General features: G+C 43.7%; 3 protein-coding genes across 6 annotated transcripts in view; all 3 read right to left on the bottom strand.

Annotated features, from left to right (window-relative positions):
- LOC115308540 (alpha-amylase-like) overlaps positions 1-1,232 on the bottom strand; it is a 2,731-nt gene extending 1,499 nt beyond the window's left edge. Inside the window, exon 1 of the mRNA XM_029966485.3 lies at positions 868-1,232. Within this exon, the coding sequence (XP_029822345.2) occupies positions 868-1,172 (305 nt within the window). The 5' untranslated portion in view covers positions 1,173-1,232. The remainder of the gene's footprint in view (positions 1-867) is intronic.
- Positions 1,233-24,745: 23,513 nt separating this feature from the next.
- LOC8050818 (alpha-amylase) lies at positions 24,746-128,825 on the bottom strand. 4 transcript variants are annotated; one of them, XM_040207096.3, is made up of 9 exons: positions 70,721-70,798; positions 58,967-59,026; positions 53,268-53,523; positions 49,648-49,805; positions 39,611-39,797; positions 32,727-33,048; positions 31,175-31,550; positions 26,954-27,272; positions 24,746-24,885 (listed from the first exon to the last, which is right to left on the bottom strand). In XM_040207096.3, exons 3-9 carry the CDS (start codon positions 53,466-53,468, stop codon positions 24,784-24,786), a joined length of 1,665 nt encoding a protein of 554 aa, XP_040063030.1. In that variant the 5' UTR covers positions 53,469-53,523; positions 58,967-59,026; positions 70,721-70,798; the 3' UTR covers positions 24,746-24,783. The 4 variants fall into 4 exon arrangements, with proteins under 4 accessions (XP_040063030.1, XP_042147948.1, XP_029822357.2 ...); XM_042292014.1 differs by lacking the exons at positions 58,967-59,026; positions 70,721-70,798 and adding an exon at positions 128,810-128,825; XM_029966497.4 differs by lacking the exon at positions 58,967-59,026 and having other exon boundaries at positions 70,721-70,820.
- On the bottom strand, positions 91,521-140,124 carry LOC8029261 (peptidase M20 domain-containing protein 2). Its single transcript, XM_042292016.1, has 3 exons — positions 139,741-140,124; positions 94,478-94,723; positions 91,521-92,336 (listed from the first exon to the last, which is right to left on the bottom strand). The coding sequence occupies exons 2-3, from the start codon at positions 94,668-94,670 to the stop codon at positions 92,032-92,034; spliced, it is 498 nt and encodes a 165-aa protein (XP_042147950.1). The 5' UTR covers positions 94,671-94,723; positions 139,741-140,124; the 3' UTR covers positions 91,521-92,031.
- Positions 140,125-144,179: the final 4,055 nt, after the last annotated feature.

Genomic DNA, 144,179 nt, shown 5'->3' with positions numbered 1-144,179 from the left:
TTGGCGCAGCCTCTCTCGCTTCCTTCTCGCTCCGAGAATTGCAAACGTCGAGCGGAGAAAGCAAAGTTGCCAGACAAGCAGCAACGTCCAAGGTGGCGGAATTTACCATTTTTCGCGTTAAAAAAATACTTAACCTATCGCAACAAAAATGGTGGCTATAGAAACGTAATCATTTGTACCTTGCGTAAATTATTCAAGCACCTTAATGGGCTTTTATGACCCGAGTTAGGAAAGAAAACGACCCTTTGCCCCATAGACTCCCAGCAAAATTTAGTAATTAAATGGCGTCCATGTCCCGTGATCGCCGATCTAGCAGTTGCACCCACCCTCACTTGAGCCTCCCTAGGCAAAACCGTTCTTCACCAGCTGAAAAAATTCTTGGGGCGTCGAAGAACTTTTCAAGTGTATTTATTCTCGGCTAAAGGTCTCCTAAGGAGGGGAGCCGTTTGTATTCGAACAAGAAGCTTCGACGGTGTAAACTACGGGCGACTGAAGAGTTTGTGTACACAGTTCGTACACTGCCCATAAAAAAAAAAAAAAAAAAAAAAAAAAAAAAAAAAAACACGCACACAAAAATAAAACAGAGAAGCACACAGCACACTCCAAGAATGATGCACTAAAAGTTGAATATTGTGCCCATTAAAAGAACTCGTTGTCTGCTGTTCCTTTTATTACGTCCCTAAATAAATAAACCCCTCGTTGTGTTTTTTATTTATTTAGTGCTGAGAAGCATCTTTTCAGCATTTAAATGTTTATTGAAGACAAATGTCTTCCTGCGTAAAATTTTATTTTTAGCGCGCATATTTTAATCACTTGTACGTTATATGCTGCTCGTGCCAGCTCTAGGATCTGGCCCTCTGCATTTGCCTGTGCTCGCAGACCCATCCGTTTCCGCAGGTACCGTCCGGGTTGCGCACCACTGGCCTAATGTTCCAATCCGAGTCCGCCGGAGGACCCATCCAGTCGTTGATGTCCTTTCCGTCCACGACGTTCCTCTGCCAGCAGTAGGTGCTCGTGATCCTCGGCAGACCGTAAGGCAAGGCCAGGAGGAAAGCCGTGGCCATCTTGTAGAGGCGGGCATCGAAGAAGGTCGGCACTTTCTCTCCGCCGTAGCCATGGCCTCGCTGGTTGTCGTGGTTGCTCAGGAAGGACAGTGCGTCACCCGAAGGCATCAGGTCTCAGCTCTTGGTGAAATTACGGAGGTCCTTTAGCGTCTTGCTTTTGAAACACGGTGCCTGTTCATTCGATAGAGCGGTTAAACACAGCAAAATAGTTTGCACTAGGTTATTAAAAAAACTATTCCAAGTAACTATGATTAAAATAAATATTGAATGACCATTGAATTTGTTGCGAAGGTTTTGCAGAAGAAAAAAAAGGATTTTAGCGAGAAGTGATCACTCTCTTCAACTTTACCAATATGGAACGTTATTATGAAATGGGTTGTTTTTGGACTGTACTTTTATATTTCCCTTATGTTAACTTTTAAGGGCTCTGTCACTTCACGCAAGTGTAAAAATGTAGAATAGATTAATTAAACTTTGTATCTTATGCTAGTTTGGTACTTTGGTTCGTACAAAGCACATGCATACACATTTGTCTATTTGTTTTTATTAGCACATTTCAGTGTGTCACAAACCAAGGCATCGCTAAACCTAGACTAATCGCATCCTTATTAAAACCAAGTCCGCTTAAGGGCTGCGACTTCTGAAGGAAGTGCAAAGGAACGCTGAAAAAACCCGCCCCAAAATGCGCAACACAAATTTCAGGTGAAAAAATGTATCATATAACGCGGAACAAATAGTGCCAGGATAAATAAAGGAATAACTTTTAAACGCCCCACAGGGAAGTTCTACGCAGAACTCTAAGTTTCTGAGCCTAAGGTTTTAGCACTTTGCCAAGGGTGATATATATATATATATATATATATATATATATATATATATATATATATATATATATATATATATATATATATATATATATATATATATATATATATATATATATATATATATTATATATATATATATATGGGTGGTTTCATCCCAAATCGTGCAGGCAAAAAGGGTAGAATTTTTAATTTCGCCGAAAAAAGTATATATTATGGCGTTGTTTCTAAAAACGCAGTAGCCACAAACCGCAAGTTCGTCAGATTTTTCGTTCTCGACTTGCGAATTTTAAAAGAGGCCGCGGCGGAAAGCAGTGTTTTTCACATCCATCGTGGGTTGGATGTTTCGCTCGATCTCCTGCCGTGGAGTTTGAGTCCACATTATATTAACTTCTTTGAAGCACTCTGTGAACATATTATAAGGCTCTAATACCATGAAATGATTTTAGGCGTTTTGCTTTTTTTCTGTAAAAATGTCAAAAACTCCCCCTCGGTTAATTGTTGACGAACTTTGACAATTAAATACTGGCGATCTACTTGGGTTACATCAATATTTTTTATGTCTACGGAGAGCCCAAAACACGTTCTTTATATATATTATAATATTTTACGGCTGTTTTAAATAACCTTTGAGGGACGTTTACGTTAATGTTATGCGAGAACCAAAAAAGTACCAATTTTGAAATCGATTTTCTCAAAAAGCCCATTTTTTATTTTTTTTTTATTTTATTGTTAAAATGTAGATATGATAGTTGTCTACTCAAAAATTAAGTCGAGAAAGTGTGTATTTTGTTTGTATGTTTTATATTTAAGCATCAATATCGTACCAAAACGTGTTTTTACGGCTCGAAACGGACTTGCGAATTGCGCGTCTTCACAAACTTGGAAATATTTTTGCCTTTTTCAACGTTCCCACATAAAAATGAAATACGGTACTTCCACCCTGTTATATTTATTGACTATCTAACTTTTGTTATAGGCGGCAAGTTACAATGGAGGAGTTCAAACAAGAAACCAGCACTACTTAAAGGCGGGCGCTCAAAATTTTCTTCAGCGTGGCAGAAATTCCCCCTCTTTTCTTTTTTTCCTCCTCCCCTTTCCTTCTCAATTTTCCTCCTCGCTTTTTTACGGCCTTCTCGCACGAGTGCTAATGGGCTTACCGGCCCCCCGACAAAATCTCTGTAGCCCTTCAAGGTTCTCTGCTTCAATCCCATACATCAGGGATTAGTTAGGCAGCCTGGACATGAGCTCGGAAGGGTTCGGGCTGGCTCGCTTTTCTCCTTTTTTTTTTTTTTTTCTTTTTTTTTTACTCTCTTTTTTTTGCAGCTCTAAAACACACTCAGATAGTCAACACCAACTAGCCCAACAACAAGTTCTTTTACATTCAGATACTTCCGCGTGCGGCCACATGCCCTACAACACCGTAAATGGTGGTATATTTATCTCGAGTGAACGGAACTTGAACATCACAGCAGAAGGAAAAAAAGATGGGTATTTTTATCTGAACTTTGAGCTCTACCTAGAGAGTTGAAAATTTCTCGTTCTAACAACGGCACACTGAAGAGTGATTGTATCACTATTGTGTTTTTGTTTTTCTGTTTTTTGTACAAAGTAATAATCATGAGTAATTACAAGTCAAAGATATTGCAGTCGGAGGGACACAGTCTGACCATTTCTGGGGCATAATATATAGGTTCGCACTACAGGTGTTTTCTACAGTGACGGCCGCCTCGTTGAAGCTACTAAGAAGAGTAAAAACAAACTTCCATAAAAAGCGAAACGGTTTATGGTATATTTCATCTATTTTCAGCCTTTGAAAAAAAATTCTTCGTGGCCAAACGTGCATTTAGTTTTTGCCAACAAATGTAACTCGCGTGGCTTCCTTCTGACCTGTAACAAAGCTTATGAAACATGACAAAATACCTTGTGATAAAGCGCCCGTCCCATCATAAACTCAATTTCGAATGTCCCGGGATTTGTTTTTATAGGCCGGGAAAAAAGAAAAAAAAGAGATGCATGCAAAGCCGCGTGTTTCACGCTTTATTTATATCAGTAAAGAACTGCCCTTTGTTTTATATACAGCGTTGGTTTTGTCTCTTTTTTTTTTTCACCTACTAGATATTAGAAAAAAACGTGCAAATTAACGTTTTGTGGATGTGAGCTCTACGGCCAGGTGAAGATTGGGTTCAAGAAAGAACGCAACAAAACCGACTGGTTACCTAAAATTTGTTAATGAACTTTTTGAATATAAAAGAAAACGGGATAATTTTTGTCAGTATATTGTCATTGTTAACTTTATTATCACTTTTTACGTGCATTTAGTGCTCTTGTTTTCTATTTTGCGCTCTCGGTGCGTTTTGTATTTAATCTTGTAACCACTTTATTCTTCGTAGCTCTGTTGGAGGTATGAATCATATTCTTTTCTGTGTGTGTGTGTGTGTGTTTGTTCCTCCCTGCCACGGCCCCACGGGCCAGCAGTATGTACAAATTAATAAATAAATAAAGTTGTTGGGCGTAATCGAAAGCCACCAAATTGTCCAGTGAAAATTAGCGCCATTGCGATTTGTGTAGGTGAGCTATACGGCCAGGCGAGGATTAGGCTCATGAAAGAACGCAACTAAAACCGACCGATTGCCTAAAATTCGCTAATTAACCTTTTAGTTAGAAAAGAAAAACGACATCGTGTATTTAGAAAGTTGTTGGTCGTAATCGCGAGCCACCAAACCGTCCATTCATAAAAAGATGTAACGCGCGTACACTATTATACGGCGTCTTGATACGGCGTCCTCCTAATTTGGGCGCGAAAATATAGTTCTGATTTTATGTGGGCTCCATCTCCGCGTGGCACAGCCTAACGCCATGAAGCCAAAGCGACAAATCATGGGCATCGCTGTGACAACGCCACTGTAGAAGGGGCGAGGAGTGCGGCGGCCGAAAAGATTGCGGTAACACGATTCGCGTCCAAATTCGGCATTTTAGGACGCCGTGAACCACTTCACGTCCACTACATCTCTTTAAAAATGAATGATTTGGTGTTTTTGATGACTACAGATAAGGCACAAACCGAAATCGCGTAACTCGAACGTCTTTTGTAAAAAAATGTCTACTCGTAAAAAAAAAAAAAAAAAAAAAAAATCGCTCTGTATAAGCGCGATTGTAAGGCAGTTCTTTACGTCCGGCGACATCATCACGGCATGGAAGGAGACGTTGACCACAGATCATAAGCTGTGTATGATCTGTGGTCACTGTTTTTTTTTTTCGTACGAGAATGAGCAAACATTTGATACAAAATAAAATAGATTTAGCATTCACCAAATTCGACTTGTTTTACTTGATTCAAATCGATATTTGATTTTATTACACTTATCTTGTACCCGCACACGCCTCCTTTATTCCCTAATGAGTTACAAGTGATAATTACATTGTTTTTTTTGTCGTGCGAGGTCATCACAATTTATTATTAACAATCGGAGCTGTGCGATTACGCGGAGGCGGCGCATTTGAAGATATTCAAAATTGTTCTGAATACACAAACAGGCTCAAACGTCTTGCTGTCTGGGTCCTTTCCTACACATATGTCCAATTATAAAGCCAAAACCTTGTAGAGGAGACTATCTCTATCTACTCAACGCGCAAACACGATGTGAAGCGTGTCTGCGTACGTTGGAAAAGAGATACCGGCGAGCAAACCATAGCGTCGAATGTCCATGCATCAAAATGTCCGTGCACCGAAATATCCGCGCACCGAAAAGTCCCACACCAAAATGTCTTCGCAGCAAAAAGTCCGTACACTGAAACGTCTGTGCACCAAAACGTCCGCACCGAAATGCCCTACAGCAAAACGCTCCACGCCGAAAAGTGCTAGACCCACTACGGATGGGGTCCTCCGTCACCTCTGGCGGTTTACGAACCATAATGATACAGAACCACTGGTCTATGGAGCGCCATCCCTGATATACAGAAAACGCCGCTCGTACTTCCCGTTGTCGCCATGAATCCCACAACGAAAGATGCCAAATCAGATATTTATATTAAAATTGATACTTTAATGACTACTTCTTTGAGCAGGACGAGGTATTTGTGCTCTCACAACCAGCAAGAATCATCCTCCAAACCAATGCTAAAAAAGAGCCAGTGCAACTCGTTGGGAAGAGCAAGTGCCAAGCTCGCTCAAAACAGCTCCTCGGTTGGTTCAGCTCCTTGTCGCAGGTGTGCCGGCTGGCTTCTGGATAATCTTTTCAAATCCTTGAAGCCTTTTATTTCCTCCGCCCCAACCTTGTCCAAAAAAAAAAAAAAAAAAAAAAAAAAACAGCAAAAAAAAAAAAAAAAGTCGGAAAACGGCGAGGAGGAAACGAGAGGCGATTTCCTCCTTTCACAGTGGCGAGAAGGAAAGTGAGGGTCGGGTTCCTTCTCTCTGCTTGCGGGCCGGCCTTTAACAGACCAGCAGGCGTTGTAAATTTTTCATGTGTAGAAATCGGCAGACGTCGTATTGATTCGGGGCCTTCATTGGCCTATAGACATTTTCCACAGGAGCGCCGCCATCTTGAATTGACGTCACTTCCAGTATGGGCGACGACAAAATAGTAAAACGTTTTAACCTGTAACAAGTAAAAAAATAGAGGGGAGCCAAAACGAGAATGTGTGACGGTTAGGCTTATATCCTAAATGTCTTCTATTGGTGTGGTGACAGCAAAGTAATGTTTTCGCCCATACTGGAAGTGACGACAGTTCAAGATGGCGGCGCCCTTGTGGAAAAGGTCTATATGAACGTTCCGCCCTTTCGGAACCAGCAGATGACCACGACCTTTCGCGCTTGTTGTGTTAGAGAGGACGGCCCGTGACAGTAATGCGAGCAGCGCACCCTGTGTCACGAGGAGTGAAATGGTATACGAATCTGTCGTTGACGCGGCGAACAGTGACGGCCACCCAGGAGTCAGTCAGTCAGAGTATTGCAGAAGGGAAAGCAAAAGAACTGTTGCCTGGGAGGATGAGGACACCACGGCCTTACAATATCGACGGTCAACAACCGTTCTGCCGGCCAAAACAACGCCGCGTGCGCGCTAAAACCGGCGGCACGGGATAACAACCCCGCAGGGATAACAACCCCGCAGACGAAGATGGGCCGGTTCCGTTATGAATGTGAACACAGTTTGAAACCAGCCATCAGTGCACGCGTGAAACGATACCGCGTATTTACCTAAGCTTCGAGCGCCCTATCCCTTGAAACGGCCGTGCTCCATCTCTCTCCGCGGAGATCCGATAGCACCGAAAGGTTATCTCTTTTGGAAACAGCAAAGCCCAGAGGCTAACATTAAAAACGAGCGTGTTGGTAAATATACTTGGGTTTATTCTGCCCGGAGACTAGTCGCGTCAAAGTCAGCCTCCTTGTCAACTATAACCGTTTGAGAAGAGTGGCCTTCTCCCGAGATGAAAAGTTAGCATCGGCTGACGTGTTCTTTTGAAAAAAAGGAAGGATAAAGAGTAAGTTTGAGTAACTACAGTAACTTCCTCGAAAGCTCCTCTCCCAATATAAAGCTCGAGGCATGTTACGTCTCGGTTACCTTCTCGCGCATCGCTGCTCGAATCTATTCTTCACTTTGTTCCGCACAACCACTGTTCCGCACAGCCGTCGTGGCTGTGCGGAACAGAGTGAAGAATAGATTTGAGCATCATCTGGACACTGTCATCCTGCCAGTCTTCAGTGTCGTGGGACTGGACTCGGCGTCGGTCAGTTAAGACTTTTTTTTTTTTTTTTTTTTTTTTTTTATGTGTATTTCTTCACCCCGCTGAACTTTGTTTCTCGGATGCGCGGTTCTGTTGAACGTTTTTTTTTCTTTTTTTCTTTTTTTCTTTTTTTCGCTGAATGTTTTCTTACTAACTGTTTGTTAGCATTGTTTAGTTGTTGGGTTTATTTCGTCATGGCGTAGCGGCCTGACGGTGCTGTAGAGAGCGTAATTGCGCGCATTTGGTTGTGTCCCGTTTAGGAAATGCCCGAAGGAGTTTTTTTTTTTTTTTTTTTTTTTTTTGCCGTGTGCGGCTGAGTTTTTTCGCTTTGAATACATTTTTGTTTTGTTTTACCGTTACGTGTCGTCGACTTCTTTGTCTGACTCTCCACCAGGCGTGGACCTATCGCCTTGCTACCGCTCGAACCTAGATCTTTTATTTTTTTTAACGCAATTTTTGTTAAGATCGGAGTTGGGTAATATAATTCTTATTTATATATTTTCCATTCCCTACCCCTCTCCGTGTGTTTCGGACCGTTTCATTGTCATCACCTTTGTGTATTATGGAAGTGAAAGCCATTCCCTGGTGATCTGTGCGATGTGCGGTGAACAAACCCTAGCGTTGTTTCGGAAAGAATTGTATATAATATATCAATGATGTGGTGACTTTCTACGTCTTAGTAATATGACAGCTAATAGCTAGTCATGCTAGTTTACAGTGGAAGTTTTATAAATCGAAACAGTATAACGTCTGTGCCTCTTCGATATTGAATGTCTACTAGGCCTGCTGATTTGGTTAGATATCTTTCTCGTGGTTTCCTGCTCTTATCAAGATATAAATAACTACTCAATACCACAAAATACGTTTATAATTGATTACAGAACGCAGACAAAATTCAAGAAAACTTTTTCACAATCCATAGAAGCGCACGGGTCGCTATGTCTAATTTAGGTCTTTCAAAACGAAGACGTCTTTTTTTCCGATATTGATGCTTAAATATAGAACATACAAACAAAATACACACTTGCTCGTCTTACTTTTCGAGTAGACAACTATCATATCTACATTTTAGCAAAAAATAAAAAAATAAATAAAAAATGTTTTTTTTTTTTAAAAATTGAATTCAAATTTGATACTTTTTGGTTTTCGCATAACATTAACGTAAACGTCCCTCAAAGGATATTTAATACAGCTGAGTGATTTTCTAATAGAAATAAAGACCGTGTTTTGGGCTCTCCGTAGACGTAAAAAACATTGATGTAACCCAAGTAGATCCCCTATTTAATTGTCGAAGTTCTTCAACAATTAACCAAGGGGGCGTTTTTGACATTTTTACAAAAAAAAAAAAAGCAAAACGCCTAAAATTATTTCTTGCTATTAGGGCCTTTTAACTGTGCTCACAGAGTGCTTAAAAAAAGTTAATATAATATGGAGTTAAAATCCACGGCGGGAGATCGAGCGAAACATCCGACCCACGACGCATGTGAAAAAACACTGCCTTCCGCCGCGGCCTCTAAAAATTCGTAAGTCGAGAACAAAAAATACTGCGAGCTTGCGGTTTGCGGCTACTGCGTTTCTAGAGACGACTCCATAACATATATTTCTTTCAGCACAATTAAAAATTCGACCCTTTTTGCCTGCACGATTTGAGATGAAACCACCCATATATATACATGTATATATTGTTGTTGTTACACTTTATTAAGATAAGGATGGCGCGACGGCCTATATATATATATATATATATATATTATACTTCGAGATTTTGAATATATATATATATTGGAAGACTGTTGATGAATAGATGGGGTTTATACAATGAGCGAGGAGCGATTACAGTGGTGTCACCAATATAATGGTTCGAGCACTGGCCGAGCACAGCACGAGCTTCTAGCGCTGCACGAGGTCTGCGGGCACCGGTCGAGATGCAGCTTCTTCTTTCGTCCTAACAGGTGCCTCCCCTTGCAAAGAGGGCCGGTCCACCGGCCCTTGTGGTTAGGGAGCTTGGCGGTGGTAGGGTTTGAGGCGGGCGATGTGGACGATATCAGTAGATTTTGTGCGGTTGTCTCGTGGCGGAAGTACCGCAGTTACTTCGTAGTCCGTAGGTGACAGCTGGCGAGAAATACGGAAAGGGCCTCGGAATTGTTTTTGGAGCTTTTCACATTTTCCGGGCTGGCGAGACGGCGTCCAAGCAAGAACCTCTGCACCGATATTGTATGAAATTGGAGGGTGGTGCTCGGCGTGACGAATGATTTGTTGTTGTTGTGATGCAAGCGTGCGAATACGTGAGAGCTGCCTGACTTCTTCATCACGGTAGAGAACGTCTTGGGCGTAATTGTCGAGAGAAGAATCTTCTATATATGGCAACAATGTGTCAATGGTAGATAACGGCTCGCGAGCATATAGGAGATAATAAGGGGAGTAACCAGTAGTGGCTTGACGGCTGGTGTTATACGCGTATGTAACGTAGGGCAAAATAAAATCCCAGTTGTCCTGATCGTCAGTAATGTACATGGACATCATATCGGCTAGAGTATGATTAAATCGCTCTGCCAAGCCATTCGTTTGGGGATGGTAGGCGGTCGTAATGTGATGAATAGTGTTTGCAAGGCGGCAAACCTCATGGAGGAGGTTTGCAACAAAAGGCGTTCCCCGGTCTGTGATGATGGACTGAGGGGCGCCGTGTCGAAGAAGGATGGAATGAAGAAAGAAATCGGCTGCATGAAGGGCCGTGGCGGTCGGGAGCGCTTTGGTTTAGGCGTAGCGTGTTAAGTAGTCGACAGCTACGATGATCCATCGGTTTTGGGCTTGTGACTGGGGGAAGGGCCCCAGAAAGTCAATTCCAATGCGCTCGAATGGGTGGTTCGGTGGAGAAAGGGGTCGGAGGGGCCCAGGAGGTGCTGTTGTGGGTCTTTTCTTGGTCTGGCATGAATGGCATGCGCGAACGTACTTATTTATGGTACGGTGCATGCCAGTCCAGAAGAATCTAGAGCGTATTCTGAAATACGTTTTAGCAAAGCCGAGGTGACCGGCTGTAGGGTCGTCGTGATTCGCTTGAATAATCTGTTTCTGTAATTGTCGCGGAACCACAAGAAGCCATTGTCGTCCTTGGGGCTCGCAGTTGCGTCTATAAAGGACATTATTCTGAATAATAAAGAGACGGGCGCGTCGTTTAGTGCGCTGAGTGCAGGATGTTGCGACGCCTTGTAAGTAATGAATCAGCGGTTTCAAGGAATCGTCAGACAGTTGCGCTGAAGCCATGTCGATGGTATCGAGAGTTGCTGTAGCATGTGAGGTTTGTGTCTGGAGAGAAATGGTTGTATCGTCAGCAAGAGGACATCGAGATAATCCGTCAGCGTCGAGGTATCGTTTCCCTGATTTGTAGACGACTGTGAAAAGGTAGTCTTGAAGCTTTAAGGACCAACGACCTAGACGTCCCGAGGGGTCCTTGAGGCTAGCCAACCAGCAAAGCGCGTGGTGATCAGTCACGATACGAAATGGGGATCCATACAAATAGGGACGAAACTTGGAGACAACCCAGATGACGGCTAAGCATTCTTTTTCAGTAGTCGAAAAGTTGCGTTCGCTTTTGTTAAGTGTTCGGCTAGCATAGGCAATGACACGTTGCTGGCCATTGTGGCTTTGAGCGAGAACGGCGCCTATACCGTGCCCACTGGCATCGGTGCGTATCTCGGTGTCGGCACCTTCGACGAAGTGGCCCAAGACTGGAGCCGACGTTAATGCTGTCTTGAAAGTTTCAAATGATGTTTCCTGGTGTGGGCCCCATTCAAAAGATGCGTCTCTGCGTAGCAGCTGATTGAGCGGCTCAGCGATATGAGAAAATCCGGAAATAAATTTTCTGAAGTACGTGCATAAGCCCAGAAATGTTCTCAAGTCCTTGACATTTTGTGGGACCGGGAAGTGGGACACAGCTCGTGTTTTGTCTGGGTCTGACCGTATTCCATCTGCGCTGACCAGGTGACCGAGCACTTTGATTTTCTTGGCGGCAAAAATAATTTTTTTTTAGTTCAATTGTAACCCAGCAGCACGAATGCAGTCAAGGACCGTGCGGAGACGAGATAGGTGGTCGTCGAAGTTTGAAGAAAAGACAACAATATCGTCCAGGTAACAAAGGCAGATGTTCCAAGAGAGGCCACGAAGGAGAACGTCCATCATGCGCTCGAATGTCGCAGGCGCATTACAGAGTCCGAAAGGCATAACGTTGAAATGGTAAAGGCCTTCAGGTGTTATAAATGCTGTTTTAGGTCTATCAGCCGAAGTAATTGGAACTTGCCAATAGCCACTTCGGACACTTCGGAGGTCCATGGATGAAAAGTATGACGAGCCTTGTAGCGTATCAAGCGTATCATCTATCCGGGGAAGTGGGTATACGTCTTTTCGAGTCACTTTGTTAAGGCGGCGATAGTCGACACAAAAGCGCCAGGTACCATCCTTCTTTTTTACTAGAACGACGGGCGACGACCAGGGACTGGAGGAAGGTTCGATCACACCTTTGTCCAGCATGTCAGTGATGTGATTTTGTATCAATCTTCGTTCTGCAGCGGATGTTCGGTATGGTCTGCTTCTGAGGGGCGGGGAGTCACCGGTGTCGATATGATGCTCCACAAGTGTGGTACGGGTTAATACCTGGTCAGTGAAATCAAAGACACTGCTATAAGATGCAAGAAGAGTGCGCAATTTGAGACGTTCGGCTTGGACGACGGTTGAGGCGATCATCCTCTCCAGTTTTTCGGTGACGTTATTTTCCGCAATCGGTCTGGTATGAGCGGCAGTCGTGGAAAGTGCAGCCAAGCTTTGTTCAATATGCACTTGGAGGGTGGCAATGCGCGTTCTTCGGGGGAGGATTTGAGGATGGGTTGAAGTGTTGGTTATCCATATGTAACACTTATCGTCGGCAATGGTGGCGAGAGAATAAGGAATCACAATTCCTTTTTTCTCTAGACAGGTGTGGAGAGGTTCGATGAGAGCGACAGTACTTGCGACTGGGTTGGCGACGACGAGAGTTGCAACGACTGCCGACTGGGGCGGTAGGAGTAAATCATGTTCAATGTGAAGAGTGGCTAGTGGTGCTTCAAAATGTTCATTACCGTCTTCTGAAGGGCTGAGATGAATTTCACGATTCGCACAATCAATGAAAGCGGCTGTTGAAGATAAGAAATCCCATCCAAGGATGACGTCCGCGATGCAACTTGTGAGTACAGTGAACAGGATAACATATCGACTGCGGCCTACCTTCACTGACGCGGAACAGTATCCGAGCGACTGGACCAATTCACCATTACCCATACGTAACAAGTGTCCACTGGAGGGGGGCGTGAGTACTTTGCGCAAGTGTCGTCGGAGGCGTTCAGGAATACACGATTTGGCTGCGCCAGTGTCTATAAGAGCATGAAATGTTTGCCGTCCAATTTCCACAGTTATGTTAGTCGGTCCTACAAACGGAGGATTTGCCACAAATTGTGCAGGTGCAGCCTGACCTCCATTGTCGATGCAGGCTGCGGTGTTCAGTTTGACTGGTGGGAGGTGGAAGCCACTGCGTTGTCATTGAAGGGCGAAATGGAACGGCGACGAGCAGGATAAGGCGAGGGTGAACGACGACGACGGGCTTCAGCTGGCGTGACAGGGCTTGGAGAGCGGCGGTCGTAAGGGGCTCGTCCGGCGTTAATGTTGGAGGAAGGGAGACCGTAGGGTGTTGCGAAAGGCCGGGAAGCGAGGTTATCACTGCGGTAAGTATTGTAGGAGTAACTGTTGTCTCCGTTGTTACCCTGGTATTGATTCCGAGGAGGGGAGCGATTAGTGTCTCCCATGCGGCGTCGGCAATACCGGAGGATATGGCCAGGAGTGTGGCAGTAAAAGCATACTGGCCGGTTATCGTCGGTTCTCCAGATATCCGCTCGGCGACGCGTCTGTTGGGCCTGCCAGGGTGTTGCAGTGGGTGGGGCTGTAAATGCTTGGTAGGCGCATAACGGTGTGGGGGGAGGTGCTGCTGGTACATAGACAGATGGAGTTTTGCCCAGGGGCTCAAGAACAGCACGGAGTTCGTCGCGGACAGTGGACGCGATGTCATGAGTTTGACCGGGTGGTTGCAAAACGGGCGGCGTTGGGCGCTGCTGGCCCAGAAAGAAACGCAGCTCTTCACGGATGATGGTCCGTATCAAGCTCGACAGACTGGTGTCGGTGTGTACTCCTGAAGACACCTCAGGGAGGCGCTCAAAAGGTCTTTTAAGGATTCGCGCGTTGTCTAATTCCTCGTACTTTCGACATTCTGACACGAGATCGGCCACTGTATTCGGAGATCTCGGGGCGACGATGGAAAAAAGTTCTTGTGATAGGCCCTTGAAAAGGTGACGGATCTTGTCATTTTCACTCATCTGGGGATCCACTCGGTGGCACAGTCGAAGAACATCCTCAATGTAGGCTGTGGATGACTCGGTTGTCGATTGGTACCGGTGCAGCAATTGGTCTTGTGCCCTTTGTTTGCGATGTTCCGGCTGGCCAAAAGCGTCAGCGAAAGATGTCTTGAATCCGTCCCAGGAATTTATTCCCTCTTCGTGGTTATCGTACCATCGAAGGGCGGTATCCTTTAGAAAAAATACGACATTGGCCAACTTAAAGGAATCGTCCCATCCGTTGTGCTGGCTCACCCGTTCGTAGCTTTTAAGCCAGTCTTCGACGTCTGATTCGGCGTTTCCAGTGAATAACTCAGGGTCCCGCTGGCGGTGTTTGATGGTTACGGTGGGTGCACGGGGCCGGCTTCCGTTGCCCTCGTCGTCAGGCATGTTGGGTTGTCGGGCGGTACGACCTCTGCGGTGCGCCAGGTCTTGGCGGGAAGTGCGAGAGGTAGGGTGTCGCTGACCTCTACCAACCTGGAAGACTGTTGATGAATAGATGGGGTTTATACAATGAGCGAGGAGCGATTACAGTGGTGTCACCAATATAACGGTTCGAGCAATGGCCGAGCACAGCGCGAGCTTCTAGCGCTGCACGAGGTCTGCGGGCACCGGTCGAGATGCAGCTTGTTCTTTCGTCCTAACAATATATATATATATATATATATATATATATATATATATATATATATATATATATATATATATATATATATATATATATATATATACTATCGTGGACACCGTTAGCTATAACACGGCTGCGGCGGCCGTCCCGTACCCCGAGCGCCCCATAGCAGGCGCCTTGCGAAACTCCGCGCACACGCCGTGTGGCGGACTCGCTCTTCCCGTTTGCGAGCACACCCTCGCTTTACCGCCTGCTAGGCGCAGAGCATGCGATGCCACAGTGCTGCTCGTTTGGTACCCTCGTCGTAGCGAACTGGTCTCAAACTCATTTTCAGCCGGCGATTTTTATTGGGGCGGATTGCAGTGTCATTAAAGCAATACCCCTGCTTAAGTTTTTTTTTTTTTTTTTTTTGCTCTTCCAGAAACAGGCGTGCGCAATGCCTTTTTGCCAATATGCATTCGCAAACCAGCGTGAGCGCAGCAGGTGTGATACAGAAATAGACTGTTATACTCCGTTTCACCTTAAGTCCGACCGCAGCATACGCTACAAAACGTCAGAGCCAATCAACTAGCGGCGAAGGTGCAACGTCACGGAGTGCATCACTGGGGGACCCAATAACGTGCAAAAAGTGCTTTTGTCGCTGCTTGGTTGGTCCTATCATCTCGTAGCGTCCGCTGCGCTTAAACTTAAAGTGAAAGGGAGTATAACTGCAAGTTTGTCCCATAAAAATATTTAATCTACCGTGATGTTACATTTAGTGGCGATGATTTTCCATAGCCAGCGGAGTCTGGGAATCAACCGTGGGCACCTCTTACGCGGTGGTTCGCTGAACCGTGTTCAGCGAAAATTGGCAAGCGCTGTGGTGTCGTCTGCTCTGTGCCTAGCAGACGGCAAAGCGAGGGTGTGCTTGCAGGCAGGAAGAGCGAGTCCGCCACACGGCGCATGCGCGGAGTTTCGGACGGCGCCTGCTATGGGGCGCCGGGGGTACGGGACGGCCGCCGCTGCCGTGTTATAGCTAACACTGTCCAAGATTGTATATATATATATATATATATATATATATATATATATACATATATATACATACTATTTATACTTCGAGATTTTGAAATTATAGCGATCATACCTGCATGTCTGAAGCAGCAATCAACATATCTTTACATTTTGGAAGACTAAGCAAAAATGACACAGTTAAAGTATCAGAAACATAAGGCACCTTTCTATTAACGGCAGCCAGTCAAGTTTAACACGTATGTTCTTTAACGTTGCTACCTTTGGGAACCTCCTCAGTGATCAGATTTAGTATTCGGGGGTATTCAGCATTTGGGTAAATCATCCTAGACCGCCACAGAGCAACTCGTGAAGCGACAGTTCCTCTGCTACGCCAAGGATGGGAAATGTGTGTATAACTGCATGACTTACACAGAGACTGTGTTGTGTGATTTGACATCATTAAAATAATAAAGAAGAACCGCGGGAAAGTGAGGAAGCGAGTAAAACACATTATATGTCTACTAAGTTCATACTTAGTGACACAGCAAATGATACGTAGAACTATAAGTTTACCAAGTTTCTGGCTACGATAAATTTATAAATAAAATTTATATGGCTTAACTAGCTGGAATTTTTATTTTAACGTTTCACAGCATCTAAGATTGATTCGAGCCAAGCGGTCTTACATAATAGGGAGTGATTGTGTATGTGTCGAATTTACCCATTTTTCTTGAAATAAGACAGCAATTTCAATTGCATTATAAGTTTTTATTTAATTATTATTAAATAGATGTGGCTCTCGGTTTGCCACCGCCGTGGAAGCATGACTCGATCGTTCCTATCTGGCACAAACCCCGGCGACCTTTTGCCCTTGTCGTCTTCCTCTTCTCTTGGCTTCTAGCGTTGCCCCTCTCGTAGTGATGTACGTACCAGAACCGTAGCCCTCCTCACGTGACATAGATGAATCATGGGAGCGGTAGTGGGAAATTTAGTTTAAACCTTTGATTATAGAGTGATAGAGTGACTGAGTCGTAATGGTTGTGGCCGGAGGACTAGGTTTGAGGCGGTTGACATACACCGTGTAGTTTCGGCCACCGAAGACTAGGATGTCTTCGGTGGTCGAAGACAGGACACCGAAGACTAGGACAGGAAGGTACGCCGGCAATTCACCGTTGTGTTCCAGTAATTCCTTTACAATGTAGACATCCACAGCTCTAAAAACCTGGTATGTCAGAAAAAAAATGCACGATTTGTATTAGCGTAATTTTTTACAAACAAAACACTACCTTCCCGAAAAAAAAAGAAGAAATGTTTCGATTTAAGAAACCTTCCTTTGCCGATGTACACACCACAAACAAAATAACACCTTCCCGGAAAAAAAAAAGAATATCCTTAGATGTGAGCAAATTTTCGTTTTCCCCTAAACGATGTAAAAAATTTCTAGGGTTGGCAGCAGTACCGTCTGTCGACACAACAATGGAAAGGAAAGCGCGCCGCGTAGAGAGAAGGAGAGTAGTGAAGGACAAAGGCGAGAGGGACGCGACGTCACGGAGCGGAAGCCAATGAACGCGCGGATGCTGGGGCGAGTCTGAACTTGCAGGTGTGCGGAGCGCGTAGGCCTTAGCTTTTTGCCACAAAATGGTGTGAACCAACACTAGCGCTGGTCCAAGTCGGCGGCAAAAAAATTAATGAAAGATCCATTAGAAGATCCTTATAAAATGTCCTTGGGAAACGCCACACACGTCCTTCTTCGGGAAACGCTAACATTAACTTCGTAATGAAGCCAAAAAGAGGCAGAAAAATGTAGGAAGCAAAAAAGAAAGCCAAAATGAGAAAGCCAAAATAAAAAAAAAAAGCGGTCAGCGTTAACGTTTCTCAAAGGGTGGCGTACGTTGTGTTTCCCAAGGGTCATGGCTAATGCATTCCCTAAGGACCCACTAATGGTTCTTTTGTTCTCAAAACTATCCCGAGATTGCCTTTCCGCTTCGGCTTCACACGATAACAGAGATGGCTGTCAGCGTTGCGGCGTGCTCAGCGAGCATAGCTCGTTGAGCTCGTTTATTTTTATGAGTGCGAGTCACTCTGGTGTTCCCCGAGGTGTTTAGGGGAAGGTCTCATTAACCAACCTAGTTTGCAGCAAACAACTGCCACAAGTACGCGCCTTTTGAGGCGCTGTGTGGGTGCATGTGTTCATAGCGGGACTGGCCTAAGCCGTCACACTTCTACTACAGTATGTTGCTTGATGTGGCTTGATTAGTTCCTCTGCGTGTGTTCATGATGAATAAGGAGGTTGGTCCACGTAAAAGCGACCCCGCTGCTCTGTGAATTGTGCCACCATGGTGGCTGCAACCATGGTTTCAACAACGAGAAGATACATGCACAGGTAAGAATTTGCGAGTGATTGGCCTGGAGGCAATCGGGCGTTCAGCTCTCATGAAGTTTGTCCAGGGTTGTTCCCGTCATTTCGCTTCGAAAGGAAAGTTTTGCAGTGCTACCGGCCTGCCAAAGTGAATATTTTTATTTCGGAATTAAAAACAGCGTGAAAAGACGAGGACCAGACAAAGAAGTAACACGGACGCAGCACTGCGTTACTTCTTTGTCTGGTCCTCGTCTTTTAACGCTGTTTTTAACTCCGAAGTATGTACCAACTCTCCCAAGCATTAACTTTAGAATATTTTAGTTTGCGTTTTAATTCTGCGCCTTGACGCTCACCCACCTTGCTCGCAGATGCCATGCAAAAAAATAACAATAACAAAAATTCAGAAAGAACTGCATATTTTTTTTAAATTTTTTTAGTTCTCTCGGTTGTTTTTTTACCGCAGATCGACAGACGCTTGTATCGGACCGTGGCTTATGCAGGATGGAACGCTAGAGCGCCGCTTTCACGGTCACATCTGGGCATTGCAGACGACGATAGGCGGTGGTGGAATAGTAGACCATGCCGGAGGCTGCCGCGCGCCAGCTCGCACTACAAGCAGGTCGTGTCAGACTTCAAGACTAGACGCTCCGGATGTCGCGAAAGGGAGACAATGCGCCGGGAAACTAAAGGATAGGAGTCGACGAGAGCGCCCGGGGACGTCAGAACGCCGAGCTCTGAATCGAATGATTTGTGTGTAGACCTAAAGCTAGCTGCCTTTGTCTCCACTGCAGTCATCGTACGCGTTCGAATGCGAGAGCCAAAGACCGGACGCCAACGTTTTGCGTTCTAACACGTTCTACGTATGCAGGGAAGACAAAGGCAGCTAGCTTTAGGTCTACCCAATAATCATACCAACCGGGGGCTCGGCGTTCTGACGTCCCTGCGCGCTTTCGTCTCCTTTTCTCCCTCACTTTCTCGGCGTATAGGCTTCTGAGCAAGATCGGCGCAGAGCAGCCAAGCTAACCCAGTTGTAATGGGCGGGACCACTGATCTGTGGGCAGGGTTTAGAACGGGCCGGGACCTCCGCCTAAAGTGCGTCGGACGGCGTAGATATTGCACTTTTTCTTTTTTCCATGGGAAAATTATTAAAAAGAATATGTATTACATCCATTCCCCTTAAAAACGATATAGCGTTTGTTTAAGTTTTCATATCGAGGACCATGACACCAAGAGGTCCTCAACCGGGCTCGATGGGGAGTGTTAGTTCTCGAGCTCCAGAGCCAACTCTCAGCTCTTGTTGTGTTTCCACTTAAAACAACACTTAAACTCCGTGATCGGCCGGCGAATCTACGACGGGTCGCCAGACTAACGTTTCCCACTGGCTTAGTTGCGACGGCCAATCTGCTTATTTTCTCGCTATGGGACGAACTGATGGAATTCTGGCGTGGGACGCCACAATTTGTATATACCTCACGGTCACAGCTAGATAAGACAGATTCGTCTTTAAGCAAACTAGCTCCGGAACTCGCCGAGCAAATCAAACATCTGGCACTGTCGTGGATAGCACCCGCTATTTAGCTATTTATATATTTATTTATTTACCCTCAAGGTTATAACACATTACTTAGGGGAGTGGTAGAGAAAAAAACTCAGAAAACATAATCGAACTAGAAAACACAAGGGCACTAAAGCTGTCATTAGATATGATAGTTTAAAGGGGCCCTGCATTCATATTTAAGCGTCTACCTTTTTTTTCGATTTCCACGTCTCTTGGGGTTCAGGCAATCCAGCGGGCGCGGAGAGAGTAACTAAATATCACTGCGTCATATTTTAACCGGACCACGCGGAAGCCTCCTCCACCTACGGGGGCGACCCGCGGTGCCGAAAGCGCTCGATATGTGACGTCTTTGGTCCTGGCCTTACTACTGGTCAAAACCACTAAAAGCTTTTTTTTTTTTCTTTTTTTTTTTTTTTTAGTCGAAAAACATAATATAAGTGGCGCGAACCGTTTCAGTTATTTTTGAAATTAGTTTTGTTCAGTATTTTACATCAGAACTTTATAAACTGCATTTGTTTTTTTGAAAGAAACAAATGCAGTTTATAAAGTACAGAAACCAGAAATGACCGGTCGACATGCCCGCCACCAAGAGGTGGAAAAGACGGCGCATACTAGAAAGGGGTAGTGGGATCAGGCACCGCCGAGCGGCGAGCGTAGAAAGGCCCCGGATGTACGCGGCAGCGCTGCGGTCGTATACGGGCTCGAGGACGACCGGTTCCGAGCGTTCCGAAGGCCTTCGGCGAGCAGGTTTGGCTTGCGGTTTGGCAGTTTGGCGGTATGGCAGCGCGAACTGGCTCCCCTTCTGAACTGATCTTTACCCCGTGTTTGCTGCGTTTGAGGCCAATGAAGTGTCATGGCGAACTAGTCTTTAATTACGCAGCAAATGCAATGCGAGCCGCCCTGGCCGCCCGCTTCATCCAGCCTATCCGGCTGGATGAGCGCTCAAGGCAGTCGACACGGAGTGCGACAGCCGTGAGCGCTCGCTGAGCTCACCACCCCTCCTCTAGTTCATGGCTACGCAATCCAGGACCAAGAACGTCATGAAGGAGGTTATTTTTTTCTTGTTTTCGTAATCTTAATTCGCCTAAGACTTGTAAAATAAAGCAAAATTCGAGAACAGAAAAGTTTTATTAAGTTACTAAGTTCAGTGCACTCAGGTTTGGTGCAAATTGAAAAAAAGTCAAAAATTCCTTGCAGGGCACCTTTAAGTGGATGTAGAAATAAACATTTGTCTTTTGACAGTCCATAGGTTGAATGTGATCTTAATGTATAAACATTTAGTAAAACCATATTAGGTTTATAAATACGTTTGTTAACATTACTCCTCCTGTCGTATGTCAACAGACCATTCTCAAAGGCTAGTGTGGCAACCATGAAACAGCTCGGACAGCGCCACTACTACGTCGCTGCCGCAGAGGCCATGGCAGCTATTGTGTACTACTACCATGGCTGTAGTTGCTTGTAGTGCCGAAATCGTGACCGAAAAAATAATTCTTGAAAATGTTCCGTACTCCACATCAATAGCTCTCCGCAGCGCCGCCTCATGCACGAGAGCGAGCACTTCACACACGCCTACATTTCTTGCACCAATGTACGATAGGAAATACTTTCGCAGAGCACTGTTTTCGCACCCACATATTTGAGCACACTTTACACAAATTTTGTTACCGCGGACAGTGTGTGGCAAGACCAGAAGTCACAGACATGCGTTGACACAGCTCCGACCACTCGGCGATGGCACTAACACCGTAGCCACACTGACGGTTGAACCGCGTTCGTAAAGCGGTTGCGAACGCGGTTGCTTCAAGGTCCAATACAATTTCACGCGCGTTTGATGATGAAAATGAGCGGATCCGCTTCGCAGTTGCGATTCGAACGCCGGTGTCAATGCAACTTAAGAAAAAGCCGGAGACAAGAAAGAAAACACGAAAACACACCATAAGTACGCTTACAGTTGAAGATTTGGAAGTAGCTTGCCATCCACGCGTGTTATTGTTACAAGATAATCTATTTATCTTTCAACTCTGAAGCTGTCAGCACAAGCCCGACGCTACCGAATCCTTCGTTGCACAACGCGTTGTCGGCATAAATGCAAACCCAGGGGCCCTAGACTCCTCATAAACGATGCTGGGGTCGAAATTTACAAAGCGCTCCGATTTTACTGACGATGACGCCGCGCTTTTGGCACCGAGGTCCAATCGTAGCACTCCGCGAACGTTCGACTGCAGCTTTCTGTTGGACGGGTCCAGAGGCCCAAGTCTTTGAATCCCATTCGCGAGAATTCCGAAGTGCCCCACAGGGGTCATGTAGATTGCACATGACGAACAGAAAATTTTTTAATAATCCGTGGTATACATCGTCGAAGTCAACTAGCTGGTCCCTTCGAGTGAACAAGAGTGCCCCCGCATTCTTCAAACAAATGTAAACTAAACACACACGAAAAAAAAAAAAAACAGATTCGAAGAGATTGTTTTTTTTTGTTTTTTTTAGTCTTCGGGAGGGAAGGGGGGAAGGGGTGTGCCTCCCCCCCCCCCCCCCCCCCCCTTACGATTTCCGCTGCTCGGCACTTACTGGATGGGGACCGCCTGTTCCGCATGAATCTGCGTTATTAGATTTTTCTTGGCCTGGCGTTTCTGACCTGTACCTTCAAAATCGCGACTCACGTTGTTTTGTTATGTAGCGTTTTGTGACCCAGGGTAGACTTGCGCACACAGTATAGTGTATCGGCATGTCACCGGGTACACAGACTGCCGAACGCTTCTAGAACTCGCTGAACCAGTAATGGCGGATTTTTTTCATGTTATTTCTGCCGTCGCCATGCGCACTTTGTTACAGCAACAAGTGCTCAATGAGTAACCATAAAGATCTCACTACAAACGAATCTCAAGATTTCCGCTCTTGCATTTTAAAATAAAAGTTAGACTAAAAGGTTGTCCGCGTTCTTATCCACCGACCCGTAAAATTCAGAGAACAAGTCTATTTTCAGATGCCTGGAACTGGATCCTGCTATGGCTGTTCGTCTCTGAAGCGCCATCGCTTGATAACGATGACGACTCACGCCAATTATGATCCACGGTGTCAAGCTGCAGGCTCATGTCTACTGCCTACGTTGGGCTCTGCTTCTTAGTGCAATAATTATGAAACTCACTTAATTCTGATGACATAAAATGTAATGTAATCTCGCCCTCTCTTCACCTGCTGGGAAAATGTTCCGGTGAAGATTCATGGTTTTGCGCTAGGCATTTTAACAATAAGATAGGAATATGTAAAATTTCATCTCCCAATTGTATTAAATTTGCAAACCGCAACGTAATGCAACTAGTACTCCTTTTAAGTTTTAACTTTTAATGTTCGTTTTCTAAGGAGCTAGATGAGCTCAATAACCTTTATGAAATTATTTTAACCAGTTAAATTGTTTCAAATATTTCTCATAACTTAATTGATCTGTGCCATACTCGTGCCTTGTAAGTTATTGTTGTTTGTAGATATGTTTTTTAAACACGTAAGCCTTGGCTAATAAAAAGCAGGCACTGCGTATGAAATATATTAGTACCAAATATGTAGTTAAAAGGAGTCATTGAAAGACCATGCTTAACCTCAACCGCTTTTAACTCAGATAGGAATTAGAGCGTTCTGGACACTTTTGTTGACCACATGAACAGACGGCTTTAGAACTTGAAGGCCTATTGTATTTAGACACGCGCGAGGGTGTAATACGCGTGCATGTGTGTATAATCCAGTGTGTCGAACCGAAAAAAATACGTTATCGGTTACGGTTCAGGTTCAGGTAAATTTATTTTGTTCCGGTTCAGTTCCGGTTCGATTAATTCGATCCGCGAACCGGTTCGCGAACCGGTTCGGGGCGCTGAACCGGTTCGCGAACCGGTTCTAAAATTATAAATGACAAATTGCAACATCAAAATACATTACAAATAAAACATCTGAAATCAGCACATACGAAACGGGATACATCGTAGTGTAAGGCTCAGGGATTTCTACCAGGAATGGTTTCTTTATGTGCACTCAAAGGTTACCTCACCGACGTTTACGCATTCGGACTTCATCTAATTGGGTCCGACGCAGTAGCTGTAAAATCCGCGACCTTACAAACCCACTTACAAGTAGAACTCGCTAACTATCCCGCCACCTCGGCGTGTAAGCAATTGAAGGAAGAGTGGGGAGAAAATACAGCTTTCTTTATTTGAACTAGCCTTCGGTAACTCAAATTAGACCCTTAAAGAAGTTTTCATTGAACAAGATACGGAATATGAAAAACACTTCACCGAACACAACACCAGAAGGACGTAATAGGATAAATATTAAAATAGAAGAGTTCGCTGTCTCACATATATGTTAGCTTCTAAGTGCCTATACGAAACCGGATGCATTATTATCAAGCTCCACAGCCTTTTCTTTTCTCATTCCGATAGAAGCAAGCTTCAAGGACTCGCGCGTTTAGAAACGTGTTATGAAATGAACACACAGCAGCATTTAGGATTTACGAGATTGTAAAAAAATAAAATCCCGGGACGCGATTTTCTTTTTTTTTTGCACAGCCTTCTAATTCTTATTCTTCCGTGCAAGCCGCGACCAGCGCAATACTAGTTCCTATGTCAAGATTCATGGATGCAGCGTTTATATTCCTAAGACTGAGTGGAGAAGAAAAATATGTAAGCGAGGTGTGTGTCAGTTGACGGCACTTAAAAAACAAATGGCATTGATAGCACATTCATTGTCAACAGCGCGTGGCCGAACCGTTTTGACATGAGCCGGTAACCGTTATTTTTTTTCCGGTTCAGTTCCGGTTCGGGTTCATCGCGATAACAATATAACGGTTCGGGTTCGGGTTCAGTTCCGGAAAAAATACCGGTTCGGTTTCGGTTCGGTTCGGTTCCGGTTCGACACCTTGGTATAATCGCAACGTTTTTCTTGTTTACTATTCTATTTTTTGTTATCTAAAATGACCACATTCACTGTCCAGTGACCTGATTACCTGGCCTGCTATATTTGGGCACACAGCATTTCAGTGAATTTCGCTCGTTAGTTGTTTTCAGTTATAATTTTTCAGAACACTGGACAATAAAAATTATGTTTTCGGTGTCCAGGATTTTAGTGTTGTTGATGTCCACCAGTAAAATGGCATTACTGTTTTGGTTACAAAATAAACATACCCTGCATGCGTGAGTGTTGTACGGTTGTATTTATTTCTGCAAACATTTATTTTTACAAGCTGACTAATTTTCCCTTGACGATCGTAGTAAGCACGGCAAAACATAAAAGGACCATGGAGCTTGCTTCTCGTGACGAGGAGCCTGAGAGTCGTGCCTGGAATAGAAAAAAAAAATAATTAGACAAAATTTATTATAAATGAATTATTAGTGAATAATGAATAAATCCTAATTTAAACAACCTATAATCGCAAACGTAGCTCTACATAAAGAAGTTCCCTCCACCAAATCAGCGGATCTGCTTCCTTGGAGGCTTTGTACCATGCAAATGCAAAAACAACAACGGACGTGTTAGGCACTGTGTAACCATTGGGGAGATTGAATTCTCCTGTTAAAACTATTGCCTGCTATTCACATTTTTTTACTTCAGAGGGTGTAAACGTCTAGATGACCATGCCAAGAGGCTAAGGAGCTAAAGTTTGTGGTACTAATTGCGCAAAACCCCTTAAAAAAAAAAAGGAAGCAAACATTGTAACTAAAGTTTAATAAAAAAAAAAATGAAGGACAGTGGCGTGTATTTGTTCTGTTGTGGCAAACACTAAGGGCTCCACCGAGAAGGCTGGGAACAAGGTAAAGCCACGAGGATCGCGACCAGGACGCAGGGCGCCTGGACACCAACTACCCTGAGCGGGACGCTGCTTAGGAGAAACATTAGTTTTTGCCAGTTCTGTGATTATGTTGGCGGCATGCCGCTTTTTTTTTTTTTACCTTTCTTTTTTTGTAGGAATTATATTTCGACTGCACTTCCCTGTCTTTCTCGCGTTTAACTGAGTCATTCGAAACGGGCAGTCTGCGAGAACGGCGCACATCGGCTGATTGATCTCGTATGTCAACACTGTGCGTTGATACTGTTTCCGAACGTCTCTCTAAGGATGTAATTTTCATAGGGTGGTGTTCAACAAAGCGAGTCAAGATGAGTAAATAAAATTAAGCATATATTTGTCTGGTGTCGCCGGCTCTGCGGAACGGCTTGTGATGACCAGATATAATTTCTTCTGTTCTTCCCTTTCTTTCTTTTTCTTTTTTTGGGGGTGGGGGGATGATTTAAGGGCAAGTTTACTGCCTTTATTCTTTCTTGGCAACTGATGTTTTCTTTTTAAACTTTTTTGTTTGTTTTAGCGCTGGAAATGCACTAGCGGCCACGATCCAAGCTAGGATGATGAACAAGTTGCAGCTAAACCCCCTGAATAAGATAGTGTGATCTCCATTCCTCTCCGACGCATACTTTTTTATTTCTTTTATTTTTGTTTCTCACAGCCACCATCAATATAATCGTTCCAGGATTGTAGGTGTCATTTCTACAAAATATTTAAATGTAAGACAGAGCGCAGGCGAGAGCTAAAAGAGATGCGAACGCATACATGCAGAATAAAAGCGGATTTTCTCAGTGAACTCTGGAGTTGATTTGATTAGTTGCAAGAACACACCCATAGAAACGTGCTGAAAGTCGTGACGTCCTTCTGTCGTTTATTGATTGAAGGCATCGGCCCGTACTCTCCGCTGTGCTCTGAAGGCGCAGGTGTTCCCCCTCTCTCCTCTTCCTCCTCCCTCTCCTGCGCTGCACACACTCGTGTATCTATATTACGGTCTCCTGCACTCACCCGCCATCATGATCGTCCCAGACTAGCAAGCTGCGCAGTTCAAAGGATGTTTTTTTTCTTTGTTTTTTTCGTACCGGAGAGAGTCACTTTGAATAGATTTTTTTTTTCTTTATGGAACCGCTTGTTGAACCGTCATTTTTTACGCATGACTGAACCGGAAATTAACCGGAACAAACAACAAAGCCACTGTACCAGAAGCAGAACGAACCGCCACATATACGGTTCGAAACCATGATGCGCCTCATGGGAACCTTGCCCCAGTTCACAAGAGCTTTGCTTTATTTTTTTTGTTTACGCCGGGTTATCACAATAAAAAAAAAAAAAAAAAAAAACATTTTGGAGATTGGGTGTCGCAGTACAAAAAATAAGTGACTCGTAATTTTATTAACAACGAATGCCGGAATTTATTTCGTAAGCCAAGTGTTTTGTTTTCTTTCGACAAGAATCTCTCTTTTTCTTTCAATGGAAGAGAGTTGAAACATGCTTGGCTAACTGGCTTCTAAAAAAAAAAAACATTAGTTCGCATCGTAGGCTATGAAACTAATTGGATTCTTAGAGACGTGCCTCGACGTGAATGGCAACCATTGGGACGTCCCAGGCACTGTTGACGAGGATCCTGCTTGTCTGTTCGGCCGAGACTCGAAACAATCTCCCCTTGCAGCCCTTTTGGGCCTTGCCACCAGTCACGACGTCGCAGTAAAGCCCCGGTGGCAGGTCCGTTTGGAATACGCTCTCCACAGGGCGGTCTTCGTTGTTGATGACGACGAAGGCGCGGCCTCGGCGGCCGAAGGCAATCGCGTGCCCACCGTTGTCCCACCAGTGCGTCACGGGGGCTTCGCCGGCTACCTTGCGAAGCTCAACGAGGTTGGAGACCTCGGGCCATCTGAAAAAGAGAGCGGCCTTTGTTTACCGTGGAAACTATACTCCCTTCAACTATAACATGGCAGACTGCCGAAGCTACGCCCCAGTGAGTGAATCGGAGTGCCAAATAGAGGCATCTCAGAGCGCACCGTCGAGGTGGGCTCCGGTCATAGAGGGATGTCACGTGCTTCACTGTGTCTCTTCGATTGGCTCGAAGGGGCTGGAGTATTCGCACTTTGTCAAGCTATGAGGAAAGGATGCGTTTGCTGCTTCAGGAAGGGCGACACCACCCTGCGTAAAAGACTTGATTTTGAGAGCTTTGGAACTACCACTTACACAAGTGCGAGGCGAAAACTGGCACGGTCAGGTGGTCGCAAAGTAAACACAGAAGCGGGGAGTAAGTGCGGGACGTTCAAGTGGCGAATGAGTTTGCATGAAAAATATCTTCGTTTATGATACGGTTCAAGTATGAGCGGAACTGGGTATACTTTGCAGTAGAATCTGTTTCTCACAAAATACAATGAGTTTTCAACTGCCTTGTTTTCTTGCATCATGCGTCGCTACATAAGTATCTGCTCTGCAATAAACATGTGCTTGGCGTTTTTTTTGTTTTTTTTTAAGAATGGCGACGTTTACAAAATGCATTGCTTATACCAGCAGCGCATTAACATTCACGGAAATACGATACATAACTGAGCTTGGTATATTTGTTTAGTATTGCGGCTACAAATAGCTCACGAGGAAGCGGACAGTTGACTATAGTCTGTTGCACGTTCAGAGTATTGGGGCAACCTCCTCCCACAAATTATTTCCACTTTAATTGAGCGAAAGCAGGAGACGAAGCGAGTGGAGAAAAGAAAAAGTGAAAGCCGCTTACAACTCCCTGTAACGCCGAATTGGAGCGCAGCTCTTGAGGAGGAGGGAAGGGCGCTGGGGGGGGGGGGGTTAGACTAACCAGGGGGGGGTCACGTGATCTTGGGGGGTCACGTGACCCCTAATGCCGATGATGTCATCACTGACCTCACTGATGACGTCATTAGTGACGTCACTGATGACTTCACCAGTGATGATGACGATGACGATGCGAATGTCGGTGACGTCATCAGTGACGTCGCTGACGACGTCATCAGTGATGATGACGATGACGATGCGGATGCCGGTGACGACATCAGTGACGTCACTGATGACGTCATCAGTGATGATGACGATGACGATGCGGATGTCGGTAACGTCACCGGCATCCACATCGTCATCGTCATCATCACTGATGACGTCACCGGCATCCACATCGTCATCGTCATCATCACTGATGACGTCACCGGCATCCGCATCGTCATCATCACTGATGACGTCACCGGCATCCACATCGTCATCGTCATCATCACTGATGACGTCACCGGCATCCACATCGTCATCGTCACTGATGACGTCATAATCATTGATGTCATCATCACTGATGACGTCACCGGCATCCACATCGTCATCGTCATCATCACTGATGACGTCACCGGCATCCGCATCGTCATCGTCATCACTGATGATGACATCAGTGATGATGACGATGACGATGTGGATGCCGGTGACGTCATCAGTGTCGATGGCGTCATCGGGGGGTCACGCGACATCGGCGGGGGTCACGTGACCTCGGGGGGTCACGTGACCTCGAGGAGGGGGTCACGTGACCTCAGGGGAGTCACGTGACTTCGGGGGGTCACGTGACCTCGGGGGGGTCACGTGCCTCCCCACGAAGTCACGTGACCCCGGTGGGGGGCTCGCGCGGTGCATTATGGGATATTTCCCATGATGCACCGCGCAGTTACGCCGACGGCGACGGCGACGGCGACGGCGACGGCGACGCCGCTCAAGCCGGAAACGGGCCCCTAAGAGCTGCGCTCTAAAACACCAATCATGGGGAGCAGAGAATATTGTAGGAGAGCAGCTCTTCACCCTTTTACGCTGCAACACATCATAAAGGTGGCATGCTACGCCATCAAGCGGTCATAGATCTCGCTCTACACATTCGAGCTTTGCACTAGTACACACTCTGATAGCCCATCCGCCTGGTAGCGGGCCGTCAGTTGATTATTCTTTTATTGCTTCCACTTAAGCATCAACCTAACCAGCGCAGCTCAAAAGCCCTGCGAGCCGTGGCCGTCATCTTCTCTGTGAGTTATAACGCTTGTCTCAAATATGAAATTATTAAGTAGTTTGCTTAACTTTTGGACACAACCAACTCGCTCCTCGACTTGATTTCTCATTTCTAGAGGCTCAAAAAACCAATAAAAAAGAGAGTCCTGAAGAATTGTGAAGCGAAAAAGCTCTAGTAAACCACAAATTCTAGTTTGTAAGCAGTTTCATGTAACCCGAGTGCTGTATCTGGATAATAACGCTAAGGCTTAAGTTACATGATATTACTTGCATAAATATGAAGGAAAATATTTATACAGGATAAACTACCAAAATTAATTCGACAAGTCGAATGAGGGAGTAGGATAAAGTTAACACGTGGCATGTGCACATCCAATCATAACAAGGTAACTTAAATAGAACACATTATCTAGGAACGTTTCGTAGAGTTTATGGTAAGCTGTTGGCCAGTTGAGCCAGAAAATAAACGCAAAACGTTCATAGTAAAAAATAGTAAACATGTTTCACATGAAACATTTCTGAAACAAAAACAGAAGTGCTTTTTTATTTATATTGCATTAACAAGAAGGCGATGGCCATTGTCCAACAAATAACCCTCCAGATGGGTAGAAATAGATGATTCAAATGACCAGGTAATCACCATGTAGAAAAGGGGACAGCAACAGAGTTCATAGACGCTATTCTTACGCTGCCCGAATCGGGCGGTTATCATTTGAGCCCTTCACGATTCGACTTTCGCATCTGAACTTTTTCGAAAAAATATTTCTCAATATTCCTTCCCAGTTGGTCGCGCCGCATTTGGCCGGTTGGCCGGCTCTCGTTTCATCGTTTGCAATTATTCACCATTGAGGTGTCGGTGTTGTGGCTTGTTCACCGCATATCTCCCTAAAAGGTTTGTCAGGTCCGCCCCCCCCCCTCCCCCCCTTTCCCCTAATCAGACCCGTGCTTTAGTCCCGCGGTTAGGAGAATGATTCCTAGAACACGTCCGTTCTTCACTTGAAACATCCAGCGAAGATCAGCACCCGCTTCTTGGATTGTCCGGAATTGGGTGCTAGCGATTGGCTTGGTGTCAAAGCGCTGCTTCGTATGTTCCTCTCGTCCCGGGCCGTGGCTGGGATGCATACGAGGCGGATTCTCTCTTCACTCTATACTCTTTCTGTTTTCTTCCTAAAATATACTGCAGCGGGATCTACGAGCCGTCGGAGCCAATCCAGTGCTGAGAGCGTAACACGTGCCATTCGGCCGTTGTGCAAACGGGACCAAATCTGAATTGGCTCAAATGCGAAAAATCTGGTTTTGAAATTTTCAGAAGGCTGGCACGAGAAGGTTCAAATGAGAATAGGTCGAAATTAGAAAGAACGACTATGCGAATGGGACGTTCTGAGATACACACGCCAGAATCTCCTCGCCCCAATATTTTTATAACAGTATATAAAACACCAAAAATAAAGGGAGAGAGAGAGAGAAGGAAGGAGTGAAGGGAGGATACGAAAATGGACTCATGAATGGCTGAATTTAGGTTATGCTGCAAAATATCATCAAGCCTTGAATAAAGAAAAAATAATTACACGAACAAGAAATTTTATTTTCTGTAGTTGTAATTGAGAAATCTATTTTCATAAAGTTCTTGAATGTATCTTCCATATACTTTCTCTGCAGATACTTATTTCAAAGCAAAATGCAAATATTGAATTTCTTTTTTCAAAGACATATAATTCAATTTTTTTATCTTAAATATTGCTCATGGCACCTCTAGAGTGCACCCGGTGCACTTGCCTGTGCTCGCAGACCCATCCGTTTCCGCAGGTACCGTTGAGCTCGCGGACAACCGGCTTGATGTTCCAATCCGAATCCGCCGGAGGACCCACCCAGTCGTTGGTGTCCTTTCCGTCCACGACGTTCCTCTGCCAGCGGTAGCTGCTCGTGATCCTCGGTAGACCGTAAGGCAAGGCCAGGAGCAAAGCCGTGGCCATCTTGTAGAGGCGGGCGTCGAAGAAGGTCAGCACCACGTCTCCTCCATAGCCGTGACCACGCTGGTTGTCGTGGTTGCTCAGGAAGGACAGTGCGTCACCCGAAGGCATCAGGTCCCAGCTCTTCGTGAAATTACGGAGGTCTTTCAGCTGTCTCCCGTCTTGCTTTCGGAACACGGCGCCTAGTTATTAGAGAGAATAGATAATCAAGGATATGGTAAAGTAGTGTACGCTCGCCCTTATTGCGTTTTTATGTCACTTTGCTCGAAAACTGGAAGCTAGTGTATGACCACTGAATTTGCCATAAAAGCTGGCAAGAAACTATAGTATCGAAGAAGATTATTAAGGAGAACCAATCCCTTTCCTCACATTTATGAAATGCCATCGTATAATTGGATGATCCTAGCATTGGGATAAATTTCAACATTTTCCTCCCTTTTTTACGGACTCTGACATTTCAGGGAAACTCTAAGTACAGACAGGCAAAAAGATAAAAGCGCCTTCACGTCAACAAGGTGTCTGAACTTAGATCATCAGGATTATTCAGTATGAACATGAAGCGGACGCCTCATGGTGCAACCAGTATAGAACAAAGAGTGACGATTTAATGAATCACGCTTAGTTGTGCTATTTATCTGAAAGAAAGGTAGCAGTGCTCCAAAGGAGGCGCGTTATGGCGTTATGATCGTACAATAAAAAGCCACCCGGTGAGCACACTGGCATTTCTCGGGCACGCGCGGCGCTTCGGAACGAAGATGAAACTGACATGTCTTTTTACTTCTCTTAACTTTTTCTATTATTAAACAGTTTTCTTTAAGCCGGCCTCATAACAGAATACTACAGCAGCATTACACTCACAAATCACGTCGGGCATTTAAGAAGCGAATGCACGCATTTGTATTTCTTTTTTTTTTTTGTGCTTCAAATGCTCTCTTGCAAATACATACAGGTTAAAACACAAGTGTACATTTTCGCAAGAGTTTAAAGGCGATAGAGAAGCAGCATTGATAACAATGACATTGTACGAAGCTACAGTACCCCAAAATCTATGCTGGTCTGGAGAACATTTTACAAGGCCCATCTGGCTGGGCATCTGCTTGTGCTGCCCGTTCACGTTTGGTTCACTACGAAATTGAAGAAGTAATTATTAATAGCAACCATTGAAATTGGTTTTATTTTCTGATATTTAGAAGATCGTATTCCATGATACTAGACATCGCGAATCAAAGACAGTAAGGCCAGGAAACGGAACTATAAAGTATTGGTGTCATGTCCTGCCATCAGTTGTGGTTTCGTGACTGATAAACAAATTTCTTCGGCGTTGATAAAGTTTTTTTTTTCTTTTTTGGAGAACTCACCCATGTTTACTCCGTAAAGAAACTCGGTAACTCGTCCGAAGCCGGTGTATTGGTCCCGGGTGACTGGCTCGCCATTGCGGACATCGATCACTTCCTGGTAGATGAGGGGCCTTGCTCCGGCGGGAAAGAACTCTGCGCTCAAGTTGTTCATCCTGCCGTAGATGACTTTCAGATCCTCGGGCCACATGTGCTTGGCGGCGTCGACGCGGAATCCGGCCACGCCCATGCCGATGAGCTTGTTCAGGAAGCGGACCTGCTCGTCTCGAACGTTCTCCCTGCTCTGGTCCAGGTCAATCAGACCGACCAGGCGGCAGTTGCGGACCTAGAACAGGATGTTGTCTTCCTCGTTCATCACCTTAAGTCCGACTGAGAAGTATAAAACTATTCACATTTAGGTAAACTTATCGACTGCTGGGGACTCTGAGGCGCCAGTGCGGCATTATACTCATCGATATTATAACCCCACATTCACGAGTAACAAACATTTGTCTTAGCAACCAAGTTTGTTTAACCTGACCTGGAAATAGATCGTAGTAAGCGTTTTTTTTTTTGTATGAACCGTATTTTTGCTTGCCACTATCCATTTATATATTTCGGTAGCTTCAGTGCCCGTAGGTATTAACGGTGCGATGCCAAGGACAAACCCAAATACAAAGACAAAAATAGTAACTTTATAATGCAAGCGGTCAAGCTTGAACGAATATGGTTCATTATTGCAATTTCAAATGGAACGTGTGTATTTACAGTAAATATTCGGAAAAGTGACATTATTCGGAAGATGTTCTGGGTACGAAAGAGTCGATGTAAGTAGTGGTACTACGGTGAGGAATTCTGATTCTGAATTGATGGTCAATGCGAGTGGACATGCACGTTGCACGAAGGATCTTATTTTTTATAGTAGGGTTAGTAATACATTTTATGAGAAAATGCATAGACAACGTATTTTTTGACGCAACTTAAAAGTAGGTAGAGGTACGTTAGCTTTCATAAAAGAAACTGTGACTAAATGATAATAGCTTTAAAAAATACACGCACCGCGATTTTGGACAGCCTAAGCAGCTTGACACGAGTGTTGTGTGAGTGAAATTCCAAATTGATTTAGCGTATTTCCGTTTTGAACGCAATGTAGTCGATGACCTATTAAAACATGCAGTACGTGGCCTACATTTTTCACGCCTTTCGGTTCGTATTTCGTTCTCCAGCGTTCTTATTGGCAAATGCCGCAAGTAGATTTGCTGCTGAGCTATTTTAAGGTCGGGGCTCGCTACGCCCGGCGTTTATTAAACTGTCGGTGATATGGGCTCCAAAATAAAAAGTATTTTAATAACGCAGGGCCTAACGAAAAAATTTCTCTTAACTATGAAAGCATAGCGTTGGCGTTAGCAATGATGCGACCAGTGCGACTTTAGGTCGACATTCCCGCATTGTTTACATTTGTTAGTCGTAATGTGTTACGCCATTCCATAACTGTGTTTAAAGTTCTCCAAAGAACAAGAAAATCAAATTTGTTAGTAACTTTGCGATAAGTAATACAATCGTCCGTGATCAAACTAAGAGAGGGCAAGAGGTTCCGAGGTAAAATATTTACATAAATAAGGAATGACAATGGTCCTACGATGGACCCTTGGGGGGCAGCTGAGGTGACAGTGCTGAGAGAAAATTTAGCTTTGTTATTAGTGGCAACCTGAGTCCAGTTCATTAGAAAACATTCCCTCCGGGGCAAAATATTGGGGTCGAGTTCAAGCTTTTCAAGCTGGAGAAATTAAACCTTGAGTAAAATCTTGTGAAGTTTTTTTTTCTCTTAAATATATATAAAAATAATAAATTTGGGATTCTCGGTCAAGATCGGAAAGTAAATCGTTAGTAAAAACACCAGTCCTTCGCTAACGACTTCATGATATATTTGAACTCGGTGTCCAATTCAAATACACCATAAAATGATTTGTTGATAGGGGTTAGTGTTGCTCAAAATAATCCCTTCATATACATAATTACATAAACGTGTGTTTGTGCTGGCTTAGTTTTGCGAAACGTACATTTGTGAGACTAGCATTTTATTTTTAACAATTAGCTGACCATCTCCCGCGACCAGGCAGTCCTGTGTGTCGGACCTGTCCTATAACAAAAAAAAAAAAAAAATACTTCTTTGAGATGGGAAATCCGCTTACTCTAGTTTTCCGGCGCGGACATTGGACACAAAAGGACCACAGGCTTCAGAAGTAGCAAAACAGAACAAACGAAAACCCTGCATCATCATTCTGGAATAAAAATTTAGTTATGCATCAGTAGTGTGATGTATTTCCAATAACTACTGATCTCCCAAAGAAGTTATATTCAAACTAGGGATACTAGTGTACAAAAATAATCCATCTCAATTACGCCTTACTTTCGGAAAGCGATGTGTAACTTGGAAATTACATTCCTTAAGAGCTAGCTGGTCCATTTAAATTTGCCAAGAATAAGGGTATTCAAACAGGAAGTCCATAGCCAGAGCAAAATACCTATCAGCCATTATGTTTCACTTGACAAAAACCGAACCACTAGAAAAAAACATAACGCAGTGTGCGAACTTGTTTGCCCCAAGAATGTTTTGAAGTGCCGCTACTTTCCACGTACGCGGTGTTGCGGATTCAAACAAACTTACCAAAGTGCTTCTTAACAAAAAATACCTTTAAACGTTTATTTCCTACGCAGACTCACTTTACACCGAGGACGTGAGTTAGAAAGAATTGCGTCTCGATCATTCAATTTCTACCAACTTTCACGAATAACCCCACACATTGTTTTATCGTTGTCTTACTACACAGCGCCTAGTTGTCTTTTTTTTTTTCTTTTTCCACATTGCGTACCTAATGTGCGGTGCCAGCTTGCTTTACCATTATTTTTTGTGTTAAGATGTTTTCATTTGTTATTGCTTATTAGTTATAATTTACGTTACGCAACACTGCATGATTTTAGTTGCCTTGGCTTCTCATAAGTGGCTAGGAAGTCAAGTAAGTAGTAAAACAAATTAATTGTTTTCGCACTGTAATTTGTTTGTTCATTATTTGTTCGTCCAAGGTGAAGTAAACGGTGTTCTACATTTCTCACGTTCTCGTCTTTTTTACTTACTTTAATAATAGCACTATGAGACCTGAGTTCCGAGTATGATACGAGTAAATTGTATTATTTTGCAACACCACCAACATTTTAGTGTTTTTTTATCACATTACTTCAAAACAAAAGAGATCTATTCGTGTCAGTAGGAGGCGTAAAAGCCTCTGAGGCTCAGGCTTTTAGTGATATACACTTGTGTTAGTAAGCACTGAAGCAATATAGCGGATGTGACTTTTAATAAATGTGGGCGACTTTATTCTTGTATGCGCCATATTTCCCGTATTCTGCAAGATGTGGATTTCAAAAAATATTACACGGCCACAGCCTTCCGCAGTTTGGGGGGAATATGCAACGTGTGCTTTACATTACGATGTTATATTCCCGCGATAAACCTTTTTGTGATTTTTCAGGGGGCGGAATTCGAAAAACTTAGGTTCTCGCCGAACTTACGTTGTTTACAGCATCCTGAATACGGCCGCTATAAGTCTCGAGAAGAAATCAGACGCCCTAATCAGAATGGAAATATTTTGATCTGTTCTTTTCATCCTGGCAATGAAAGAAACTCGATGTTTCTGGGGCATGTGCTGTGTCCATTTGTGGGCGCTGTTGGTTTCACAGTAGATCAGTGGTGCGTCTAATGTCGTCGCCCTGTCATAGTATGGGAGCTTTTAAAGTTCCCACGGTTTCGTAGAAGGGTAATGAGGCAGACGTCCAGTGTATTTTCGCCTGCCAGAGGATATCGCTCTAACGTGACAATTTCATCAAAAAATATATAATTTTAATGAATTGTTCTTATTTTGTTTCTTTATTAATACTGTTAACCTCTTTCGAGGTTGTTACAGGAGTGGATGAAACATAATATCACACAGTTTGCACTTGCTGCAATAACTTGGAACAAAAATCTAAGAAGTTAGTAGTATTTACGACATCAGGTGGCAAACTATTCCAATCAATAATTGTTCGAGGAAAGAAGGAGTATTTAAATGCGTCATTTTTATAACTATATGGCTTTATTGTTCTGCTGTGAAAACGCCTAGTAGACCTGGGGCAAAAAAATGTAATGTAATCATCTTTGTCTTTTCCAAGCTCGTCGTTAACGATAAGGTAGAGGAATTTTAGACGATTCATTGTCCTTCTTTCCTGTAGGGTTTCCAGGCCCGCCTCAGCACAAAGTTTTGTGGGCGACACATAAGAGGAATACATATTGTACACAAAACGCACCGCATTCACAGTTAGCTTGCTCTTATAAAATTATTAACCCAAGTAGGGTACGTTGCGTTCTGGTGAAAGATCGAAATACCCTTCCGTAATGCGTCAATGATACTGAACCGCTGAACCGTGTATATGTCTGTTGGGAAGTGAGGGGAACGCGACAGAACAGCACACGACAAAACAGCACGCGACAAAACAGCATGGTCAAAACAGCACGCGTCCAAACAGCACAGCGTCAAAACAGCACGGCGACAAAACAGCACGCGTCAAAATAGCACGCGACAAAACAGCACAGCGTCAAAACAGCACGGCGACAAAAGAGCACGCCCCAAAACAGCACGGCGTCAAAACAGCACAGCGACAAAACAGCACGTATGTAGCAACTTCGAGCGCGCTCTTCACCTCTCTCTCTGCGCGAATAATTTTGAACCTCCTTGACCCTTTCATTTTTTGGTGCTAGGTTATAAAGGAGGGAGGCATACTTGAAGAGATTGGGTAGTTAGAGGTTATATATCTTCGCGTCGATGTTGGCCGCGTTGCCTGGTCTTTTTTTGTAGGACCAGCGAAAGCGGAAAAGTTATTGGGAACAAGAAATCCATAAGTTCAAGTTATGAAGCGTCTGGTTTGCGGCGGTCCGGTGAGGTTCCGTAGTACTCGCCGTTTCGTAATTACCACCTAAGCGTAAAACGCCCCCCCCCCCCCGCCCCCCACCCCCACCACCCCCCCCCCCAAAAAAAAAAAAAGAAAAGCGGGAGATGCGTTGATTACAGATGCATTGTTAGAACCGGTAAGATAAGGTGACTTTAATGTCGAGCGTATTCAAGGTGTACCATTGGCACCGATTCTGTGTGGTTCATTCGCTGTGAATAAACTGTCCGGGAAACACGCGGCTGCAGCTTGCAGTCGAGAAGTCGTTTTAAATTAAATTTACAGATTATTTCCGACGAAGGCCTCGATCGAGTGAAAACCGGTATAGCAGAAACATGCCACAGCCTCAATACTGCTGCCGTACAGCATGGGCTGAACACACTGTTGCCGCACACGCTTTCTGTTGTTGTTGTTTTTTAACAACTAACGACAACACTAACCCGTCCAATTAATTCGTTATTATTATTTTTTTTTTTTTTGTAGACGACATTGCCAGCAAACTTGCGCGTCAAAATTAGCAGAACTGCTCGAAAAATAGCCAGAATACGCACAAGTAAAGGCTTCGGTACTGTCCAGGGAGCCTTCATGTGCCCACCGAGTATACTCCCCACCCCGAACTTGGTCCCAAGAAAACGGATTTGACGAATTGGCCGTCGACGAGTTGGCTTTCGACGAATTGGCCTTGACCCTCCATTATTTTACAGTGCCTACTTTGAGATATGCATTATTTTTGACCTACATACGCTATATTTAGGGTTCAGCATTTTCGGCTTAAACCGAATAAAACCGGTAAAAGTACGCCGAATTATTTTTTATCAAATTCGGTTTTAATAGAAAAAGGTCAGTATTTTCGAGGAAGTTCGGAGAGGCAGAGAGGCATTACTGACCGTATGTCACTTCCTTTCGCAGTTTTCAGCTTGTCTCCGAGATCGGTTCAATGTTTAACAAAAGCTCCGGGGGCCCAGGGGTCTTCAGAACGAAATCTGGGTCCTTCACCTGATAGGGAGTTGTGTTGCGAATTCTTTGTTGAAAGAAGAAATTTTCATCGTGAACTGAACAATGAAAATCAAGAACGTCCATAAATGCCCCACATTTTTAACAGCTCTATAGCTTCCGTCTACTAGAGGAGGGCAGGCATACGATTGCTTTATTGTCGTTTCTGTGGTCGGCGCGAATTTACCACCCTTTCTAGTCGCGAAAATGGGGAAAAAACGCACTAAGTACAATGCTTGCAAATTTCTGGATCTTGAAATTTGGCTCTCCGACCGAAATGGTAGTGAAGCTCATGTTCGTCCAGTGTACGTACAAACGAAAGCACACGACGATAATATCAGATCACGATAGGGTCCCAGTGCGCCTTGCAAAACAGGTCACGTCGGCTGCCACAGACAGAAATAATTAAGAAAATCAATACCTGGTTTATTCACTATACATTTCAAACAAACGCTTTTAAAGACTGCATTTTCGGCAGTATACTGGTTTCCGTCAATAAACCGAAAAGAACCGAGGAGTTTATGAGTCTACAAATATACACAGCAATAAACCGAAAATTTGTTTCGAATAAAAACCGAAAAAAATAAGCCGAATTTAGAAATAATAAAAACTGAAAATGCCAAACCCTAGCTATATTGTCAATGTCCTGTTTTAAGACCGTGCTGTTTTGAGACCGTGCTGTTTTGACGCTGTGCTGTTTTGACGTTGTGCTGTTTTGGCAAGTGCTCTTCTGTCGCTGTGCCGTTTTGACGTTGTGCTGTTTTGTCGCATGCTATTTTGACGCGTGCTGTTTTGTCGCTGTGCTGTTTTGACGCTGTGCTGTTTTGACGCGTGCTGTTTTGACCGTGCTGTTTTGTCGCGTGCTGTTTTGTCGTGTGCTGTTCTGTCATGGTGCCATGTCTGTTCATTGGATATCGTATGCGACTGCCCATTACCTGATTTATGTCGAACATATTTTCAAGGTTTCCCGATGGGCTGCCGCACTGCTGCTTGGTGTGGAAGTCCTCGGGGCTGTAAGGAACGGCCTCGTAGTGACCTTCAGCGTCGTAGCTGCTGCCCGCTGTTCCGTTCGCGCTCCCCGAGGCTGCCGTCATGTGGTTGATCACGGTGTCCACATAGATCCTGCACAAAGCATAGAACGCATTAAAGAAACAATTAAATAATAACATTTTTTTTTTAATGAGACTGGTTAAATTACGTGTACCAGAAAAGCGAACATTTGGAAATAATAAAAAAAAATATTTTACTCAATACTCTTGTCGCGAGAGTTATTTTTAGTGCGATGAGATGTCGAAAGGCGATTCTTTTTCGAGAGAGAGAGAGAGATTTTGGGGGTTTATGGCGCAATAGCTACAAGGCCATCTGCGCCAAACTAATAGAAGGTTTGTACTATAAAACAGGTTATACAAAACGGGTAACCAAAAAGCTATAATCGGTGTAAAAGGCCAATACAACCAAGAAATTCTATTACTCGTTCAAAAGAGACCAGAGGCTTCTCTCCCAGAAGGAGAGCAGAATGAAATGGGATATGATGTTGAAAAAATTCAGGGAAATGAATCCGGCGTTTGGGCTCAAGACCAGGGCACAACCACAAGATATGCAAAACAGTGAGCCTATCACCACACTGATCGCAGACTGGTGGATCTTCTCCCGAAAGCAGATGCCTATGGGTTACAAAAGAGTGTCCGATTCTCAGACGGCACAACAACGTTTCATGAAGTCGGCTCTTGCATGAAGAGCTTTCCCAAACTCCCAAAGCCGGTTTGGTAACATGAAGCTTGTTACTGCACTCCATGACCCATTCCAATTGCCAAGAATGAAGAATCGAGGACTTCACCAAGGGCCTAATATCTTGATAGGGTAAACAGGACGGAGATTGTGGAAGGTTACCGGCAGACCCTGCAAGCTTGTCGGCTTCTTCATTGCCTTGTATGCCAATGTGACTGGGTAGCCAACAAAATTTTATATTTTGACCTCCATGCAAAGCAGTGTTAAGTTTATATCGAATCTGTTGTACAAGCATATTTTTAGTATTTTTAGGAGAGCAAACTGCAAGAATCACACTTTGAGAGTCAACAAACAGGACCGCCCTCAGTATTTTCCTATTGATAATGCATTCGATCGCCATTGATACCGCATAGAGTTCCGCCGTAAAAATGCTGGCGACACAATCGAGTCGTTGAACCTTGGAGAAGCGTTCTGAATACACAGCGCAACCGACAAAAGAAGAAGTCTTTTCACCATCTGTATAAACATGAAGATAACCATCATCCTTAGTTTGCAGTTCACCAAACTCTTGCATAATTACAGCATGGGAAGTGCCGTGCTTGTTGAACTTCGCAAGAGACCAGTCAGGTTCAACTCGCTGTGCTTTCCAAGGTGGAATACCGTTGACTTTCCTAACGAGGCCGACCTGGCCCAGAGGAAGGTGCAGAGAAGTGCGAAGACGTTCAATACGGAAGCTTAACGGAGTCACAATGCTCGGTTTATTTTCAAAAAGGCGAAAGAACCTTGACCTTGTAAGTGAAGAGTATGTCGGATGCTGGGGGTCGGCCAGAATCTTATAAGCATATGTTAGACTAAGATATGTACGTCGTTTGTTCAGGAACAGCTCATTGGATTCTGCATACAAACTAAGGACGGGCGACGTCCGGAAGGCTCCTGTTGCCAGTCGCAAGCCGAGATGGTGAACTGGGTTCAACATTTTAAGGGCAGAAGGCCGAGCCGATCCATACACTACTGCACCGTAGTCAAGACGGGATCGTACAAGGGCGTTGTATAACTGCAGGATACATTTTCTATCAGACCCCCAAGACTTGTGAGATAAAACTTTCAAAAGGTCTGTGGACTGAAGGCATTTTTGCTTCAGAGCTTTAAGGTGGGAAATAAAGTTAAGCTTTTTATCAAAGATTACACCAAGAAATCGGTGCTCCTTTCTAACTGGAATAGGTGTCCCATTTAATTTCAGGGAGGGATCCAAAGACAGCCCACGTCGCAAAGAAAAAGGAACACAGACCGTTTTTGAAGCAGAGAACTTGAACCCATTTTCGTCGGCCCACTTGGACAATTTGTTTATGGCTAACTGCAACTGGCGCCCACAACTAGAAAGGTCACAGGACGATGATGAAATCTGTATATCATCAGCATAAAGAGAATACGAAATAGATGGTGGCAGCAGTCGTGCGAGTGAATTCATTGTTAGCAAAAACAAAGTCACACTTAAAACACCCCCTTGAGGGACTCCATTTTCTTGAACAAAGGAATCAGATAGGGCTGAGCCGAGACGAACTTGGAAAGTCCTGTCTGTCAGATGTTCCTTTATGCTTCGCAGCATACGGCCCCGGATATTACAGGTATACAGGTTTCGGAGAATCTCATACCTCCACTATGTGTCATATGCCCTTTCTAAGTCGAAAAAACCGTAACACAGTGCTGCCTGTTTACAAATGCCTCACGTATCACAGTCTCCAGGCGAACTAAGTGGTCAAGGGTAGATCGACCTTGGCGAAATCCACATTGATTGTTATCAAAGACCCTCTGGCTTTCTAACATGTAGACCAGTCGCCTGTTTATAAGCCTTTCATATGTTTTCCCAAGGCAGCTTGTGAGTGCAATTGTGCGATAGCTTGATGGTTGTGAGGGGTCTTTGTTAGGCTTTAGGAGGGGGATGATATGTGCGTGTTTCCAAGCCTGAGGGAAACATGCCTTTTTCCACAAAAGATTAAAAAACAGGAGAAGGTTTTCAAGGGATTCTGGAGAAAGGCGGCGCAGCATTTCATAATGAATTCCATCAGGACCAGGGGCAGAGAGCTTTGTAAAATTAAGAGCCATCTCAAGCTCGCATCGCGTAAATGGTTGGTTATACGATGCCGAGTTTCCTCCCGACATGACAAGCTTTTGTCGTTCCGCACGAGCTTTTAACTGTCCGAAGGTAACACTGTAGTTGGCCGAACTAGATGAATTATAAAAATGTTCCCCGAGTATGTTACCAATATCTTTTAGAGACGAAGAAGGAGCATTAAATGTTGGAATGGCAAAGTACCTGTAATCCCCATTTACTTTCCTGTATCTGTCCCAGGCCTCCTTGGCTGGGACAAAGCTGGTTAAAGAAGAGAGATACTTCATCCACGACTTCCGCTTTGCCTGCTTCCTAGTCCAACGAGCCTTGGCTTTTCGTCGCTTGAACTCAACAAGGTTGCTTGAAGTGGGGTATCTGCGAAATCTGCCCCATGCCCTATTTTGGTCCGCCCGGGTTGTGGCACACTCCTTATTCCACCAAGGTTTACATTTTTTGGGTACATTACCAGATGTTTGGGGAATGGACTGCTGAACAGCCTTTAGTATCTGCTCAGTAACATAAAGTGTAGCGTTCTCGGGGGACATAGAAGAAAGAAGCGAAGGATCTGAAGTGGAGTGAAGATTAAAAAGTGCCCAGTCTGCCTTGTCTAACTTCCACCTAGGAACCCGCTTTAAAAGATTAGGCAATGGAACGGTACTTTCTAAAACAACTGGATAATGATCACTTCCAAAAGGGTCATGAAGAACCTTCCATGAGAAGCAAGAAAGTAATGAAGGTGAAGCGATAGAGAGATCAATACAATACAATACAATACAATACATGTGAATGTGAATGAGTTGTGTGCCGCACTAAAAAAAGTTGGTTCTTTCCCGTTAAGAAGACACAGCCCAGAAGACAATAAAAGACGTTCAATCACACCGCCACGGGAGTCCTGACGGGTACTACCCCACATGGGATGATGAACGTTAAAATCACCCAAAATTAAAAGCGGTTGAGGAAGTTGTCCTACAAGTCCCTGCACCTCTTGAATATTCAAAGGAACATTTGGTGGTAAGTATAAAGAAACAAGCGTTACAAGGCGGTCCACGATGAGACGCACTGCAACAGCCTCCAGAGGTGTGCGGAGCGGAACTTGAGAGCAAGCGACTCCACTCTGCACAACTACTGCAACGCCACCAGAAGGAGTGGAAGCGGGACGGTCTTTCCTAAAAACCTGATGGCGCCTTAAAATGTTAAAAGAATTAGAGTGAAGATGGGTTTCTTGCAAGGCAAGAGCGATGGGTCGAAGATCATCCATGAAATGATTGACATCATCAATATTCCTTAAAATACCGCGACAGTTCCATTGCATAAAATGTAACTTCGTCATCTATTAAAAAAGTGTGTAAATATGTAAATATAAGAGATAAAACCTAGCAAAATATATAAAGCTATGGAGAGCCAACTCGAGCTAGGCGGAAGATGTGACCACAATACAGCAGCTATTGGGGTTATCACTTGGGCGCTACTACAGGTTGCTTCTTTTTAGATTTACGAGAAGGTGTTTCCCATTCCATACCATCCTGGTCGGACCCAGGAGTAGACTGACTGTCAGCACCAGTTGGTATGTCCATGTCCTGGGAAGTGTCCGATGGATGGAGTACGACGGAGCTGGTTCGGCCTGGCACGCGCGGGGGAAAACCCCGGCCACGACCGGATGGGGGAGTGGCGGATGAGCTGGGCGAGGGGTCACCCAAGCTCGTCTTGACACCTCCTTTCACAGGAGCTGCATGGGTACCATGCTGGTCCTTCGGTAGGGGGACCCTCTCCACCGAGTAGGAGCGAGAAGCTCGCTCCTCCCTAGGAGGGGACCTAGGAGAGGGGGAAGGCGCGGCTGCTGCCGGCCTGTCCTTGGATGGAAGGGCAGCACGTGTGCTACCACCAGGGACTGGGGGAAGCTGCTGCTGCCTCTGTTGGGAAGCTGGGGCCCCGCGGTCGGCCGCCAAGATCTCGGGAGAGACCTGGGTGGCCCTCGACTCCGAGCGTGGTGCTGGGCCCCTGCGCACCACGTCGGCAAAACTCCCCTTTGACACAAAGGAGAATCGCTTCTTTGCTTCTGAATACGATAGGTTCTCCTTCACTTTAATGGTAAGGGCGTCTTTTTCTTCTTTAAACGAGAGACAGGTACGATAGTAAGCGGGGTGTGGTCCACCGCAATTAACACAGTGGGCCACAGCCTCCTCACAAATGTCATAAACATGGCCCTGACTGCCACACTTTGCACATGTCTCCTTTCCTCGGCATCTGCGTGCTCCGTGACCAAAACGTTGGCAACGGAAGCACCGCTGGGGGTTGGGGACGTAAGGGCGAATGCGGCAGTTCAGATATCCTGCCTTGACGGTCTCAGGGAGTGTGTGCTTTTCAAAGGTCAGAATAACATGTTTGGAAGGAACCTGTTCACCATTTTTCCAAAACATGGTGCGTTTAACAGCAACAACGCCGGAACTTTTGAGTCCCTCCAGGAGTTCTTCTTCACTTGTGTCCAAAAAGTCGTCCTCAGAGAGGACTCCACGAATGGTGTTAAGTGTGCGATGAGGACCCACCGATAGCTTTACGTCAACAATGGTGGTCAGGTTGAGGAGTGCTTCGCTTTGTTTTTTTGTGTTTACTTCCACAAGGAGGTCTCCAGAGTACAGTTTTTTTGCCTTGTAGGAAAACCCTACAAGGTGCTCTAGAACTTTGGCTACAATGAAAGGTGACATCTTTGCAACTGACTTCTGTTCATCAAGAGAGTGAACAACAAAAAACTTTGTGAAGGATTCTATCTCAGCATCTTTGTCAATGGTTTTGTGTTCAAGACAACGCCTTTTAAGGGCGTGCCCTGAACGGGGTTTAGAGGGGTGGGGTGCCATAGGAGGGCAAAGAGTGTTCAGAATCCGCGGTGCACCGCCCACCACCGAGCCCAACAAGGGGTTAGGTAACGCACCATAACAAGAAGGGCTTGGCTGGAGACGTTACGCTAACAGTGCTGCCGGGAAACTATACCCAAGTGTGGGTCAAGACAGACGTCCATCACCACCCATGGTTAGCCCTTGCCGCCAAAGAGGGGTGAAAAGGAGTAAGGTAAGTGAGAGAGAAGTAAAAGAACCAGGAAAGGTAAAAGTGAAAGATCGGAGGGGATAGTAGAAGAAAGGGCGACTAGACTGAATTATCCTGGCCGGGCCTTACCAGGACTCCCGTCTATAAGAAGCGGGGGCCAAAGTGGTGTATTGCCTCACCCGGGGGGCCCCGAAAGGTCCAAACCTGCCCCGGGCTCGGCTCAACCACCAGGATGCCCTTTTCCCCAGACACGGGAAAGCCACGTATAGCCAGACGTGGGCGGGCGAACCCGCATGGCTCGGGGTCCGTGGAGACGCCACTCTCCAAACACCTGCTTTCACAGGTGCCCCCTGTGGGGTCTTTTTCGAGACGTCGCCCCCTGGTCAACGTCTTTTACCTTTGGTACGCCTTTGTTTTATGCTGTTCTCTCGTTTCATTTCATAATAGAAGCATGTTTTTTAATCTCTCTAACGTTTCTTGTGGCATAAATCTTGCGCTAATTATTCTCCGCAACAAAAACAAAAAAAAAAGGATTTTGTTTGTTTGTTACCTTTGTGTCCTATTTATTTACTTCATTAATACTGGAGAGTATTGTCTTTTTGAAGGAAGCGAACGCGGCGACTATCCTGAACATCCATAGTTTCGTTAACGGGGCCGAAGACCAGTAAGCCTGCGTCTTTAAAACACTTAAATATTCCTGAATTGGTGGGTTTTTTGTGTCTGTTTTACAAATACAAATAAGTATGTGTACAATCTGGTCTCACATTGGTTTCGTTAACACTTTCTGTCCTTCTTACTAAGATTGATTTTTCGAATAACAAAAAGTTTATTGAAATGCCGCCCTTGCTTTCAAACTTGCATCTGTCTTTAGTTTTGCTGGAGTTAGATCTTTGTCTGTTCTGTGGAATGAATTGAATGCCACTCATTAATTAATTTGAAGTTGCCAAACACGTTTTCCCGCAAAGCCTTTGACTTTTACTTTGGACAGCAACTTCGTTATCATTTTAAAAACTTGCTTTATTTTCGTTTATTTTTAAGCTCATCAGAACGTAAGTCAATGAGACCATATTGTCTCATTGACTTAATCTGCTTTTTTGTATCTGTTGTCATTCTGATATTAAAAAAGGTTTTTTTCCTACATTTGTAAACATTAGATTCCGGGGCGTCTTTCCAAATTCATTATCTTTAAATATTTCCCCCCGCAATATACGCTCATTTATTGAACTTTTAATATTATTTATGCCTTCTTTGTATGGTATACTTCTTTCTACTTTTCCATTCATATTTTTTCTCCGTTTTTGTGTGTGCACTTATTACACTAAATACAGCGAACTTTTAAATAAGATTCGTATGTTATTGATTTTGTTGGTGCACCAAAAAGAAGGTCTGTTGTATGCTGGCTTCAACAAATTTAAAATAAATAAATTACCTATTTGCACACCTGGCAAAAAAAAAGTTCCCGATGTCATGAAGATGGATAAAGCAACATAAAAAAATATAAACAAATATTGCTCGCGTGCAGATTTTATTATGCTATGAATATGAAAGTTTATATTTTTTTATTGTGACGTGATGGCACATACTTTCACGTGTAGTTCTATTAATATTTCGATTTTAAATTTTTTTTTTTGTAAAACACATTTTAGGTTGATGAAACTATCAAAATATGTAAATCCTACAGGGGCATCCCACAAGTTCTTGGCCAGAACCCAGAAGGGTGATAGAGGTGAATGAACTTGTGTTACGTTTTGGCGTATCATTTTTTGAGGTCCACACACAAACACACACACTTCACTTCACCGAAAAAGGAACACTTCACCGAAAAAAGGAACACTAGAAAGTTTCTGTTTCAGCTAGGGGAAGAGATGGAAATCTGATGGGGCGATATCTGGCGAGTACGGTGGATGATACAGCACATATAATCTTCAGGAGTGCATGGAAGCCGTCTCCACAGCAGCGCGGTTGTAGGGGCGCAGTGTCTTGATGGAAGAGCAGGTAATGAATCAGGGTTACGCAGTTGTTCCCCGTGACGATTTGACACTTTTGAAGCTAATCGCTAAGCAGCACGCCTTCCGAAGTCCAGAAAACCATTGCCATCCTCTTGGCTTTTGACGGAACAGACCGAGCCTTTTTCGGCGGTGGAGAGGAGTGGTGTTTCCACTATTTAGATTGGACTTTGCTACCGGGTTAAAGGTGGCGGACTCAAGTTTTGTCCACAATCAAAAATTAGGCATGAAATCCCGCGGGATCTGACCTGAGCAGCTCGAGACTGTCCCTGGATGTGGTGTAGCGGGTGCCGGAGTTATGCTTTTCCGAGACAAATACTCAATCACTAAACGTGTCTTCACTTTCTCCCTTTTAGCTCGACCGCGTGGAATTCTAGCTGTTGGCGGCAGCCCGAGAAAAACTGTATTGTGGAATGAGCCATCTATGATGTCGCGAATTCTAGGAAGTGCCCATGTGCTATAATAACCTTTCCTGTCTGTGCTCGCACTCGATTTGTGTCAGGCCCGATAACGTTTGGGACGCTCCTGTGGAAAGGATCCACGATATGCATACTTTGCCCTTGGCTGCCTAAAGCTAAGAGTAATTTCCGTTGTCTTTGCCAGCTGTGCATTTGTACTACCACGTGACCAATTTGTAGTGCAGAAGTAACAGCTCCTACTGCTCTGCATAACAATCAAAAGTTTTGGCCGGCACAGATGCGAACTGCAGAAACCTGTTTTGTATCAAGGACTGCAGGTTGTATTTTTGTTTAGTTGCGCATCAACTCCAATGCATTTGTGCTCCGAAACGCTGATTTCATAGCACTAATACATGGTGTTACTGGACGACACAATCATGGCTTAGGACAAGCAGAGACACATCTTTCTCATATTTTGTACCGTGTACGGTTAAGCATAATGTGTTTCAACTTTGTTTTATTATAGTATAATTTTACCAAAACTTTCACCTCACTTTTCAAATCCGGCGTCAATTTGAAAGTTTTCCATTAAGCATATTTTCTGAAAGAGTCCAAGAAACTGAGCCTGTGAGTAGCAAGTATATTTCCCCACCACGTTTTACATAATTTTTAATCGTAGAAAGCCATAATACCACAACCGAAACTAACCTGCAAATTTACTGGCCCGCCATCTTGTTGGGACGTCAAATGTTGTATAAACGTCACCACTTGGGCAGCTTGAGCCTGTTTCGCCCAGCGTCAGAAGCAGCCAAAAGGGCGTCGCGATCGTCCGTGGGAAATAATGGACTACGACTCATCAGGCCTGTCTGGGTGAAGCAATGACCAGCAAACGTTATATCTGCCGACAGGGGGCAAACGTTCTCTGATGAAAAATGGGTCAAAATTGGGTGCCGTGAGGGGGTCAGACGCAAAACCATGTAGCGTCGGTGGAGCGCTGAGAGATCACGTACTTTAAGTACGACCGGAGAGACGCGGTTTGTTTTTGTTGCTTTTATTCGTTTTGCGGAGAGAGCGTGCTGTTTTGTTAGCATTCGGAGGTAAGGCGGCAGTCGACCAAGAGATCTCGAAAGCTCAACCCGTTTGTTCCGTGGGCTCCGGATGGTTAAGGCATCGCGGCGGAGAGGACGACCCGTCTGGGCACCGACCGTTTCCAAATTCCGTGTTCCAGCCCGCGCGGCTCTGTTCTGCCACACTGTGTCAGTGCGACCGCCGCCCGCGAAGATTGGCAACCACACCGAACCGAAGCGCGGTTTTATTTCAGGAAGCGAAACAGCATTTTTAGCCACTTAGCATTTGATTGACCCCGGCCACCAGTAAGTTTGGCTGCGCTCAAAGCTTAGCGGAAACAAAGTATATGCGTAACCTTTATTGGAGGTAGCATTCGGTTTGGGGGCTGTAAATTAGAAACCTCTGAACTACAAAAATATTTCAAAGTGTGTTTTGCGTTTTAGATAAAAAATAGTAATGTATTCACTTATTTTTGCTGGCTTTTATGCGGACACAGGATCAAAGGTTGCAATGCATAATGAAGATTTGCTCTGCCTGACGAGGCTGTTACCCGTTTACACTGCTCAGCGTGCAGCAGTAATCAATCTCATAGGGTATACAGTTTCTAAGCCGGGAAAACGTACCTGACCCCAGCCCTGTTGCAACGCCGTACCATGTCTTGGAACTCTCTTTCATCGCCTATACGGTTCTGCAATTTATAGCTGACTGGCTGGTAGCCCTCGTACCAGGGTCTTTTCACCTCGTCCCCGAAGAGGATGACGTGCTCGTGGACTGGAGACGTCTGCACGAAGTAAAGATAATGGGGTCACCAGGAATGTTTATATCAACATCCAACTCAACTTGGAATAAGAAGAAATTAGTAAAAAAATTATAATGCAAACTGGAAAGCGTGCGCCCTTTCAAGATATAATAAATGTTTATCTTGCAAAAACGGCCATGCACCCGCAACGCTGGCACTAAGGCGAAGCCTTCATCGCGTGGTCAATTGTGCGGTCACATCGCCTGGCGGTTCTTCCTCTTAGCCGATTACAGTTTCTGATTTTTCTTATTGATAATTCTATACCAAATCACCGAATGTCCATACGTGCCCCATGCTTGTAGATAACACACCGTAGTCATTACATCATTTCATTTTGTTCTCTCTTGTATTACAGTCTTGGTCCCATTGGCCTTTATGTTTCTTAAACATTCACCACGATATATATCTTAAAAATCAACATTTCTCTTTATTCTAACAAAAGTTTCGCACTCCTGATCATCATAGTTGAAAATCTTAGAGATATTTTCTAGTGAAATCAGAAATTGTATGTGTCGTATGCGAGTTCTAATACCATCCTTTATGTATTTTCGTGTTTATTGGCCTCATTTATACCATTTGTTTTGTGTTAGTAAAAGTATATTAAAAACATTACGATGTACATTTCTAAACCATACGAGAATTAAGTGTTCAAAGCGTGTTTCCGGAAGTATTAGTGCTGGAATTTAAGCATGGGCCCCCAAAAACGAACTTCGTTATTTTACTGAAAAAAAAAAATGCAGACATGTACAAATTACTCAAAAAAGGTAGTTAAGTTAATGAGTATCGACGCGAAAAGTAATTGGAGTAGAGTAGAAATTACGCGTTTGTAATAGTAATTGAGTAAACTACTAACTACTCTAAAAAGTAGCGAGTTACTTTGAAGTTACTTTCGAAGTTACCTTTTTATATTTTTGTGGAAGCAAAAATGAACAGCAGTTTTGATCAATGAAAAACCCTGCGAGCCTCAAATTAATGCAGTCTATTTATAGCTTGCGTTTTCGCCAAGATAGTTTATTCGCTGGCGGAAGCAATTGACTTTCAAAGTTCTTGATAGGAAAATTTTCCCCTTTTCCTTCTAAAGACGTCCCCAGCCAAGCTAAATAGATGTTCCACCGTGGCACTGAATAGAACGGCAGTGTTGAATTTGAGAAGCAGGCTGTGCAGGGTCGGGTAAGCGAGTGTCGACATCTTATGTGTCCATGACGAAACATGTGAGGTTTGTCTCGGCTAGAGGGTCTTTTATAAGAAAATCTCCGACTTGTTTCTTCGTCAAGTTGAGATTGTTATGACTGGTCCCTCTTTATTACGACGTCGTTCTGAGAGTACGCTGAGAGAGTGCACCAGACCGTCAAGGGTTCAAGTCTCGCGCCACGACGATGAGATCATCCGGACGACTGCGCGTTCCGTTGTAGTGCTAGTGCTACGCTACTGAAAAAAAAATGTTTTGGTTTAACAGAAGATGGAACCGAAGTATACTTCGCCGCTGACGCCGGTCCAACAAAAGGATCTCCCAAGGGTAACTCGCAATCCTCGCCGGCGACATACAATGTTCTGACGCGCCTGACACGCCTGACAAGTGAATCGTTTTTAACGAAGAGGAAGTCTCCCAGGCATGGGTGGTCGGAAGGACGCGAAGGATTACGTCAACAAGCATCGTCGCTCATATACAGTTGCAGCTGGAAGCGGGAACGTGGTCCCATGAACGGATTATCCGTGCCAGGGTTTGTGCGCGGGGGAGTCCGGCTTTGCAAAAGCGTATGTGCTGACGACAAGGCGACCATGGGAACAGGCGCCCAGCTGCGAGGTCATTCCAGTGGCGCCTCCCGTGGAACCTACCGCTTGAGTCAGAACTCACTAAAGACAAAAAACAATTCTCGGAGTGTCCCCGTATTTCATGGTTGCAGCTGGAAACGCGGTGCCTGCGTGCATTACCGGATTAGGTCAATACCCGACCAAGGCTTGTTAAGCATCTCTTCCTGCGTTCGTGCGTGCCGGTGTTATGTTTTGGCTGCTCGTCGCCACCTTGACCCAAGGACGCCTTCCCGAACAAGGGGGCCCTTGTTAGGGAATGCCACTTCATCTGCCGGCGTCTTATTCATTTCTGCGCTTAAACTTTCGTGATGGGCAAAATTAGCACTATATAATTTCGAAAGTAGTTAGTAATTTGAGTAGAAGTTACCTGAAAAAGTAGTTAAATTAAACTACTAATTACCCAAATCAAGTTGTAATTGAAAGTTACCAAGTTACTCGAAAAAGTAGTTAAACTACAGTATTTTGAGTAGAGTAATTGAACTACGTCCAAGTCTGCTTGAATGAAAGACGTTTACAACACCCTGTAACGCCGCATTGGAGCGCAGCTCTTGAAGAGGTGGGGAGAAGGAGGGTATATCCCTCCTCCCTCCTCCTCACCTCCTCATCCTCCCTGCTAATCCTCCTCCCCCTCTTCCTCCTCCTCCTTCACCTCCTCCTCCCCTCCTCTCCTCCTCCTTCCTCCTCCTCCTTTCTCCTCCTTCTCCCCCTCCTCCCCTCCTCCTGCTTCCTCCCCCCTCCTGCCCCTCTTCCTCCTCCCCTCCCCCTCGTCCTCCTCCTCCTCTCCATCCTCCTCCCCTCCCCTTCGTCCTCCTCTCCCTTCTCCTCCTCCCCGCGCGGTGCATTATGGGACATTTCCTATGATGCACCGCGCGGTTACGCCGACGGCGACGCCGTTCATGCCGGAAACGGGCGCCTAAGAGCTGCGCTCTAAAATAAAGTACGCCCGCCAGTGCTCAGTCTCCACCCAAATGTAGCGCTGGCAATCTGTGCCAGATGCAAAAGTTTCCGAATAAACTGTTATCTCAGTAAAAGGTATAAGTGATTTTCAGGAACTTTCAATGGGAAAATATGGTCCGCTCTTGGTAGTTTGCGACATTCAACCTCACGTATTCGTGGGCTTTTCTGCCATTGAAAATATATGTAAATATCTTAAAACGCTTGTATAAAATAAGAGTTCGCTCTAAAACTTTACAAATTGAATCGGACCGCTAGCACTACAATTGTACAGAAGCTGAGCTTTCAAAGATGCGTAGTTTATATTTTGCATTTGAAAACGTCCTGTACAGTAATACACAGTAATATACACAAACGCATATACGAAATAGAGAAGTCCACAGTTATTTACCATCGTTTCCTCGTGTCGCGAAATTCCTATATATTTTATATTTGCATGGAAATAAATAGATCACATTCGGATATCACTCAAATATCAGCGGTGCTTCTTCAACTGAAATTCAAGCTGCAATGGAAGTAAATAACAAGCGCATTTTGGTTTAATCGCCTCGATACAGCACTTAGTTCTGTTGAAGCATAATCTGATTCTGGTTTCAGATACATAACACCAATGAAACAGTCTTCATACAATGAGGCAAGGGCTTTTCTAACCTAAAATAGAGACAAAACCAGGGTTACCTGAACGCCACCGTAGCCGTGTGGACCCAGGAACTCTTCGCACTCTTCAGCGATGTCCTTATATCGCCATTGAAACAGTTGTACTATCACGTCTCGGCCTTCAAAGGTGTGAGGATCCTTGTTGGAGGAACGACTCGCAGATCCTATGACCAGCACGAAGATCATCGCATAGGCAGCTTTAAGCAGTCCCCGGCGGGCCATTGTAAACGGAAGGCAGAATGTAGTTTTGTCACGGCGTCAGCCAGTTTCCAATTGCCTGCACGCAAGACAAATAAGACATATAAGACTTCCCCCCTCCTCCCTCCTTTTCCCATGAGGGCACCGTCGACACTCGGGCCTGCGTGTAACGGCGACGTGTCGATTGACACACAGCAGACCCCATTTTAAGTAGTGTACGCGTAGCTGGGAGCAGGGCCACAAGGCCACGCTCCCCTCACCCACCACCCTCTCTGTCAACCTCCCGGACGCCCCCGTCGAGCTTCAGGAAGCGAAGTCGAGCCAGTAAACGTTTTATTAAAAGTCGAAAGCCTGTCTTGTCTGTTTGCCTTCAATGCCCCTCTTTCCTTATCGTAAATTAATAACCAACACGCTCAACCATCTACACGTACAATGATGTTCAAATACGAGGAGTGGGAAATTTCAATGTGTTCGTTGCAGTCATTTAGACGCTCATTTCTTTAATAAATGTTTTCAATTAGTCACACGACCGTTGTTACGGTGCACATATAAGGTGCTTCCATAAAACTGATTTTTTTCTTTCTTGTAAGCCGGGTTTCGCCACGTTATGAACAGTGACAGCCACTTTCGCTAAGTGTTTACAAGAGGACAGTTATTTTTTTGCGCTGTTCTTAGTTCTGGTGAAGCGCTAAAGCATGTCGAGTTACTCAATCAACGACAGAACTCGCAAGTATGATTAGGAACGTATTTTAGTTCTATAAATTCAAGTTTATTCTAATTGCTTCCCTTTCGGAGTCGCCCGGGTGACATCTATTGGGGCCTTTAGCGCCGCCGACGGGTCAACTTCTCGATAGCAAGTTTGCAAGTCAGAATGAACACTTGTAGGTACAAAAAATGAGTACCAGGTTATGCTCACTTGTGGCGCTGACTACTCCGGCAGACGTAGCGCTCTGGCTTTTACATTAAATTTCTTATCTTCTGAACATAAGCGTCGCAACCGTAGCATTTGGCGCTATGGTATACCAAATTTTTCGTTTTATATTGGATGACAGCTTTTATAATGCAGAAATTGACGTCTATCTGTAGGTTTTCGATATAAAGTTGTTTTGAAGCCATTTTTTTTGTAAGTCTTATCTTAATATCTAGAAACTCTATTTCTCTGTCGGAGTCTTTGTATGTAAATTTAATATGTGAATTAAAATTGTTTGTAAAATGAATAAATTCACAAAGTTTAGCTTAGCTTCCCCTTTATTCCGAACTATAAATATGTCATCGAGAAAACATTAATAAAAAAAGGGGATTATGCAGAAAGGAGTTAAGGAGCCGATCCTCTAAAGACATCGTATAGATATTTCCATAGGACGGAGAAAAACGTGATCCCATTGCTGCGCCATGTATCTGTAAATAGTGCTCATTCATAAATGTGAAGTTATTAAGTTCCAAAGCTAAGTGCATAAAATTATTTAAGACGCTTTTACTAACAATTAGGTCGTTTTCGTTAACAATATTCAGAACTGCTTGGATACCTTCATCATGCGATATATTAGACTAAAAAGCCACTACGTCCATTGTCACAGGCAACGTTCTATTAGTCCTAAAGTCTGTTTGGATGTCATTAATTAAATTGATGAAATGAGAGGAGTCTGACGCAGGACGGGGCACAGGCTGCAGTACTTTTAATTTTTCGTCAATAATGTCTGAAATGTTCTCTGTAATTGTACCTATTCCAGTGTGATTTTGCTTGTGTGCTTTCATTAACATAAAGAACTGTCCTGGTCTCCGAGTTTCCTGATAGAGATACCTAGATATATTTTTCCCTATGCTATTATTATCTACTAGGGAGGTTCGTTGCTTTTTTATTGTCTCTCGAAACGTTTGAATTGGACCACAATCTAGTTTTCTTTTTTATAGAACTTAGTATCGTTCAGTTGTTTAATTGCTTCCGATGTATAGTCGGCTGTGTTAACTATACATATACCCCCCCTTTTGTCAGCCGGGGCTATTATAATATATCTATTATGTGTGAGGTTTTTAACTATTGTCTGTCTTTATAAGTAAATAATTTTTAAATGGTCTGTTTTTTATAAGCCGAAAGAGTATGTTTTTGGACCGCCTCTATATATTTTCTGAAATTAGCATTTCGTCTATTCAACGCAGGAATCTAAAAGGACTTGTGTTTATATAAAGGCTCTTGATAAGGAGCTCCATTGAAAAAAACCTTAGAGTGCAATTGCTATGAAATTCATTTAATCCTTTGTGCGATTCGAAATCCTCAATATTGTTGCGAGGAGTCGCGCAAAACTTTAATCTATTCTTGAGAACTAACTATTTGGGTTTAAAAAGTACATAGAAAGAATATTTAAATATGTGTAACTTTTCTTTACCCATATCTGTAGAATCTATTGAGTGGCTTGTGTAAGTATGCTGTGTTCTATTAATTAGGCATGAAAAAAAGTTTTTAAATTTTTCTATAAGGGGCGAGAATATATATATATATATATATATATATATATATATATATTCTCGCCCCTTATAGAAAAATTTATATATATATTATAAATTATATAAATTTATAATATATATATATATATATATATATATATATATATATATATATATAATGAAATAACAGTGCAGCCAATGAGGATCCGTGTAGAATACCATACTTGATTTTTACAGCGCTACCTTGATTCTGCTTTACTTTTACTGATTCCGTTTTAGCTGAAAAGAGTCCCTAAAGAATTGAACATCGGACATTACAGGATGTCGCTATAAATTTTGTCTCGAGTAATGACAGTTAAGCTTCAAAACGTTGGCATCTGGTCAGGAACGCTAGAGCTACATTTGAAAGGAGACGAAAAGTTCAGTAATGCCTATTTTTCTGAATAAACACACATTTCGGCAATCTGTTTTTAGTGACACGATGTATATTCTTATGAACCTCCAAATACGTCGATGTTCATTTCTTAGTTACAAACCTTTGCGATGCATGCCCCTTATATATATATATATATATATATATATATATATATATATATATATATATATATATATATATACAACACGGGCACTTCACACCATCGTACGTGGTCTCCGAGGAGGATATAAACGAATATGTGCAGATGAATAAACCGTACTTAATCCAATTAATCAAAGAATCAAAGTTTTCAGGCCGAAAGGTTTTCGAAAGCCGAAAAAACGGCGGAGCCAGGATTTGAACTCTGGGCCTCCCAATGTCCGGTCGGGTGTGCTAACCTCTACACCACTCCACCTTGGCTTTCTGGCGTTTCCTACCTGTCTTATTAATGCACAAGAAACGAAATGTATCCAATCGGAGGTGTTCTGGAAACACACGCTGCCGCGTAGAACGCGGTACGACGCTTAGTGTCACGTGGTACGTGCTCGTTTGTGCTCCAGAAATCCTCCCACTGTTTGTCTCGTCTCGTGTACATGTAGTATTCTTTGTTTATGAGCTTTAGAGACACAATATAATCATCACCTGCGAGAATCAAGAGCCACGTTATTGAGTATACAACACGGGCACTTCACACCATCGTACGTGGTCTCCGAGGAGGATATAAACGAATATGTGCAGATGAATGAACCGTACTTAATCCAATTAATCAAAGAATCAAAGTTTTCAGGAACCCGCCGAAAGCCAAAAAACGGCGGAGCCAGGATTTGTACTCTGGGCCTCCCAATGTCCGGTCGTGTGTGCTAACCTTTGCACCACTCCACCTTGGCTTTCTGGCGTTTCCTACCTGAAAACTTTGATTCTTTGATTAATTGGATTAAGTACGGTTCATTCATCTGCACATATTCGTTTATATCCTCCTCGGAGACGAAGTACGATGGTGTGAAGTGCCCGAGTTGTATACTCAATAACGTGGCTCTTGATTCTCGCAGGTGATGATGATACCGTGTCTCTAAAGCTCATAAACAAAGAATACTTACTACATGTACACGAGGCAAGACAAACAGTGGGAGGATTTCTCGAGCACAAACGAGCACATACCACGTGACACTAAGCGTCGTACCGCGTTCCACGCGGCGGCGTGTGTTTCCAGAACACCTCCGATTGGATACATTTCGTTTCTTGTGCATTAATAAGAAAGGTAGGAAACGCCAGAAAGCCAAGGTGGAGTGGTGTAGAGGTTAGCACGCCCGACTGGACATTGGGAGGCCCAGAGTTCAAATCCTGGCTCCGCCGTTTTTTGGCTTTCGGCGGGTTCCTGAAAACTTTGATTCTTTGATTAATTGGATTAAGTACGGTTCATTCATCTGAACATATTTGTTATATATATATATATACAGATTTAGGTACCGATACGTTTTCTTTCATTCGTGACTCGTTTGTAGGAATTCTCCTTAGACCGGAATATCCAGAAGTTTAGGTTTTCATATCAACCTATTTTCTGCCTATAAATCAATCAAGGCTTTTGAAATGCCTGTTCTTTTAATCGCATGGAGGATGAATAAATATGTTCACAGGATAATTTCATCCTAACGTTCGGTTACATCTAGAGACTACTTACAATATGTTCCTATTTTTCTTTTACCTGTGATCCCTATTCTGGATACTGATTCAGATATTCTTCAGGAATAAAAATATTAAATCAAAAGTCGTGCTGAATCGTGATATCTCCCGTTTCTACTGCGTCAATAATCCTATATTTAACAAATATGACAGTCTTAAGCTACATTGTGACTAATGCAAGAGTGGTTATGAGGTTTCAAACAATATATTTAAATATAACCTATTCCAGAGCTGTAGAATGGCGCAGGTTTGCTTATTCTGTATTGTACTATATATTTTTCATGGTTTGAAAGTGTCACTCTAATATTGTTTGTTTACAATAGTTTTACACCTTTTAATAACATAGGAATAAAATAGCATAATCGCAAGTTGGATAACATGAACTTACCTTTATTAATGTAGGCCCTACGTAAAAAAATTTAACTTCTCGTAGTAGATAGAAAATATAAGTTAAATTATATTGAAAGTAACGCAGTGGGTAGCTGCTTTGAAGTGCGAAACAGAGCCGTTTCGATGCCAGCTGCGCCTAAATAGACTGTTTTTCTTTTTTTGCAAACACCATTTGCAGCTTGGATGACGCCGTCATGTCATCAAAACGTAGTCGGTCTGCGCATCAGAGCGTTCTCTTTCCTTAGTTTCCGCCAGCTGTGCGGAGGTATTGAAGCTAAGTACGTAAAACAGTCCAAAACGAAATTCTCTGTAGTCGTCAGTCGGCACTGTGTTTAAGCAAACCAATCACGAGATCAAACTTGAAATCTAATATATCTCTTTGTGGTCCATAAATAACCTCCTTTCATTTTAATGTATTGGTATGTGGAGTTCATGTAAGCACAGAAATTAAATTGAAAGTCTTTAAAAGGTCTTCCTTTAAATAAGAATGCTCTTAAATATACTGATATTCGCGTAACTTTCCACGTACTTATCAGGAATGGCGTTTTGATGGGTCACATTCTGGGTGGAAAGCGCCTACTTATATTATACTTACCAAGTAAGTATGCTGGAAGCTTGAAAAATTATGTCCACGCAGAGAGGCTAGTTCCAACACCTTACAAGTACAAAACGGTAGAAACACTGTTATAGCCTCAATGCCTGCGTCATTCTTTCGAGTAGGCATTCTGAAATTTACCATTATACCAGCCTACGTTTGTTTTTTATTGGTTATTTCGTTCTGCGAAAAAAAAAATGTATTTCAGTTTTAATATCTTGAATTAGTTTTGATACAAAACTAATTTGCGTTCTTGTAAAATCACTGGAACATATTTTTAATTTAATTTCAATTTGTGCACCACTCAACTACGCTAATATCAGTTTCGGTGGGTTTTCTTTTCTTTTTTTTTTAGTTTTTCAGAATTATGTTATTTTACTGTAAAAGCGTGTCATTCTTGTTTATTTTTCCGTCAGTTGTTTCTGTTAATATTTCATAAGGAAGTACCTCATTTCTTGTCTTACTTTTTATAAGACAAGAAATTAGGTACTTCCTTATGAAATATTAACAGAAACAAGTGACGGAAAAATAAACAAGAATGACACGTTTTTACAGTAAAATAACATAATTCTGAAAAACTAAAAAAAGAAAGAAAAGAAAACCCACCGAAACCGATATTAGCGTATTTGAGTGGTGCACAAATTGAAATTAAATTAAAAATATGTTCCAGTGATTTTACAAGAACGCAAATTAGTTTTGTATCAAAACTAATTCAAGATATAAAAACTGAAATACATTTTTTTCTCGCGGAACGAAATAACCAATAAAAAACAAACGTAGGCTGGTATAATGGTAAATTTTAGCATGCCTACTCGAAAGAATGACGCAGGCATTGAGGCTATAACAGCGGCTGTGATTTTGAACCGAGTATAGTTGTGCGATAAAAGACTATTTTCACGCTATTTCGGGCGCTCCCTACGCTCGCTAAAGATTATGTGCGCTATCCATGCATGTAAGGAGCCGAAGTTTACGTTGTTTATTGTGATATTATGGCTCTACCATCGCGCGAAACGCGCGAAAGCATTAACACGCCAGTGAAGAGGCAAATTTGTCTAATTTTTCATTTTCCAAGATAAATATCCGCCCACTTCAAAAGCACCCGAAGCGCTGCATGCCCATCGTATACAGTGACAATTATTATAATTTTTTTTATGATTCGTGTATGCAAATGTTTTATTTAAAATAGAAGACAAAATTATAGACACCTACCATATTAGTAACACTGAGAACGCTATACGGTCGACATAAAATGTGTTTTTTTAAAATCAATTGGTCGCTTATGTCTTAATAGCATATCATATACATATGAGCTGTCTGGATTCTCTAGACAGATTGCAGGAGGGAAGACTCAGTAAGCTCAAATATTCACTATAATATTCCATGAAACGTTAGAAACTCAGCAAATGTTGTGCAATCCTCTAAGCTACATGTAAGTGTATAAATACGAAATTTAGTCTGATGTCGTTATCTCCTCAAACTAAACATGGTGTTGGCTTTGGTAGATATTTTGCGTGCGTAATCTTCTCATCGTTGTCGCTACGTGGTACTGACCATCTGAAATGGAGACCAAAAAGTTTTTGTTTATAAGATCAGGTAATTAGCAGTCAAGGGCAACACTAAAGACGTTAACTAGCCGTTAAACGATAATAATCTCTGGAGAAGGGGAACAAGGGGGACAAAACACAAGTACAAATCTCCTAGTACAGCCAGGTGACTGGTGCGCGCTGAAAAAATCCGCCCGGTCATGATATCAAACTAGAGAACTCTTCATTTCCAGTAGAGCGCTCTACGAATTAAGCTAACCAGGAGTTAGACGTCAGTAGACCAAACCAGCCTTTCGTAACGTTTATAACAATATGTTTGTATTATTTATTTAGCACAACTAAACAGCGTGTATGCCTGCAGATTTGCGTGTGCGTTAAGGGTAATGAATTGAAACACCAATTTTTGACGAAAAAAGAACATTAAATTAGCAAATTTTGTAAATTAACGATTGACGGATGGAACTTCTAAACTTGACAGCAAAAGACAAAAAAAGGTGAGAACATGTAGTAAAATTTTTCTGTCAAAATGCTCTGCAGAGTGGCATCGTTTTAAAGTTTGTCAAAGGGTCATCATATAATTGCACCCATAAATGCTTATTGTCTTGAATATATTTCCAGCCAATTTTATCAAAAAGGTCGCCTGCTAATTTGTAGCTAACTAGAGTAAAATACATATCGTTCCACTATTAACGCTTAATCGTCAAACATCTACAGTGTTTTGTGGGTTGAAATCATATTTCTTTTGTTCTCTATTTAATAATTATGGCCTAGATATCATCACAATAATTCGTGGACATAAATGTCGACGTATTATTACCGAGATAACAAGTGTGTCATGTAAGCGCAGAGCATCATGAAAAGCCATATCATGCTAGAACTGAAAGAACTAGAACTGAAAGAACGACTTAAACTAACAAAAATAAAATATATATCTATTACAAGTAAACATGCATGAACAAAGGTTGCTTGCCATAGCAACTTTAGAATTCGCATTTTTTTAGTATATTATTCTACATCCGTGAAAAATATTTCACAACCTTAAATGAAGATTACTTAAAATTAAATTGGGCATTAGTGAGAATTAACTAAATTTGAGACTGCAGGGATGGTCGCATTTATACGCGCCGCGAGACTGCGTTTTGCTTATAACTTTGTTTATACGTTCCGACAGGTGTTGAACCTATTGTTCTTCATCCAACGGCGAGGTTGGGTCTTTCACACGGCGGGTATTCGCCCGCAAGTCTTTCCTCTAACCACAAGGCCGCACAGCCAGCATAACTCCTAAGTGCACTTGTCAACGGGCAGGCCGTTTCATAAACCAGACGAAGTGCAGTGGACGCAAATTTCGGGCGCGTGCCGCACCGGCGGAGACCTCGGATCGGGTTCCAGTGGTTGTGGGGTCTGCCTGCGGGGGTCCCGAGCGCGACAGAGGTTTACGCACAGAGGTAGACGCAGCATCGGGTGAACCCCGGGAATGGTACCCGTATTTTTGGAATTTGGTGTGATCTTCTGCTCCGCTTGAATCCGCGAGACCCAGGTGTGTTGTGTTTGGCAACTTCTCCGTTTATTTATTGGTTTTAACGTACCTCATGCTCCCATTCTGAGAGACGGTTTTCCCCGTGAGGCGCGTCCTGGCAGTTCTCGCTGGAATCATCGGAGTCGGTTTACTTTCTCCGACCATAAGCAAGCCAAGACTCATGTCTCAATGTTTGGGTTGCCTGAGAGCTGACCTTTTGGCCTCCTGGCGAGGGGGCTTTACAACCCAATGGGATTCTAACTAGACCCTGATAGGATGGAACAGGTTTCGGCGCACAACCGTAGCCCCCTACCGGATGGAAAATGTCGAGTTTGAACGGGCCGGAGTGGCCACAGTGGTTCTTTCCCGCGGTTCGCCGCATTACTTCTGCCGTGCGCGACAATCCCCCGATCTGCGGCTTAGCCGCCTTCCTCACAGTTCGCAGGAGGACACTTGGCGCCGAGGCGTCCGTTTTTGTAACTGCTTAACTATGTAAGCCGTGCGCGGCAGTTACTTGCAGTGTGTCATTTTCTTTTGTGTGTTTTTTGTTGTTGTTGAAGAAAGTATTTTTTGTTTGTTGTGTTCATGAGAACTTCGCCTCTGTTAACACTTCGCCGCCGGCCACAAAAACAAGAAGTCCTCAACTCCAACCAGCATTTGGACCACATCTTCCACGATCTCCACCCAGTTCCAGACGGTAGATCAAGGTGCTCCATAGAAGTCCGGAACAAAAACCAACCTGATCTCTACTGTGACCTACAAATCTGGTACTAATTTTGACTGGCGGAGTACGCTAGAATTCATGTGAGCGAAAATTATCTGCGCTGACTGACTCCTTTTTAATGTTGTTTTTTTTGTTTGTTTTCGGATGGAAGATTGCAGTCATTTAGGTTTTGGATCTGAATGACGGAGGTAAAATTCGTCTGACTTCACAATTATGCCGTAAAATACAAAGCCTAGGAAAGAAATAAAAAACCTACTTAGACTAATTACTTCTAAAACTTGACCATGATGATTTTAACCCAAGTCTGTGGCAGGAGGAGGAAACGTTTTACAGTGGAAGAGAAAGTAACAAGGAAAGACGCTGTCTGTCACTGTTACTTTCTATTCCACTCAAAAAAAAAAGAATATTTTTCTGCCCCAGTTTTGGGTTAAAATAATAATAATAATAATAATAATAATAATAATAATAATTTTTATTTTTGCATCCGTATGGGTTACAGACGCCGGAGCCACGGACAAAAAGTCAACAAATGTTGACTTGACGGGGTCCGGGCCCCGTGCACTTGGCAGACAGCTATGGCGATACAAAAATAACTGCAGAGATTACAGCAATACGTAAAATACATATATAAAAGAGACCTAGGTTTCACAGGTTAACGAAAACAGCTCTATACAAAAAGTAAGTACAATGACTTAGGGTTTATATTGTAGATGTCCACGTCATCTACGCAATATTTGTTTAGCAATGAGGGTAGATTATGTTTTAAAGACTGGTAACTGTAGTTCGTGCGAAACGGAAACACTTTCCATTCCTCGGAGTAGCGGGTGCAAATGGTGGGTATGTTTTTGATTAATCCCGATGTCTGTTTCAGAAAATTAATAGATTCAGGGGAAGAAAAAAGAAATGATCGAGTCAAAAGGTACTCATAAAAACGATGTATATTTATAATTTTGTATCGTGAAAATAGAGCCTCTGTGTGGGCTAAGAAATGAACGTTTCCAACAAAGCGCAAAACTTTTTTTTGTAGTAATAATATTCTGTTCAGATTTGTCCCTGTGGTCGTGCCCCAAACGAGATGGCAATAGGATATTTGGGATTTAAATAATGCATGATATATTTGTAGTTTTATTTTTTTCGGGGAGAATGGCTCGACAACGTGCAAGCACACCTACAATTTTGCATAATTTGCTGACGACCTGGTTTATGTGTTTATCCCACTGTAAGTTATCTGAAAATATAATACCTAATGTTTTATGTTCTTTCACTAATTCAATCGGCGTGGATTGAAAATGGAGAGTTTCATTTATATTTACCTGTTTATTGGACGGTTTAAATAAAATTGCCTTTGTTTTTGTATCATTAATATATAGGCCATTTATTCGCGACCACAAAAAAAATCTAGACAAAATTAAATTTCCTTTGGTTATTAGGTTATCCGCATCCGTGTCACTGAGGAACAGACTGGTGTCGTCGGCATACAAGACAAATTTGACATTTTCGGAAATATTCACAAGATCATTGATATAAATATTAAAGAGCAACGGACCCAAAATGCTACCTTGTGGCACGCCATACTTAATCTGCAATAGTGATGAGAAGTGACCATCGATGATTACAGATTGCCTACGTTCATATAAGTAAGAATACAGAAGTGAAAGTGATGGACCGCGTATACCATACCTACTTAGTTTGTCAATGAGTATGCCATGATTGAGACAGTCGAAGGCTTTACTAAAATCAATGAAGATGCCAAGTGTCAAGAGTTTGCTTTCTATATTTTGTAATATGATTTCTTTTTGCAAAAGAAGCGCAGATTCGGTAGATCTTCCTTTTCTAAAGCCAAACTGAGATTCTGTGATTACAGAGTGTTTGCACAAAAAACTATTCAGACGACAAAAAATGATTTTTTCGAGTCCCTTTGAAAAAACAGGCAGAACAGATATGGGTCTATAATTTGACAGAACATTCTTATCTCCACCCTTATATATCACGGACACTTTTGCAAGCTTCATTTTTTGCGGGAATTTTCCGCACGATAAACACAGATTAAAAATATGTACAAGGCATGGTGTAATTATATCAAGAACAAATTTAATTGGTTTTATTTGAAGGTCGTCAATATCACACGTTTTGCTGTTTTTTAGGCCCATAAATACCCGAAACACTTCATGTTCGCTTGTTGGATCAAGAAACAGGGTTTCACTAACCCTTTGATAAATGCCTTCTACTGCATCCTCGCAGTATGAACTCGAGGCCAGGTTGACAAAATGAGAGTTAAAACATTCAGCAAGCGAGGTTCCAGACAGCAATTTTCCATTTACCTGGAGCTCTCCTAAAAAATTATGTTGTCTGCCGGGTTGGAGAATTTCATTTATTGATTTCCAGACGACATCTGGACGTTTTTTTGCACATTCACTGAATAAAGCTTTGTAGTAATCATGTTTGGCCTTCTTGAGTTCCGACGTCAGAGCATTGCGATACTTTTTGAATACTATCAATTTACTCGGGTCCCTTGTAGTAACGAAATTTTTGTACAAACGGTTCTTATGCGTGATTTTTTTAAGATGAAGAGGCGTTACCCAAGGCTTTCGAATTTTCTTTGATGCAGAAATTGTTTTGTAAGGAAACCATCTGTTATAAACCTTTTTTAAGATGCTAAGGAACTTATCGTAGGAGTCATCTATGTTTGCTTGTAACGTAACTGGCGTCCAATCTATGCTTGCAATCTCGTTTCTAAACGACAGTAAGCTTTGATCAGATATGTACTGGAAAGAAAAAACATTTCTTTTTACTTTAGCCTTTGTGTTCGAATCACGGAAAGATATAAAAATTGGAGTATGATCACTAATGTCGCTACAAATAGTGCCAGCACTATTTACTTGTGTAGTTTCGTTTGTAACAAAAAGGTCGATCACACTTTTTGACGAATCAGTGGTTCTAGTGGGCGACGTGATTACGTTTAAAAAACCGTAAGAAGTAATAATGTTATTTAGTTGCTGTGACAGACTCGAGTTTTCTTGCATGTTCGCATTAAAATCACCTCCTATGATAACCGATAAGTTATTTGCAGACGCAAATTCCAAATAAGTGTCTAAAAAAGAAAAAAATTTGCCGAAATCTGTTGAAGGCGGACGATAAACAACAGAAAAGAGTTTATTTTCACACTTCAAACTCAAAATTTCATAGTTCTCCGTGATTTCCGTAAACGAAAGCAGCTTTTCACACTGAAACTCCCGGTTTACCATGATTGAAACACCACCCCCTCTGCGTTCACTTCTATTAAGAGAAAAATTATTATAGCCTGGTAAGATTAGCATATCCTGGTCAGACTGACACCAAGTTTCAGAAAACATTATAACGTCAAAAGTAACTTTACACATCTCAAAAAGAGTGACAATGTCATCAACTTTGTTTTTTACGGAGCGGGTATTTAGATGAAAAACAGCGATATCCTTTGTACCACAACAACTTGCAATATCAGTTGGTAGAACTAATTCGTGATAGTTCATAAGGAAAAAAAAAAGTACTAGTTTTAGAAATCAACTAACATATTTTAGCAAGGTCATCCTCATGAGTGATAGTAACAACGGGAGCGTCATCAGATTTTCGTGCCATGATTTTGCAGTTCCGAACCCAGACATATCGCCATTGGCACTCTCGCTTTTTAGCCTGGGTCATTCCCAGTAGCCGTTTAAGAGGGGGGCATAAGTGTTCATTCACAAACACAGGCGCGGCTGTATCAAAGCCAAGATCTGTAGTAGTGATTCGTTTTTTCTTTGCCTTTTCAAGTATCAGGTCACGCGTGTGCCTGTGTTGAAACTGCACGATCAAGTTACTCTTTCCAGGGTCTCTGGTTGGCACTCGGTGACATATGTCTATGTCTGAAACTGCAATGTTCTCGCCCACCAGTTCGCCGATAGTACTGATTAGATTCATAACGTCCTCGTTTTCAACTCGTGGAATCCCCTTTATTTCCAGGTTTCGATTACGGGAGTACTGCTCGCATTGAATGAGTCTCAGTTCAGTTTCACGAGCGGTCTTGAGCATGACGTCATACTTTTCTTGAAGGCCGACAGTTTTTTTTTCCAAAGCGGAGTTCGCTTCCTCGGCTGCTTTCAACTTTGCTTTCATGTCTTCATAATCCTTGTTTATGAAGTCCATGCTAGCCTTTATGCCCTGAAGTTCCGACTGAACGGTACGAAATTCCGTCCTGAAATCGCGTTCAAACGTTTCTCGAAACAGTTTGTGTTCTTTTTTTAGATCATCTTTAAGTTCAGCAAGCAATTTAGTTATGTCCTTGGTCATGGCGAAAAGAATGCTCAAAAATAAAAATTCGCACAACAAAAGCAGGGTGACAGTGAAGGTAGAGGGCTCAACAATAAAAATTCGGACAACAAAAAGGGCTTGGCAGCAGCGACGACAGTAATACACAGTGGATAAAAAGTGTAAGCAACGATAACCAACCTGCAATGGTAGCGCAGATTTTTAGAAGCGATGTTCAGTCAGCCGCCGCCACTGCCAAAGTGCCGAAAGAACGTGTAGCGCCTCCTCCTTTGTAGCTAGGTGTCGCTAGGGTGACAGTCCAACTGGCCAGTAGCAGTTTCCCACGCTCCGTCGAAGATGACTTGCACGTAGTTGTTTACGCGCTGGCTTTGCTTGTGGTTGATCGCACTCGATGAAGATGCTTGAGGACCGGGTGTTCCAGCTGCGTGTGGTATCAGGGGCAGCCTGCAATGGTAGCGCAGATTTTTAGAAGTGATGTTCAGTCAGCCGCCGCCCCTGCCAAAGTGCCGAAAGAACGTGTAGCGCCTCCTCCTTTGTAGCTAGGTGTCGCTAGGGTGACAGTCCAACTGGCCAGTAGCAGTTTCCCACGCTCCGTCGAAGATGACTTGCACGTAGTTGTTTACGCGCTGGCTTTGCTTGTGGTTGATCGCACTTGATGAAGATGCTTGAGGACCGCGTGTTCCAGCTGCGTGTGGTATCAGGGGCAGCCTGCAATGGTAGCGCAGATTTTTAGAAGCGATGTTCAGTCAGCCGCCGCCACTGCCAAAGTGCCGAAAGAACGTGTAGCGCCTCCTCCTTTGTAGCTAGGTGTCGCTAGGGTGACAGTCCAACTGGCCAGTAGCAGTTTCCCACGCTCCGTCGAAGATGACTTGCACGTAGTTGTTTACGCGCTGGCTTTGCTTGTGATAAACTTCAACCAGCTTGACTACGCACTAGCCGTAACCTCTTAAAGTAATTTAACCAGAGGTACAATTCTTTATCTTAAAGAGTAGCCAATTATAATTTTTATCACTATTAGTCAGAAGTAACTAGAATTTTATGTAGCTTTAAAAGTTACTGTAATTACTTTTCGGCGATTCTAACCTAACTAAATTGGGCTAACGGGACTGCATTTTTTTGCACTAAGACGAATTTTTTTTAGCCCAGGCCAGTCAATGAAGGTGTCAATATTGTTCTACGTTTTACATTCTTCACGTTTATCACCTAGTTTAATATTTATATTATACAGGAGTGTTAGTTCTCAGTACAATACGGGTTAGTTCTTTCGTTTGTTTGCAAGACAAGAGTTAGTGCGTTCTTTTTATCACTGCAGTCCTGGGTGAAGGAAATCATGACTTAGTTTACAAATCAAATAAATCAGATCTGTTCGATATAAATTAGATCTATTTATATTTAAATCAAATGTTTTTACCTAAATCAAATTAATTAGATTTAAATAACTGTGGCTAGGAAGAGGTGACTCTTAACCAACATGGTTGTCAACATGGCAAATTGATTGAGCAATTCGTCCTACCACGAATAAAAATACAGAGGAAAGAATTGTAGATGTAACGCACACGTTAATTAACAACTTTTATTGAGTCCCCACCAAAATAGAGCAAAAGAGCCTGACGTTTTTAGAGAGTCAAAAAAACTTTTTTTTTTATTTCTTGCTTTATTGCAGAGGACATTACTTTTCTTGTTTCTCCTTCTTTCTTTTTCGTTATTACTTCGTTGCAATAGGGCGTTACGTATATCGAAAGAAGTAGAAGGTAGAAATCAAGCTCACGCTCCAATTTGCTAAGAGCATTTCTTTTAGCTCGTGTCCAGTCCTATATAAGCCTGTCTTGATTGACGATTCTTTGATTTAAATACAAAAACCAAGGCACATTGAAAGCTTCATAAAAAGAAAACGGTAAATAAGAAGTATTTTCGGTCAGATATTTCTCGGGAAAGGTCTACTAAATCATTTTATTAAAAGTAGTCTAAATCACGATTTAAATCATGATTTATGTCATGATTATAATAAAATGATTTTTATTCTCGACCCTGCTGCAGTCTAAAGGAAATGTGACCTATTGTTGTTAGGAGCGAAAATATGCAGGCAAGCTGGCTAGGAAACATCATAATTCAAACCCCGAGACAAGGAGATGTAGAATAACCGACAAGTCTTGTCCGGTATTTTATTTGTATTCCTCTCGAGGTTTAGATTGTGACATTGTTGTTCGTCGGCTGATTGCGATGCAAACTTTTAATTATTTTGGAATTGGCCGACATGGGAGGTCTAATTAGATATTTTGAGTACAAATCACAACCTTTCTGTCTTGATTTCTCCTATTAATTCGGACAATAAATGTCGCTTGCTTTACCAAAGGCATTTCTATGACTGGTGTCGTGGTTTTGGCGGTAACCCAGCTGTATGGTCGCGGTCGGCGCTGCATTTTTGACTGTCAGTGACCCAACAGGACAAATGCGTGACACATTCGTAGCAGAGTGGTTGCAATTTAATTAGAACGGTAAATACTGACATTAAAACTAAATAGATTCCAACTATAATTGATTTTATTCAAAAGTAATAAATTACAAGCAAGAATGACTAACTATTTATTGGATGACTGTATGGGAAATTCGGATCGAAGAACAGCCATATGATTTTAAATTTTTGATTTGGTGTTTTATGATATATTATTACCTTTGAATCTTCATAGATAATCATAAAAATTAGAAGGACCGGTAATGATCGCAACATTAGTCAACAAGGCATTTGAAAAGCTTCCAGCGACTCACAACGGCGTAAAGTTGAGTAATTTTTTGTGTTCGCGGCTCTCCAACTTACGACGTCCCCGCCATTATTATGAGTTGAGAAGTAGCCCCCACCGTATATCTGCAATGCAGTTTTCTGGATTTTCAATTTCTCGCAGAAATTTAGTAACATTTTTTTTTCTCACCGCGAAAGAGTGAGGTATGGTAACATTCGAACGAGCTTTTCTCTTTATGTAATTTTTTGCCGTCTTTACAGTTTACGCACAAGAAGTTGTTCATAATATTTTCGTATCACAACTACATCTGGCATACGTATGACTTTGAATTTGTAAAATGTCACTCTCAAGGTGTGGTTAGCATGCATATTTGTTTTTATATTTACGAACAATGTATGAAACGTTTGGTAACTCTTTGAAAAGAGTTTTTTTTTCAATTTTATTTATTTTTTTATTAAAAAGATCGTGCACACAAACTTTTATGATCGCTCTCGATGGTCTGAAATGGGCGTCAAGCTTACTTTGCTAGGCTCTTTTAACTCAATTGTCCATTTCTAAATGTGCAAAAGCACATATGTTTCTTTTTCTGCACGTGCATAGTTTCCAAAACATAAAAAAACAAGCTACATCGAAACTAACACCTGATTTCTTGAAAGATCAGGCATTATAAACTTTAAAAATTTCATTCAGTTATCGGAAATAATAATTAAAAAAAAAACTTTCTGTCGCATGTGCCCCTAAGTCGCTACGCACGTATGATATAGATACATTTTTCATGGTCTTTCCGCAAAGCTTTTTATTCGTAAAATCCAAAAGCGACAATTTTTTTTAAAAGTATTTAATAAGACCGAGCTGCAACATCCTAATTCTGAACAGTAATAGCTTAATGAGATTCACGATTTCTCTGTTTAAGCCTCTATCTGTATAAACAATGACATCGGTACTCACTTTGTACGACAAGTTCTTCGGGGTGCGCCAAGTCACCTTGAGAGTCAGCAGCGTGTGATACGCGAGATCAGGGCGAAACCCGCCTTGTCGATCTACTCGAAAACCGAAACCCCATTTTATGCTGCTGTACGTACGCAATTTCCTCAGGTCTAATCTTCTCAGTGTTGATATCGGATAGCGTGTGTCAATAAGGTATTTCGCGTTGTGGATTCTCTTATCACTTCTACTATCTTTCGTATGAAACGTTTTGTGCTGTCGCTTTCCCTCGCCGTGGGGCCTGTTACCACGTATTTCTATAGTTTATGCTGCGCCCTTGTGAAGTGCAGAAATACATTTATCATATTTAAAAGCTCAAGTTTAAGTTTACATTCATTACCCTCATATACGTGCACTCCAACGTGTTACGTAATGCGAAAAAAAAAAAAAAACACTCAATACGTTTGCAAAAAAAAGAAGAAATACTAAATTAAAAAAAAAGTAAAAAAAAACCTTGAAAGAGGTTACACAGCATTTGAGCACTATATGTTTGAACTTAGCTTTAGCAATATCCGGAAGTGCCAGAAAGCACGAAGACACATGGGGTATAAAACAACATACATCACAACATCGAAGCCAAGCATTTTTCGCGGAATGTGACATTGTTAGTTTAGGTAGCTATATCGTTAGGGAGGCGGATTTGATTTTTAATAGAGAGAGCAAGAAAAATAATTTGAATTTATTAGGCAACTGAATAGAGGTCTAATTTTCAAGAAGCGATTGTGACGAAAATAAATGTATGAGGCAAGCTTACAGCAGTTGAGCATGCGTGAAATAGCTTCGAAGAATGAAGAGGGTGATATTTGTTTTAACTTCAATATAATATATTTATGACGTATTGCTAATGATTGTGCTATATTGTGCCGGCATATTATATTTACCTCTGAAGGTTTCCAGCTGAACGTAGAGGGAAAAAACGAAGGAGCGGAGAAAAAGAGACACACACTGCTGGACTATCAACCATTTACTGAAATTCTTCTTTTTCATCTATTCTCATGAATTATACTATTGAGTTCTCAGGGATAACTTCTTCTTTGGTATGATATTTTGTGGCTAGCGTTCACATGTTCCTGACTTGGTTTCTCACATGGGGCGCTCTCAGAAAACACAGTTTTTCTTTCGGAAATAGCGTAATGGAGGCGACACTCACACAGTCGTCCCAGTTCCCTTCAGTAGCCAGAGACTCCAGGATTTCCCTTGCGAGCTGGTTTTTGTGTCTTCGGACGATGGTAACGTTTTCGAAATCAGGAGAGCATTGGCCTACTCGACAAGAAGATGGCCAGCTGACATTAGTGCGTCAACGGAAGCTGCATGCTCCCTGGTGCGGTCATTAATACATCCCCCAGTTTGTCCAATGTAGCATTTGTCACATGATAACGGAATACTGTACACAACTCCTTTCTCGCATGGGGCGTACGGTGTTCGGTGCGCGATGCCGTATGTGGACTACTGATTTTGGTCACTCCTTAACTTCACCTTACGGCACATGGCATATGCCTTGTTGGGGGCTAAGCATGCGACCTGTACGCCTTGTCGGCCGGCAATCTTTTTTAGGCGATGCGTTATCCCTTGAATGTATGGCATCACCACAAAAGGTTTAATGGCTTCTTTTTTTTTTTTTTTTGGTTGTGCATTTTTTTCTGTTTTTGCCGCACTTGCTTGCGGAGGCCCTCGCATACCGGTATTAGGAGTGTGCTTGCGGAACAAAATTCCTGAAGCCCCAGAGAGCTGTTTTTGAAAGCTGCGCCCGACTCTATGGGGGCAAGATTTTTGTAATGCCGAGATGAGAGCTTTGGTGGCCAACCCTCGTTTTACAGTTTTTGCGTTTTCCGAGTTGCTTGGAAAAAATCTTTTACGTGAGCGGGCATCATACATCCAACACACGCGGGTAGTTCTGAACTCCAAGGAGAGATCTAGAAACCGTATGCACTGGATTACCGGAAGTTTCTGGGTGAACGATGGTCCTGGGCAGCTGTGTTTAATGGTGTTGTTTAAAGCTGTGTTTAGACCGAACCAGGATTTGTATGCAGTACGTTTTACGTTCTTTTGTTCTGAGTAAAACTATACTAAAGAAATTCATGAGTTATTGATGCTTCGCTAACCATCTTACTGATGTGAATGCATTCAGATCTTTGATGTAATTGATATGTTTAAAACAACTAGAACAAATTAACATGTAGTTAACAACATTTATGATCACTTGGCATACTACGGACCATTCTCCCAATTTGTGAAACAATTAGGCCACACAGAACACAGTGGTCGAGACAATCCTCACGGGTAACAATGATGAAGGTAGGCCTTTCAAGTAAAAAAGAAAGCAAAGTGGTCCGAAGGCGCTGCATTGGGGAACTCCAGATTTTACAGTAATGGGGAGGATGATATATATTCTGTAAAAACAGAGTGCTTGTGATTCGTAGAAAATAATATAATCCAACTGATAACATGATTATTAATGTTTAGTTAAAAAGTTTCAGGAGTAAACGTTGATGGAGTGACACTATCAAATGCTTTGGCGATATCAATAAAAATGTTATCCACAGTACACGATTCACTAAAGGTACTACGCACGCCCGTTACAGCTTCAAGTAGCTAAGCTACACAAAACTATGTTTGCAAAAGACGAATAGATGAGGGTGAAAATAGCTCAAGTTGTTAAGGTAGTCCATGACTTGCGAATATATGACGCGCTCGAATAATTTACTTGGATTGACTATCAAGACGGTCTCCAAACGTATACATGAGGAACACTTTTGCAAATATCCAATTGTAAGCTAAATCAGATGAACAAAGTGATGCTTGAAAAATGTGGCACAAAGGACAGGTACTTTATCTTTGGTCATTTTAAGAAAGGTTCTTGAGATGTGGTTGCCACAAGCCGAGTTTGCGCGCGAGCGTTCTATGTCGTTTGCATTTCTGCGTGGTGTAAATACCACGTTATTCAGACTCGTGTTAGCAGGACATAACCCCAAGGATAATGGAAATGACTCACTCAGGGATACTGAACTAAAGACGAGATAAATATGGATGATGAGTCATTGGAAGACCACCATGGTCTCTTTACTCTCTCGGATAATCGGGGGGGGGGGGGGGGGGGTTGATTTCTAGGCCGGACCCTGTGCCAAAACCTTCGATCTTTGGTTAATAACGTGTTAGCCAGGTCCTAATTAATAAACTTTGCTTCACCTCTTCTAATTTATAATCTGTAATTTTTTTTCACTTTTCTTGTCCTTTGACAATACTTCAGGAATATATCTTGATTTGGCTGAGGAAATAACCGTTTCATTCTGGTAATAATATTTCTTATGATTGTTTTGAAGCCACGGGCTCCATAAGATTTTTGTTTATAATATCTAGCGGGATGCAGTCTTTGAGAAGTTTGTGGATTTTATCCTTAAGCACTTCCCAGTTCTTAGCTCCAGATCGTGTGTCCAAAATAGATCAGATATTTTTTTAAGAAATAGTCAAAGGTCACAGCAGCTTGTTGGTGTCGACCTCTAAATAATTGAAAAAGACTTCTTTTTTTTTTTGTAATGAGGCTTTGTCAGACCAGAAAAAATGCTGAGCCGATAGGGACAGTGCTGTGGTCGCTAATATGGTATAAAATATTAAAAAAATGCAGTCGGGATCAGATGAGAAGATATCAAGAACAGAATCACCTCGTGATTGTTCGTTACAAGGTTGCAAAGGTCGTGAAGGTTGCAAAACTGAGTAACTGACACTAACTCTCTGCAATCCGACGAATCACTACAACCTGGCCGAAGCGAAGTTCACTTCAGTTGATACTGGATATCTAATATCACCGGCGTTACTGGCAAGTTAGGTACTATGCAGCATACGCACTCGTCCAGACGTTTGCAGATGTGCCCAAAGAATGACGGTGATTGATAACATACGACAATTATATGGTAGGAAGATAGCGATTTCGCATGAACCCAGTCAAGGTCAGAGTTAATTGTGAGTGAGTCACATGAAAGAAGGTTTGTTTATGCGATAATATCACACCATCTAGAATAAAATTTGTCTTTACGAAAATTATAGTAGTCGCAAAGGAAGAAAAAAGGACAGGTAAAACGATAGAGCACCGTGTCCTTTTATCTTAATCTCTGTTTTGTGCGCTGTTTTTTCTTTTTCATGTTGAAGTACCACCTAGCTCAAATCATTACTTTACTACAGTTCACAGTTGTCTACAACTTCAGATAATCAAGTTTCGGTTTCTATGCACCATCATGGTTACACGTGTCAATGACAGAACGAATATAATTTTGTTCAGACAAGGTCTACGAAAATACACAATAAAATATTTAAACTTTGAGTATATCTCAGTGATGCAGTTTTTTAAATGACAGTTTTAATAGAGTGATGGGTGTTGTGGGGATTCCTGTGATCTCCATTCCCCGATGGCTGCGATAACGGCCGCGGGTCGGAACGCTTGGCCTCCTTCGCCGTGAGCTCCGACCTGTTCGTGAAGCGGGGGGTCCCCTGTCTTGGAGGGCCCTCCCCTCACTCTCTCCCGGGGGGCCTCTTTACATTCCCCCGCTCGGATACGGCTCACTGTTGACAGGCGAGGAGGTTTCGCCTCTACTTTTCTCGCTTTCGGGAGGGGTACTCGTCCGGTGACCGCGAAAGAGATAGGACGTGTATCGGCGACTTCTCCGATGTTTCCACGATCTTGTCTCTCCGGAACCCCGCGTCTAGCAGGTAAGGGGGGCATTTTGGATTGGGACTTAGTAGTTCATTAAGAGAGTTCTAATAAATGATCTTGGACTCTGTCCTTACTCTGGTACGCGTGTCTTCTCTTCCGCTATATTCGAGAGAGTGAGACATGGTAGACGATCATTGGCACCGACGGAGGTAATTTATCGAAGCGGCCCGCGGTAATGTAGCCCTAAACGTCGTCTATTTTGCCGCGGAGATGTGGGGACCGCGCTACTAGGTTTGACGTCTCCTTTGAGATCGCCGCTGCTATTGAGATAACCCTTCGGTTACTCTATCGGTACCTATGTTGGTAGCAAAATCCCACAGTGTGGAGCAGGGTTTTTGTGTCATCGCTTGGGTTCATCACACGGTTCTTGACATTATAAAAAATTAAGCACTGATCTACGAAGAACAATCTTATCAAAGTGCCGCGTGCATTCCTGTTTTTGCATGCTCGGTCAGGCGCCTGTGGGTGTAAACTAACTTTTACAAATAATCTTTGCTGTTTGAAACTTTCTGTGATTTTAGCTTAGGTGCCTCGAAAAAAATCATTTCCTTGATTTTGAATTGATTAAAATGTACTAAAATGTGACTTTATTTACTATTTCTTTTTAAAATTTACTCATCCAATGGGCCCAGTCGATCAAACTAGACTTCCCTGGCACTTGCAATGATTAGGAAGTAAGCTTGAAAACCGTGAGTTCTGGCTCATGCTAGGTATCAGTTGGAATGTTGGATAAGCCAAGAAAAGAGCATATTATGTCTTCTCAGTCTGTTCTCGAGGTCATCTTGAGCTCTGTAAGTTTGCTTGGTAAGCTTACGATTTTCACTTGCAGCGACTTTAAAATTTCGCTGGCAGCGCAAGCTTAGTTATGTTTAGAGTTGTTTAATTAAATTGCAGACAAGTCATGCAAGCTAAGGCCATATTACTATCTTAATACTTGTCGCATTCTTAGAAAATGTTTTCAGGGAGTAACGTAGTAATTTGTGTCAAAAAGGATTTAATATGCGAATACTTATGCGGGCAGTTAAGTATAATTATGAGATCATTAAAGCCGTTATTTCTCTGAACGATCGAGCAGGTAAACACCTAATATTTAATGAAGTTATGTATTGCCAAGCCCCAAGTAACATCAATATGTTGTGGATTGGTCACGATTATGTTGTTTACGATACATGTACGCGGGGCAATATTTTTAAGTGTTAATTTTTTTTTTGATAAAAGTGATTGACGCGACGAATCCCCAGCGTCAGAGTACTTTTTTTTTAAGTACACGTTGTCTAGGCCACTTTTTGCTAACTGTTGACAGAAGGCAGATTCTAGAACGTTTTCTAGACAGGGTGATATAAATGTTGTGTAACTGTAGCGTGTATTATTTATGTAAAATATGATATAATTGATTTATGGACAAAACAATCACGATCCTTTATTAGAAAATGTTATGTCATTGTTGTTTGACTGTTGCTACACTAATGTTTTCTACGACATGCCTCCTTGCCAAAACAAGAACGCACGCAACACACCAATGAATGTTTCACTCCGCCTCACTTTAAGGCGACTGTTCGAAAAGCAAACTTCTCCATTTATCTAGTGGCTGTTGTGAGAACGCATCGAATGCAAGGTTGCAGTGAGAGCATAGTCTAAACGTCACAATATTGATATGTTGAAGTGCTGCCTATTCAATATTATCTTTAAAGCCCCGAACTCCCGATACTGCTTTGAATTTCGCGTTGTCTAAGACACTCTTGTGAACAAATAGCAAAAAAACTCGAAGTTACGTTTGCTAGAGAGCGGGATTCAAACGTAGACTAACTGTAACTCGCGCGATGTTTTAATTTTTTTATTACGGCCTTGTTGTTGTGCAGACGCTACGGTCACCACACTGTATAGCGCACTGGGCGAGACAAAACCAGCCTAATACTTTGTTGGCGCGTTCCGTCACCATCATTAAAGTGCGCCAAAAACATCACGGCTGGACGACATCGCATTACTTGAAGGTGTTTCAAACTGGGCAATGTCTGACCTATTTTCGCCTTACTTTAGTGAGAACGTATTGAAAAGGACCTTTTAATGACTGCGTAATAGTCTCTGCTAGCTTATAAGTAAAAGTGTGCGTATATTTTAGCTTTGAATTTGAAAAAAAAAAAGTGGTAGAATGGTTAATTCGGTTCGACTTTTAAAATTTTAGTGTTCGAATTTTCTAATATTTTCATTCATGAAATGTCAGTGCTGCTGAAATAATTATTGATTCACCCTATGCCCGAGCGCAAGTTCGTCTTCTTCTTGCACAGGGGTTGTGATGATGTCAGAACGCCAATCTTTTATTGGTTGATTGGAAAATATAGTGGATACACCTGAAAACTTCTAGCATTGAGGACTACCCACTATCCTTCCAATCAAAGCCAATCAGAACTCGAAGTCCTATTGACGTCACCGCAACCCCTGCGCAAGCAGCAGATGAATTGCTCTCCGCATTGAAAAACCGTCTATAGACCTCCTGCGCTGAAGCAACTGTGGCGCCCTCATTGTGGGTAGCACAAGCTCACCTGATTGGGCATCTCACCAATTATGGCGCCTTCACTGAGAGTAAAGTAAATCAGTCCCAAAAGAGGGACGACAAGTGTAAGATCTTGACTCCCTCCCCCCCACTACCGCCCTACCGCACACATGCCCGCTGTCGCACCCGCCGTCTCGCTAGCGACGGCCGGAAGAGCGCAGCGGCGCAGTGAGCGCAAGTGAGAATTTATCTCGGCCTCAAGGTGCGCGGCGTGTGCGGAGCAAGACGACAGGCGGCGCAGGTAGTACCGTGCGCCGGCCGTAGCGCTGTTCCAGCCAACGACTGGTTTCAGCTCATATTGTCCGCGATAGTACTACCCAAAACAGGTCCTAACAAGTCTCTTTTTGCAACGCCCTCTGGGCAACACAGGAGGCCGATGAGACCCACCAGGATTTCTCAAATGTTTCTACGTACCGTCCTAATTGTTTTTATGGGTTTTAGATGTCTGTCGAAGTTTTCTAATGGCTATGACGTGCCCGTCAAGAATGTCGAAAGTGTGTAAGAGACCCGTCATCGGTTTTCCAGATGCCTGTGCGGTCTGTTCCAATATTTTTCGTGAAAATCGCTGAAAGGAATATGTGGGAGATATGACGTAATCGTTCGGATATATACGTCATAAAAGCCGCTTGGCCGTTTTGAATCTGGTGGCTGCAACGAGGGGATCCGCAGTGTCGGGTCGGGTGCCTATCCCATGCGTGGCAGGTATCGTTTATTTGTCCGTCTGAATTCAAAAGCTCCTCCAGCGAGCGAGAAATACGGCGGTGGCGCTACCGTGACGGCACCAGGGACGGCAGCGTGACCGTGCTCAGGATTTCTGAGCGGCGGTAGACTTTGGTTTTCCGTTCGTGGTTTTTGCTAAACGTTCTAGTGACATTGTGTATGAGTGGTTGCGGTGGATCTGCTCAATATTATTAGTTGAACTACCATACATCCCAAGAATTTACCCAATGGCGTTGTGAGTACGTCGAAAGATATTCTTCTGCGGCAAAGAACTCAGTTGTTCATATTTGGTCTGGCCGTTTTTGGCTACAACTTCTTGAGCCTGAGTTTGAATAGGCGTTGGTTCTTATCGTCTTTTTCTACAGCATGCATGTAAAACTGAGTGTCTGATATCTAATTTCAACAACGTTGTGAACTACATTTTTTGTCTATGGTCATTGAGGCTTTTAAAAGGTTGAAGGGCTGAGGGGTCTGAAAGACCCCTCAGCCCTTCAACCCTTTAAAAGCGTGAATCAGTCCCAAAAGAAAGAAAGAAAGACTGAAAGGCTGAAGGGGTTTGAACGGCTGAGTGGGCCTCAACACACCAGAGTGAAGTATTATTTTCAATATGTATATACGCTGTCCATTTAATGAAATAGTCATCCGAGGCCTGTACGGGAACTAAATAAAATCTGAATTCAAAAGCCTGGACAAATAAGCCATTCCTGGAGAATGTAGTTCGTTTCTTGTGTTCCTCGAACGAAACAGTCAAGCTTCTAGCGTTTATAATGCGTTGGGAAAAAACGCAATCATGCACGTTGCAATTTTGAATTCAAGAATGTTGCGTCATTTGCAGCCAGCTAAGTGCATCATAAACCTTCTCTTGTTTGTTACGTCATTTATATTGCTGCTTGCATGACCGATAACGAACACTTCTTCGTACCTATAGACGATCTGTGTTTATTCTTACCCCGATTCTAAAGATAAGGAGGACAGAATGACCATGCCTAGTCAAACCCCGTCCTAGGTCACTCACGAACACTTCAGGTCTAAGGTTAGAGAAACCCAGTGTAGTAAATATGAAGCCGAGTGCAGTCGGGTGGCGTCCAAGACCGCGCTCGGCTCCTTATTTGCTACACGAGTTCGGCCCGGCAGTCTGGTTCACGTCACGTTTTCGTCAATAGCGTCAGACACCTTGGCCCCTGCTGATCTGCTTCCCCGCTGCTCTGACTGCCTCGCACCAGCTCTGGACACCTATTCATTACCTGACCTCTGCCACTTGCCGAATGTTTGCATGGTCTGGCCCTGAGGAAGGATCCTCGCTGCGGCCACTAGGCCCAACGTTTTCAAGCGCTGGCCTGCTTGCCGCCGGACTGCAAGTGCTTGACCTATGAGCCTTCAAATATGGCCAAGAAGAAAACGACCACCATCCCAAACCATGGTCCGGGGGTTTCGGTGACAAGTTTTGGTGCTTCATCGGTTGTCCGAACGGGTTCAAGCCATGAAGACTCCCAAGGTACGACATATCTGTTCCTCCTACTAGCGAAGAGCATTTTTGGGCACTTTGGTTTAGGGAGCACATCGCCTAATTGAGCAAGCTTTCTAAAGTATTTTGAATGAGAAAGCTGCGAGTCCACAACAAGGAAAATCCAAAAATGGTACGTCCAAAAGGAAAAACCCTAAAACTACCGCATCAGACGCCGCCCCCCTGGCGCAGCTGCCTGACAGAGTAGAGGCGCCGGAGAACCAAACCACTGCCGTGTGACTGCTCCCGGCAGCTACGCCTGAGACGTTTACTACATCTGTACCTGCTTCTACCTCTGACGTGGAGCCGGAAACGGAAGAAACAAACATGGAAGATATCATTTCATGGGAGACCGCCGGGTCGAAGAAGGGGACCAAAAGTGCGAGTGATAACGAGCAGCCCGCGCAGCACCTAAGTGACCCACCCTCGGTCGTCGAAGCTGCAATTTCCGGCTCTACATCAAGCACGTCATCACGGTGCGACGGAAAATCAAAACTAGAAGCCTCCGTCAAAGAGCAGCGGAGCTCAATGCAAGATTTCGTCTCAAACGAGCTTCCAAGCCGGACGCCCTCGCCCTTCAAGAAACCAGGACGACTACAGTCGCCATTATGGGCTTCAAGACATACGTCTGCCCGTCTATCCCATGCAGTAAAACAATCGGCAGCAAGGTACCGCCCGGCCAAGCTATTGTTTACCTGCGGGACGGCTGGATATAACATCAAGTTGATTTCTTGGACTGGTCTACTTGGCAGGTTCAGAAGGAAGCCAATGCCGTCCGTGCCGAGTGGAAGAGACATCTCTTTATCATCACTTCGGTCTACTACATACCTCATGAGAGCGCCAAGAATCCGAGAGAAACGAGTGGATCGAGTTTCTTCGCGCCCTCTACCCCCAGGATATGCTCGTTGTAGTGGGAGACTGCAATTTCCGGCAGATGGAGTGGGGCTACGACGTCGACACGTCTTGCGGTTAAGAATTGTTGGACGTTACGTCGCGCTACCGGCTAAGATTTATCAACTCTCCTGGTTCCAAAACTTGGTTCGGGTAAAATGCAAGACAAGGTCACACCAGCCGGGACCTCACGAGGGTCTCCAAATACATCAGGGTACGTTACAGGCGGGTTGAAATCGACACATAGGGCAGTGATCATCTACAAGTCCAAGCGAAGATCTTCTTTCCTGCTGAGTCAGATGTCCCTTGTCCGAATCATCATCTACTTAACCTGCTGGCAAAGAGGCTCCGCGTGCTCCAACGGTACAAGCGAGGAACCAAGACTACCTGGGGACGACGGGAGGTGACGCGCCATTCGATCACGGCTAGACAACATGCCGCCCGGCTTCAAAAGCAGCACTGGCTGGACTACAGCGCCTTTATGTCTCTCTGAGAAGACGTCCACCTGCAAGCTGTGGGCCAGGAACAGGTCACTTGGACCGAATAGGAAACGTGCTACTGCCTTTACGCTTGCCCTGAAGACTAACAGTTAGTTGCGGCGTAATTTTCCCGCCACCTGGGTTAGAGCTTTACACACAACCCCACAGACCGGTAGAGTGTAACACTGCAGACCCCATGAATCAACCCTTCACGCTGGGCGAACTCGAGGTTGAGATTCACGCTGGCAGGACAAGGGGCGCCCCGAGTCTCGACCACATTACTATCCCTATGCTGAGAAACCTGCTTGTAGTAACCAATCGTATTTTGCTGGAAGCCCATCGACACAGCGTGGTGAGACGGAATGCTCCGACTGGGGTGGAAGCACTTTATAGTTATTCCAATACCCAAACAGGGCAAAGAGCAGGAGAGGATAGCCAACTTTAGATCCTTATCCCTCACATCATGCGTGTGCAAACTTACAGAGAGGATGCTGTTGGATAGACTCGTCTTGCTACTTGAGAAAAAAGGCGTTTTCCATCCCACGCAGACCGGCTTCCTGCCAGAACTCGGTACGCAAAAGCAGCTCCGAATGATGTCGAAGGGCCTCGTCAAAAAGCCACCGCACAGCGGTAAGAATGTTCGCACGCTGGTTGCAGCCCACGTTGCAAAGGCGTTTGATTCGGTCTCTTATATCGCGGTCATCCGCGAGACGCAGAAGGCTAGGACCTGCGGCAACGCCTTCCATTTCATCAAAGCGTTCCTGAGGGGACGCACGTTCTCGGTCAGGATCGGCGAACATGAGAGCCCACCGAACCCCTGAAAGTAGGGGCTTGAGACATTTTTCCCTCTAAAGTCTATGGTTTATGCCTACGACATTTCACTCTGAAGGACGGAAGGGGACTTGGGCCAGCTGCAGATTACCTTGCAGGCGGGCCTGAACGGTGTGCAGCGGCACCTCGAAGACATCGGCGTCGGGGCGTCGGCAGCAAAAATCAAGCCTGTGCTCGTTGCTTCGAAGACAGAGCGGGCGTCCCGGCATGGCTAAGAGCCTCGACCTAACACTGGCGGGAAGCAGTGTCTCTCCGGCAGAACAGATCAGGGTTCTCCGTCTCTACATTAAGAAGACGGATCATGCAGAACTTGGCTCTACGTCACTAAGCAGTGCCAGCAAACTCTGAATATTATTAGACGCATCTGCAGCCGCGGGGGGTGAGAGGTCGTCGTTTTGCGCTCACTTCTGGAGTTTATTATTCAAGTGGGCATCAAGGTGCACATTTAGACCCCTTTTTTCAATATTTGTGACAATAGGCCTAGACCTCGTAGCTACCGGCCCTCACCCCCCCCCCCCCCCCCCCCTCTCCATCCCCCATTTTTTAAAACATTTCTCCCCCCGTCTTATGGTTAATAAAGGTACGTTACTTATACCACTACTATCTACTACACTCGCCCTCTCGAACATCCGATCTAGAAATTTCGGGAGTGAGCTAGGGCGAGACTGAGTTGGCAAGGTGTTTCTCGCCTCCTTATTTTTTAGACTCGGAGTAAGAATAAACACGAATATTTTAGATGTACTGAAAAAAGTTCCTTCACAATCATGCACGCGGAATTATGACAAACTATCGTCAAAAATCAATTAGCAGCGATAATTGAACCGGCCTTTTCCGCTAATCTGTCGCTCCCCGCGGCGTCGAGCGAGTTGCTATACTTCATTTCATCTTACGTCGCGCCGCAGCAGATGCTACGAGCCGCCAGAGCCCGTATGCGTTTCCCATGACCTTCAAGATGAAGCGCGGTAGCGAGCGGAAAGCTTAGTCACGTGCTACGGTCACGAAACTGTATTGGCTGGGATGGCTTGTAGCGACCGCTGCAGTCCGACGTGAAGCAAAACGGAGTAATGAGCTTGTTTGCGCAAGACACTGTCCGATTCGAGCTGTTCAGCCATGTCCGTTAATTGATCCTGTACATACTTGGGTAGTAATTTAATTACAGTAATTAAATTACTGTAATTTAATTACTTTTCCTGGTAATTTGTAATTGTAATAATTACTTTTGGCTAAAAGGAATTGTAATTGTATTTTAATTACTTTCTAGCGTCAGTAATTGCTAAATTTCAGGCACAATTACAATTACTTTTGCAAGATTTTGTGGCGGCGGCGCTTTTCCCCCCTGGCCACGGAGACGACAGCACAGCCAAAGCGACAGGGGAGAGAGCGTCTCCCAACCTGCTAAAAAAAAAATGGAAAAGAGGGATGGGAAAGAGAGGCTGGGATAGAACGGAATGAAGTATTTTATAGACTGTAAAACGATTTAATGAAGAGTTTGAGAAATAATTTGATAAATGAGGGCTACATTCGCGTCCGTTTTCGTTCCTGTCGTAGTTGAATCTGACTCTTCGTCTCGTTTGCTTCCTGTTGCTCCTGCTTCTAGGGGTCTTTCTTATTTCTCATTCCCACACGGGGGCATCGGAGGTCGAAGTCGAGCTGGTTGGCTCCGATCACATCATCCGGTCGAGGCGGGGAGGTTCGAGGTTCTCCTTACGCGTCTTCGCCGCTAGCATATTCGCTTACATATTTCAGTCAAGTTTGGAACTTTTTTGTTCATGAAATTATTCTCTTTTCTTTATGAGTTTTTCACGTCCTTCTCCTCTATCTCGTATGTTGATACCACTAACAGTAAGTCGTGCTACTCTAACATCGAGGCGAAGAAGCAAAGAAGCAGCAGGTCTCATTAACACGACTCACCCTGCCTTACTTTTAACTGTTCTTGCTACACTGCTCTTCCTTCTCCCAATTCTCGTCTACCTTTTTGTATAAATCTTCATTATTTAGTGTTCGCTCTACCTAACCCTTTCAACCGTTTGTCAGCCTGATTGGACGAGATTCCAAAACTTACAAATCGCGGCTGTAGCTGTAGGGAGCTTGTTTTTGCATTTGTTGTTCGTTGAAGGCTTCTTTTTTTATAGAGGGCTTGGCTTGCACTTTGTTTTTACACCTCTATCGTGACCCTCCACGCGTTGTCCTCTCGTCTTGGCCTGTGGAACCGCCCCGAGGCGCGCAGTGCTGCTTTGCATTGAGAAGCTGCAACAGTCTTATCTACAATGGAAAAGGAAAGGCTGCCGGGGCCTTGTTGCGAAAAATTCTCTAAACAGATTAGCACCAATGTAAAAAACTATAATCGTGAGGAGCAAACTCTCCGGACCGTTTCTGAAAACAAATTCAATAAACCGAAAGGCGACCTCCAATTTGCGGAAACACTTGCAGGTAGGCAACTTTCTTGTTCCTTTGAATAATACTTACAGTTATAAAAAAATAATAATAATAGCTCGTCTATATCTTCCAGCTGAAACACGCTCAAGTAAATCGTGAAATCGAGGCGTCCAAGAGGCCGCAGTTTTGGAATAATTCGCGGATTCTAATTTTCGCGACGCGGTGCGGTCGTGATATAGATTCCAATGTGTTTACATTTTTTTTCGCGAATTGTAGGCGATTCGCGAAATTCGCGAAAATAAAGTCGTTTGCAGTGTATTATGAATTTTTCGAGGTTGTTCTTGCCATGCTAAATTCAAATCGGCCTTCTTTATGAGACGCACAACATCGATACAATCATTGCTATCCTAATGATTAGCTACATGACGATCCTAAATTTATTATTTATCTCAGGAGCTTTTTGGGTGTTACCGTGCACTGAATTAACCCAGAATCTCTGGCAATAGAGTTGCTGCTATTGTGACACTAGTTTTGTGGAAGCGACCACAGTTCGTGCGCTACGGTTACCCACATCCGGCATGTTACAAGTCCACAGACGGAGAGGCAGCGAATCATCGTGGCTGCAATGTTTTCATAAGTTGTCGTATCCTTTAAATGTTTGACGTCGTTTACAAGTTTCTCTTATTAGCCATTTTTACGTGAGTTTTATGATACCAGTACTGTCGCATATTTGTTTCCTTGTATTATTTTTAAGTTTATTTTTTCTTGGTTTGACTTGGATACCATTTGCATAAGCTCTAAGGAGATTCACCTCGCACCTGTGAATTTTGTCGCCATTTTTTATGTTTTCAGAATATATTAACGCAGGAGTCCATTACTCCAAACTATTAAGTTCTATAATCCATTTAACAAATTTCATAAAAGGAAAGTACAATGCGTGACATTTATACAGCGGCCATATAACTCGTTTACAGTTATATGGCCCAATGTGGGGGGTAACTCTCAGAAATAAGTAATTGTAAAGTAATTGCATTACTTTTAAAAAGTAATTTGTAATTGCAATGAACTACTTTTGCGTAGTAGTAATTGTAATTGTAGTTAAACTACTTTTGGAGCTAAGTAATTGTAATTGTAATTAAATTACATTTTGAAAGTAATTTACCCATGTATGATCCTGTACGTTACGTATCCAGAACTGAATGGGTGGGCATATCCGTCAGCGCTGTCTTAGGTTTGCCATGTAATTCCCGATAGACATAGTGCGATTTTAATCGTGATTTCGCAGTTGGAACGTCGCTCGTGCGTCAAAAAAAGCGTGACAGACGCTGCGGTGCCCAACGTCGCAGCTGGGAAACACGAACAAAGTCGCACCATGTGAATGCCCTCTCGTCGTAATGTATGGCGTGGAAAAAAAAAAACGCATCTTTAATGTGAAACGTTTTTTGGCTAGGTGTTTGGCATTTCGGAAGCCCAGATAAAAACGTGGCCGCGATGCTCTACACTGATTGGTTGACGGGTGGGAGAGGAGCGAGGTGCTCGACGCTGATTGGTTAACGGGGTTGTCATGTAGCCAGAGGGGTATACGTGAGACGTGAGGTGAGCGAGGAGGTGGTCGGCCAACTGTGCGCACTGAGTAGGAAGAGCTCGAGTGTATGGAAGACTTTTGAAGATCGTCAAGTTTATCAGCCCGATTAGTGGTAGTACCGCTTTAATCTGGGAACAACTTTTAAGTGTGCATATGGTACGCCTTGAACTATTTAATGAAGAGCGTCGGAAACGTAGGCGTCTGGCGTCTGGAAATTCAGAGTATCGCTTAACGTTTGGGATGCTAGATCGTTTCACGTATGCAATATCATAACTTCGCAATTCGAATTTTTTTTTTCATCTCTGCGGTGTTTTAAAATGAGATAGCCTTTCTTTTCTTAGTCTTCTCCTGAAACTTGTTTATCCATAACACGGTACGCACACTCATGCGCAAGAGAGCGAAAAGTGGATACATTGTTGAGAAAGAGCAAAAATGTTAACTTTCCTCAAGTATGAATGAGCCCTGGGACCCTCAGATCTTGCTCACGGTGCTCAACCAGTGTGTCTAGGGGGAGAAATCTTTTTTTTTTGTTGCGGCACAATTAACGCGATTTAGCTCAATTTAAATTGTCCAAAGGGGACACTTCCGAAGCGATAATTATAATGTGCCATTCTCCCCTCTTCATTGCGCGCATGCGCGTCGGAAGGCAAGGAGCTCACTGGATATGCCTCAATGAGTGCTGACAGAATGTTTTCGAAATTTTGAAATGAGGCATAGATATTGTGCCGCCGCCATTAGTTGGTCATGCACTGTGAGCACGCATTAGACTTGAACACTTCGTCAGCATTCGGAGTGTGCTCGAATCAAAACGCATTCCACACGAGTGTCGGAACAGTGCTCGGCGCGAACTCCGAACCAATCACGGGCTTCACGCCGGAAGCGATGAGTCCAACTAATTGGCGGCTGCGGATAATGTATGCATCATTTAAAAATTTCGAAAAGGGTCCATTGCAAGATGAATTATCGGACTAGAGAGTAGACAGCTTAACAGAAGTGGTGACGTGCTCAGTTGACCGTCTTTAGCGAATGCAAATGTACGGAAGTATGGTGTAATTTAATCAGCGGAATGCGGAGCGCAAGTTCGTCTGCTTCTTGTTTGCATAGGGGTTGCGAGGATGTCAGAATGCCGAACTCTTATGGGCTGATTGAAAAAATGAAAGCCGTTTACAACTCCCTGTAACGCCAAATTAAAGCGCAGCTCTTGAGGAGGAGGGGAAGGCGCGGAGGGGGGAGGCGAGTGTCACGTGACCTTGGCGGCCACGTGACCTGGGGGTCACGTGATCTCGGAGGGAGGTCACGTGACCGGGGGTCACGTGATCTTGAGGGGGGGTCACGTGACCTTGCGGATACGCCGACGCCGACGCCGCTTAAGCCGGAAACGGGCGCCTAAGAGCTGCGCTCTAAAAGATGGTGGGTACACCTCAAGGTATGTTGCATTGAATTGTACCCACGTTCCTTTCGATAGCCAATCAAAGCTCGGCACCAGTCTGACATCACCGTAATTCCTGCACAAGAAGCAGACGACTTGCCCTGTGCATAAAGCCTTTCTTAGAAGACAAGCAATGTTCTCGCATTTTGACGTTGTCGTCACCGAAACACCGCTAGAATACTTGTTTTTGATTTTATTCAATTCAATTTAATTCATTTAATCCCACATTCAAACGTTTGGCTAGTATTGGACACTGTTATATTCGAACTCGATTCGAGTTTTGAAATGTTTGCTATTAGCACACACCTCTAACTTTTCGGTGTTTGAGTTTCGTTAAATTCGGGGGGGGGGGGGGGGGGGGGGGGGGATTTTACACCGCATAAAGTCGGGCGAGTTGGTTTGACATCACGAAATTAAGTGCGACAAAGCATAAAGTTGGGCAAGTCGGTTTGACATCGGGGGGTGTTTTTCGGAGTTTATTGTTTGCTTAAAATTCGGCGTCTATCGGAGTTTATTTCGTTAGATCCCCGATTTTTCCGAAACTCAAAGTTTAACTTCACTATGCACTTAGTTTTTTTATATAAAATAAAATAATGCCTTACAAAAGCATACACTGAATTCACGAAAAAATCATCGGTACCGAATTTCTGCCGCTACATTTGGCAATGGCGCCCTTGTGGTTGGCACCACTAATTGCCACACGACAAATCTTGAGAACAGTGTTGCTTCAAAAAAACGTCGGTACTTTGAAATAGCCGAGCTCTCTAAAGCAAAAAACTTTCAGCTGCTGCTCTTAATGTTCTGTGATATCTGCAGGTTTACATCTTTCACTTTAATGAAAATATAACTCCTCCTCCCTTTCAACGTTATGGTTCAAACTACAAACCGGAACAGTGACTTTTGTAGTGGCCTAGAAGTGTGTTGGCCCATTGTACTAAACGAACCTTGACGACAAAGACGGGAAACTGTAGTTGACAATATTCCACAACAAAAACAGAAATTTTAGTGTTTTTTTTTTCTAGGGAACATGAACCCTGTGCTCTGACAAGATTTATTCGTGAAATGCCGACTTTTATATTCCTAACGAGCGTGTTGGTATGATGTACTGGATAACAGAAAGTATAAAACAGAGAGAGGACGAAACACAGACGAGTACATTCTTTCAACTCTCAACAAAGTTTATTCCATGGGGTGCGAACGTATGTTCCCCTGCGCAGACTTAGGGAAAGGGGGATAGGGCAGAGGCAGAGGGGGAAGTAAGAGGAAGGAAGGGGGGTGGGAGAGGCGGCTGGGTGCGTGGACTCGTTGGGGTCGGGCCGCTCACCGAGGTCGTCTAATCACCCCGGACAGCTCTTGGCTCAGATAATCTATCTCTCTATCGGAGAGGGCTAGCGAGGGGGAAGAGACATTGACGACGGAGTTTTTTATCGCAAAAGATTCGATAACTTCCCTGCCGAATCTCTGAGGATGGCGACCTAGCACGCGCGTTTTTTTGAACCTTGGCTTACATCCTCCGCATGTGCGACGATGTGCTGCAATCGGGTGCACCGTTTCCTCGCTGGGATCGGCGACCTCTCGGAAGTGCTCCCTCAGGCGGCCACGTGAGTTGAAAGAATGTACTCGTCTGTGTTTCGTCCTCTCTCTGTTTTATACTTTCTGTTATCTAGTATGCCGACTTTTCTTTGCTTTTTTTTTTTTTTTGCCATCAAGCGTTTATCGGAGTTTATCGGATTTCTCCGAAAACACGAAACCCTACTTATAAGTCATAGTTGTCGACTGCTAAAGAAACACTCTCCTTCTTAGGCTGTCATTTACTGTGGCTATTGATAGTTTTTAACGGAGACTAGTCGCTTCATTTTTAGTTCTCCCGTCGTCTCCTTCTGAATGCAACACTGAAAAAAAAGAATGAATAGAAATCTATGTGCTTTCTATACCAATACAGCAAATGCTTTCAGAGAATGCAGTAGCTTAATAGAATCGGTAAAGCATGTAAGTTAACCTCGAGTTCCAAAAACCCAAATATAGGATCCTCTTTAGTGCACGTGCAGTAGGATCCTGTGTAGCACGGGAAGAGTGTCATGTTTCAAGATGTGGTTGTTTTTTGGAGTTCATTTTTTAGCAAAATTCGGTGTTTATCGGAGTTTATTTTTCGTAAATCCACAATTCTCCGAAATTCGGAGACTTTTCGCATATTAAAAAAAAATAATAACCGATTGCAAACGTATGCCAGATAAGAAAATGAAACCCGCTTGTATCAATTAAGATTTCTTCAGTTGAATTTGGCGTTTGTGTCATTGGCAATCGTAATTTGTCCTACGACAAAAGTTGCACACAAGTGTGGCTTTGATAAACGTCGATACCTTAAAATCAATAAACTGCCTGAGGTAGCCGCAAGGAAGCTTGTAGCCATCCCCTCAATCTATCCCGCGGCCGCGCGAGGCGGAGTGGTTAAGGATATAATAGATAAGGTTCAGCTGCCCCTCTTTCCTATTTTATACAATCTCTATAGTACATAGCTTTTACTGTTATCCCCCAGAAACATTTCTCTCCTTTCTCTAAATCCCAAACCCCATAGCCCAAACTGGAAACCAAAAGATTTGCTTTTGTCATGACACGAATATGGTACGATGACCTGTTTCCCTGAACCAACCTTGACGAGACAAGCCGTAAGACCCCCTTTTAACAACGGTTCGAGGCTTGAAAGATCATTATGGTGTCATTTTCCCAAGATCATTAACCCTTGTAAGAAAAATTAAAAAAAATTACGTTTTCTTTTTTTTAGCTGTGGGAGGGGGGGGGGGGGGTGGCATGGTGACATAACAATTTGGAGTTTATCGGATACATCCGAATTGACAAAAAGTTTACCGGCGGGTGTTTTTCGGGGTTTTGCGAATTTATCCGAAAACACGGAGCCTTAGTTATAACATTTCGATTTCCCTATACTTTATCTATCCTATCTCTGAATAATCTGCTCTGTTGTCTTTAGTGGAACTGGAAGGATTTTATTTTGCTTTACTTGTTAGCATTTGTTAAATTTCACTCCCCCTTCATGATAACATTTAATTTTTATTTTTATTTCTGATTATCATTACCTTTTTTAGAATTATGGGATACAATTATGAAATTCATAGCTCACACCTCTTGGTGTAAGCTATGAATCTTGCAGTTATTTTTTTTTTTGCGAATGCTTCATTGCATTGTATATATAAAAAAAAGTCCAAAATATCAGTGGCACAGAATTTGTTGCCTAGGATTTTTATTCAACTTTTTAAGAGGTTAGTTATAAGGTAAGTATATTCTTGCGTTGTTTTTCGGCAGTTTATCTGCGTATATCAACTAAAATTCTCACAAAGCAATGCCAAATAAGCTTTGTTCGAAATAGTTCACGTTTGCTTATCTTTAGCAAATAGTGGTCCGAATGTTTGCGTGTCTTTTTTGCTAAATACTTACCAACAAATGCAGCCACCATTTTTCTGGTGACACTCATGTTTGCAGAAGTGCGGTGGCTACACCTTGGGACTTAGGACTCTTCTACAATAGTTTACCGATTTCTTGATTACTTGCATTCGGCATTCCCTGGATGTGGGCGCAGTCTCACCTGTGGTACTTTCTTAAACTCTTTGCACATCCCCTTACCTTGTGCTATATATGGGTGGACCGTTTCGTTTATTAAAACGGAAAATGTGGCAGACATTCACATGTATTGCTTTTATTATTTTGTACTTGCCCGAAAGCATTTCGTTAGCAGAAAACGATCACAAAACAAAACCACGACTATTCTGGGCAGAGCGCTGCATGACAAATCAATCCAATCACAACATTGTGCTATCCATTCTGCCCGTTTTGACTTTATAGACTATGTTACTTTTGCTTTCACGAGGTGATGGAGGCAATGTGCCTGTAATAGTGACAGCCAATATCCCACAGGTTTCTAAAAAAGTATTCTTTACGTTTCAACGAATTGTGAACTTTTTATGCGTTCCTATGTGAGCGTTATCTATTTTATAGCATAAGTTTACAAATACGAATATAACAAGATTAAACTTTGATTAAAAGAAAAAAAAAAGACTTCAGAGAATCGGAAGTTTAACAATCAGCGTGTGCAGACGCACTCCAAATATTTTTACAAAAACAAAACCTAATCCTAAAATAATAAATCCCAACTATAAAATCATCCATGATTTGAAGAAAACATAAAATTCTCCTATTTCTTTTCCGCCCTTGTGCTGTTGAATTCAGCATGAAATTCTTCCTTGATATCTTTAAGCAGCTTTTCATTCCCGAGCACGTCCAGGACCGTGAAGCAGAGGGCTTTCGCGGCCTTCAGAGTTTCCCGATGCCCGGCCTCGGTTCCTGCAGCTTCGGTAAACGCCTTTGAATGGTTGAGGGCCTTTGTCCCGATGTCGTACAACGGGTGGATGAAAGGAACGACGTGGGACGCATTTCCGGCGTCCGTAGACGCTCCCACTGCAATGTTGTCAGCCGGGTCGGCGTCGATGAAACGCATTCCTGTAGGACGAAGCCGTCACCTATAGCATCAGGCACACTGGGGAACGACAACATAGGTATTCGCCAATCGGCTACGCGATGCCCCACGAGGAGAATACTGAGTACCGCACAGGAATTAACTGTAGCTGTTGTAATCGGCAATGAAACTGGCATGCTTGGAAGTACTAACGGTGATTGAACCTCCGCGTTTGTGTAACATGGCTGAAAATGCGTGGCGACGACAGATTATCGCTTGCCGAGATGGTTGATAAATTTTCGTGACGCCCATTTTAACTCGGTAGACTGACACTGGCTTCGCAGTAACACACAAGGTTAGGGTGGGACATCAGGCTGAGAGGTAGGAACTTATTAAAGCAAATCTGTTATCGGGGGCGTCATTGCATATGACATTCAGTATCACTTTTGTAAAAGGCCTAGGGAGAACTGCGCTCACCTGGTGAATCTTAGCGCGAGTGCAAACCGGTGGCTCCGCGACAGTCTATTTGGGCAACTCCAGTTCAAGTAGCGATGTAAGGACAGGACAATGTTCGGCATAACGCTACTGTATGCGATATTTGCAATCAGCCCATTGCCCTAATGCTGCAACCGCTTTCTTGGTCGATAACATGTTGTAGTAATTATCTTTGGCATCCGGATTCTCGTCCGGTCCTGTTATTTGGATGGATACCAATTTATATTGTTTAAATCCCACAAACTAAATAACATGAACACGGTTTGTTACCAGTGCTGTGACGATATTACCAAAACTTTGAAAAATGGCCAAGATTTCTAGCCGGAACACTGCACGTTCTACTCGCCGTTGGCCCTGAAATATGAAGTATCGTCTTACGTTGCTTCAGTACTCGCTTATATATTTATTAAAACAAATTAAACTTCTCCGAATCACTCTGATAGACCTGGTCAACACAAAAATGTCATACGTTACTCATACGTGCGTTATGATTATTATAATTGGTTGCGGGGACGTTTAGATGCTTTATTCTTTTTATTTTTTTATTATGCCCTTCCCACATGCCTCACTTTTATGCTCCCCGAGTTTGTCCGAATAATCAAGACAAGGTGAACATTAATCAGGAGTGCAGTTTGCAAGGATTATGTTTTAATGAGAAGTTTGCATGGGTTCTGCTTTTTGCGGAGGTGCGCTTAGCGCCTTGAGCTGTTCGTGCTCTTAGACGGCGAGCAGCCTCCTGTGTTAACTCGAGTGATCGCGAGGCGAGACAGTTCATCGCACACGCTACGCTACCTCTCGACTGCTGTGTGCGAGGTCGTGACGTCACGCGCCAGCTGCACTATTCATTAGTGAGGTATAACATACAACCCGCGACTTAGTGAAATCACTTTTTGAGCTACACTTCGTTATTCGGGAGGCAGCTGCGCTCTCCGACGAGAGAGCACGCTGTGCTCCCGAATAACAAAGCGTACAAATGAGTTATACTCATTCCAGCTTCCTGCGCTTTCTTCCATCCCTTTTTTATGGTTACCAGCAAAAGCGTCGGGCTGGGGATAGTATGATCCGGGGTTCGATTTACCTTTTGGCCACGCTTTGCGACACTCGTTGTTACGATTAGTTGTGCGTAAATTATGATTACGTATGTATGATTAATTATGACTAAGTATGACTCCTATATGATTTAAATGCTTGTTAACTGCCTAATGCAGGCTTTGTATGCTCTATATTACCTTTACCTGTCCATTTTTGTTATTACTCTCGAGTGTAAAGCATTGCCCATTACGTTAAGCCCATAAGCACATTCCATGTTGAAATTCGCTGTCCCTTCCTGTGCCCCGCAAATGATTAAACTGCGGTGGCAGCCGAGGCGTATACACGCAGACTACGCACAATCATGCTGCACTCTACCCATGACGTTATGCAACCTAACAGTGTCACATGACGTAATGGTATGACGTAACGTGACATCATGATGTTACGTGACATCTCGTGGCACAGTGAAGTTTAGCGGAGAAATTTCTTCATTAAACTTAGCGGGAAAATATTTTCGCTAAGTTTAGACGAAATCTTCGTCCCCTAAATTTAATATAGAACTTTTTAGAAACGATGACCCTACAGGAACTACACCCGTCGACCACCTGCACAACCACGCCAGAAATGGAGGTTTCCGTAAAATGTATAGGGTAGTCACCTAGGCTCTCTCCGTGCTTCTGAAAAACTCGGGCAAGTGTTTCGTTGGGAACAATGTGCTTCACAATGGGCGTGGGGACGTCGATCGCCACTGTGCAGCCAGTGGCCTCGGCAGCGGCAAGGAAGCAGCCTTTCACTTTCTCCGTGAGAGTGACGAGCTCTCGGGTCGTAGGAGCCCTTACTCGGTACTCCATCTCGGTCTCATCGGGGATGACGTTGGACGAGAGGCCTCCACGCTTGATGACGCCTGAAACAAATGCGTTACTACAATTGCTACTCAGACTGCGACATTTATTCTGACGCTTGTATCCTATACTAGACGGTACATTTGATTCAAGTGTTTGTGCTCAGAAAAGGTGATGTACAAAATTTCTTTAACGCCGCCACAATGTGGTTAGTTTTCAGTGGCTCTCAGTTGAACTGCATGGTGAAGTTTCAGCTTTCTGAATATTGCCATGCGTAGGAAAGGCATAACATAATTTTTTCGTTATTCTTAAGAAACCGCTAAGAGCTGAATGTCGTACAACCCTCATCTTACTTCAGAAGACAAAAAAAAAAGAAATATTATTAAAACTATTAGGCGCTTTGCTCAGAAGGACATTCCATGTGTCTTTTAAACTAAAAGTGTAAATAAACCTTTCTCCTTTACGAACACAGCTGTGTTGTTTACATAATAACACAATAACTTTGATGCTTTCCCGATTAAAAAAGTTAGCATTCATAAACTCAAGTATAGCAGCGATTAAACATGCCATGAGTCTGACACGTTATGTTTTATTTAATCTAGTAAGCTAACAAATCTATAGTTCAAAAATTATTTAACATTTTCTCAGGAATGCATACTTTAACCCAATTGAACTGATGGTTTTACCAAAGTAAAACTTACTTTATTTTTGCCATGTTGCAACTTAACCCAAGACTGATGTATGAAAAAGAAACTTAAATGTAGATGGGACAGAAAACAGGGAAGAGAACGTCTCAAACAGTGCTAAAAGATTTATTCAGTCCCACCTCCTTATACATTCACGGCCACAAGGTCACGTAGTATATAACTATCTTTTGCTAGGACACAAGACACAAAGACACTCCAAGGAACAACAAGAACAAGACAATGGGGTGATCCTGTTCTGGTTCATATTTTGTGTGTCCTGGTGTAATTATATCCTAGCAAAGGCAAGTTGTGTGATTGGTGACCTTGTAGCTGCTAGTATACAGGGAGATGGGACGGAATAAATATTTGAGCAGTTTGAGACGTTCTCTTTTTCCCCGTTTTCTGTCCCTTCTACCGTTTAAGTTTCTCTTTCATACCCCAGTGTGATGATGTGGATTTCAAGATCGAGAAGAAGTCAACGCGCCAAGAGCGAGTGCCCAGGTTCGCTTGAGGCAGTGCCAGGCCGGATTCTGGTAAGACGTAGCACGACAGCAGCGGTCCTGGTAGCCGAGGAAGCTTCCGAACGGGCGTCAACAGGCCCGTGAGAACATCGACCCTGAGACAAAATCAACCTACGGGTACATGGTCGATCTTCAGAAGAGATTGGAGGACATGTGCAAAGTTGCCCAGGGAGAATCAAGAAAAGCCCAGAAGACGCAAAAGGGACACTTCGACAAGAAGAGTCGTGTACGCCAACTTCAAGAGGGAGATCGAGTGTTTATTCCGTCCCAACGCTGAAAGACTCATTGGACAGGGACGTCAGGGGTGACCTGCGCGAGGTTAAGTCTGGCAATGACTTCATGAATGATACTTCGAACAAATAAAACAGAAGCTAGATGATGTTCCAAGGGAAAACATGAACTTAAAAATCCAAAACGACAGCCTTCGTCAAACAAACGAAGCTATGCAAAATGACATGAAGCAGTGCCAGGCTAGGCTACTACACTGTGAGCAATATACGCGAAATGCAAAGTTAGAAGTTAAATAACTGGCAAAACGTGAGAATGAAGACCTTGAAGCTGTTTTAGCCCACATTGGTGGCCATATTGGTTGGCCGATAGTGCCCGCCGATGTTGAAGTGTGTCATCGTGTGCCAACGCGTATTGCGGGGAAAGTGACATCGTCAATGAGTTTGTATCCCGCCGTAAACGCGATGTTGTACTTATGAAGGCAAAAAAAAAAAAAGACGTATCACATCCTTTGACCTTGGCTTTCACCGGCTGTACCAGTCTTTGTAAATGAGCATGTATGCCCAGCGGTGGAACGTTTGCTTGGGGAAGCTATCGGCAAAAAGCACGAATTTCACTGGAAATTTGTGTGGGTTACAAATAGAAAGATCTTCGTTAAATACTGACAGTTCACCGAGCATTCAATTTGTGAATGAAGATGACCTTGCCAAACTTTGCTAGGAACTGATGTAAGCTACTATCACACTACATGGCTAGGCAGTATCACGACTTTATTTTGCCATCAGATGTAATAAAATGTTAGAAACTATGAGAAGTCTAGCAGCCTTTCATCTCAATGTGCGCTCTCTCAAAAATAAAATGGATGCATTAGATACCTTAATTTCTCATGTTCCATCCCAGTTCGACGTTTTTTTTTTCTTCACTGAAACATGGTGTCATGATGACGATGTTATGTATGTTTCAAAAGGTTAGAACAATTTTTATTGATATCGATATGAGAAACGCGGGGTAGGTGTTTCTATTTACGTTCGGCAAGACATCCCGTGTGAACTTTTGGAAACGTGCACTGAACCGACTGAAGACTTTGAAGTATTAACGGTGAGAAGTAACAATCTAATTTTCTCGGTAATATGTAGGCCGCCGTTAGCGTGTTTCGATAGGTTTGGTATGTTTTTGGACAGATATCTCGACTTTATATCTGGAAATAAGTTATCTCTTTTCCTAGGAGGAGATTTCAATGTAAATACTTTGCAATACTCGACTCTTTCGTCACAATTGTATAACATTATAAGCTCAAATGGTTTCATGAATGTTATCCAGTCTCCAACTAGAATAAATAATGTATCCTCAAGCACCCTTGACCTTTTTATTACAAATGTTTGTGAAGATGTTCATGACGCTAGTACAATCGCTAGTGACCGCGTTCTCATATTCATATCCTGTGCCCATAGCACTTCCGTAAAAAGCTCAAATAGAGTTACATAACTCCTTCAGAGCATATCCGAGCGCAATTTGGAAAAGTTTAGGACAGAGATCTTCCGCACTGACTGGGACCAGTTTATTCTAAAACATGCGTAGATCAGGCGTACAACACATTTATTGACGTCTTCAGCAACATTTGTAGCTCGAATTTTCTCTGGGAGACACAAACAGTTGCTAAAAATATTCGAAAGCCCTGGATCACACCTCTGCACCTCAGAAAGCTAAAAAAGAGGGATCGGTTCTACAAGTCCTTTTTATCAACGAGAAATCCCGATAAGCTGGTCATCTTCAAGCAATTTCGGAACCGCCTGACATCTGAGTTACGAAAGGCTATGAAAGAGTATTATACGCATCTCTTTAATAGAAATTCTAGAAAACGTCCAGAAATAGTTTGGAAATCTATAAATGAAGTTTTATTTACGCCGCAGTGGACAGCGTAATGATATAGGCGAACTTTCAATCAATGGCAAACATATATCGGGAACGTTGTTAGCAGAACACTTTAACACAGCTTTTGTAAATTTAAATCCACCACCACATAATGTCAATGCTTCAAACTTTATTGAACAGACAGTTTCTAAGTTTCTAATGCCGACTGGTGAACACGAAGTATATAACGCGGTCGCGGGACTCAGCAATAGTAGAAGCTGCGATACAGATGACTTACAAGTTAGGCCTGTGAAATTTGCTTTTAATAACATCACACCTTGCTTGGTGCACATTTTTCACCTCGCCTTGTCATCAGGAACATTTCTCCGTAAAATTGAACTAGCTAAAGTCTCTGTTATATTTAAAGGAGGAGACAGAAATCTCCTAACAAAATACAGACCTATCTCCGTACTTCCAATATTTCACAAAGGGCTTGAAACGATTATGTTAAAACGCCCAAACTCTTTCCTTAACGAGCATTTTGTGTTAACGGATTGTCAATTTGGTTTCCGTAAAGGAAGCCTATAGAATCAGCCTTACTTCAACAAAAAGAAATTATACTGAAAAACATAAAAAATCGATTACTTAACCTTGGCATATTTATAGATTTTAGTAAGGCATTTGATTTCATCAACCACAAAATTATATTAGATAAGTTAAACTGCTACGGTTTCCGTGGCGTACCCCTATTCTTTTTGCGCTCTTATCTTGAGCAACGTGCGCAATGTGTTGTCGATTGTCATACATCGCCTTTTCTTAAGGTACGATGTGGTGTCCCCCAGGGTAGTATTGTTGGGCCTATGTTATTTAATATAAGTATATATTAATGACATCGTCAACATCAGTAAACAAATAAAATATATAATATATGCCGACAATACAAGCCTATTTCTTGCTGAAACGAATGTTGAAAAATTAATTGCCAACGCAAATAATGTCCTTAGCCAGTTTTTTTACATAATCCAACAACAATGACCTTAATATCAACATCCAGAAAACAAAGGCTATTGTTTTTCGATCTAAAAACAAGGCAGCAACTATTGACAACAATATTACAATTGGTTCTACACCGATTGAATTAGTAAAAATCATAAAACGCTCGGAATAATTTTTTCTGAGCACCTTTTGTGGAATGACCATGTCGATCGGCTATCTCATAAGGAAGCTGTCCGAAGTGGTTAGAACCATGTCCCGCTGCCTCTCTGTTTTTCCAGTTAATGTTAAACTATAAATTTACTATTCACTATTCAGTCCTACTTCAATTCCAGCGCTCTTATATGGGGAAGACTACTCAAATAAACATTAAAAACCTCGCGTTACTTAAAAAATATACTCTGTTACTTTGCCAATGAACACTTTATGTCTCATACAAAACCCCTATTTGCCCAATATAAAGTAATTACCATTGAAAATATGTACGAATATAGACTAGCTGCTGCATGGTTTCCGCTTTTCAACTTCTGACAATAATTTGTTTTTATGTGAAAGGGCGAACCTATCCGAACAGTTTCATCGCATCAACACACGCCTCTCAGAGAGATGGATCATACCCCGAGCTCTTAATAATTATACTTATCAGTCAATCACTTCTCGTCTACGTTCATTAGTTAACCATTTACTTACCAACAATATTGATATATATAACATGGAAAGGAAATTATTATTGATGCACTTCTTATAGTCCTGTCGGACATTGTGTTTAAATAAATGTGAAAGCGTTTTATTCTATGGTATATATATTCTTGTTAAAAATTAAAGGTTGTATTTCTGTATAATGCGAAAAATAGCTGTGTGTACGCTTTTTTTTTAAGAAATTCTTTTTCTATATTGCTTCTTGCTTACCGTATTTCTCTTTTAGAAAGTGTTGCATTTTGTAGAATATTATTTTCTGGCGTGTGCGCTTGCGTACGACCTTGCTACTTTTGGTGAATATTGGTACTTTGATTTTGGTATTTTAATAAATATTTCTTAGCGCGTTTTTTTTTGAAAAATTAGTTTGGTTGCCAAACTTCAAACGGGCCCCAGACCCCGTCAAGCTGCCTTTGGCAGCTTTTTGTGTGGGGCACCGTTGGCTATAAGGCCAAAGACAAAGACTGATCTTGTTGCCAACAAACAAGAGCGAACTGATCATACAATTAAAGAGATAATTCCGGGTGGTGGAGTGAAGGAATGGCGTGGATTACGTCATTCCTTCTGGCCACGCGAGCAGCGCGACGGCCGCGATGGCTTACAAACTTCGTTTCTTCGTACCTCAGGACCTGCTACCACTCTTGACTTACTGCGCGTCCCGATACAATGGTTTTACCTTCGATTGCATCACCGTGGATCGTAACCGCCAGTTCCAATAGGCGATTCCCGCCAACATGACGGTGTAAAACAAGCCCCCTGGTTTTACGATGCTCCTCGCTTCAACAGCGGTAACCCACCGACATCGACTACGCCCGCAGCGCCAGATGTAAAAGGCTGGCAGTTCGGCGAACTCTCCAGTGGGCATTGGAGCTGCGCGACGGCCGCAATGCCTTACAAACCTTGTTTCTTCGTACCTCAGGTGGGTATAACCACATTTTTTCGTGCGCAAAAAAGAAAGACAATTGTTTGTTGGTGTGATATTGGAGTGCTTGAAAAACTGTCTTCTTTGATTAATGTCGGGCGACGTAGAGGCCAACCCCGGCCCTCTCACACGGTCTGCCTTGTCACAGCCCGTCACAGTGGGCCCCAAAACACATTCTGTGTTAAAATACAAGATTGCATGCTCGAAGTTTTTGCATGTGATATTTCTAAGTCTCGTGCGTTAGCAAGGTCTTTGTTAAAGCGTGATAAAGTATTCTACAGTTCTTCAGGGAAATACAGCTCAATTCGGAACGACTATGTACTTCTGGAGGTATGTTAAAGGGGTACTGCAACGAAATTCTAGCACCTATTTTATTGTCTCAATTTGAACCTCGTTCTTGTCGCACCACAAAGACAGAATATTTTTGTCCGAAAGAATACCAACGCATTGTTAAAAAATAAAATCAATAAACCGATTACCAGATTACACCTGGTGGATGTTCCCGAGTGTCGTTACATCAGATTCCCCCTAAAGGCAGCGCCGTTCCATGCAAGTACGTCGGCAAGGTGCGTACGAGCGAGCCTTGTCGAACTTGGCCGAACCAAATTTCCCTTCACTCCCGCGCCTATTCAATTCCGGCGTGGAGCGGGGAGTTTGAAGCGGAGGTGAGTTACTTTTTCACCTCGGCTGCCATTGCAGAACATAGTCATCGGCCATGCCGACCGGCCATGTTGTAACGCGTTGACGCCACCAAGTGGCGAAGCTCACAACCACGCCAGACTTGCCCGTGGTGTTGAAAATGACGCCACGAACACGCTGGAGGCGCCGGATCTCCCCAGACGCATCGCGCTGTCCTGTGGCTGCTCTTTCATCGCTCGCTGGAACCGGCCGTTTCAAACTACAATTAAAGCCAACCGTTCAAAATAGAGTTATAATGGGAGTTATAATAGACGCGACTGCTACCGGCCTCCCCGGGCGCGTCCATATCTCCGAGGCTACATAAGCCGGCCCCGAAGGAGAGCCGGGGGCTCTCGTCGGCGGAGGCCCTGGCTCTACGGAGCTCGGTTTTCCTTTGTGGGCCTCCGACTTCCCGTGAATCTGTCTATTGCGGCAGCGCGGGAAACCGACCGGGTGATACTGGCAATCGAGCCAGCGCCCAGACTTTTCATATCTAAGAGCGAAGCGTGTTGGCATTTGAGTCAATAAACACGTCGGAAACGGAATCACTGAGTTGGTGTCGTCTCTCGTTCACCGGCGCCCAAAAAGGCAGTCAATGGACGGACCCGGCCATAGCCGCGGAAAGAGCGGACTACGGAGTGGGTATTTACCTCATTGAGGACCAGGGGTTAATTGCAAAATTCCACACCCTTTAAGGTCAGTACAGCTATACTTGGTTTCACTTTACGTCCGGACGAAGACGATGCCATAGGCTGATGGGACCCGTCATACAGCGTGAAAAGAACACCAACATGGTGTTCCTCAGGTTTCTGTACGTGGTATTTCATCGCCGGACCAGTCATGTTCAGGCATGGCCCACTGACTTAAGTATTTGACGCAGTTTGATTTGTCTTATAACCTCCTAGCGTGGACTGCGTCCGAACTTACGGGAAATCAAGTATGCAACTTCTTTGTATACTTGGTTTCTACTTGAGATTAAGCCTGAAGATGTTTTTAACTTTTTCACAAACAACTTTCCCTCAACTTATTCTTGAAATCAAACTGAAGCATCTATGCCCGACGTCAGTAGTAGTTTTCGCGATTTCCTCTCAGTCTTACTATTTGATAATACGGATATTGACTTTTAATAGAAAACCTCGAGTTCAAGTTATCAGTCGCATTCGATTGTATTTCAAGTTGCAATGACAAGAAGTGGTCTCCCATTTGGCAGCGACAGCCGGTTGTGTCCCTTTCTCCGGTTTTTCGACAGCGTGAGAGTGAACTCCGTCAGTTTCCCCGTTAAATTTGCGCCAATTCAACTTTCCCGCTGAATTTGGCGTGAAAAGTGACGTCACGGGACCCACAGACAAATTAACGTTCCCGGTTAATTTGAGCAGAAAAATTCACGTCACGTGACCTATGCACCAATTAGGTTTCGCGCTCAGTTTGGTGGAAGAATCCATAACGACCTTAAAGGGACCATGAAATGACGTTTTTACTGTTGCCAAATAACTTCTACTTTAAACCTTTAATGTTCACTGAACGCCTCAGAGGCATCCGTTTTTGTTTCGGTTTATTAACTTCTACACGCAAAAATATTGAAATATTGAGTTATTCTTCCTCTCCAACTTGCCGCAAAACAAGTCGTGGTGTAATTTTGATGGTCGTGACGTGCATTGCTACCGGAAGTTCCCACGGCAGTAGGAGATTGGGAGCGTTAGCGGCGAGTTGGCGGTGTACCGGTAGGTTTTACAACAGGGTTTTACTGCGCAGTTGGCGCCGATGCCACGGACATATTTTCTGAATTGGCGCCTCCCATCACCGCGATAGCCATGGACACATCACAGCTGAGCGAAATTTAATGAGATAAGTTGCGCTACAGCGACAGCATGAGACTGGTCCCATATGCCGGCACGCCTGTTGGAAGGTGCAACGACTCTTCCGATGAAGACTCCAGTTCCTTGTCGGAATCGGGCGACAAGGAGTGGCAACTCCAATGTATGGCAATGTTCCGAGCGTACACGGATGACCTTAGACCTGGAGTCTCTCAAACCGATGAGCCTTCACCAAATGTTTTGATATGGTTCCTCGACCGGCAAGCGGTGAAACTGTAGCCGCTCCTTTTTAAGCTCCGGGCGGCACAAACTGTAATTCGGGCACTTGCAACGTCCCCGTTAGCTGCAACAAGCGCAGCAGGCCGTCAGCACGACGGCCGCTCCTCCGCCGCCGTCAGCCGTTTCCGAGGGATGTCACGACCATATTGGCGTTGCGGAGGCCTTCGGCGCGACGGTCGGCGCTGCCGGTTGCCGACCAGAACCAGTTTTCGGCTTCAACGGCGCGACGTACGGCGCCGCAGAGCGAACCGCTCCTTGCGCGGTTCAGAGCTCGCCGCCACTCGCCGCAAAAGAGAGGAGCCAAAGGGAGGTGGCATAGATAGTGACGTCGCGATGCCATGACAACGCTCAAACCGGTCCTCCCTGCGTCTTTCACGTTCCGAAGGACGTGTTTCGTGTCGTCTGCTATCCCTATTTTTTCCCGATGCCGTCCGCAACGGAGCGGTTCCTTGAAACCGTGCGACTGTTTCCCTTTTCATATTACAAGATGCAGCCAGACCACCTAGATAATGACGCTAAGAACAACCGATGGAAAATTATAGGAGAGGAATTCGGAATTACAAGTGAGTTTCTCCGTGGCACTTGTTGTGAGTCGTCTGTGTTATGACGGATGTCGTGTTGATTTGGTGACACTTTCGAAAATAACCTTCATCTTTGGCGCGCCCCCGGGACAGCAAAGCACTGACCTGTCCTTCGGTGTTTCGGTAGAACCAGCTCGGCGGGACCCAAAACCTGCGCCTCCCTCCCTTCAGAGCGCGGCGACATCGCAAGAACAACGAGCGGGCTAGGATAATCACATTCACGCTGATCACCAGGTCATCATGAACTCCTACCATGTAGGCAGCGAGTGCGGTTTCGATACTGAAATATGCGAAAGATGCGAAACGGAAGAATCTAACGAAGAGCAGACGACGAAAGAGCGGAAAATCCGACTGGAGGCGCGATCGCGAGATCCAGTGCTGTCATGTGACGCCCTCAAAACCGAGGCCAATGTGGACTCCTCGCGTTGGGACGCCCGACGGCCATGGAGAATAGAAGGGTAGGAGAGAGCATGACGTCAGCCGCGTAGCCTCCACAAGCCTTGCTCCCTTGACGCCTCGCCTCTTTCTCATTTTCCTCCTTACTCTCCTCACTTGCCAGAACAACATGACCACATCACGTGACCGTAGCTAGCCTTCGTCTAGCCTTCGATCCGATAAAATCTACCGGACGGAGCGCGCGCAAGCCTGCAAGGAATCCAATCAACCATCCACCTCGCACGTGACATGTCACGGGCATCAATCGCCAGAGAGATCTGCGGTCACGCTGGGCACAATATCGTTTCAACTTTTCATGACTAGGCTTCACCAATATTGCAGCGTGCCCCCTCCTAGTACTTCTAACCTCCTTGCCGACGGCGGTGCCGCCCGGCGGCGCCGTTCACGCTAGTGTTGTCAGGCCTTTAAAATAATAGGACGCGCTGCCACTTTCTGGAGTAGCAGAAAATGCAGTTTTTAATGGGCTCAAGCTTTATTAACTTTTATTTAGTTAGGATAAGCTCACAGGGCAGAGTGGATGAAAAAAGAAAAGAAAAAGGTGCTCGCCTCTTTCCCGGTCACACGAGCACTTCGACAAAAAGAAAAATGGAACGCGTTTTAAATCGAAAGACAGGTTGCGGTTTGGTAGTCTTGTGCTGCTGCTACCTTATGTACAGCTGCACTCCTTTTGACTCGGATAGATTGAAAGTAGTTCAAGTTTCGTTTACTGCTCTGGACAAAGGTTTGACGTTTGTTATGACGACGAGGTTTCTTCGGAGACTGCGGTGACCACGGCTGGCGCCTGAAACTCCTCGATGTGGCCCACAGTGGTACCCTTCGTTAGGTGCTGCGGCTCCTCTCGGAAGTTTGTCACAAGAACAGTTGTACGTCCTTCTTGGAGATCCGTTACGCCTCGTGCGACGCCAATTCCTTTCTCAAGGAGCAGTTGGACGCTGCCTTCCAGAAGAGCTTCACCGTGCATAGTTGCGTCGGTTAAGACGGTGACGAAAACACTCGACCGCGGCGGTAAGTTCACATGGTCGGCGATAACTCGGATCGCGGTTGACGTCGTGTTGGTCTCCACCGGCGGTAAAACAGGCTTTCGCAGCGTCAGCTGGTTTGCCCCGAGGTCGATGACGGCGCCATACTCGCAGAGAAAGTCCATTCCGAGGATAACGTCCCTCGAACAGTCCTGCGGAACGTCGAACTTCACAGGGCACGTCTCACCGTGGATCTCGACGCGAGCAGTGCATCTCCTGGCTGGTGTGATGAGGTGCCCTCCCGCGGGGCGTATTTGTGGTCCATCCCACGGCGTGGTGACTTTTCGAAGGCGGCGGGAGAGTCTCCCACTCAAGACCGAGTAGTCTGCTCCAATGTCCACGAGTGCTGATGCGTCGTGGCCGTCAATGACGACGTTTAGGTTATTGGACACCGCTGCAGGGGCGTCGTTTCGGTCTCTGGTAGCGTTCGAGTGGGGGCCCTCCGAGGTTCGTGGAGGATCTCGGCGTCGGTCGTCTTCGGCAACTCCACCTCCAGGGGTTGCCGCGCCTAGTTTCCCCGGCGTGGAGCGAGGGGCGACAGGCTTTCACGTCGGGGTCGGTGCATCGGCGAAGCTGGACGTCGTGGCGAAGGCGACCGGAACTCTCGGCGGGACGCAGGCTCGGGGGACTGAGGTCGTCGCAGGTACTCGTCGATTTCCCGAGGCCGTTCACCATAACGGGGTCGCGGGTCGTTCGGGTGGAACCCGCGCAGCCCGAGGCGACGGTATGGGCATCCTCTGTGCTTCCACGCAGTGGAAGCACAGAGGGCGTCGGTCGGGCGTTCGCCACACATCGGTCTTCCGGGGTGCACGGGGCTCCTGACTGGCGTACTGGAGCTGGTCGTCGCGGCGTCGGTCGTGCTGCGGCGCAGGAGAGTGACGTCGGGGCGGTGCAACATAGGCTCGAGGAGGAGGCGGTGGCCGTCGGGCCACTGCGGCGTAAGTCAACGTGGGCTCCTCGGTGGCTGCCACGGCGACAGGAGCCTCTGGTTGGATGGCTCTCTGAACTTCTTCCCGCACAACCTCGGCGATGGAGAGCGACACTGGCCGGTTTGCAGCTGGCAGCAACCAGCGGATTTCCTCCCGGACGACCTCCCGGATGATTTTGCGGATGTCCGTACCAGGAGCGTTTTCGCCGCTAACCAGAGCGGTTGCAGTGACGCTCGAATGCCGCTGGTAGTGGGAAGCGCGCGCTTGGAGGGCGCGCTCGATGTTTGTTGCCTCGGTGACGAAGGCGTCGACGGTTGCCGGCGGGTTGCGGACGAGGCCTCCGAAAATGTCGTCTCTCACCCCGCGCATGAGAATTCGTAGTTTCTTCTCTTCGGTAGCCCGACGGTCGGCGCGGGCACTCAGGCGCAGAACGTCGTCTACGAAGCCGGTGACGCTCTCGTTGGGGTCCTGGGCTCTGGTTCGCAGTCGGTCCTCGGCTCTCTCTCTGCGGTGGTGGTTGCTGAACGTAGCTTTGAGATCGGTTTTGAAAATGTCCCCCGACGTCAAAGAGGACTCATGATTCTCGTACCAGTGCTTGGCGGTACCCTCAAGCGAAAAATAGACGTTGTGCAGGCGCTGCTCGTCGGTCCAGCAATTGTGGCGGGCAACGCGTTCATACTGGTCAATCCAGTCTTCGACGTCTTCGTATTGCTCGCCGTGGAATGGAGCAGCCTTCCGTGGTGCGACGGGCAGATAAATGACGGCTGGAGCGGCCGGGGTCTCTGACTGGTTGGCCATCGTCGTCCTCCTTGTTTGCCTGGTCCTGGGTGGCAAGGGTCCTGATTCCGGGGGTAGGCCAATGTTTCGGCGACTTAATCGGATCTCCGTCTGGTCTTCGTTGGGTTCTTGGGGGCTTGTGTTCGGACTTGCACTGCGGGAACTCGGAGGGGAGCGCTGCACGGGCATGCGGTTACCCCGCACCTCCACCAAAATGTCACGGGTGGTGACCAATAAACAAGAAATGAATAGGAAGAAATAAACGTTTAGTGTGGCGAACTTGTGCCAAAATAAAAGGGTAGAAAAGGTAATAACAGAGCGTCGCGGGCGTCGAAGTCGGCGTTGCAGCAGGGTCGAACGCTGGGGCGAAACTGACTCCGGCTTGCCACGCGGAGCCGCTTTTGTACACGCGTTGGCTTCTGGAGCATTCGACGTAGAAGGTTCGACGTGTAGAACGTTCTAAACTCGAATCAGCTAGACGGTTCTCGAATTCACCAGAACGTCACATTACAGTGTCAACAAAATGCGCAGCCGCGGCCAGGAATCGAACCCTGGCCCTTCGCGTGGGAGGCAAGCGCGACAACCGTCAGGCTACGGCCGCGCTGCCTACTTGGCGCGCGGCAATATATTCATATCTATTTCCAACCTTAGGATGAGGGAGGTTACCTATGAAACCAGGTCTGCAGACGCATGCTTAGTGCTGCACTCCAGAACGAACTACGGAAATCAGACGTTGAAATATATAGTACCTCGTTTTTTAAATCGCCTGAGTGAGTTGAATGTCGAAGTTTTGAATGAAACCATAAAAAAAATGTACGTTCCATGTTTGTGAGAGAGTGCCCCTGGAGTTTGTAAACTTGGCTAAATAGTAAATCGATTACTTTTCCCCCTCCCGCTCCCCCATCTAATGTTGTTTATTTTTGTGCTATAAAGCGCGATCCAAACCAACGCTTCTTTTTGCGGCTGTAGGTCGTGCGCGCCCCGGATGTGACGTATTTCGTGACGTCGCGCCGGTTCTTCGCTCCTTCCGGGCGCGTATAAAAAAGTTGGTTGATTTCAACTTCTTTCTCAACGCGCACAAAAAAGCGCAGTGACGCGGTAGGGCGCTTCTGTGTGTCGGCCAATCGGTGGAGGGCAAGCTAGTTCCGGCTCCGCGTTTCTCTGCCGTCAGGCCGGCCAGTGTGTCGCAGTTGCACTTTGCTTGCTTGCGAGTATGGCTGCATCTATGAATTTTCGTCCCGTTTCCGACGCGAGGAAGGTGACCGCCAGAATGCGCTCGTGCCTGCGTGCGCGCGCGTGCGCTTGCCCGAAGCTGGTTCGTCCAAACCAAACCGCACGGTTCTGACTCAGAAAGCGCGCCGGAAACAGCAAAAACGTCACGAAATACGTCACATCCGGGGCTCGCACGACCTACAGCCGCAAAAAGAAGCGTTGGTTTGGATCGCGCTTAAGTGTGATGTGAAAAAAAAAATTATGTGTATGTACATGTGCTGTCCTCTTTCGCTGCTGTGGGGAGGCAGAAGCTCGTCAAGCAACAACTGAGTTGTTTTTTTCTCTGTCTCCCCTCTCCAAACGGAGAGAAATAAAGAGTTTGAGTTTTGAGTTTGAGGTAGGCTCTTATCTAATACGCGGCGTGGATTTGCCTGACGTGCTTTGGCATCGCGGATGCATCGCTTTTGTGAAGGCAGAGAGGTTTCCAAGGAAAGAAGAGATAGAAGAGTCCGCTTTTCTTTTAAAAGTTTGATAGCGGAAAACAATATTTGGCTTTCTATTTTTGTGCTTTGGTTTTATTCTCGCGCCTTATATGACGTGCGGTTGATGAAATTCGATTTCAATACTGTTTCATCGTCCTTTTAAAATTATTTATGCATCTTATATCTTGTCAGCATGGTTTTCTGAAAGGACGGTCGGTTGAAAACAATCTTTGCTCTTTTTTAAACTGCTCAACCCCCATTGTTTTAAACAGAAGCCAAGTTGATTGTATATACTTTGACATGTCGAAAGCTTTCGATAAAGCAAATCATGAGTTGTTACACACATTATCGTCATATGATTGTTGTTCAGAGCTGTGTAACTGGTTCGAAAGTTACTTATCCTCTCGTCCAAACAGTGTTCGTATTCATAGCAGTTATTCCAACCTTCTTTTCTCGACATCTGGTGTCCCTCAAGGATCTATTTTTGGCCCCTTTTGTTCTTTATCTTCGTCAACGATCTAGCGACCTTTGAAGATGGGGCTGAGTTACTGATGTTGGCTGATGATATCAAGCTTTTTATAAGTGTAAAGTCTCCTGTTCACTGTCTTGTGTTTGGCAATATGATGGCGTACGTGTTGTCCAGTGGTGTTCAGCAAATAGCTTATCACTGAATTTCCTGACAACAAATATATTGACTTTCTGCAGGCGTCGCAGTATAGTACACTATGATTATATTATAGACGGAGGGACAATCAAGCGTGCATCTGTTGTAAAAGACCTTGGCGTGTATCTGGATGATGCATTCAAGTTTACCGCTCACGTGTCGTTTATTGTTGGTAGGGCGACTAGAATGTTGGGTATTATATGCGGCATTACTCAGCCATTCAAGACCCAGGCTTCGATTATTCGTTTATTTTGTGCCATAGTTAGGTCTAGGCTTGAGTTCGCTTCTGAGGCCTGGACATCGTTATCAAGAACCCAGGCAGTGACCATCGAAAATGTGCAACACAAACTAACACGTATTGTTTATGATCGCTAATTCCAACGCCGTTTCTATTTTGACTACACTTTCTTGCTTAATAAGATTTCGTTGACACAATTGACCATTAGAAGAGCAGAGCGCGACTTAGTTTTTCTGAGCAAAATTGCAAATAGCGTACTTGACAGTGCTTCGCGTTTACGTGGTGTAAACATTAATGTCCCTCCTTGTTCCACTCGGACCCGCAGTACTTTCAGCATTCACACCATCTGTAAACCATCTCGTCTGTCACGGATACAATCTATATTTATCAATATTGAAAATGCCGAACTTGATATATACAGTGACATTACGTTGTTCAGGAGGAAAGTGAAAGTGCTTGTTGCCGAACTTTAAATATTCTGTGTTTGTTGCTTTGTGTTTGAAACCTGCAATTGTGTTTTTCTTTTTTTTTATGTTCATATATACATATTTGTGCACCAAAGAGGAGACCCGCATGGTTGTTTTTGGGCACGTAAAATAAAATAAAATAAAATCAACAAAGAATCGACGTTAAATCAACACAATGTCATTTTAATATCAGATCACCGTATGAGGCACGATCGGCGCAATAGGGAATTTTCGTAGATCGTTCTGCTGTCCCGCAGCGTTCTCCGCAACCCGCTACGAGATCCGTGACTCTACAGGAAAGTCCAGAGCCACGCATGCGCAGTACTGGCGTCTTCTTCCGCAGAGCGTAGAGGAGCTTGGAAAACGGTCTACGAAAACTCCCTAAAGTCTATTGATTATCATCGTCATATCGTCGAATAAGCAGCGCAGCTGTCTAAACGCATTGCGTCGTGTGATCGTCGCGCAATTTTTATACTAATCATAACATATATTCTTAACTTTTCGTTATCAACCCAACTTTCTGTTTCCTTTGAAAAAAAAAAACTATATAACACCCAGTGCATATAAATATGGCAAAGCTCATTACCTAAAAAAATATTTACCCATATCTTTATTATGTCGATTCACAAAGGTTTATGAAATAGTTATGTTTGATAATATCTCAATTTTTAACATAGGAATAGCTCTATACAACATGGCTCTGTAAGTAAAATATCAGTTGAAGTAAATGTCATCCAATTTTTAAATGTTCTGTCGCCTTCTTTTTTTATCAGCGCGGTCAAGAAAACACATAATATTTTGATATTTTAAAGGTATTTAGCTTGGTTGATCATCCGCTACTTATACAAAATTTGAGATCTTATGGCATAAGTTCTCATCTTTGGACACTGTTTTTGGATTACGTAGGTAATAAAAAAATATTGCGCACTCGAACAAATGTTCTGCTACGTTTTTACAAATGATCTATACCAGGGGTGACCAGAGTGACACGGGGTTAAAGCCGAAGGCAAAACTGCAAAATTTCAGAGAGCCGCAGAGAAAAGGGGTATTTTTAATAAGAAACGATCTGGAGGGTACAATCTTTTCTAAAGAGGACAAGTATAATTGTCGTCAACAACAGATACCACCAGACAACAGAACGTTTCTTCGAACGCTAAGCAAAAATGCATGCGTGGTTCGCTAGTTAGTCACTGCGCCTGTCGCCCGTTACGCATATACGCCAAGTTTCTTTGCTGTGGTATATGTATCTGGCGAAACACCTAAATGAGCGGCCTCTGAGGAACGCCCAAAGCCAAAAACTTTCGGTGTCAAAAACTCTAGAATTAGAAGTGTGACGCAATGGCGGATTTCAGATTCATTCTAACCAAGAACTGGCCCAGCACAAATGTTGTTTTTAGAAGTTATATATATTAACCACCTCTCTTTGCAAGATTTCAAATAACACGGTCCTTATCTAATTCAAGTTATTCACGTTTGCAGCTTCGCAAATAGTGTTCTTACCGTGAACCCGACAGTCAGGCTTCATTTGTTGCCTGAGCATGGAGACGTTGACGTAGGCGCCCACGGCTGCATCCAAGGCATTTACGCCATCCCACGGGTATTGGCCGGCGTGCGACGCCATACCATTGAAGACAACACGCAACTGAAAAAAAAAAAGGTACGTGTGTTCCAAAAGGTTCACTGTATGGTAACGCGGCATTTGAAAGCAATACTGTCGAGACCGGTGATAACGAAGTCGGTTATAACGATATAGCGACTACAGCGAACCGATCATGATTTCCCACTCCCGTTCGCACTTTTTCAATGCATTTATGTCTGTTTTTAATGAAGGGAATTGAGCGGCTCCCGCAAATATAGCAAAAATGAATTTTGAATATTAAAAAAAAAAAAGATCCGAAAGTTTATTAAAGCGGCACTGACAAAACCAAGGTCGTACTTTTTTCTATTGTCTAAAACTATGCACGTTGTTGTCATAGAAACGCAAAAAAAAACGCATCGCGAAAAAAAAAAAAATTTACGCACTCGCGCGCTTTTTTATTTTTTGCGCCCTCCACTCCCGCTTTTGGCCTCCTCGCTTCTTTTGATTCGTGACGTCAAGAATCATGAAATTTAGAAGCTTTGTAGGCGACCTTTCTACAACATTTAATAACGGCAATCGTAAAACATGTTTTTTAACGCAATTGCGAACGCACTACGGCCCTTCTTCTTGAAATACCAAAAATCGAAGTCCGTTGTGATGTCGCCTTCTGGATTTTTATCCTCCCTCGGAAAGCATGGCGGCGCTCGAGGCATGTAGCAGATAGAGTTCCTGTATAGGCTCCCTACGGGAGCCAGAGTTGCGCATTTGTTTTCCCCGCGCCGCCACGCCTCTATTCGCCGAGATCCATCACGTGAGGAGCAAAGCATCCCTTGGCGTGCAAGAAAGCCACCTTTACGGTCGCTCCGCCGACGTTTCTCTTGCCCCGGCGTATGTTTCCCTGCTTTCCGCCTCCTTTTCCTCCTCTCCTGTTTTCCATGCGCGGCGGCGCGCGCGGCGCCGCTATTCGCCAAATTTAGTCACGTGAGGAGCAAAGCATCCAGCTCGTGCGGGAAAGCCGGCGCTACGGCCACGCGCCGAGGCTGAATGCGCAACTCTGCTACCGTAGGTAGCATATACAGGAACTCTAGTAGCAGAGGGTGATCGGTGAGTCGGGGAAGCGGACAAAGTGGCCTTTTTTAGGTGCCCGACGACCTCTCAGACTTCGAAAAGAGAATCGTCATACGGTGAAAACAACTGGGTTTGGTGTCTGTGTATCGTAGTTTCGGTTGTGACACCGCCGGGGCACCGTCGTCTGCTCGAAGCGATGGGCAGCACGGCACTCACGCAGGAAACCGATTTCCTGGTCGGTGGTTCCCGCGACGCCGGCGCCCTTCTCCCGCTCTCACCTTCTTGCTACGGGTCGCGTAGACACGTTGCGAAGCGGAGGCGCGAAAGAAACTCGACTCTTATTTGTGCTCCGCAATAGTTGACGTCAACGCAACGGAGCGGATCGCACAGGAACTTCAAATTCGGCATTTGGAAATTGTTTTTTTACTTCACAAATACTAAATTTTCAAGTTTCGAATTTTGAGGGTAATGTGAAGGCATCGTTTTCACTCCTTTCAAACATTCTAAAAAAATATGATTTTGATGTGTCCGTGCCCCTTTAAGTCTCGAACAGCCGCACTTTGTTACCGCGGCCAAGAAGCCGCTCAGAACAGGTTGCAGAAAATGCCGAAAAGAGCATTAAGAATTCAAGGTCCTACACACACCCACAAGTGAAGTATGACCCATGGAAAACTCCCCATCCAAGCATGCTCGTGATACATTCCACTCTCTAATAAAGTTAAAGTTGTCTCGATCATTCTGGCGAATCCGGAGGACACAAACATGCGTCGTGTGTGCAGCGTATCTGAAACCACGCAAAGCTTATCGTAACCAAGCGTGATTCAAGTGAGAACTCACGCCTAACTCACGTCTGATACATTCCAGGGTTTATCAGAATGATGAAGCCAAGTCTAATTTTTGTTTCCTAATTTAAAATTAGACTGCAACAGGTTTTTACACAACTGGAATGGCTGGTTGTCAAAGATTCATCGGACAAAGAATGAGGGAACTCGGCAATAATTGTGTTTTATTGCCGCTCAAAATTTGCATAATTTTTACTTCTTCGATTTACAAACAAATTTCGGGAGCAATGAAAACACACACTTTCAATAGTAGAACGCTAAATTGTTTTTGAAAAGCACACAAGGCATAAAACTGTTTGTACAAAATGTTTTAATTTAAAAACCAGCAGCACGCAGAGGTGAGCAGAATAACCCTAAAGAGTATTTGGAAATGCAAATCTTCGAATACAAAGCAAACATAGACAATATTCATACTTAAATTAATTTATAATAATTTATTGCGGTACGTAACATAAATGCGTGTTACTAATACAAAATTATATGAAAACTCATATAAATGAATACATTTGCAGATGCAAAATATATATTTTTAATAATTTTGAGTTGTTATTATTTACTTTAGATCTAGCTAGGTGTACCCGCTCTTGTTTACGAAAATATAAAAATAAACATAATTTAAATGATTATGAACTATTATTCCAGATGCTATTTGAAACAATAGCATATAGCTTGGCAATACGAATGTTGAAGATCGCACTTGGCATTAGAACGAAATGCGTTGCTGGTGATTAGAGATTTAGAGCCACCGTTCTTGCCGGTTCTAATAGGAGTAGCGTAGATATGGGAGCTGCCAAGCCGCTTCGCCCGATAGAAACAATCCGCTATGCAATAAAATGAACTCGGCCAACTCAAAAACTGACACCACGTTGCCTAGAGATGAGCACGCTGATCTTGCTCTTCTTTTCCCTGGAAGAAAAGAGCTCTTTCTGCCGAAAACCTTCCATAAATTGCGGTGCGTATCTCTCCTTTTGCATTTCGCACTTGCGGGAGTTGGAAAGTGAGGAGACCGCACCACCAACCGCCTCCCAGTCTCTACCTTGTCATGAGGCCTTGGTTCACACGACCCCACTTTCTGCACATGTGTGTGTGTTTTTCGCGGGCTGGACTCCGTCACCCCTAAGTTGAGAGTGTAGTGGAACCTAAGGTGTTTGGTGAACCAATCGTACGTCTATCTTAAATCATGTGATCACGTTCCCTTCCGTAATCACGCGAAGAGAGCGGGGCAAGTGATGAAAACCAGGCGGTTGACCGGTCTGGCGGGCGCGTAGCTCCCCCGGCACTGTCACCTTAGGAAAGAACGGGGTGAACCTCGCTCAAGCACACCGAATCTTCCTCGCTCACGAAGGAGTGATTTGGCGATATGGTATCTGGGGAAAACGGGAGGGGACCTGCTCTGGGTCGTCGCACTCGCTTGCCCTTTCCGAAGGAGAATCAGGGCTCTTCCGACAGGCGTTTAATCAAGCTAGGCCGAGCGACCTACGTAAGCAACTCGTTCCGAAGACGTCGTCGTTCCCCTCCCCTGTACTTTTCCCACTCTTGAATTCTTCCGTCTCTCTCTGCTCGTTTTTGCTATCCGGGGGTCCAAAAACCAATGTGGTAGAGATTGCTTAGACACGGTAACTCTGGAGCAAAAAGACAAAAAGGGACGGACCGACACGAAGCTCCGAACTCAGCTTGAAGCCTAATGTCAAAATTAAAAAGAGACAATGATAAAACAGATGTCTCCCAACGAAAAGCAGAAATCGCGATATAAATCTCAAGAAACTTCTGGGCCGCTTCGGCGTTTGGCGTTCCCTCAGAGCACAATTGAAGCTAACTAGAATATGCTTCAAAATGAACAAAATTGGAGAACATGCGCACAAAAAAACATGCTCACAAATATGTAGAATGCGCTACATCGGTAGTCTAAAATACCAACGACATGTGGGCATCGTACGGGTGTAGCATGTTTGTCCGACGGGCCGAATCCATTTGCGCACTTTAACCAGCATTGTTCCATGTCTTAACCTAATATCTTGAGGGTCTACAATGACGGTATGATTACGTTACGTACGCCTATGTGCACTCTTACTGTTTTTTTTTTTTAAATTAAAACCAGAATGCTTAGCCGTCAAGGTGAGTACCCGGCCACCTGGTCTGGTGATTCACGTCAGGGGCTTCTGAAACTGGCCTTTCGAACACGGTGCAAAAGCTCGGGGTGTTAGTTATGCGTCATTTGATACGGGGCTTTTGAAATCGGGTGCTTCCGTGCAACACCCCAATGTACATAGGGCATCAACTTTCTCTAAAGCGGTCTCATTCAGAGAACTTGGCAGTCCACTGTGGTAGGTGTTCATGTCATCCTTTGCAGGATAAAACACAGTTTCCGGGCAAGTGTGAAACCAAAACAGAAACGAACATTTTTGACGCGTTCAAAATTAGGGTAAAGAAGGATTACGGCTGGATCAGTGTGTCGTCACTCCTTTTACCAAATAAGAAATTCAGACTCATTTGGGGTGAGGTGTAATAATGTGTATATTTCCAGATAAAATTCAGTTGCCAGTAGCGCTCCGTGTGTTCACTCCTACTTCTTTGTGTTAATTTTTTGCTCTATTAAGTATACGCTTTTTGCACCTGACGTCAATTCCGGTTACACTCGAAATCAAAACCAACATTGCCGTCTGCTATCAGTGCCAAGGTGCCTTGTTGGAGGCATTTGACGTCTTATTGTGGCAGCAGTAGTATCATATAGAGTCATTGAGCCGTCTTTGTGTAACCATATACATATTTCAAAATGTTTTTTGGTTCTAGTCAATCGCAAAGAGGTTCCTCACCTGACACGAGGTGCAGTCCACAAACCCTTAGTTGGGGTACGAATCTTTTCTGTCTAGATTGCAGAGTCCATATAATATTTTAGAGTGAAAGGTCCCGTGCATTTGGCCGCGACGGAACGGCGATGCTTTGATGCGGATTTCGACGGTCTCAGTTGGCGGTCCTGATGAGCCCATATGGCTGGCGACGTCTTAATATGCACAAAGAAGCAGCAAAGCACTACCTGTAAGGTCTGTGCCTTGTTATTTTTTTTTCTTAATTTGCAGGAAAACGTATGAATGACGCGTTGACAAAATTAAATATAGTTGACAAGCGCTCGAGCAACTCCAAATTGTCGCGGCAAATTGAACATGCCTAAACCAGCCTATTCCAACATGCTTTTAATATTAAACCAATTGTATTGTCAGAATAACGTTAACCATTATATGTCACTGTGTTCTTGCATTGTCGATGAGCCTTTGCTACCAACAGGCCAGCATTGACCTTTATAAGCTTGTGTTTATCCAAAGTTCGCAAGCCAATGGTATAGACAAGCCAACACTGTCCGTTTTATGCCAGTCTCCATCAAATATTGGAACGCCGATGGGTACTTAGAGGCCAAATTCGACAATTTTATTCCAGTGGCCATCCAATGTAGCAAGCCAAGGGTGCTCAAGGACCAACCTTGACCGTTTTATGCCAGTATTCATCCAATATTCGCAAGCCAATGGAACTGTCAGGCCGAGATTGTCCATTTTATGCCAGTGCTCATACAATAATCCCAAGCCAATGGAACTGACAGGGCATTTAGGCCAGTGTTCATCCAATATTCGAAAGTCAATGGAATTGACAGGCCAAGATCGCCCATTTTGTGCCAATGTACTTCCAATATTGGTCGGTCAGTGGATAAGCTGGGCCATCACTGAAGATTCTATATAATAGAATAGACAATATTGGTAACAGATTCGAGAAGCTGGACCATCATTTGATAATTTTTGGCCAGTGCTTTCCAATATTGGCCCAACACCGTGTGCTTCCTGGGTGGTAATCTCCCTGGACCTTCCGCAGGCGGTCCCACACTTTCGCCGGAACGAAGCTATTTAGGAAGAAGACATAGTTTATCCCTAATCTCTTCTTCACCTGTTTTTTTTTTTTAAATTTGATTAGGTTTAGGGAAGTGGAATGAAGGCAAACTATACCCCATGCTCGGTTTTGCTTCCTTCGACTGATTGTACATGATTTATTCCACCAATGTTTGTATATCTCGGGAAAATTGCCAGATGTTCGCGGAATACAACGTGCCGCGTTAATTAAATATTCAGTGAAAAAAAAAATGGTGCATCCGCAAGGGGCACACTACTAAAGACAAACAAATCTAGCACCGCATTTAAAGCAAAACCTTCCCAGTAAGCTTTTTCTAACTCCTACTTTCGAAAGCGGGTCGAAAGCGACAGAAGAGATACAGCACCCTCTAAAATATTCGAAAAATTATTGTTCCCGAAGGGTTCACTTAAAACCTTTTATGAAAAATAAAAGTAGAGATGGTGATGACAAGGAAAGGTCTATTGACGTAAAGTTGTTATGAGCAGCGCTAAAAAATGTTGGCTCTCATTTAAAACACAGAGACCGTAAACTTATAAATGCATTGCAAGAGCTGCACCGCTTGAATCCGGACGAGAATTTTCCCACGGGAGGGTTCTAGTCAGTAAAAACATCTTGAGATAAAAAGGGATTGGGCAGCTGATCTATAAGTCGCCTTACAGTTCACGGTGCTGCCGTGCAACGTTAGGTGGAAGGTAGAGCAGTACGAGGGTAATAAGGAGGTCAATTATTATGAGTTATCAAAATCGGTGGGTTGTGTGTGTAGAATATCAAATTTAAAACCCACCCGGCTTAAGAAATACGTATATTATTTACTGTTTTACTCAAAACTTTCTGACGGAAATCTTGTGAGGGGAATAAAAACAATAACAAAACTATAATACAGTACATATACTTCAAAAAAAGTACACTGCGCCTTTTTGAAAACTTTCATGGTAATGTTCGCAATTTTCATAGTAGTCCATACAATAAAATGTGCGATTTACTGAAAGCAAACCAGATTTATTACTTCAAACGGATGCGAGTAATTTACAAACAGAAGCTTTATCGAATAGTTGAAGTCTCTATACAACACTATGACTTACAAAATACAAAGCGACAAACGCCGAAAGTAAGAAAAACTTACGGAAAAGAAATCTTTAAATATAAAGTTCCTTCACTACTTAATATTTTTAACGAAGAAGCCGACTGTTCGCTACCATTTCATTATTATAAAAACAAAATACAAAACACTAACATTTACAACGAAAATGTTTAAACTTTCTTGATGTCAAAGTGTTTAACACTGAACATGTGCCAAATGCTCTGGTGCCTACACCAAGATTTCTTTCTTCGTTCCTCTCTGTCTGCGTATCTAAACATATTTTTTCTGAGACCGGTGTTTAGTTTTCTTGTATACGTATGACGAGAAAAGTATTTATTGCGACTTAAAATTTATTTTTTAAAAAGGACATTATTTTTAACTATTCTGGGACTATTATTTTGTGCTCTGTTTCTTAAAGATGAAAAAATGTGACCAGGATCTTTTGTTAACCATGTTTTAAACATTGTTTAGAAAAGTGTGTACATCTATCACGCATTATTGTGACAAGTGTACCCCCCCCCCCCCCCCCCGAAAACTGTATGTATTTTTTTATATTTGTGTGTTTACTGTGAACTACCGGGGTAGAGGCCTTTCGTCTCTACCTTCCTACCGGCTTGACCCGTGAGAATCTAATTTTAAAATAAAAAAGAAAACGAACTTCCACTGGCTCATATACTGTATGCAGAGGAACATGAACACTTGAACACACAGAAGCCCGCACTGCACTACCACTGTGACACCAACGGAAGGGTTAGAGGAAAGGCTGTCCTTTCTAAAAACCTGGTGGTGGCGTAGGACCTCTCTCTGTCAATCAGAAGAGCCTCGTGTAAAGAAAGTACCGAAGACCGAGAAACATATTTCCATCATCAATATTAAATTTATCCACAGCCTTTATTTATTTCCTCTCTCTCACCAATATTACAAGGACGCCGTGACAGTTCCCCTGCATAGCATAATTTTACAATTAAAATAAACCTAAATTAAAAACTGTACACAATAAGAAACGACTTATTTTTGTTATACTTTTTATGCGTGGGTTTTTTTTTTTTTTTTTTGCTTTTGTTTTTAGCCTGATTGTTTCTTACTAAATTTGGTGGGGCCAGAAGGAGAGGATTCTGATCCCGAGAGGAAAGCCTATTTGTCGGATATGTACCCACTCTTTTCCATCGGCTCTTCCGTTGTCGCCGTCAGCTGGCCCTTAGGGACTAAGAGCCTTGAGGGCTCACCGGGCTAACTCTGAGCAGAGGCGCAGGACGACCTACTCTCGGCCTTGAAGGAACAAAGAGGTACCAATAGCCACACCCTGCTCTGGAGTGGAAGCTGGCCCACCAGCATCCGGGATTAGGACACGGTGTCACAGGAACCGTTCTTGTTTGTGGGGGAGGGGACCTCGACAAAACCCGTAGATGGTCCGAAGACATCTGGGTTTTCGTCAATGAATTTCCTTTTCTGTTTACATTGTGGACAGAGCTAAGTGTAGTCAGGGTGGCGATCATCGCTGTTCACATATTTCGGTTCGTTTTCACACATATCTGCCACATGCTTCTTACCGGCGTACTTAGTTCACGCGTAACCCCCCCCCCCCCCCCCCCCCCCCCCCCCCTTTCAGCTCCGCGACTCATGGCCGAACCGTTGGCACACAAAGCACCTCTAAAATCTTAGCACGCAGGCTCGAACGTCCTACTGAAAAAAACCATTTGAAATTCAAACGGATGGCAAACCGGTAAATCAAACGGGTGCAAACTTGTTGACCCGTTTAGATCAAACGTGATTATGGGATACGGGTAGCAGTTTGAAACGGTACCCGTTCGAAACGGTACCCATTTGAAACGGTACCCGCTCGAAACGGTACCTATTTGATACAGGTGCCCGTTCGACCTTGCACGTGACCACACGTTTGAACGTGCCATTCGAATCGGGAAATTATGCGCTAGCCCTAAACGGGGATCGTCTGGTAGGTTGGTTATCTTAAACTTATTTAAGACGTTCCGAAACTCGTAAACCTATTTATAACATGAAGGAAACACGTAGAACAAATGTGCTCACGTAGGTGCTTGCAAATGAACAGGAAAACAGACACAAAAGATTGTTTTCCATTCTCCTCAACGTTTATTACGTCTTCTGTAGACAAGTACAAGCGTGCAAGCGATCTGTGAAATGTGAGAGGCACTCTAAGCTTTTATACAACTGAGAAGATAGCAAACCAAACAAGAACCGAGGTAATTCTAGACTATTAAGGTAGACTTTCGGGAAATTATTCGCCCGGCTGCCGCGAGAATAGTGGCTGCATAATTATATAGATAATCTGGAAGAGTACGAGTAGAAGAACGGTCAATCGTTGCCAAGAAGTAGGTTGCAGTGCACTTACCATAAAAATAGCGGACTTGAAAGATGTAATCCGTGATAGCTGTCGACACGGTCAAAGCAGGACAACCACACAAACACAAATGAGAGGGAACGGCTTCTTGGAAGTTTCAACACGATGTCGCGCACAAGCTGTCAGTTGCCGAACCCAACCAAACCGCAAGAATGGACCTCTTGGCGAATATCTGCTGCCACCTAGACACGCGATTGGGGTCGAGGCTAAGTGGCGAGAAAATAACGCGCACGCGAGGCCTCTCCCACCCGTTGCACTCCCAAAACGTCAGCTACATCCTGTTCACCCATTGAGACGCTGTGACCTAGATACGGCTCCCCCAAACTCGCCTTTGTCCCCATCGTGCGTAATCTTCCGCCCCGAAGTCGACACAACGAAACCATCTTCCCTCTCTGCTCGGCCAGAAGGAAGAGAGAGAGGGTACTGGAACCAGTTACTCTCGAACCGATGTTTCTGCAAAAGGAAGAATCGCTTGTTGCCGATATAGACGTAGGACTTTTCGAACACTGATAACTTTGGTGCACATCCAATACGTTGTCGAGAGACATCCTAATAAGACCGCAGGGTTAGGCGACAGATCGAAGCAGGTGGACGCGCTAAGTCCGAGCTGGAACTGACAACAAGCAGACAAAGAAAAAAGCGGCTGCTAGGCGCACCCTTCCGGATCTCGATGCTTATCAGCGTGCAGCTCGCGCGCGGGTGCGGGTCACGTGACGGATGACAAGAGAGGAGGGAGGGGGCGAGGACCACAGGGACAGCCCCTCTCCCTCTCCCCAGGCATTCCAGAGAAATGTGTTTTTGTAACCTCAAAAAAAAAAAAAAAAAAAAAAAAAACACGCGCGCGCTCGCGCGCATTTTAGCTTGCTCGAATTTTGGAAATGGCGGCGGGGCGACCAGAAGCTCGGCTTGCGCCCGAACGAAGAAAGTACTCAGCGCGAGCTCGTAGTTTGACTGCTGCAACGGCGGGCGTGCTCTCGCAATGCTCGATGTTCTTGCAGCCGCGTGTACGCGTGCTACCTTCGCTGCGTCTTGAATTAAAGTGAAACGGAGTCTAGACGTACATTCTTTCACGCAGTCGCGTCTTCTGCGAGAGAGATTCGAGCTGAATAAGCAAATTGAGGCAACAAAGATGGACAAAGTTTTAAAGTTCTGTCAAAAATATCGGCTTACCAACGTCTCGCGTTTACGTAAAACAACAACAAAAAAAGATGTTACTTTTAGTTGCAGTATAAGCGAACATCAGCGCAACTGAAATATAAATATAATTACTTGCACTACGCGGACGATCTGAAATCGATGAACCGGCGCTCCCAGCCTTCCGGAAACACCGGCTGCCACGGCTGAAACGCTAGGCGTGCCCACGCCGCCGATCTGTACGTTCAGTATCAAACGGGCTCCGGAGAGCCGTTTGATTAAACCGGTGCAGTTTGCAACATGGTCACCGGTTTGAGCAAACGTGCGACAACTTTGCCCAAACGAGTCACCCATTTGCCCAGACGAGCGACCCGTTTGCCAAAGGAGTGACCTGTTTGTCCAAATAGGTGACCGTTATGGCTCATACGGGGGACCCCTTTGAGCCATACTGGCCACCCCTTTGACAAACTGGTGACCGGTATGGTTAAACTATTACCGGTATGAACCCGTTTATTTTCATATAGGCGCCAAATGGTTTTTTTTCAGTAGGGATGGACGTAGCCTGCCTTTACAGACGCAATGAAAGGCTGCAACTAAGTCAGCATGACATGCTTGGTCTTGTGTTTTGTGTCCTCACAGAGAATTGTGATTCGCCGTGCCTGGTTGGAAAGGCCTTTTACAAGCTCAGTGTCAGCCAAATCTAGCAAGTCGTCCTTGTAAATAACTCCTTAAATGGTAATTTGTTTGAGGTGAGGACTGACGTTAACTTTATAGTCCGATAGTGCGTTGAGTGCTAAAAGGGCATCACTCTGCTGCTTGGTGTTGATCTCTACAAAGACGCCTTTAGACGATACGTATTTTGCACTAAATGTTTCCAACAGCGTCTTAAAGTACCTTAGGAACTAAAAGAGACGACCGTTCACTAAAGGACTTATCGCTTGCAGAGTGTAGAACTAGACTCTTGAGGAATTTCTCGAAAGCAAAAAGCATTTCATTGATGGCAGATACTTCGGTGGGGACACTTCACGGAGCCCAATCGAGAAAAAAGTTAAGTTTTGAACCTAAAATAACTGGGGGGGGGGGGGGGGGGGGGGAAAGAATTGGGTTCGACTGGTGCAACGCCCAACATGGAGCACGACGCGGGGGTTCGTGCTGCACCATCACGAAAAAGGGCTTTGCTGAAAACCCTGCACTGCCAGTGCTCCCCAGACACGGTACCAAAGTTCGGCTCCAGGGATAAGACCTGTTTTCACCCAAGATTGGTGCTCGCCGCCTAAGAAGGTGAAGCAGGAAAGAAGAATGCGTACAATAAAGAAAAAAAAAATAGACAAAAGTGAAAGAAGGAAGAAGAGGCGACTGACTAAATCATCTTGGCGGGGCCTTTCCAGGACAACCATCTATAAAAAAACAAGCGTCTAAGTGGTGTATTGCCTCACCTTGGGGACCCCGAAGGATCCAATTCTACCCCCGAGCTGGGCTCAACCACAAGGTTGCCATTTTCCCCGGACAAAAGCATGCTTACGCACAACCAGGAATGGGTGGGTGAACTCACATGGCTCGGGGTTTGTGGTGGCACCACTCAACAAACACCTACAACTGTAGGTGACCCCTGTGGGGACTATTGCCACGGGCCAACACTTCAGGAGCACGCGGTGTTGTTTCTGCCGCCATGACTGTTGTTTATCATAAGTAACACCAGCCATCATGTCGCCGCAGTCGTCCTGGGTAGTCATCCACGGTACGTCGCGACGACACTGCATCAACGCGTTTTACAACTCGTGACACAGAGTTCCCTCCTGAATTTAATGTCACAAGCTGTCTCGTCACAACCAGCGAGCGGGAAAAGTCAGGGTCGTCTGTCGCTTCTAAAAGAGCTGGTCGTTTGAATAGGCCTTTAAGGGTCATGGATCTGCCAGTGGTTTTACTCCGTGAGAAAATGGCAATACAAGTCTGAGAAGCTCTTTTCTTCTTTCTATTTTTACAGAATAGAGGAGTTCACATATGGTCAGAAAGGCATGTCCTGGACAAACCTTGGCTTGCATAATAACAATTCCTCAAGGTCCTATTTAAAGTATTAAAAGCCAGCCTGAACTTTTGAATGGAGGGCAGTGATCTTTTGAAAATTATAATGGGACACATTGAAATCTAATCATATCGCGATACGATAAATACAGAGGAGCATAGTATATTCCGATTCCAAAATACAAAACACGACTGAAAAAATGTATCACAATATATTAATACAAAATGCATTTCTAAAATGCTATTGCGATGTATTTTAATTACGATACTGCCCAATCCTGGTAAGAAGGCATCAGCATTTTAATTCTTTTTTTATTTTTTTTATTTATTTACTTAATGAAATCTTTGCTATATTTTTTCTTTGCTGAGATAGAGGGAGTAACACACAAAATCCCTCGTTTGGTATTAATAGCATTTCAGACTGCATATGTGACGATAAAATCATTTGAATATCAAAACTTACGCCAGCTAGTATGATTTTGTTTCGTAAAACGAGAGAAGGGGGGGGAGTTCCTCCTTCCCCCCTTCTCTCGTCGTGGCCGAAGACGAGACAACTTCCGTCACTAGCTGTCAAGGTTCCTAGACGAGCATTACAAACGAGGCGTTAGCGACATCCACCAGGTGCTCTCTGCTAATTGTTTAATTCGTTTTAAAATTCTTTTTCGAGACTTTTTAAACAAGATATTGGTATGTTCCATGCGATACTGCTCTTTTGAACACATATAAACCAAAAAATGAGCGCCGAAATTTCGTTGTAGTATCCCTTTAAGGTCACGTTACCCCCAAGGTGACCCCCACGTGACCCCCAAGGTCACGTGACCGCCGAGGTCACATGGCCCCCCCTCCTCGAGGTCACGTGACCCCCCTCCCCCCAAGTCACCCCCCCCCCCCCCGAGGTCACGTGACCCCCCCGAAGCATATCAAAGAATGAGGGGAGGAGGAGGAGAAGGAGGAGGATGAGGAGGGGTCTACTCTCCCCTCAGTACCCTTCCCTCCTCCTCCTCAAGAGCTGCGCTCCAATTCGGCGTTACAGGGAGTTGTAAACGGCTTTCACTTTTTTGAAGGTGTTTCATTCACACGAGCGTCTATTTTTTTATGGTAAAAGTAAAGTCGTTTTTATAATACTTGTAAGAAAATTTGCTGAATCTTTCTGTTCTTGAAAATTAACGATTGCGACGAAGCTTGATTAGTCGTCGAAATATCTCTTTTAATGTCCGGCTCTGTCGAGGCGTGGTGACAATCTTTTTCTTTTCATGCTCGATCTTTTTTTTTTTTCCTTCCCTTTCCTCCTAGCATTCACGCGACACTAACACATGCTGCCGCCTCAAAAAGGCGTCGACCGGACGTACAGAATACACAAAGAAACTGGTTTTATGAAGACACTTAAAGCACACACAAAACACGCGATTGTTGCCAGTGCTGTACACGTATACAACAATATTCAAGTACACGCAAAACACAATCGTCCCACGCGGTAATTGCAAGTCCTGTACACATATAGAACAACATTCAAGTACACACACGACACAGTCGTCCCACGTGATAATTGCAACTTCTGTGTAAGTGTAATACAGTGTTCTATTGATTATTTTTAGGAGAGTGAAAATTCCGCAACACGCTCCAGATACGGTTTCAGTTTTTCTACGTGCACGATGTCCCGCCCTTAACCATCACCGAACTCTATTTCAGAACTTAACGGCGATAGCTTGGCCACAACTCGATGAGGCCCAGTGTACATTGTCCGTTATTTAAGCCCCACTAGCGGGGTCCTCAACAGCTCCAACTGCTCTCGTTTTAACGTTATGTCAGTTCGGTTTTCGTAAAATAGTCTCTTCGGCTTCTCTTGAGCCAACTTGGTGTGTCCTGCAGCCAATCTACGCGCTTCGTTCAAGCGCTCACGCACGAGCACCACGTATTCGGAGCTTGCTTGCAGTTCTTGCATCTTTTTCCTGTTCTAAGCCATATCCAAGGGGAAAACAGGGTCAGGTTTATACAGAAGGAAAAAATGAGAAGTACGAACTGTGTCCCAATATCCTGTGTTATAGCAGAACACTATATAGGGCAAAACATCAGCCCACTTCACTCCAGATGAGGTGGTGATTCGCATCATCTGTTTCAGCGTTTTATTTGCTCGTCCGACGAGGCCGTTGGGAGCTGGGTGATAAGCTGTTGTCGTTGTGTGACGTATAAGACGGTACTTGAGATAATCGGAAATTGATCTGGCAGTCATCTGTGTGCCCTTGTCCGTAACTAGTGCTGTGGGGCATCCGTGCCTGAGAACAGTTCTCCTTTCGATGAACCTCTGCACCGTGGAAGCCTCAATGTTACGAGCAGCTTCCGCCTCAACAAACTTGGTTAGGTAGTCTATGGCAACTATGACAAACGTGTACCTTTGTGAAGCCTGGAAGGGCCTAATTACGTCGAGTCCAACTGTATGAAATGGCACATCGACTTCAATTGGCTGCAGCAGTCCGTAAGGACACGTCGTAGTCATCTTCATCCGCTGACAAAGGTCACAGGTTTTCACGAACCGTTGGACATCCAGATACAGTCGAGGCCAGAAATATTTACTGTGAATGTTCTCGTATGTGCGACGGATTCCCATGTGTGCTCCGAATTGACTTTCATGAAATTCGTGAAGTGCTTCCGCTCGCTTCGTCGCTGGCAAGAATAAAACAAATCGCTCATGCGTTGGTCCTGCATCCCTTTTGTACGATACATCATGAAAAAGCACACATTGTTTACTTGCTCTCTTTTGCTGCTTCTTAGTACCAGCCTTTTTCTGCAGCATCTTCATGATTTTTGTACAGAACGGGTCCTCCTTCTGCTCGGAGGTTAAGTTGAACTCTTTGACTTCAAACGCATCGCAGGTGCGGGTCCTCTCAGTCTCTCCCGAGGCGTGGATACTTAAAGGTTCCATGAGCAGAAGTGGCTTGGAATACGGGACAGAAAACCGGGGGCAGTGTGACATGCGCCAGACTTGTACAAAACTTCCAAGTCGAATTCTTGCAGCAGGAGAGACCACCTCAGCAAGCGTTGGTTTCCATTTTTAAAACGAAGAACCCAGCAAAGCGTATGGTGATCTGCAACAACATGAAACTTTCTGCCCGTTAGGTAGGAACGTAGCTGCTCCAGGGACCACTTAACTGCAAGGGACTCAAGTTCAGTGGATGTGTAGTTCTCTTCAGCTCCGTGAAGAGAACGGTTGAGGTATACAACAGGCCTGTAATCCCCAGTTTCATCTTCCTGGAGGAGGATGGCGCCGAGGCCGGCTCTGGAAGCATCAGTGTGGACCTGGAGGCCGTATTTAGAGTCTTCGAAGAAGTGCTTCAAGACGGGAGGTCCGCATAAAGCAGATTTCAGTTCATGGAAGGCATGTTCTTGTGGAGCACCCCATGTGAAGGCTTCTTCTTTTTTCAGGAGCTTTCTCAAGGGGGCAGCGATCGCACTATGGTTCCAAATGAACTTTCGGAAATAGGACGTCAGTGCCAAGACCGATTGCACTCCAGCCGCAGTTCTACGAACGAGGAATCGCTTTACGGCATCGACCTTCTCTGGATCAGGTGCAATACTTTTCTGGGATACAATATGTCCAAGGCAACTCACTCTGCTTGAAAAAAAATTACACTTCTGCGGTTTAAACTTGAGATTTGCTGCCTCAAAGCACGCGAAAATATTTCCCAGTTGTCTAAGGTGCTCTTGAAACGTTGTGCTGTAAACAATGCAGTCGTCCATGTAGACCAGTGCGTTGCGATACTTTAGATCACCGATAATGGCATCTACAGTTCACCGACACGTTGTTTGTTTTAAACAACTAAAATAATTATGTGTAAAATACTCTTTATCAAAACTATTCCACAAACGTATCTTCTTAAGGAACTCTATTTCAGAAAATGGCAAACGTTGTTTTATAAACCAAATACCTACTTAACACCCAAAATAACTTTTGACCTCTAAATATTCGTTCTGCGTGCCGAGAAATCTGTTGCTTCTATACGCGCTATTACTTAATGCTAAATGGAATATTTTCACAAACTGATTGCCATCCTGGTTTTATTAGCTACTGAAAAACCAGGTACAATTTTGTTAGCAATTTCAAATTAACAAATAAATAAAACACTAGAAAACCAGAATATGGCACTCAACAATTAATATATAACTCGTGATAAAACCACAAAATTAAAAGCTTACAAGAACTATAGCTTTTAAATTTGATTTAAAAAAGACAGGCGGATACCTAGCACCCGTTCCATACAAATGGACGAGTTAACCCTTCAGCTGGGTTGACTGGGACAATACGAAACCACATTGTATCAATTAAAACAGTTAGAACCGTAACCGCTTCCGCTTACATGTAAAGGCACATGCGTCATTCCTATCCTTCCCTCAACACCGATACATTTCTATTTCACGCATTTTCTCATCAGCAGCCCAATTACGATTTTATGTTATTTAGTCGCCAAACCTACTTGTTACGTCTGATCTACGGGAGTAGAAAGGTACGTTCTTCAACCTCAGAAAAATGGGGCGGCTGGTTGAAAGATATATGAAAAGATTGCTCGTTTTAATCCTAATTGTTGGAGGACTCTAGTCAAAGTTCTACTTTGAAAAGCTCTTATAAATTGCTCCGAAATACTCTTGCATATAGAAGAGCTCACCCTAACGAGTGCGATGGACATGAACTTCAAGATTGACATGCTGGCAGGGTGGACCATCACCGCGACGTCCAGATTTTTGAAGGCGCCCTTGTCGATGAGCAGTTGCTTGCCGCTGCCGTTTTCTTCTGCCGGTGTGCCGAGAACAATGAGCTGCACATAGGCATATCATACTTAAATATTGCATCCAAACAATATGTTAAGAAGTGAATTTGAGTCTTGACGCATGAAAAAAATGTGAGCGGAATAGCATACCTTTCCTACGTGCGAGCTTTCTCTGGAAGCCAATACAGCCTTCACACCCACTGCCACAGCGACTGAGCCCTCTGCGATAAGGTTGTGTCCACAGGCGTGACCGATTCCCGGCAGAGCGTCATACTCACAGAGAATGGCCACGGAGGGTCCGCGATCTATTGAGGAAACGAAGCGTAGTGTGGACACGCTTTACAAATAGAACACCTTCGTCTTACGCGCTGTTTTTCACAAATGCCTCTGGTATCTGACACTGCTGACCAAATACTTGTTCATTTATTTATTCGTCTGCCTATTTTTCTTGCTTTGTTTGCATGGTTGTTTGTATGTTTGTTATCCTTGGAACTTCAAGAAATCAGAGTGAAATGAGAATAAAACAAAGTGCACTGGTGCGCACCGGTGCACTTGATCGAAGACCACGAAGCGCACCTCGGTGCCCCGGTGTGCACGAGTGCGGAGGGTCGAGAATATTTTAGACTTAAGCAACGCTTCTGACATGGTCGATCATGAAATAACGCAAGGCCTTTGACCTGATGGATCATAAAATAATAATATCTAAGCTTTCTCACTATGGTGCTTATGGATATGTGCTCGAATGGTTTAGGAGCTACTTACTGTGCAGAAACGGTTTCGTTCTAGTGATATACAGAATGAACTCATGCAGGGATGGGCAAAATACATGCAAATATGTATCGAAATACAAATACAAAATACTTAGTCAAAAATGTATTTAATTACAAATCTAATTACATTTCCAAAAAAGCATTTAAATAGAAGATACAAATACAACCAAATGTATTTGGTCTCCTCCAAATACTTTTCCAAATACATTCCTCAAAATTTGCGTCAGCGAATTCAGGGAACCTGCAGCGGGTTTCTGGGTATCTCATGTTAATTTTGCATCGCACACTCGGGAGTTAGTGTGCGAGGCTCTAGTAACGTAATAAAAATATAACCACAAAAAATGTAATCAGGTTGAACGTAATAGGTGAAAAAAGTAAAGAGCTTCAAGCAGCTTTTTTTTTGTCGATTATTTTTTGGTATAGACCAACAAAGAACCGAGACGACCAAGACGCGGAGCACTAGCTAGAGAATTTTTTATTGTTGCAACTCGCATCAGTTACGAAAATCTGGATGACCCGCGCATTTAGAATGTTCCAGACAAAAATATGGATTGAAATCGGGCTGGAAAGCATCACAAGTTCTCACAGGCACTTATTTAGCCACTCTGCCTGTGAACGTCGATTTCGTCACTATTCTTGCCCTGGGCTAGCACCGTAATCACATAGTCACTAAACACTTGTGCTTGATTGAGAGACACTGCATTCGGTGCAGAGCGTAGTTTTCTTACTGCTCTGAACAGTGACAATAAATTTGAGAAATGTATTTTCACCCACAAAATCGTATTTAATTACAATTGTATTTGAAATACCCACGTTTTAGTATTTAAATACACACGTCAAATACATTACCCAATTTGTAATTAAATACAAATGAAAAATACACAAAGTATTTAAAATACGTATTTCAAATACTTGTATTTGAAATACTGCCCATCCCTGAACTCATGTATGCCTCAGGTCTCTGTTTCAGGTTCTCTATCATTTTATATGTTTTATAATGATATATTTCTTTTCATGTTGCTGTCATCTTTCTTACAGTGCGCTGACGGTATTAAAATATATCGCGAAATTAGAATATTTGACGACTGCATGAGGCTTCGGGACGACTTGGGTTTATTCACCGATTGGTGTACAGCGAAAAGAACTTTCTCTAAATCATTCAATAAATGAAGCGACGATTTTTTCTCGAAGAAACCCAGAACTTCTGTTTTTACCTGTGATATCCGTGGAGATCTACTGTCTCGCGTAGGTGGCATGAAAAATCTCGGTGGAACATTTTATACAAGTCAACGATCTGATGAAAACGTCTATTAAATAGTTCGGGCGTCTTTACGACCACTGGAAATACCATGTCACTTAACAAAGGAGTTTGACCACTCCTCTGCCTTCCTGACACTCGTGTGTTCATTGAGTGGTTCCCAGTTTGAATACGCGTCACTTGTGTGGAATGGCATATGCAATACCAACTCGTCATACATAAAACATGAGCAAAAAATGCATTTGCATTTTTAAGTATCGTTATTTAAAGGAAAATGACAATCATCCGAACTCTAAGGCTGTGCTGGGGCGCGCGAACTTACGTAGTGGCCCTACATCATCGTCGGGAGGAAGCAGACTGGTTCGTTTTCAAAACTATGCATGGTTCGATCGATTTTTATAGATATCTCGTCTGAAGTGTGTATAAGAGTGCCGTGAGTGTCTTCTTGACTCAAGTCTGCATTTTACGCTGCTAAAATTCTTAGTCTGCTCAACCCAATATTTGCACTCTTAGTGTGTTATAACTGTTCCAAAGATGAAGTGGATATTTTAAATCCTGCCGTCAAGAATTTGATAAACATATTAAACTCCTCTTTGGGTTGGTGCGGAGTTAAGTAACATAAAATAAACAAACTGGCAAACTCAAATATTTTTCCTGTGCAGTTATTTATCTTTGATATACAGGGTGTTATTTCTGATGTGAAACAGTTTTTAAAAGGCGTCTTTAGTGCTAGGTGAACGTCGTCTTCACTATAAGTTTCTTGAGGTCCGCGGAAATATGAGGGGCGAACAGCTCTCACTGTCTGGTGTGTAATTAACTAAAATTCGTTAATTAACTTTAATTAATAAAAATATACATATGGTAATCATTAGAAACTTGTTGAACGTCATTCAAAACCACTGAATCAGGAAGAAAACCGCCGTCAGAAAGACTTTGAGCGCGTGTGAAGCGCAATAGTGCGCTAAGGGTACCGTGGAGCAGACAGAAGGCTGGGGCTCTGATAAGAGACGGAGCAATCGCACCGGTAGCTTTGTACTTCCAACACGAGTGGTAACTTTAGCACATCACTGCGTTTCTCACGCGCTGAATGTCGTTCTGAAAATTACGGATTTAGTGGTAATAAATGACGCTCACCAAGTTTGTAAATAGAACCATATGTCTATATCCACTAATATAAAACGTTAATTAACGATTTTTTTGTTAATTACTCACCAGACTCTCTTGATTCTTCGCCCCTCGAATGTCCACCGAGCTCCAGAAAACTCTATTGAAGACGGCAATCACATAGCATTAAAGATGTTTTTTTTTATTTGTTTCGAATAAAAATTGACACTTGTATAATGAAGTGTATATATTTTAGGATGATGAAAGGTACTAACACTAACACTTTCTCATTTTCTTTTTTTTGAAGGCTTCCACTCAATGTCTGGAAACTTTGCACTACATTATATCCTTAGTCGTCGGCCACCCACTGCCGCCTAAAATTCATAAAGAAGAAAATTCATAAGGAAGAAAATCTGTGAGTTTGTATGCAGCTACCTGGACGGGGCCACCGAGAACTCGTCGAGTCGTAGTGACACGTCACCGCCGTTCACGCAATCACGCAAGCCCGTCTGGTTATTCACTTGCTCTTGGGACTGGCGTGCTCGTCAACTACCGGGGCAAGCTTGTTCGTCGTCAGCAGCTACGTGAACGGGACCAGTTTTCCGAACATTGACTTGGCACCCGTGCCGATACCGTCACCTCTGCTGGAACTGGACGCATCCGCGTACTTGACCTGGCCACCTGGAAGGCGCCTCGAGGGATGTCTACAAAAGCGCCGTCCGTCGTCGAGCCAGTTGGGGCACGTCACCGCCGTTCATGCAATGACGCAAGCCCGTCTGTTTATTGAAGTTCGTTACTTCACCAATGTTCGGTGCTTTCGCAGTAGCGATCTCGGTTTGTTAGCGATGTCGTGCCCGAACGACGAAGTGCGCTCTTGCTTGAGGTGGCTGTGCTACCGTGGTTTTATATTTTACAACGTTTCATGTTTCTCGCAACCGCTTTTAGAAGTGTCGGACGACGTTGAATCGAATCCGGGCCCCTTCACCGACAGCCAGCAGATATCAAACATTCTAGCCGTTGTTCAACGGATTGAGGCATCGCAAAGTAGCATGCTGGCCAAAATCAGTGCCCTTGAAAGTGAACAAAAAATCACGTATGCATCAGTGGGCCAACTCTCCGCAAGATTAACCGCCGTCGAGACGGAGTTGACTGCCTCACACGTCGTTATCTAGTCCCACCTCTTCAAACAGTATGTCTATTCAGTTGGCTGGTGTTCGTAAACAGTGTGCAAACCAGCAAAATAGACTTCGACGGTCTAACCTGTTGTCCTTTGGCTGTCCTGGTTCCCCCTCCGAAATCTGGAGTCAATCAAAAGAAAAGGTCGTTGCCTTCTGTTCCGAAAAATTGGAATTTTCTTGAATCTGACAAATATTGAACGGTCGCATCGACTTGGTAGACTTCAAGCGGGCAAAAACAGACCAATTATTGTCAATTTTTTTCGTTTCAAGGACAAGAAAAGCGTATTGGCCTGTGGAGTAAAGTTGAAAGGTACAGTTTGTGCTATCCGAGAGGACTTCTCCGCTTCGGTACGGCTGGCTCGAGACAGACTCTTTGATTGTGGGAGAGCCTTAAACGTTTCCTTCTATATACGCTGCGACAAATTGATTGTTGGTAACAAACGCTACTTTTTTTAACGAAGAATCTGAATCTGTAGACGAGCTTTATTCCCTCGAACCGAATTCGTAGCAAACAATACGAAACGGGTCTTTTACTTCTTGTCGACTCGAATATCACGACAAAAACAAGACCCATTCAGTCCTATTCACTAACATGCGAAGCGTCATCCCGAAACGCCACGAACTTCACGGTATCATAGAGGACAGTTCATGAGATACTGTTATCTTAACGGAAACATGGCTTAATCCCGGTATAGACGATAACGAGATTTTTACCTGTCATGCCCAATGGAATATTTTTCGTCATAATAGAAATGCGCGAAGAGGGGGTGCTGTGCTTATCGCCACAAAAAAAGAACATTCCCTGCTTTGATGTCGAAATCATAGATAGTAGCATCGAAATTTCCGCAGTATTTGTCTCTACCCCTTCAAACAAGATTATTCTTGCTGCTTGCTACAGACCACCTGACTGTGATGACCTGTTTTCTGCCAAGCTGCCCTCCATTTTGGTTGATATTAAAACTGGCTTTCCCAAGGCAGATTTTTTTACAGTTTGGTGATATGAATTTCTCCCAGATTGACTGGGGAAGCTTGTCATCCGAAGGGTCTCGCGCATCTGCAGATTTTCTTAATATGTGCCTCACGCGTCACTTGACGCAGGTTATAAACGAGCCCACACGCTCGTCTAACATTCTCGATCTCATATTAACTACATCTTCTGACCTCGTATATTTTCTCCAACTCTGTGTAGGTTTAAGTGACCACAAAAGGCTGCACGTTATTCTTTCATTACCTGCTTTTGTGAAGAGTCCAATTTTCAAAACTATTCACGACTACAACAAAACCAACTATGAAGAAATAAATAACGAATTAGCAATTTATTATGGCACCTTCCAATCCGAGTTTTCGCTAAGAACTATCGAAGAAAATTGGAATATTCTCAAAAATAAAGTTCTTAACTTGGTGCAAAAATATGTGCCCACTATACAAATTCGCACCGACTCATCTAACCCATGGTATAATAAAACATTAAGGTCATTATGTAACAAGAAAAAACGACTCTTCACCAAAGCTAAGCAAACTAACCTATCATGTGCTTGGGACTCTTACTACGCTGCTCTCAGACACAACACGAAAAGCCTTTGAGCTCCGAAAACAGCATTTTTTTTTCAAGATTTTCCCACAATTTTGCGCAATAATCCGACAAAATTTTGGAAGCTTATGTCACCAAATAGCAATTCCAAGGCCACAAATCTCACCGACCTCAAGGAAGAACCAGTCAGAAAGAGTGACTGTCCCGAAGTGTTAAATGTCTACTTTTCTTCAATATTTACAAATAAACACCCATTAAATATTCCAACCCTACATGAAGAATGTTATGATCTCATGTCACCGGCCACTGTTAACACAACCGGAATAATTAAACTCATTGAAAAACTTAAAACTTTCGTCCTCAGCAGGCCCCGACAATATCAATGCAAAATTTCTAAAAAAATACTGCTGCTATATCCAGCAACTTTCTTAATCTCATCTTCAACCAGTCACTCTCCAAAAGCTGCCTACCTTTTGATTGGAAGATTGGTAAGATTGTCCCAATCTTCAAACAGGGAATTCGGTCTTTAGCCTTTAACTATCGTCCTATCTCTTTAACCTTCATATTGCCGCGAGAGCAGCTGACCAAGCCGGCAGCGCGCTCGTGGCCTAACAGTTCTCGCGTATGCCTTCCACGCAGAAAGCCAGGGTTCGATTCCTGGCCGCGGGGACGCATTTCTGTTGACTCTAACGTAATGTTCTGGTAAATTCGAGAACTGTGTTGCTTGTTCGAGGTCAGAATGTTCTACACGCCGAACCTTCTACACCGATTATTCCAAAAGCCCACGCGAGTACATAAGGGGCTCCGCGTGGCGAGCCGCAGTTAGTTCTCGCCCCAGCGTTCGACTCTGCTGTCACGCCGACTTCGACGCCCGCGACGCTCTGCTTTCCTCTGTTCCCTTTTTCTTTTATTTTTAGGCACAAGTTCGCTCCAATAATCGTTTCAGTATCCCCAGTCATTTTTGTTTCACATTGTCATTCGTGACAATATCGTCTAAACTTCTAGAGCACATCTTGTATTCACACATCATGACTCACTTGTCTTCAAGCAATTTTCTCTTCATACATCAGCATGGCTTCCGCAGGGGTTTCTCTTGTGAGACTCGGCTGTGCGATTTTGTTCACGAATTGCACACAAACCAACGTCACTCTTCTGGAATTCTCAAAAGCGTTTGATCGTATTCCTCACCAACGTCTTCTCTCCAAGCTATCATAACTGCAATTAGACCCCTTAGTACTTTTTTGGATTAATCATTTTCTCGCATCTCGCGTTCAATACACAGTCACTCACGATCATGAATCAAGACTAACAAGCGTTACATCAAGGGTTCGACAAGTTTCCGTCCTTGGCCCCCCTGCTTTTTTAAATCTTCATTAACGTTTTTCCGTGTATTATGTTTTCAAACATTCGGCCTTTTGCAGATGATTGTGTCCTATATAACAAGATTTCATCAGCAACAGACACTTCCAACTTCAAAATGATCTAGAGAAAATTGGGCACTGGTGCAGAAAATGGTTGATGTCGCTCAATAAATCCAAGTGCAAAATAATCCAATTCACCAGAAAGCACTTCCTGTTAGCATATCAGTATACAGTAGACCACGAAGTTATCGAACCCGTTTCCATGTACAAATATCTGGGCACCAGATTAACTACTAACCTTTCTTGGACAACCCACATTGAAACCATTTCTGCAGAAACATCGAACACTCTTGGATTCATCAGACGAAACTTACGAGAGGCCCCTCTAAACGTTCAACAAATAACTTATGAAACGTACATTAGACCAAACTAGAATATGCAGCATCGATTTGGAACCCCCATCAATCATACCGTGTCGATACTTTAGAAGCAGCGTAAGACCGGGCGACTCGTTTCATCTTATCAGCATACGATCGGTCCACCAGTGTTTCTACGTTCAAAAATAAACTCGTTCTAACCCCTTTGCACTGCCGAAGGAAACTCTCCCGACTCTGCCTCCTTCACAAAATTTATTATCACTGCTCAGATATCAAAGACTCACAGCTGCCCCCCCCCCCCCCCCCCCCCCCCCCGGCCAGAAAGAATATCATCTCGCCGCAATAACTACTGTGCTATCAAACGAATTTTCGGTAAGACCAATGCTTTTAATGAATCCTTTCTTCCTCTCGCCATTTCCGAATAGAACCAGTTGCCATCATCTATAGTTACCATTAAAGACTCTACTGCGATCGTAAGTGCCCTTCAAATCCATCTTATGTGAGTGTGCATTTTGCTGTTTTAAATTTTGCATAACTTTTACTAAACTTGTTTTTTCTTTCTTTATATTATTCTCCATTAGTGCGTTTTTCTGTTGTTTCATGTTAATAAACTGCCCCCCTTATGTAATGCCTTAACTGGGCCTTTACGGTGAAATACATGAAATGAAATGAAATAAATTGTGGTGGGCCATTTCTCGGTAGGTAAGCACAAAAAGTTTACAAAAAGCCTGAACAAACACCCATTTTTATGTACGTATCTAGCGCAGCTGTACAGGAGATAGAAAGAACTCAAAACTCGAATATATTTATTGTTTCATACAGTAGTCTGTTTTGCTACACCAGACTGTTTTATTATCGCGAAGTCCATTGCTTGCAAACGCGCGATTAACACCGCCGATCGGCGTAGAGCGCCGAACGCTTGTTCTGTGATAACTCACTTCCAAAATCGCGATATTCCTTTTGTTTGGTTCAGGAATCAACGAAAAAAGAAAGAAAAAATATAGAAATGCCAAAAGTTGCACAAGGAGCAGGGTCTTGCGCAACTTTGTTTCGTGCCATCAACGCGGATTGAGGCGGCATTGCTGGCGTTGCTGCGATAACGCGGAGGTCGAAATGGAACGCTTCACTGACGTTTGTGTGCGGCTTTCCAGTAAAGTTTTATTGACCTGTTGGCTTTGTCCCATACATCGTTCGACCTTACCAACCGCGATCACGACGCTTCAGGAGAAGGACCGGGATCACGGTAACCTTCTCTTGGTGGAGGCGTACTACACGGAGTTGCTTCCAGTTATGAACAAATAGACCCTTCCCGAAATTCAGTCTGGCCACTTTGATCACTATCATCATCTGTGGAATGGTATCTGTGCCATACCAACGGCGGCCTTCTAGTGACTGACAAAGGAAGATGTTGAAGAAGCTCCTAAGGGGATTATGCGAGTCCTGTAGATTCAGGGGTCAGTACGACGCGACGTAGGAATGAAACACGAGCTACGTAAGCGTTTATTTCTAATAATTCAGCTTCAGTCAATCTGTGGGCAGCACACAATCGGCTTTAAAGCACTTTGGCGTGTAGAATTTTCTTGAGGCATCTGAATGGGTTGGAGCTTTGTTCTTAATGCAGGCTCTTGGTCACCATCGAGTTGAAAGTGATCGAGAAAGGACTCGCACTGAACAATTCCTCGCGTGCTGTTAACTTGCAAAACTGACGGTGCCGATACAAGTTCATTTCCACCATTGATATGGCAAACCCTTAACTGCTTGACGAACCACCAGATGGCACTGAATTTCGGAAAGGGTCTATTATTGCATTTTTGACCTTACATTCAGTGGTTACATTCGAGGATAATGGGCGTTCGATGGCTTCACCTAGAGTGGATCGCGAAGTCAACTTACAAACTTACATGATTGTAACCAAACAACGCTGTATTCTGCTATCTCCATCATTCTCTTTTCGCACGAATGTACTCCGGTTTTGGGGTCGCGAAAATCGGCGAGAATACGCGCAAAACAACGTGAAGTATACACCCGCTGGCGATATGAAGGTGAACTCCAAACCGTCGACTGCTCTGTGCTAACAGCGCCATGACGCGGCTGCTCTAGTTACTTACTTTCTTGTCGCACGCTTCCCTAAGATTAAGTGCTTGTACCGAGCGCTGTTTTCAGCTCTGCTGCTGCTCCCCGTAGAAGACGCGAGGATTGGGGAAGGAGCCTTCCAGATGCTATCGGTAGACAATGTCATTTAGTAAAGTTTTTTTTTGTTTTTGTTTTTTTCGCGATAATGTGTCAGATTTGAAGGCTGCGGAACAAATTAAAAAGTAACTTATACTTTCCATCATTAAAAATTAAAATAGCGCAAGGACATGGACAAGAACAAGAAGGTAGATGAACAAGGCGCTGACTTACAACTAAAGTTTATTCGTGCTAACATCAACTATATACTGAACGTCATGACAAACAAACAAAGATAAAAACATGTAATGTACGCTTGTTCTTGTCCGTGTCCTTGCGCTGTTTTAATTTTTAATCATGAAATACCAACTAGCCCAAACTTCCACGTTAGTTATACTTTCCACTTCTTAAAAAGAAGAACACGATATTGTTACATTTGTGTGACGTGTCAGCGACCGCGTCGCACTTCCAACGATGTTATATTAGCCGCATTACAAAGAGGGCATGAATATTAATCTATTATGCGATGCTTAACACTTTGCTGTGCAGGCCAACAGCAAAGGGCCAAGGCAGCTCCCGTATGCCCCGCTCACCAAGAAGTATTTTGTGGAACGGGAGGTGTGGATGGGACTCAGGTCGTGTTGAAACGAAAGGTCACCTTCCGGAAAGGGCCCATCTAGGACGAAGAGCATCAAGACGTGGTCAAGTATGTCCGAGTAAACTTCCCACGTCATGCGCCCGTCGATCCTGAAGATGGGGCCAAGTCCTTGGCGGGATATGGCACCCCAGACATTCACGCACCTACGGCCAGTGGCGGCCACTTCCTGGATGAAGTGAGGGTCGTATCTGGAAAAAGACTGGAAGCATTTTTGTCTCGTTTAGCCGCCGCTGAACTTGGCTATCGTTACCTCAGCTAAGGCTAGTATTTTTTCGCAGTTTTCAGTCTTTAGTGGCGGACGGGAAGCTTATAGTTGACCATTGATAATTTCTCAAAATATTTTGGTCACTAATGGCCTTGGACGTTCCAGGGGGAAGGATAAATCTATACAGTCTATTATCTTCAAGGGCTGATAAAGCTTACCAGAAGTTGCCAGGCCTCCAAACTCGCCTCCTCTGGTCTAACGGGGTGCAGAACGTAGAGTCGTCATTGAAGATGAGGTGGGTCCAGTCCTCCACAGTCCAATTCTCCAGAAAATGAGCGAAGTCAAGCCGCAGCTGCTTGTGCCTTTCCGTCAGCAGCGGCAACTGGCAAGCTACACGGCTGTGTAGGCCAGCATCGTAGAGGCATCTCAGAACAGTAGTGTCGCTGATCTCGAGCTCCAGTGCGTCCCTGATATCCCTGGCGGCGCGGAAAGGGTCGTCCAAAGCTGCTTTGAGGATGCGACGGTACTTTGTTGCTGTAGTTACGCGAGGAAGGCGACGGTGGGGGGCATCGTCCAAGCGTCCATCGTCATCCCGATGTGCTGCAATAACCTTTTGGACAGTTTTCATGGGCCTTCCACCTCTACGCGATATTTCCCGCCGTGAAAGTCCTTCCTGAGCCAGGACAACCATCTGGACGCGCTCATCTCTTGAAACTCAAGGTGGCATTTCTGCTGAAACGCTCGAAAATATCTTCCTTTAGTAGAGATATGTATTGCTGAATCCCACTCCATTTCACAGCTGTTTCAGTTATTAATGTTCACTCATTAATGAAGAAAGCGGTGAAGTCAATGCCGAAAAACGTCGGTTCTAGTTCACGTGCAATGTGCAAATAATTTGGCGGCAATGACCTGGGCACGTAGTCCACAAAAAGTGATGCCGAAATCGGAACCCACTTCCACGCTTTCTGCAGGGAGTAGCAGCAGATCAGGAAACAGAGCTCGATCTAAGCGCTTAATTGTGGCGAAGCGCGCCATAAGAAAGCGAGCCGCCACGGCAGCCGCGTCATGGCGCTGATAGCACGGACCGGTCGACGGTGCGTGGTTCACCTACTTCCGTTTTTGGTTTAACTTTGTCACAGATGTACTTCGACCGTACGGTTTGTGGTTGGACATTCATGGAGGATAAATGCTCGCGGATCGCTGGTTCCACGTTGGGGTATTTGTAGAGGTGGGCGATCGCTCGGCGTTCTTTAAGTAATCGATATTTGTGCAAAACATGGGGTAGGCGATGACTCGTTGATGGGAGGTAACTCGGGATATCACAGTATGTTGTATATGTCTTAAATTCATTAGTGTCAAGATGTGATAGATAATAGTGTTCTTATATTGAAGCTGAGCACTTCGAACTACGTTTTTATTCACTGTGCAATAGTATGTGTGTATGTATTATCAATATATTCGGTGTAGTTTTGTATTTGTACCTTCAGTTTATAGGTAATTTGTAGTGTGTAAGTTTCGGTGTGCCAGCACCAAGACCGTACGGTTGTACCTGGACACCTAATAATTTTTTCTTTATTCTTTAGTCTTGATTATTAATATTTCGCACAACCTGAGGTAAAAGCACATCGCTTGGTGTATCTGTAGTTTTTAAATAAGATCTTAAGTTAAGTATGCTCACGCCCTACACAAGCGCTGAGATGTGATTTGGGAGGAAGCACAGGAAAATCAATGTAGAGCACGAGGAAAAAATTTGTCCACATTATTTTCATTGAGTGTGCACAGCCGTACTTTGCGATAACCAAGCAATTCAGTTACTGAAGATTAAAAAAAAACACTGACCTCAAATATCTAAAAGTTTTGATTCACAAGACATTCGATCGACTTCAAAGATTGCGTCCTAGTCGAACATGTAGTACGATGGAGGCGGAATATTGTGCGGGCATATATCTGGCGTTGCTAAACGAAATCCACACGATACAACTGTCAGAGCTGTATATAATATATCAACCCACATATTTTATATTTTATTCGAAAATTGAAGTTTAATAGCCACGCAAAAAGAAATCAAGATGGCATAAAAGTTTCGAGTTTACCTCCAAACTCTGCCCGGAATGCCGTTGGCAGAATATAGTTCCTGGTGACCTGAAAGCCTTCGGATTCAAGGTAGGTGGTGATGTAGTCGTGTGCCTTGGTCTCTTCAAACCCAAGCTCAGGATTTTTCCAGATGAACTGTCCAAGCTCACCGAGCAATTCAGTCCTATCATCAATGGCGGCTTCTGCGACCCTGTAAGCAGACATCTGAAAAGAGACAAGCGTTACTGACGCATGTTTTTTACAAAGCCACATATCACCCTAAACATTTTTTTTTCCAAGTGTTAAGTGTTGAATGGAAGATTTAGGGTCAGGAGCAGGCTTTCCCAAGTGCGAAGGTGTTTTATTCCCGACGTCCGTTTTGTTCAGAATAAAACGAAGAACTTAGAAAATGGCGCATGCGCTACGCACTACATGCGCGAGCGCGGGCCCACCGTCTTCCCCTTTCTCAGTTTTTCTTGGCCAGTTTTGTTCTGGATTTTAAACAAATCTATTTGGAACCTCATACTTCCAGTACCTTTAGCTGCTTGAATGTGTTCTCGTAATTTTGTTTATACGTACCTATGCAGACATTTACCACGAAACCGAGCAACATTTGTTCACTCTGGAGTCTAAATATTCAAATGTCGATAGCTTGAGTACCAAAATATATAATCGAGCTAGCCGAAAAGTATGTGTTTTTTTACTTTGCCTTTCTTGGAACTGCTATACTTTATCACTTTTTTCGTTTTCTTCTGCAGTGCCGCGAGCCGGCGCTACGCGTTGGTTGGTCACACTATTTCCAAATAAGTGCTTACACTTGCTGCTTCTCTCCCTCTCTCTTGCTTTATTTTTTTCCTCGCTTTAAGGATAACATTTTATGTATACATCTCCCACTTTTATAGTTTCAATATTTTACATTCTGGTTAACTTGTGCAACAAATCATACATGTACATTAATATTATATGACGTTTGTAAGGCATATGCCCAAAACCACAATGTTTAATTTTGCATACTTCCAGCATAGAGGTGGTTTTAATTACAGAAATGTTGGTTAGCTCAAAAAGGACAACATATACACATAATAATAGGAGTTTACGTTTCTCTGACAAAAGACCAAAACCAAAATTTTTCAATTTTGCATCCTTCCATCAGTCAATTAGTTTTACTATCTTAAATAGTATTCACCTTTTGAGAGAGGTGGCACGCATATAAGAACGCCAAGCTATCGTTTGTATTAAAAACTATCAAAACCAAAATTCTTAGGTTTGGCAACCTTGAAAACGGCAATAATTTTGTTTGCATTTTCAAACCATTTCGAAATAAAACAGAGTTAATTATAGCCCATTCTTAAATATAATCACTAGTAAATCAGATAGTTTGAGTACCGTCTGTCTAGTAAAATTTGGGTCACTGAATTGCTTAAACCTTGCAAAATAATTTAGTTTTATTTAAGGGAAAAGCTTTAAGAGTTAGGGCAGAAGAAACAATATTGTCTTCTCAAGATACTTTAGCCCATAATTCCAAATTTCAGCTGAAAAAAAAAAAACGAAACACCACAAAACACTTATGAGTATCATCGGGCCATCGGTCAAATACTGAATAACGCGCGTAGACCAACAAGTTGAGGTACCAACTGCAGGTCATGATATATTGCTAAAGTATTGCTGAACGTTTACTCTTTAAATGTCCTAAATTAGCTGATGGTTCGAGCCAATTCAGCTATGATATGGTGTCTGCGTAATCATCGAGAAGGATTTATGCAAGTCGTTGCAAATCATAGTTTGTGCGAGGTTAACCTTTTGTGTTGTGTTCGCATCTTAAAATTTAGTTTCCTGGTGTTTAGAATATATCTTAGAAAAAATGATTTATGTTGCCTAATTTTATTATTAATGATTTTCTATTATTCCAAGGATCATTATTTTCTCAATAGTTGTTATTTGCTACTTTTGAAAAATGGAAAAGTTCTGATATCTGTGATGGTTTTCCATAAATCAAACCGCCTTATATTGCCGGGTAAACAACTTATTTGTGCTTGTATTTTGTCCCCATGCCATTATCAGATACTGCTGGAATTAATAAACAAGCGAATAGTGTATTTGTAACTTTTCCTACTATAATACTACTAAAGTCGTACTAAAATGTTGTTCAACAGCACGCCAAGAAACGTATGTGCATTAAAGCACTCAAGTTTTGTTTTTGATATGTTTGTGTCATACAAGGCAGGCTTGTTTTCTGGTTTACAGTTCAAGTTATGTTTTGTTTTTCCAGTGTTCAAATTAAGTTTATTGTGTCATAATTACCCAAATCAGTCACTGAGGCCAATATTTGAAATTTGGTTGAGATAAACTAGGTTCCTGCTAGACAAAGGCGTTTGTATTATTCCGCTATAACATCATATTTTATGTTTGAGGTATGCTATCAATGTAGTTTATGTTTAAAACAAATAGCAAACGCCCAAGCATGAAACACTTCATAATATTGGGTAAAGTTGTGGGTTGAATCTATGCAGTTATTCACAATAGAAAATTGAAGATAAATAGCTGAGAATTATTTGAGCGCGTAGTTCCTGATTCCACGCGACGC

The sequence above is a fragment of the Ixodes scapularis genome, unplaced genomic scaffold (genome assembly GCF_016920785.2).
Source record: "Ixodes scapularis isolate PalLabHiFi unplaced genomic scaffold, ASM1692078v2 PGA_scaffold2__306_contigs__length_199485367, whole genome shotgun sequence".
NCBI lineage: Eukaryota > Metazoa > Arthropoda > Arachnida > Ixodida > Ixodidae > Ixodes > Ixodes scapularis.
The sequence above is the reverse complement of the archived record's forward strand: the minus strand, read 5'-3'. Positions and strand labels throughout refer to the sequence as shown.

What these genes read in the sequence shown, in the direction of transcription:
- LOC8029261 (XM_042292016.1), bottom strand. Translation starts at nt 94,670, where the DNA reads ATGGAGTACCGAGTAAGGGCTCCTACGACCCGAGAGCTCGTCACTCTC. An exon ending in GAAGCACGGAGAGAGCCTAG is followed by an intron (nt 92,337 to 94,477) that starts GTGACTACCCTA and finishes TTCGTCCTACAG; the next exon opens with GAATGCGTTTCATCGACGCC.
- LOC8050818 (XM_042292014.1), bottom strand. Translation starts at nt 53,468, where the DNA reads ATGGCCCGCCGGGGACTGCTTAAAGCTGCCTATGCGATGATCTTCGTG. An exon ending in ATATGTTCGACATAAATCAG is followed by an intron (nt 33,049 to 39,610) that starts GTAATGGGCAGT and finishes ATCCTGTTCTAG; the next exon opens with GTCCGCAACTGCCGCCTGGT. An exon ending in GGATGGGTCTGCGAGCACAG is followed by an intron (nt 27,273 to 31,174) that starts GCAAGTGCACCG and finishes TCTCTTTTTCAG; the next exon opens with ATGGCCCGAGGTCTCCAACC.